A 144,179-nucleotide genomic window follows, 5' to 3' on the forward strand; every position below is an offset into this window, starting at 1 on the left:
TGTGTTGATTGTCTATAAATATAGGCTTGGGTGACAGCTTACATATATTTAGATAGCTAATAAGCTTTGAAGAATTCAAACGAGTGATGGCTTCCTTTTCTTCAAGCAAGGTGAGTCTTTCCTTGAATACTATTACTGGTAAACCTTTCTTGCTTGATTGCTCAACAAGGTTTTCCATGCTGAACCCTAGTGATTATGGGGGTGGTAGTAACAGCGAGATGTTTTCCATCATTTCCACTACGGATAGTGAGATTTAGACTAAGGTGGAAGATGGTATGACATTAGGTCATCAATTTCAATTTGTGTTGGATTCAACATTGTCTACAAATTTTTTGCTCGCTTTAAAAAAGGGTGTGGATATGTCCTTAAAATCAAATGTGGAAATAGAGGAGTTGTCTTATAGCTTTACAGATGAAAAAGAAGGCTTTTTTGTTGTTGACTCGGCCAATAAACATCACGACTCATTTTCTATTTTCCGGCAAGCAATAAAAGATGATTGGAGAGAAGAAGAAAAGAAAAACAAAGAAATATGCTCGGGATCAAACTAGGTAGAAAAAACATAGAGTACTATGAAGTTCATTGTGCTAAACAGTCACAAGTACCCAAAGTTGAGTCGAATGCTTTTTAAGTGTACAATTCAAAAAAAGGCCGATGAAGTTCCCCAGGTGTACAATGGAGATTGTGTTTATGAGCTAGCTGTTGTTACCATATACATGTGGTAGTGATGTGTGTGAACACACTAGGACCACCGGGGCATTTTTTCCCTCTTTAGGAGGTTTTTTCCCCGTGCATTGTATATACGCCCATCACTCTAGGGTTATCTATCTTTCCATTGCACACTAAGTAACACACTCTCCATTGTGTGCCCAGAGCTTCCTTCGTCTTCTCCAAGCTATGTGCGTTTCTCTGCAACCCTAATTCCAACAATTGGAATCAGAGCAGGTCACGTCCTCCTGGGCTTAGTCGCCAGCTACTCGAGCACACGCCTGCTCACTTTCTCCGATTTCAGTGAGCTTTGGCGAGCGTTCGCAGGTCGATAAAAATTTTGGGAATGCTCGAAGAGCGCGGTATGCTCAGAATTTTGATTTGGGCTCATTTCGGCCTCCGTTTCCACTACAGGCAGTACTGCACAGGCTATTTCATCATTTTGTGCAGAATTTTTGTCAGTGCCATTTTCAGCATAACAGGTGCCTTATAGTCTTCTACGGTTTGTGCTATATAGCACAGGTTGTTCCCGCTCCGTTTCTCCTATTTTCGGGCAGTTTTAACATCAGGTGCAGCATTTACCATGGCTGACAACAACAACACAGATGTGTTCAAGATGTTTGCTGCTAAGGACAGGTTGGATGGGGACAACTACCCTATGTGGGCTTATATGATGCAACATGTTCTTGTGTCAAAGGGTGTCTAGAACATTGTGCAGGGCATTGATGTACGTCCTGGTTCTGAGGATGTAGGCGATGTTGAGGATGTTGCAGGTATTGCTGCAAGGATTGCAGTTGTTAGAGTTGTTTTGCCTACGGCAGAACAAGCTCGTTGGGATGTTAAGGATGCACAGGCTCATGCATTGATTGCGTTGTCTGTGAAGCGCACCATTGTTCCTCACATTCGTTCAGCAAAATCTGCAAAACAGGCTTGGGATATTTTAGCAGGTCTTTATGCAAGCCACAATGAGGCTAAAAATGCTTTGCTGCGTAAAGAGCTGGAGTCGAAGATTATGCATGAGGAAGATGATATGGACACTTTCCTTGCTAGTGTCAAGGATATCAATGAGCAGCTTATTTCTGCAGGTGAAGTCATTTCAGACATATCCCTTTTGCAGACTATTCTTGATGCCTTACCAGATTCCTACTAGACTTTTGCTAGTACTTGGAGACTGATGACCCAAGGAAATCCAGAAGTTGTCAAGTTTGATGCATTATGCACATTGCTGTTGCAAGAGTCACTGTCCAGAAAAAACAGGACTAGACAGCGTGCAGTTGAACAGGCTTTTATTGCGTCTCAAAGAAAGGGTGGTAACAGCAATGCAGCCACTTCTTATGGTTCTGCTACGAGTGGCAAAAATTATGTTCCTAATGCTTCTGCTGGCAGTACTTCGTCTGGCAATTCTGGTGATAAGGGCAAAAAGAAGATGCGTTGCCATTATTGTAAATCCAATGATCACTTGATCAAGTCGTGTCCTAAGTTAAAGGCCAAAGAGGCTAAGAAGAAAGAGGGTGGTTCCAATGCAAATGCTGGTTCCACTACAAATGCAGCCATTGTTGAGTCTTCTGTGAAAGGAGACTGTGTTGCTGATGTTGATGTAGAATGGGCTTTTAGCGCAGAGTGCACTTACAATCATGTTGTCCATGATGCATGCTTGTCAGTTGCTGCAGATTCACATGTGTGGTATTTCAACAGTGGTGCTACAAAGCACATTACCTCACATCGTGAATTGTTTACCTCTCTCGAGTCTATCCCTCATGGGAATTCAGTCACTTATGCCAACAATGCCTCTTATCCAGTTGGAAAGATTGTGCTCACTGCTGCTAATGGCAATTCCTTCACACTTGTTGATGCACTTTATGTACCTGGGATCAAGAAGAATCTCTTGTCTGTATCCGCACTTGCTAGACTTGGACTTGTAGTCAAATTTGTGGATGACAGATGTACAGTTCATGATCTCAGTTTTGGTGATGAAATTGTTGCATCTTGGCTTTTGTGTCGTGGACTGTATAAGCTCACTTTGTATGACAAGTGTGGACAAAACTTTGCAAATGCTGTTGCAGATTCAAGGGCTATTTCAGATGCAAAACTTTGGCATGCACGTTTTGGTCATCTGAATTTTGCCAGATTGCTGCGTTTGCAGAAATCTGATATGGTTGCTTCTTTGCCACCTCTTGAAGCACCTGTCAAACATGTTTGTGAAGGCTGTATTTTGGGTAAGATGCAGCGTTCTAAATTTCCAAAGGATGGTTCAGTTCGGGCCACATGCAGGTTGCAGCTTCTGCATAGTGATGTTTGTGGGCCCATGCAAACTCCGTCCTTGGGCAATTACCTGTACTTCGTGACTTTCATTGATGATTACTCCAGGCATGCATGGGTATTTCCGCTTAAAGCGAAGTCCGAAGTTTTTATGTGCTTCAAACAATTTCTGGCTATGGCTGAAAATGTCTCGAAATGTACTATGGGCACCCTCCGTTCCGATCGAGGGGGGGAGTATATGTCTCATGAATTTAATGCATTTCTGGCTAGTCGTGGGATAAAACACCAATGTACAGTGCCTTATACACCTCAGCAAAATGGTGTTGCTGAGAGGAAAAACAGGTCACTGACGGAAATGGCACGATGTATGGTCAAAAGTCAAGCTTTACCGCATTCTTTTTGGCTTGAGGCCATCATGTGTGCCACTTATGTACTTAACAGGTGTCCTACGAAAGCTTTGCAGTCTATTACTCCATATGAAGCATGGCATGATAGAAAGCCTTCTATTGAGCACATGCGTGTTTTTGGCTGTTTGGCATCTGCTTTGGTGCCACAAAGTGCAGCGTAGAAAATTGGATGATAAGGCTGTCAAATGTATTTTTGTTGGTTACAGTGCTGAAAGCAAAGGTTACAGGTTGTATCATCCGCAAACAAAACGTATTCTGGTTTCACGGGATGTAGTGTTTGTGGAAGATTCTGTTCAGCCCTTGTTGTCATGTACTAGAGACAGTAATGTAAGCTCACAGGACATTTATGACACTTTGTTGCCTCTTTTCAGTGGTGGAAATACGAATGTAAGTTTCAATGAGGCAAATGTACAGCCTATGGGGGTTTCTGAAAATGTCGTAGATCAGCCTATTATTGATGCAGATGTACATGATGTACTTGATGAGGAAAGGGCTGAAAATGAGCAGGCTAGAGGTATGCCAAAATGGCTGGTGCAAACTTTGTGTGACAGTAAATTGGATGCACCTTTGTCTAGTCATACTCGTTCAGGCTCTCGCCATGCATCTTATGCATCAGATTGTTATGCTTTGGCTGTGTCTAGCTTACATGATGTTGAGGAGCCTCTGACTTTTGATGAAGCACAAAATTCATAAAATTGGATGGCTGCCATGCAATTAGAATATGATGCACTTATAGAAAATGACACATGGACTTTATGTGATTTGCCTCTTGGCAAAAAGGCCATTGGTACGAAGTGGGTTTACAAGTTGAAACTCAAGCCGGATGGTGAGATCGATCGCCATAAGGCTCGACTTGTTGCAAAGGGTTATGCACAGCAAAAAGACATAGATTATGAAGAGAATTTTGCTCCCACTTGTCGTATGACTACTGTGCGTTTTCTATGTGCATTGGCAGCTCATTTTGGTTGGGATGTACATCAATCAGACATTGTTACTGCTTTCTTGAATGGTGACATATTTGAGGAAGTTTATGTAACGCAGCCTCGCGGTTTTGTCATAAAAGGACAAGAGGACAAAGTGTGCAAATGTAACAAAGCTTTGTATGGGTTGAAGCAATCTCCTCGTGCTTGGTATGAGAAAGTTGACACTCATTTGGTCAAACAAGGCTTTCGTAACAGTCCAACAGAAAGCACATTGTATGTAAAGCGTGAGGGTGATGTATTTCTCATCGTGGTTCTTTACGTTGATGATTTGCTGATCACTGGACCAAATGAGAGACATATTGCTGAATTTAAGGCTGATCTGAATGCTACTTTCAAGATGAAAGATTTGGGGCTGTTGCATCATTATTTGGGTATACAGTTTAAGCAGTGTGATGGTGGTATTGCCTTGTGTCAGAAAAGTTACATAGAGACATTGCTATGTAAGTTTGGACTTGAGGATTGCAAACCTATTGCCACTCCCATGGAAACAAGTTTGAAGTTGAGTCTACATGATGTTGGTGATCCTGCTGATGTCACTCTTTACCAAACTGTTGTTGGCTGCCTCATTTATGTATGCAACACGAGGCGGGATATTCAGTTTGCAGTCTCACAGGTCAGCAGATTTATGCATAGCCCAGGGTCTAAGCATTGGCAGGCCGTCAAGAGGATTTTCCGCTACCTTAGTGGCACGTTACATCTTGGCTTGTTTTATCCCAAGGGGGGATCATTGCCGCCAGACTTACATGCTTTTTCGGACTCAAATTGGGCTGGTTGTTTTGACACGCGAGTGTCCACAAGTGGTTTTTGTTTCATGCTTGGCAGTTCATGTATATCATGGTTGAGCAAGAAGCAACCTACTGTGGCCACTTCGAGTTGTGAGGCTGAGTACAGGGCAGTCTTCACAGCTACGGTTGAGTGTGCATGGCTCAGACGCCTTATGGCTGATTTGGGTGTTGGACAGGACACTGCCAACACTATCTACACTGACAGTCGGAGCGCATTGGCAGTTGCGAGGAACCCAGTTTTTCATGCTCGCACAAAGCACATTGAGGTGCATTACCACTATGTCAGGGAGAGGCTCTCAGCAGGAGAGATCAGCTTGGCTTATGTGCCAACAGAGGACAACCTTGCAGATCTTTTCACAAAGGCATTGCCTCGTGAGAAGCTGGAAGCTTTCCGCAAAGCTTTGGGCTTACTCCCCTTTGTGGACTGATCCTGTCCTGAGGGCATGGCACTTCCCTTTACTCATGTGCCAGCTCTCGTTCACCGCATCACTCCAGGGGGGATTTGTTACCATATACATGTGGTAGTGATGTGTGTGAACACACTAGGACCGCCGGGGCATTTTTCCCCTCTTTAGGAGGTTTTTTCCCCCGTGCATTGTACATACACCCATCACTCTAGGGCTATCTATCTTTCCATTGCACACTAAGTAACACACTCTCTATTGTGTGCCTTGAGCTTCCTTCGTCTTCTCCAAGCTGTGTGCGTTTCTCTGCAACCCTAATTCCAACAGCTGTAGTGCCAAATGGTGTCCCCAAAATGTTAGGGATGGATCAGAAGTATGATGGCCATTGTTGGGTTAATAAGCCTGTCCATTCTATAATGAGGTGCCCAAGTTTAATCAAGAGAAGTAAATGTGCCGGATATCTCGTTTGCAAAAATGTCTTGTGCTTGATCAATGCAATGAGCGGACGACCAACTGAGGCTTCTTGGACATGGAAGTTGCAGACATCAATTACGTCAATTGGTATGTTGAACTCCAAAAGGGGAACACTTCGATGCTTCCAATGTGGGTAGAGTCTAGTTTTGCTTTGAGAGTGTTCATGTGTTGTCTATTACTTTCTCGCTGAATACAATTGGACATGATTGTTCATCCACATCAGAAGGCATAACCACCATGTCGCAAAGGGAGTATTGCAATCAGCAATTCTACAAACAAGAGAACTTGTGTCTCGTGTGGTGTCTGTGTTACCATATACATGTGGTAGTGATGTGTGTGAACACACTAGGACCGCCGGGGCATTTTTTCCCTCTTTAGGAGGTTTTTTCCCCCGTGCATTGTATATACGCCCATCACTCTAGGGCTATCTATCTTTCCATTGCACACTAAGTAACACACTCTCTATTGTGTGCCTTGAGCTTCCTTCGTCTTCTCCAAGCTGTGTGTGTTTCTCTGCAACCCTAATTCCAACAATTGGAATCAGAGCAGGTCACGTCCTCCCGGGCTTAGTCGCCAGCTGCTCCAGCACACGCCTGCTCACTTTCTCCGATTTCAGTGAGCTTTGGCGAGCGTTCGCAGGTCGACAAATATTTTGGGACAGCTCGAAGAGCTTGGTCTGCTCAGAATTTTGATTTGGGCTCATTTCGGCCTCCGTTTCCACTACGGGCAGTACTGCACAGGCTATTTCGTCATTTTGTGCAGATTTTCTGTCAGTGCCGTTTTCTGCATAACAGGTGCCTTATAGTCTTCTACGGTTTGTGCTATATAGCACAAGTTGTTCCCGCTCCATTTCTCCTATTTTCGGGCAGTTTTCACATCAGGTGCAGCATTTACCATGGCTGACAACAACAACACAGATGTGTTCAAGATGTTTGCTGCTGAGGACAGGTTGGATGGGGACAACTACCCTATGTGGGCTTATATGATGCAACATGTTCTTGTGTCAAAAGGTGTCTGGAACATTGTGCAGGGCATTGATGTACGTCCTGGTTCTGAAGATGTAGGCGATGTTGAGGATGTTGCAGGTCTTGCTGCAAGGATTGCAGCTGTTAGAGTTGTTTTGCCTACAGCAGAACAAGCTCGTTGGGATGTTAAGGATGCGCAGGCTCATGCATTGATTGCGTTGTCTGTGAAGCGCACCATTATTCCTCACATCCGTTCAGCAAAATCTGCAAAACAGGCTTGGGATATTCTAGCAAGTCTTTATGCAAGCCGCAATGAGGCTAAAATTGCTTTGCTGCGTAAAGAGCTAGAGTCGAAGATTATGCATGAGGAAGATGATATGGACACTTTCCTTGCTAGTGTCAAGGATATCAATGAGCAACTCATTTCTGCAGGTGAAGTCATTTCTGACAGTTCCCTTGTGCAGACTGTTCTTGATGCCTTACCAGATTCCTACCAGACTTTTGCTAGTACTTGGAGACTGATGACCCAAGGAAATCCTGAAGTTGTCAAGTTTGATGCATTATGCACATTGCTGTTGCAAGAGTCACTTTCTAGAAAAAACAGGACTAGGCAGCGTGCAGTTGAACAGGCTTTTATTGCTTCTCAAAGAAAGGGTGGTAACAGTAATGCAGCCACTTCTTATGGTTCTGCTGCGAGTGGCAAAAATTCTGTTCCTAATGCTTCTACTGGCAGCACTTCGTCTGGCAATTCTGGTGATAAGGGCAAAAAGAAGATGCGTTGCCATTATTGTAAAGCCAATGATCACTTGATCAAGTCGTGTCCTAAGTTGAAGGCCAAAGAGGCTAAGAAGAAAGAGGGTGGTTCCACTGCAAATGCTGGTTCCACTACAAATGCAGCCATTGTTGAGTCTTCTGTGAAAGGAGATTGTGATGCTGATGTTGATGCAGAATGGGCTTTTAGCGCAGAGTGCACTTACAATCCTGCTGTCCATGATGCATGCTTGTCAGTTGCTGCAGATTCACATGTGTGGTATTTCGACAGTGGTGCTACAAAGCACATTACCTCACATTGTGAATTGTTTACCTCTCTCGAGTTTGTCCCTCATGGGAATTCAGTCACTTGTGCCAACAACGCCTCTTATCCAGTTCAGGGAGTTGGAAAGATTGTGCTCACTGCTGCTAATGGCAGTTCCTTCACACTTGTTGATGCACTTTATGTACCTGGGATCAAGAAGAATCTATTGTCTGTATCCGCACTTGCTAGACTTGGACTTGTAGTCAAATTTGTGGATGACAGATGTACAGTTCATGATCTCAGTTTTGGTGATGAAATTGTTGCATCTGGGCTTTTGTGCCGTGGGCTGTATAAGCTCACTTTGTATGACAAGTGTGGACAAAATTTTGCAAATGCTGTTGCAGATTCAAGGGCTATTTCAGATGCAAAACTTTGGCATGCACGTTTTGGTCATCTGAATTTTGCCAGTTTGCTGCGTTTGCAGAAATCTGATATGGTTGCTTCTTTGCCGCCTCTTGAAGCACCTATCAAACATGTTTGTGAAGGCTGTATTCTGGGTAAAATGCAGCGTTCTAAGTTTCCAAAGGATGGTTCAGTTAGGGCCACATGCAGGTTGCAGCTTGTGCATAGTGACGTTTGTGGGCCCATGCAAACTCCGTCCTTGGGCAATTACCTGTACTTCGTGACTTTCATTGATGATTACTCCAGGCATGCGTGGGTATTTCCGCTTAAAGCGAAGTCCGAAGTTTTTATGTGCTTCAAACAATTTTTGGCTATGGCTGAAAATGTCTCAAAATGTACTATGGGCACCCTCCGTTCCGATCGAGGGGGGGAGTATATGTCTCATGAATTTAATGCATTTCTGGCTAGTCGTGGGATAAAACACCAATGTACAGTGCCTTATACACCTCAGCAAAATGGTGTTGCTGAGAGGAAAAACAGGTCACTAACGGAAATGGCACGATGTATGGTCAAAAGTCAAGCTTTGCCGCATTCTTTTTGGCTTGAGGCCATCATGTGTGCCACTTATGTACTTAACAGGTGTCCTACGAAAGCTTTGCAGTCTATTACTCCATATGAAGCATGGCATGATAGAAAACCTTCTATTGAGCACATGCGTGTTTTTGGCTGTTTGGCATATGCTTTGGTGCCACAAGTGCAGCGCAGAAAATTGGATGATAAGGCTGTCAAATGTATTTTTGTTGGTTATAGTGCTGAAAGCAAAGGTTACAGGTTGTATCATCCACAAAAAAAACGTATTTTGGTTTCACGGGATGTAGTGTTTGTGGAAGATTCTGTTCAACCCTTGTTGTCATGTACTAGAGACAGTAATGTAAGCTCACAGGACATCTATGACACTTTGTTGCCTCTTTTCAGTGGTGGAAATACGAATGTAAGTTCCAATGAGGCAAATGTACAGCCTATGGGGGTTTCTGAAAATGTTTTAGAACAGCCTATTACTGATGCAGATGTACATGATGTACTTGATGAGGAAAGGGCTGAAAATGAGCAGGCTAGAGGTATGCCAAAATGGCTGGTGCACACTTTGCGTGACAGTAAATTGGATGCACCTTTATCTAGTCGTACTCGTTCAGGCTCTCGCCATGCATCTTATGCATCAGATTGTTATGCTTTGGCTGTGTCTAGTTTACATGATGTTGAGGAGCCTCTGACTTTTGATGAAGCACAGAATTCAGAAAATTGGATTGCTGCCATGAAATCAGAATATGATGCACTTATAGAGAATGACACATGGACTTTATGTGATTTGCCTCCTGGCAAAAAGGCCATTGGTACGAAGTGGGTTTACAAGTTGAAACGCAAGCCGGATGGTGAGATCGATCGCCATAAGGCTCGACTTGTTGCAAAGGGTTATGCACAACAAAAAGGCATAGATTATGAAGAGACTTTTGCTCCCACTTGTCGTATGACTACTGTGCGTTTTCTATGTGCATTGGCAGCTCATTTTGGTTGGGATGTACATCAATCAGACATTGTTACTGCTTTCTTGAATGGTGACATATTTGAGGAAGTTTATGTAACGCAGCCTCGCGGTTTTGTCATAAAAGGACAAGAGGACAAAGTGTGCAAATGTAAGAAGGCTTTGTATGGGTTGAAGCAATCTCCTCGTGCTTGGTATGAGAAAGCTGACACTCATTTGGTTAAACGAGGCTTTCGTAACAGTCCAACAGAAAGCACATTGTATGTAAAGCGTGAGGATGATGTATTTCTCATTGTGGTTCTTTATGTTGATGATTTGCTGATCACTGGACCAAATGAGAGACATATTGTTGAATTTAAGGCTGATTTGAATGCTACTTTCAAGATGAAAGATTTGGGGCTGTTGCATCCTTACTTGGGTATACAGTTTAAGCAGTGTGATGGTGGTACTGCCTTGTGTCAGAAAAGTTACATAGAGACATTGCTATGTAAGTTTGGACTTGAGGATTGCAAACCTATTGCCACTCCCATGGAAACAGGTTTGAAGTTGAGTCTACATGATGCTGGCGATCCTGCTGATGTCACTCTTTACCAAACTGTTGTTGGCTGCCTCATTTATGTATGCAACACGAGGCGGGATATTCAGTTTGCAGTCTCACAGGTCAGCAGATTTATGCATAGCCCAGGGTCTAAGCATTGGCAGGCTGTCAAGAGGATTTTCCGCTACCTTAGTGGCACGTTACATCTTGGCTTGTTTTATCCCAAGGGGGGATCATTGCCGCCAGACTTACATGCTTTTTCGGACTCAAATTGGGCTGGTTGTTTTGACACGCGAGTGTCCACAAGTGGTTTTTGTTTCATGCTTGGCAGTTCATGTATATCATGGTTGAGCAAGAAGCAACCTACTGTGGCCACTTCGAGTTGTGAGGCTGAGTACAGGGCAGTCTTCACAGCTACGGTTGAGTGTGCATGGCTCAGACGCCTTATGGCTGACTTGGGTGTTGGACAGGACACTGCCAACACTATCTACACTGACAGTCAGAGCGCATTGGCAGTTGCGAGGAACCCAGTTTTTCATGCTCGCACAAAGCACATTGAGGTGCATTACCACTATGTCAGGGAGAGGCTCTCAGCAGGAGAGATCAGCTTGGCTTATGTGCCAACACAGGACAACCTTGCAGATCTTTTCACAAAGGCATTGTCTCGTGAGAAGCTTGAAGCTTTCCGCAAAGCTTTGGGCTTACTCCCCTTTGTGGACTGATCCTGTCCTCAGGGCATGGCACTTCCCTTTACTCATGTGCCAGCTCTCGTTCACCGCATCACTCCAGGGGGGATTTGTTACCATATACATGTGGTAGTGATGTGTGTGAACACACTAGGACCGCCGGGGCATTTTTTCCCTCTTTAGGAGGTTTTTTCCCCCGTGCATTGTATATACGCCCATCACTCTAGGGCTATCTATCTTTCCATTGCACACTAAGTAACACACTCTCTATTGTGTGCCTTGAGCTTCCTTCGTCTTCTCCAAGCTGTGTGTGTTTCTCTGCAACCCTAATTCCAACAGTCTGAAACACCAACGATTGGACCTAGGAATTTACAATTGAATCTTGCCAAACAAATGGTCATTAGAGCAGTGGTTCGAGAAAATGGGGAGCAACTAAACAGCAATGAGCTCCTCTCTATACTGGAAGAGATGCGACCATTGATCCATACACAAAAGTGTTGACCGTTTTTTTTTTGTCTCCGAACTTATCTCAATTAATCTTTGTTGAGATGCATATATGTGATATTCATCTCAGGTTTATACACTGGATGAGAGAAGCAAGCACTACAAGGATTGGAGTTGGTGTTGAGTCCCAATTGATTCGTCTGAAAACCATTTGCGGTTATAAGTTTTCCCATGGTATGCTATTTCCAAGGCAATCCACAGACTGTACTAAACAAGTCATGTGTTCAAAATGTCGATCAATGGCCCTAGATCTGGTGTCAAGTTGGTAAATTGAATGCGGCAAGTCAAGAATGGAGACTTGAGAAGAAGCTCAATTTGTTTTGATCATGTACACAGGGTAGCGGGGTGGACAACAATGGTAGCACATGTAAATGATCCTACATACGGCTTGTTGGTTCAACTTCCAACTTCTTCTTTGTTCGTTTGTAGCATTAACTAATCGTTAATCTTTGCAGGATTCAAGAAATGCAAACAATTGCCATTTGTGAGAAGACATGCAAACGCAGATCATGTTTTGGGAGATCATGAATTTGGTGTTGTTGGACAATGGCCACCGTCTAGAGGATTCATGGCAGATGAGGCTAGAGCAAATTGGAAAGTTGTTCGAACTGTATTCAATGGAGGACCTAAGAATGTTATGGAAGGAAGAGAACACTCATGCTTCTTTCATTGAGAGCAAAGATTGCACATTCACACTATGCAACACGTGCATAAAATTTTCTAGGATGAGCACAAGCGTATGTGTGGATTCTGGCAATGTGCAAGGAACGAGAAAGAGGCAACCAGTCTATACAAGAATATACGAGCTTGGTGGGTGTTGGAATTAGGGTTGCAAGAAAACACACACAACTTGGAGAAGACAAAGGAAGCTCAAGGTACACAATAGAGAGTGTTTTACTTAGTGTGCAATGGAAAGATAGGTAGCCCTAGCTGATGGGCCTATATACAATGCACGGGGGGAAGAACCTCCTAGTGAGGGAAAAAATGCCTCAACGGTCCTAAGTGTGTTCACACACATGACTACCACATGTATATGATTACAAACCCCCCTGGAGTGATGCGATGAATGAGAGCTGGCACATGAATAAAGGGAAGTGCCATGCCCTGAGGACATGATCAGTCCACAAAGGGGAGTAAGCCCAAAGCTTTGTGGAAAGCTTCGAACTTCTCACGAGACAATGCCTTTGTGAAAAGATCTACAAGGTTGTCCTCTGTTGGCACATAAGCCAAGCTAATCTGTCTTGCTAAGAGCCTCTCCCTGACATAGTGGTATGCACCTCAATGTGCTTTGTGCGAGCATGAAAAACTCGGTTCCCTGCAACTACCAATGTGCTCTGACTGTCAGTGTAGATAGTGTTGGCAGTGTCCGATCCAACACCCAAATCAGCCATAAGGCGCCTAAACCATACACACTCCTGCAAGCTGTGAAGACTGCCCTATACTCGGGCTCACAACTAGAAGTGGACAAAGTAGGTTTCTTCTTGCTCAACCATGATATACATGAATTGCCAAGCATGAAACAAAAACCACTTGTGGAAACTCACGTGTCAAAACAACCAGCCCAATATGAGTCCAAAAAATCATGTAAGTCTGGCAGTAATGATCCCCCCTTGGGATAAAACACTCCAAGATGTAAAGTGCCACTCAAGTAGCAGAAAACCTCTTCACATCTTGTCAATGCTTAGACCCTAAGCTATGCATAAATTTGTTGACCTATGAGACTACAAACTGAATATCCGGCCTCATGTTGCATACATAAATGAGGCATCCAACAACCGTTTGGTAAAGAGTGACATCTGTAGAATCACCAGCATCATGAAGACTCAATTTCAAACCTGTTTCCATGGGAGTGGCAATAGGTTTGCAATCCTCAAGTCCAAACTTACATAGCAATGTCTCTACGTAACTTTTTTGACACAAGGCAATACCACCATCACACTGCTTAAAATGCATACCAAGTAATGATGCAACATCCCCAAATCTTTCATCTTGAAAGTAGCATTCAAATCATCCTTAAATTCAGCAATATGTCATTTGGTCCAGTGATCAGCAAATCATCTACATAAAGAACCACAATGAGAAGTACATCACCCTCATGCTTTACATGCAATGTGCTTTTTGTTGGACTATTACAAAAGCCTCGTTTGACCAAATGAGTGGCAGCCTTCTTGTACCAAGCACGAGGAGATTGCTTCAACCCATACAAAGCTTTGTTACATTTGCACACCTTATCCTCTTGTCCTTTCTTGACAAAACCGCGAGGCTGTGTTACATAAAATTCCTCAAATATGTCACCATTCAAGAAAGCAGTAACAATGTCAGATTGATGTACATCCCAACCAAAATGAGCTGCCAATGCACATAAAAAACGCAAAGTAGTCATAGGACAAGTGGGAGCAAAAGTCTCTTCATAAATCTATGCCTTTTTGTTGTGCATAACCCTTTGCAACAAGTCGAGCCTTATAGCGATCAATCTCACCATCCGGCTTGCGTTTCAACTTGTAAACCCACTTTGTACCAATGGCCTTTTTGCCATGAGGCAAATCACATGAAGTCCATGTGTCATTTTCTATAAGTGCATCATATTCTGATTGCATGGCAACCATCCAATTTTCTAAATTTTGTGCTTCATCAAAAGACAAGAGGTTCCTCAACATCATGTAAGCTAGACACAGCCAAAGCATAACAATCTGATGCATAAAATGCATGGTGAGAGCATAAACGAGTACGACTAGACAAAGGTGCATCCAATTTACTGTCACGCAATGTATGTACCAACCATTTTGGCATACCTCTAGCTCTTTCCTCATCAAGTACATCATGTACATCTACGTCAGTAATAGGCTGATCTGTAACATTTTCAAAAAACCCCATAGGTTGTACATTTTCCTCATTGGAATTTACATTCAATTTTCCACCAGTGAAAAGAGGCAACAAGGCGTCATAAATGTCATGTGAGCTAACATTACTGTCTCTAGTACATGACACCAAGGGTTGAACAGAATCTTCCACAAACACAACATCCCCTGAGACCAAGATACACTTTGTTTGCAGATGATACAACCTGTAACCTTTGCTTTCAGCACTATAACAAAAAAAAATACATTTGACAGTCTTATCATCCAATTTTTTTCGTTGTGTTTGTGGCACCAAAGCATATGCCAAACAACCAAAAGCACGTATGTGCTCAATAGAAGGTTGTCTATCATGCCATGCTTCATATGGAGTAATAGACTGCAAAGATTTTGTAGGACACCTGTTTAGTACATAAGTGGCACACATGATGGCCTCAAGCCAAAAAGAATGCAACAAAGCTTGACTTCTGACCATACATCGTGCCATTTTTGTAAGTGACATGTTTTTCCTCTCAGCAACACCATTTTGCTGAGGCGTATAAGGCATTGTACATTGGTGTTTTATCCCATGACTAGCAAGAAATGCATTGATTAAATTCATGAGACATATACATCCCCCCTCGATCAGAACGGAGGGTGCCCATAGTACATTTCAAGACATTTTCAGCCATAGCCAGAAATTGTTTGAAGCACATAAATACTTCGGACTTCGCTTTAAACGAAAATACCTATGCATGCATTGAGTAATCATCAATGAAAGTCGCAAAGTAAAGGTAATTGCCCAAGGATGGAGTTTGCATGGGCCCACAAACATCACTATGCACAAGTTACAACCTGCATGTGGTCCTAGCTAAACCATCCTTTGGAAACTTTGAACGCTACATCTTGCCCAAAATACAGCCTTCACAAACATGTTTGATAGGTGCTTCAAGAGGCAGCAAAGAAGCAACCATATCAGATTTCTAGAAACGCAGCAAACTAGCAAAATTTAGATGACCAAAGCGTGCATGCCAAAGTTTTGCATCTAAAATAGCCTTTGAATCCACAACTGCATTTGTAAAATTTTGCCCACACTTTCATACAAAGTGAGCTTATACAACCCACGACATAAAATGCCAGATGCAACAATTTCATCACCGAAATTGAGATCATGTACTGTACATTTGTCATCCACAAATTGACTACAAGACCAAGTTAAGCAAGTGCAAATACAGACAAAAGATTCTTCTTGATCCCATGTACATAAAGTGCATCAAAAAGTGTGAAAGAATTATCGTTTGTGTTAGAAAATATGACGTAGCTAAGTAGACAATTGAGTAGATTACTCAATGGAGAGAGATAATTTACACACACAAGAAATTATAGAGTAGAGAGAGAGAAAGAGAGAGAGTACACATGATATACGCGGTTCACCCAATGTGGGTTACATCCACGGGAAAGCAGCCACTTAATGGCTTTAGTACTTCAAACAAGAAGTAGGTGTTACAAAGGGATTACACCCTTAATAGAGCTCCCACCTTGCTTCACTCTCACCACCTCACACCCACCTTGTTGCAACAATTTCACACTGTGAAATGTGTGTAGAAATGGCCTTCTTTTATAGGTCAAAAGGGTTGCCCTCTCTCATGAGAGGCAGCCATATGTAGCCTCCCTTGTGTAGATAAGTCCAAATGGACCCTCCAATCCGCCCATGTGTGGCCGCCCTTGAGAAAACAAGTCCTCCTTTGAAATTGGCCACCAGCCATTGACTTCCGACCACCAGTCTACCGGTCATTGACTACTGGCCACCGACCAACCGGCCAAACGACCGATCGTTTTCCGACCACTTTTCGGCTGCCGTTCTGCCATAATATTCCGACGAGGTTGAAAATTTTGGTTTCCGACGAGTGATTTTTCTTCACGCACGATGGCTTCTTCTCATAATGAGGGTCTTACAAATGTGTATTTTTAATACAAAAATTTACAAGGGTAAATCGGGCTCCATATTTAACAATCTTCCACTTGGAGACTGATCTCCAAACCAAACCTGTGATGACTGTTTTTCATCCTGGCTTCTTATCCTTGAATGCCAATTGAAGACGAGCAAAAGCTCAACTTCTCCTTATTAACCACCTTTGTAAAAGTGTCTGCAGGATTTTCACTTGTATGCACCTTTCCTAGCTTTCGTTGTCCCTCTTCCAAAAGAGTGCGTATGAAGTGATTTCTCACCTCAATGTGCTTTGTCCTTGAATGAAAGGTTGAGTTCTTCGCAACATGAATAGCGCTTTGGCTATCACTGTACAAGACACAATTGTCTTGTTTGAATCCAAGCTCTTCTAAGAATCGGTAAAGCGATAGAATTTCTTTGCTTGCCTCCATCATTGCTACATACTCTGCTCCCGTGGTAGAAAGTGAGACCACTTTCTGTAGCTTTGAAGCCCAGCTTACTGCTGTGCCTCTAACCGTGAAGACATAGCCAGTAGTGCTCCTTCGAGTATCTTTGTCACCTACCATATCTGCATCAGCATACCCTTCTAGAAAAATATCAGTTCCTCCAAAATACAATGCATTTGTTGTTGTCCCTTTTAAATACCTAAGTATCCACTTCACAGCTTGCCAGTGCTCTTTACATGGGTTGTCCATGAACCTACTTACAACTCCCACTATATGTGCAATGTCTGGCCTTGTCCAGACCATAGCATACATAAGAGAACCTACCGCTGCAGTATATGGAACTTTAGACATATACACTATCTCCTCTTGTGTCTTTGGACACATATCCTTGGTTAGTTTAAAGTGAACAGCCAAAGGTGTAGAAACCGTTTTTGTATTTTGCATTGCAAACCTTTCTAGTACCTTCTTGATGTAATCCTCTTGAGATAGCTTTATCTTCGTCCTGTCCCTTGATATCTTCATACCAAGTATCCTCTTTGCAACACCTAAATCTTTCATTGAAAAAGATTTAGACAGCTCCTCTTTTAGGTCTTTGATGTCCTGCATGTTAGCACTTGCAATCAACATGTCATCAACATACAACATTAGGATGATGAACTTTCCATCTCCCAAATTCTTTGTGTAGACACAGTGATCTGAGTTTCATCTTGTGAATCCATGATCCAACATCCATCGATCGACTTCAAGTACCATTGTCTTTATGCTTGCTTTAAACCATACAAGTTCTTCTTTAATTTGCAAACCATTTTCTCCTTACCTTTTACTTCATACCCCTTTGGTTGAAGCATGTAAATTTCCTCCTCTAAGTCACCATGAGGGAATGCCGTATTTACATCTATTTGCTCAAGATCTAGATCATGAGCAGCACAAGGCTTAAGACAAGCCTGATTGACTTCATTTTTACAATAGGAGAAAATATTTCATTGAATCAATACCTTTCTTTTGAGAAAACCCTTTTACCACAAGCCTAGACTTGTACCTTTCTTCCCACCTTCTCCTTCCTTCAACTTATACACCCATTTGTTCTGAAGTGCCCACTACCTTTAGGCAACTCAACCAACTCCCATGTTTGGTTGCGATGTAATGGGTCCATCCCCACTTGCATGCTCTTCATCCATTCTTTTTCATGTTGCATAGCTTCTTCGTATGATTCCGGCTCTCCAGAATCTGAGATCAAGAGATGGTTGAAGGAAGGAATGAACCTTTCTGGAGGTCTACTTGCTCTTGTAGATCTTTGGGGAATAGGTTAAGGCTCCTCATTTGTGGTTGACATTGTTGCACATTGTCACCGTTTGTAGTCCTTGAGTCTTCACCATCCTCAAGCTCCATGTACTCATCACATGTTTCTTTTGTTTGTTTTCTTTTCAAGTAATCTTTGTACATATTTTGTTCATTAACAATTACATCCCTACTTCTGAAGGTTTTACCATCTTCAGGATTCCATAGGTGATATCCAAAGTCACCTTCTCCATAGCCAATGAAGAAACACTTTTTGGACTTTGCATCTAGCTTTGATCTTAGGCTTCTATCTATGTGCATGAAAGCCTCACACCCAAACATTTTGAGAAATGCATAATTCACCGGTTCACTTTTCCATGCCTCTTCTGGAACTCCCCCATCCAATGTTGTTGATGGTGACCAGTTGATTAAGTACGCAGACGTACTTAGATCTTCCGTCCAAAGCTCAAGCGGTAGGCCTGGGTGCATGTAGTCGAAGGCTTCGTGCTCGCTCGATGATTGTCCTATTCATCTTTTCTGAAATCTTATTTTGTTGAGATGTCCTTGAAGTTATCTTTTGCCTCCAAATGACATTGCTAGCACAAAAGCTTGGTTGCAATTTTCACCTCCATTGTCGGATCTGAGGCATTTAACCTTGGTACCTACTTCATTCTCCATAAAGTCTACCTTTGAAATATGGAAAACACATCGGATTTATTCATCATGACATAAACCCAGTTTTCCTAGTCGCATCGTCTATGAATGTTACATAATTCAATGAGCCACCAAGTGATGGTGTATTCGCAGGACCCCAAACATCTGTATGAACCAACTGAAGTTTTTTATTTTTTCTTTCATTTCTTGATTTTTGAAATTTTACCCTCTTTTGTTTACCATAAACACAATCTTCACATAACTCTAAGTCCACTTCTTTCAAACCGGGTAGAAGCTTCTTTGTTTGAAGGATTTGCATTCCTTTGGCACTCATATGCCCAAGCCGATAGTGCCACACTGCACTGTTGACTTTCATAGCTATTGCACAAGTTGAAGATTACGTGCTAACAGTACACAAGTAAGTGTACCGACCAAAGATCCTTTTGAGATCTTCCACTGTTTGCTTCCAAATGCAATGTTGTGACCTTCATCGTCTTTGCAAAGAGAAGGAACATGCCTAACATCTTTAAGCTTCCATTCATTTCCATTAGCAGTTTTGACACAAAATGTACCTTTGCCGACAATTTCACAAGCTTCATCATCTCCCAAGTACACATACCCAAAATTACCTTTGGTGTAATCTTGGAAATGTTGCTTGTGTGGTGTCGCATGGAATGTAGCCCTAAAATCTACTATCCAGGAATTAGAAACATTGTCTAATAAGAGAATTAGAGCATCTTGATCTACTTTACCTGCCACATTGGCCTCTGATGTTGGCTTGTTGTCTTGAGACTCCGACTCCTTCTTCTTCTTGGACTAGCAATCCTTCTTGATGTGGCCCTTCTTGCCCCGCAGTTCCAACATTCAAGAACTGACTTTGTGTGTGACTTGCTCCGTCTTAAGCGATCACGACCCTTTTGGTTTTTGAACCTCTCCTTAGGACTTCCTCTTGTTTTCACTGACAGTGCAGCACTTGATGATTCTCCTGTGCTTCTCCTTTGTATTTTCTCGCTTAGGAGAACACCCACAACATCATCAAACTTAAGAGTATTTGTGCCAGAAATAGAATTACTTACAGCCATCACAAGGCTGTCCAACTATCCGGTAGAGACGATATTATAAGGAGAGCTCGCACTTCGTCATCGAAATTTATTTTCATCGATCGAAGTTGACATATGTTGGCGTTAAAGTCATTTAGGTGTTCTACAACTGAACCATTCTCTGTCATCTTTAGATTGAACAAGCACTTCATGAGAAATACCTTATTTGATAGCGATGGTTTCTCGTAGAAGTCATCAAGTGACTTCATAGAGTCCTTCGTGGTCTTCATCTCCGAAACATTGGAGGCCACCATTGACGCCAAGCTTAACCGGATTGTTCCCAGTGCCTTTCAATCAAGGACAATCCATGATTCATCTGCCATCGTTGCGGGCTTCTTTGCAAGACTGCCTAGTGGCAAATAGAGGTCCTTCTGGTAGAGATAGTCTTTGTGCGCTCCTTGCCGCACTGTCGAAGCAAGGGACTTGCCAATACATCGTATGCGAGCCACAAACGGCTCCAAGCACACAACAAGCCTAAACTAGCAAGCTCAAGAGAACAAAGGGTGTGTCACTCACCGCTCTACGCTCGCCTTCGTGGTGGATTCCTCGCCGCGATGAAGAAGAAGCTGCAGTCGTGCCGCGCTCAACCGCTTCGCCGCCGTCGTGCCTTCGTAATGCTCGATCGCACACACACTCTCCCTCTCTCTCTCTCTCTCTCACACACACACACACACACACACAAGGAGGTGAAGAAGAAGAAGATGGAGATGGGGCAAGAGCACTCTTCAATTGCACAAATGAGAGAATGAGTAAAAATTAGGTTTAGTTGGCTTTTATAGGAGCTCACCCCATTCACACTTGGGCGCCCATGCTTAACCAACTAATCCCTTGAATGTCCAAGTTAAAGTGTGCCTCTCATCGGCGATCACTCTACCTTTCTCTATTGATCCGACAAGCCCGGTACCTGACTCTAAATAATACAACGTTTATAGATCATAGGGTGTCCGTGTGCCGTGAGGGTTAACATGCCCCCCTTCCTGATGTAGATTCCGTCCTCGGAAGCTATTGAGTTGAAGCTAGTTCGTCGAGGTGGGCTCACATTTGAGATGAATGTCCTTAGCCTTCTTCAGTCACTCCAAAATCAAACAGCATTGGCACAGTAATTGCATTCTCTTAAAAAGCATATGCAGTTTTAGGTAGACAAATTGATTGGTAAAAGAATTTCAAACAATTTGACAGCAATGAACATTAAATTGCAATGTAATCAAATGCATAAACAGATGTACAGGTAGAAAATTAGACAAGTCTGGGGTCGCTAATTTGACGATCGAAAGGCACTAGAGATCGAATATTAATACCATGGGTAAGCTTCTTAATTTTCTGTGGTCAATTAAGTTCTTTAATCGCGAGAGCCAAGTATTGATATTCGAGGGATGACTAGAGGCTATATCTAGAAAACCTTGTAGTTAAGCTACCATAAAAGGAATTTCTCATGAAATCATCGCCTGACTGATTACTTTTTCTTTGACCCCCCAAAGTCTTTTCACATTGATTCAATTATGATGTGTGTGCTTATTTTGTATGCCTTGGGTTTTTTGCTTTTCAAGGAAAAGCGCCCACACTGAGAACCTCTAGGGCTCTAGTACCATAGGCGATACATGTGAGTGAAGTACCAATTTAAGCAGGGATTTCTCTTCCAGCTTAAAATTTTACATTGTGGCACTTTGATTTTTTGCTTGTTCATTTTCAGCATTTTAATTTTGTAACTTTGGGAGGTCATATAACATTGTTACCCTCCCCAGGCTCATCACATTAGTAAACTCCCTTTATAATACTTAAGCTAAAGGTCAATAGGGTTAAGCCCACTAGAAAGCCCTAGTACATTTCATACAATGCTGCCTAAATCGGATTAAGAACCTAAGTAACCATTGCTTATTAGGAAGGCATTCCCCATGGTATTAAGAGAAGATTTCTAATACCTAGCTTGGTCAAACTAGCTTAGTCGGACTGCTTGATTTTTAAACCTAGACAAGTGATTATGACAAAACATTACATTGAATTAAATGGTTGATACCAAGCAAATGCGCTGAATATTATGCTACCAATCACAATCAAAGCAGACAAACATGGATGCAAAAATATAAGGGCAATGCTAATGGACAAGAAACACCTGTTTGTGTTGATGGTCGCGCTTGATTTGAAGTGTGAACGAGAGAAAGGTTCCATGAAGATCCAAATCCTATCAATAGCAACACGCTCCTGTACACACTATGAAACACAAACAATACCTCTAGGAGGCACATCAGTGGGAAAAGAGAACTTCGCTAATCTCTCAACTCTAAAACAGAAACACTCCTATCGTACTAATCTTACCTACCCTCCATCACTCAAGTGATGAGGATCAAAGGTGTTTTATGGCATAGGTTTCTGTTTCACTGTACTAGATGTGACATGTGTAGGTCTGAGTCAATGTTTTGACTTTTCATGTGCATACTCGTTTGCTAATTGCTCTTGCTCTTTTTTTTTTCTCTTTTTTTTGTGAGTATAAAGCTTTATATGTACATTCCCTAAGATCGGAGATTAAGAGGTCAGGGACAAAGGTTGAGAGGGAAACAAATGAATGATGACAGTCAGCAACCACTCCCCCCTTCCTTGGGTAGATCATACCGTTTGAAATGAGCTTGTCACCCTTTGAAACCAATTGTTCCAGTTGGTAATAGGTGAGGATTTTTGCCAGTAGTTTTCTATTACCCTAGGTGCCTCGTCAAGTTGCAAGGGTGGTAAGGTACTCTCCCAGGATCGAACTTGAAGTGGTACATCAGGTGATTCTTGAACACTGGGAGGTGTGGATTCTTTTGTAGCTTCATGGAGGTCCACTACTATAGATGGAGGCTGTGTAGAAGCTTTTACCTCTATGGATGTATTACATGAGGAGCTAGAATCTTCATGGGACTCCCCCCTTCCTGAGCTAGGTGGAACAAATCGTTCTTTCTTTGGTACCCAAACTAGCTTGGGAGCGGGTGTGTAGCATTCTGTGATTTTTTTCTTTCCACGATCATTGATTCGTTTTGGAGCTACGGGATTGGGCTCACTTGGGTCAGGTGATAGGTAAGAGCACAATCTACGTTTTGGCACCCAGATTTGATCATTTCCTTGATAGTAGCCTTGGGCTTCCAATAGTCGTTTAGGGATCCATCGCAACATTTTCTTACTTTTCTTGGAGCGAGTGGTACGTTTCTTACAAGGCTTCTGTTTTTTAGCACTAGCTATGGTCACTAAAGAAGCTTTAGGGACCCACTTGTATGTTTTCTTCGTTACATTAGGATGAGTCTTGTCAGAAGCGATATGCATCGCTTGTAGCATATTTAAGGATATAGGCATTTCATCCCCCTTAGGTGTTACCCAGGTCGTCCCCCTATTTCCCCAAGTGTCTATGGTTGATGCTAGGTGGACCCAATCTACGTTGTCTGATTCCGTCATACCCGGTAACACATCCATGTAAGGAGAATCTTGGCCAATGTCTGTATCCTTCTTACAAGTGTAACAATATTGTAGTGGGGCCGAGTGAACTGTGGTGTCAGAGCGATGATCAATAATGGATTTACTCCCTAAGGGGTGTACCTTACCAGTCACCAAATCCACTCTAAGGACAGAGTCTTGGAATTGCAAATAGACATGATTTTTAGACCAATCATGAACCATTTGTGCTTCCCTCATGAATGGTCGTCCTAAAATCATTTCATATGACATAAGGTGTTTAGAGAAATCCATTACAATGAACGTATGTTGTACCTTGTGTCCTAGAACTTTGATCTTAAGATCCTTGAGCATCCCCATAGGTTTGGCTATGGTACCATTTGCCATCTTTACCACAATGTTAGTAACACTGAGGCGGGGTTTTCCCATGGATTCCCAACAATCTTTTGTAACGATGCTAACTCCCGCACCACCATCAAGAATTCCCTTTATAGTTAATCCCTTGGTAGTGATGGGTAGGGTCGCATTAGACTCGTCGCCTTCAAAATACTGCCCTAATTCGTTAATGGGTACCTCGATCACAGACTCGTGTCCATCTAAGTCAAGTGATTGCACATGATTTTCCTCATCAATCATAATCGAGTCAGGCCTATTTGGTTGCGCAAACTGCGGTAATCCCGTTCGTAGCTCTCCGTTAAGGAATGCTCGAAGTGCAAGGAATAACTCAGGATCTCCATACAGCTTTGCTATGATCGTGGTTCGGACCTCAGAAGACATGAAGTCCACTAGTTTGGCAACATTCATTGGCGTTTTGCAGGGTGTAGGTCCTTGACTAGGAACTGGTGAGGATGGAATCTCATATTCCTCAATGGGATCAGGTATTCCTTCGTTAAACATCCTTTCCAACAAGAAGGGTGTATGCTCACTTTCTGATGTCCCGTCCTCACTCCCTTCTTGGATGATACTAGATATGGCTAACGGTCTATGGTTCATGTGGGGTGGATGAACTTGCGTGGGAAACACTGTGTCATGAATTTTGACATGCATGGGTTCTGGTTCTAGTTTCCTTTGAGTCTCCTCCACTAAACCTCTTAGATGTTTCACCTGCTTAATCTCGTCTATTGGGTTTGGGTACGTCCCAATCTTCTTTTTACGATTCTTCCCTTTTTGCCCCTGCGGTTTATCTTGGGGGTCTTGGATTGGATTTGGAAACCCTTGTGGTGTTTTCAGAGGCTCTTTATGATTTTCTCTTATTCGGTTTTCATTTGGTTCCATGTTACGGTTTTCTTTGTCGGTCTTTCCCTTTGTGGTATTGGTTCTAGTCTCCATTGTCTCGATTGAATCTGAATCATCCTCGAGGTCATTCATATACACGGGGTCATCTCCTGTTCCTATGTTTGTTTTGGAACTTGGCTTTGAATTTTCCGTATTCTGCGACTTCTTCCTTCGTGTCTTCTTTTTCTTTGCTTGGATAACTGACGCGGTATCTCTCTCTTCGAGGATATGGCCTGGCCCTTGAAGCATGGACCGTGTAATCGCATAAGCGGGTGCGACGGGTGATATTGGTGATGTCACACTAGCAATTTCGACCAAATTCAGGGGTGTGATTTTAGGCGCATTTGGGTTATAGGGGCATTGGGCAATCAAGTGATCTATGCCACAACGATTACATGTGATTATTGGCATTGCAGACGTGCTCCCTTGATTCATTTGCATCTGTGCAGCATTCTTTTGCAGCCTAATAGGGCACTCCGCTGCTCGATGTGGTCCACCACACTCGTAGCATTGAAGAGGTGGCCTCCTAGCCTGGGTGTTGATATTTTGACCTCTGGATGCGAGAGCAGCAGCTTGATAAACCGGCTTGACTTGCCCCCAACAATCTTCCATGTAGTATATAGGACACTCTTCCAATGTATCAAGTCCGTAGGCAATACTAGTGTCTATTTCCTCCTCACAGCCATTTGGATAAGCATTTGATGGCTCGCAACCCACTTGGTTCATAGGGGCGACTCTTGGATGCGGGGGCTGCGGTCCTAGCACAGGAGGTGGTAGCGGTGTAGCTTGTACAACATTTTGAGATCTAGGGACCATGTGTTGCGGTAGTTACTCAACAGGTGGAGCAGGCATCAATACAGGAGCTCGAGGTGCATCTGTCCAGGCTACAGGTGGTCTATTTGCCATCATACGTTTGATCATTAAACAATCCTTAGCTTGGTGACCATACCTACCACATGCATTGCAAGTTCCATTAAATTTTACTCTAAACGTAGGGCACTCACTAGTGCTATGTGGACCTAAGCAAATGGAACACCATTGTTGCTCCCTTCTTGGATACATGTGACTATTTTGAGGGGGTCGATTATCCTTAAGAGACTCTTGGATTGCCTTGGTGAGGTCTGTCAAGAATGTCTCAAATACCTTTGGCTCATTGGCAATGGGCTTTGCAGTCATGGGTTCATACTCAATGGCTTGTGAGCTAGTGGATCTCGTGTCAGTAGACACCCTCATGCCTGCTATCATCAAGTTGTCCTCTAATTGGATTGCATTGGCAGTGACATCTTCCCAGGTCGTGATACCTCTAATCACTAGTCCATTATAGATTCCTTCATTCCTCAACCCTCGAATGAATCGATCAAGCAGTTGGTTATTGTTGAAGCGCTCATTTACAGGGCAACGAGAGTTTAAGTGCTTTAGACGACTAATGAAGTCCCTTACTGACTCTCCTTCCTTACGTTCGGCCTTATGTAGCTGAGATGCTACACCCCAAAGCACACCTTCTTGTATGTACTCCTTTAGAAACAACCTTCGAAGGGTAGGGTAGATTGTTTTCTCGTCCACCCTTAGGGTTCTATACCAATCTCCAGCCTTCCCACTTAATGTCAAGCTTAAGGCATTGCACTTATGTAGTTCGTTGCGTTCCCCTAAGGAATCACATACTTGTTCAAACACTTCAATGTGTTTTCTAGCATCTTCGTCCCCATTGAATTTTTGCGTGAGTTTGGCAATTTGTACTGCCTTACTTCTAGGCTCTCTATCAGATGCATGACGCATATTTTCCGCGATAGATCAACCTATGGTTTGAGCAAACGCTGCCAAGTCACCTATGTGAGGAGGCAGGGCCGGTGGAGGTACTCTTGGAACCATATGTGGGAGAGGAACGGGTACCGGTCTTGGCATATGTGTGGATGATGCAGGATATGGAACATAACCGGGCATAGGTCCACTCGGATAAGAGCTAGGGAGCGGCACTCGAGGAGCATAAGCAAGTGGTACAATTGGAGGTGTGGGGGCCATGTGTGCATAAGGGGCTAGAGGCACATATGGTCGAGGCCCCATATTAGGTACTACGACACTAGGTAGTGGCACTGCGCTAACCGTAGATGTCATCGGTACATTCTCTGTCAGGCTTATCCCTGGAGTGAGCACTGGGTTTTCCTTAATAGAGGGTTGAGGCAAGTTAGGGAAGCTAAAGTTGTCGCTCGGAGGCTCAGATTGCATAGAGACCCCAGGTGAAATGACGTAAGATGGGTCCATGGGGCTCATTAGAGGAGTCTCCATTTGTGATAGAGTAGGCTGTTGAGCCTTGCTCGTATCCAGAAATCTCATGGGGCCAGTTGAGAGTATATTTACCCCTCGGTTTTGCCTTTCTGATTGAATAATGCCATGGATAACATTACAGATCATTTTCTGTTGATCTTCGATGCTCGTGGCACTAGAGGTGGATTGTACAATCTCTATCCATCCTACATGGTAGGCGCGGCCAGAGTGTAGATCCGTCAACACCTCAGTGTGGAGGTCATATGTCCAATGATCATTAATGAACAATCCTTCTAGAGTCGACGTGTTAACGGTTTCTTGTGAGGTAGAAGCAATGTTGCTCCCCGTGGTTTTACTTGTCACCAACGGTACTCTAGAGGGAACTTCTGAAGGAGGCAGCTCAACAGGGCCTTCTTGATAAGAAGTTGGTAGGATATCCACATGGACACTCTTTGGGGGTGTGGGGTCCACGTGCGATGTGAAAGGAGAGTCCACTTCCCCACCCCCTTCGTGTGCTTCATTTGCATCAGGTTCCGAGCGAGTAGCTCTACCTAATGTTTCCATGAAACGGTTGAACATACTAGTACTAGGCTGTGGAGCTTCGGGAGGTGCATGGCCTTCTCTCTCAGTGTTTTGGGTAGGGTATGCTTCCATGATTTCTGAGTCGGAGGAGGAATCACTAGCGGCTATTTTAGGGTCTTGGGTGGTGCTACCTTGTGTCCCCGCTGAGGGTCTAGAGCTTATCGTGGATGGGTAATGGGTGTCCGTATGAACAGAGGCACTACCAATGTGATCGTGCTCTAACACTCGTCCAGAGCGTAAGTGCATGTGCTTTTGATACCCTAAGGTGTCAAAAAGCTGCTCTAAGAGGCCTTGTGACTAGTTTTTAGCGTGTTTTTTGTTTGTTTTTTTGCTAGATTTTTTAGAGCGTGTCGTGGAATGGGCCGTGTGATAGCTCGAAACGAGCGTATCGGTCAGAGGGTCGTGCCGTGCTTTACAGCCCTCCGTTTGGTCACTCTATGCCCTCGAAATCCCTAAAACTGTCAATTTCCAGTAGGGAACTAGGCCCAAACTAGAAAGTGTAAGGGTGCAAGTGGGAAGAGAAAGGAGCAGAGTGGAGGACTTGTCCCACATGCTCTCATTCTCTCTTGAGGGAGTAGGGTATATATATAAGAGTGAGTCTAGTATGTATCATAAGACTGAGGACTAAGGACTGGGCCTGGGCCTGGGCTTGGGCTTGGGCTTGGGGAAATGATCCCGATCTATCTTTTATACAAACCAACCCGTCCGTTCTAAGAGTCACGTTTTTTATTTTTGAAAAATTTAACCGCCCGTTCACTCGCGTTTTTATTTTCCGAATTTTTTTTTTGGGAAATTTTTTTTTTCAAAAAAAATATTTTTTTTAAAAAAAAATTAAAAATGCAGAAAACGCAGAAAATGAAATTGCAGAAATTGAAACTGCAGAAATTGCAGAAATTGAAAAAACGCAGAAATGCAGAAAATTGAAAAGGCACAGACAATAGCAGAAATTGAAACTTGACAGAAAATGCAGAAAACGCAAAACACAGAAATCTCCACACACTCCTTCCCTGCCTTTCCTATGATAGAAATTGCACCACAAGGAAGCGTAAAGTGCTAACCGAGCTTAGTGTAGGACATATCCCCGGCAACGGCGCCAAAAATGTGCGCTCCTTGCCGCACTGTCGAAGCAAGGGACTTGCCAATACACCGTATGCGAGCCACAAACGGCTCCAAGCACACAACAAGCCTAAACTAGCAAGCTCAAGAGAACAAAGGGTGTGTCACTCACCGCTCTACGCTCGCCTTCGTGGTGGATTCCTCGCCGCGATGAAGAAGAAGCTGCAGTCGTGCCGCGCTCAACCGCTTCGCCGCCGTCGTGCCTTCGTAATGCTCGATCGCACACACACTCTCCCTCTCTCTCTCTCTCTCTCTCACACACACACACACACAAGGAGGTGAAGAAGAAGAAGATGGAGATGGGGCAAGAGCACTCTTCAATTGCACAAATGAGAGAATGAGTAAAAATTAGGTTTAGTTGGCTTTTATAGGAGCTCACCCCATTCACACTTGGGCGCCCATGCTTAACCAACTAATCCCTTGAATGTCCAAGTTAAAGTGCGCCTCTCATCGGCGATCACTCTACCTTTCCCTATTGGTCCGACAAGCCCGGTACCTGACTCTAAATAATACAACGTTTATAGATCATAGGGTGTCCGTGTGCCGTGAGGGTTAACAGTCTTCAATCTGCATCTTCCAATGTTGGTAGTTTTTACCGTTGAACTTCTCGATCTTGAGCTTCCCTTCCTCCACCATTACTCCCACTCAATTCAAGGAATCCTTTCCTTAAGATAATTTATATACGAGCAAACCTTGCTCTAATACCAGTTGTTAGGAAATATGATGTAGCTAAGTAGATAATTGAGTAGATTACTTAATGGAGAGAGATAATTTACACACACAAGAGATTATAGGGTAGAGAGAGAGAGAGAGAGAGAGTACACACGATATACGCGGTTCACCCAATGTGGGTTACATCCACGGAAAAGCAGGCACTTAATGGCTTTACTACTTCAAACAAAAAGTAGGTTACAAAGGGATTATATCCTTAATAGAGCTCCCACCTTGCTTCAATCTCACCACCTCACACCCACCTTGTTGCATCAACTTCACACTATGAAATGTGTGTAGAAATGGCCTCCTTTTATAGGCCAATAGGGCTGCCCTCTCTCATGAGAGGCAGCCATGTGTAGCCACCCTCGTGTAGATAAGTCCAAATCGGACCCTCCAATCCGCCCATGTGTGGCCACCCTTGAGAAGACAAGTCCTCCTTTGAAATCGGCCATCGGCCATTGACTTCCGACCACCGGCCATCGGCCATAGACTACCGGCCATCGGTCAACCGGCCAAACGACCAGCCGTTTTCCGACCACTTTTCGATCGTCGTCCGGCCATAATATTCCGGCAAAAAGGAATATTCCGACGAAGCTGAAGATTTTGGTTTTCGATGAGTGATTTTGTTTTTCGGCAAGTGATTTTTCTTCACGCATGATGGCTTCTTCTCATAATGGGGGCCTTACAAATGTGCGTTTTTAATACATAAAATTACAAGGGATAAATCAGGCTCCATACTTAACAATTTGCAGCAGTAAGCACAATCTTTCCAACTCCCTGAACCGGATAAGAGGCATTGTTGGCACAAGTGACTGAATTCCATGAGGGACAGACTCAAGAGATGTGAACAAATCACGATGCGAGGTAATGTGCTTTGTAGCACCACTGTCAAAATACCACAAATGTGAATCTGCAGCAACTGACATGCATGTACCATGGACAGTAGGATTATAGGTACACTCTACACTAAAATCCCATTATGCATCAACATCAGCATCACAGCCTCCTTTCACAGAAGACTCAACAATAACTGCATTTGTAGTGGATCCATCATTTGCAGTGGAATCACCCTCTTTCTTCTTAGCCTCTTTGGCCTTCAACTTAGGACACTGCTTGATCAAGTGATCATTAGCTTTACAATAATGGCAACACGTCTTCTTTTTTCCCTTATCACCAAAATTTCCAAACGAATTCCTGCCAGCAGAAGCATTAGGAACGGGTGATTTTCCACTCGCAAAAGAACCATAAGAAGTGGCTGCATTACTGTTACCACCCTTTGTTTGAGTAGGAATAAAATCCTATTCAACTGCACGCTATCTAGTCCTTTTTTTTTTGGAAAGTGACTCTTGCAACAACAATGTGCATAATGCGTCAAACTTGACAACTTCAGGATTTCCTTGGGTCATAAGTCTCCAAGTACTAGCAAAATTCTGGTAAGAATCTTGCAAGGCATCAAGAAAAGTTTGCACAAGGGAACTGTTTGAAATGCCTTCACCTGCAGAAATAAGTTACTCATTGATATCCTTGACACCAGCAAGGAAAGTGTCCATATCATCTTCCTCCTGCATAATCTTCAATTCCAGCTCTTTATGTAGCAATGCAAATTTAGCCTCATTGCGACTTGCATAAAGACCAGCCAGAATATCTCAAGCCTGTTTAGCATATTTCGTTGAACGAATGTGGGGAGTAATACTGCGCTTCACAGGCAATGCAATCAATGCATGAGCCTGTGCATCTTTTACATCCCAATGAGCTTGCTCAGCTGTAGAGAAAACAACTCTAACAACAATAATCCTTGCAGCAAGGCCTGCAACATCCTCAACATCGCATACATCCTCAGAACCAGGACGTACATCAATGCCCCTTGCACAATATTCCAAACACCCTTTGACACAAGAACATGTTGCATCATGTAAGCCCACATAGGGTAATTGTCCCCATCCAATCTATCCTCAGCAGCAAACATCTTGAAGACATCTATGGTGTTGTCGGCCATGACGACTGCCTGCATTTGATGTGAAAACTGTCTAAAAAGAGGAGAAACGTAGAGGGAACAACACATGCTTTATAACACAAACCATAGAAGATTGTAAGGGACGTGTTATGCAAAAAACGACATTGACAGAAACTCTGCACAAATTGACAAAATAGCATGTGCAGTACTACCTGTAGTGGAAACGAAGGCCGAAATGAGCCCAAATCAAAAGTCTAGACTAAGGTCTTTGAGCTTGCCCAAAATTTTTGTTGACGTGCTATTGCTCATCAAAGCTCACTAACATCGAAGAAAGTGAGCAGGTGTGTGCTGGAGCTACTGGCGACTAAGCCCAGGAGGGTGCAACCTACTCTGATACCAATGGACCCAGTGGTCCTAAGTGTGTTCACATATATCACTACCACATGTATATGGTAACAATGGGCATTTGGAAAGATGTCCAACCGTAACTTGTCGTAGATGGATTGTTTGTTGAGTTGGTTGAATGTACAGTATCCTCATTAGAGAAAACACTTCGTTGAAGTAAACATTTCCAAGATACTTTTTCAGGGAGTCCTATATATTTAGTGTTCAAATGCAATCTCTTAATAAACTTATGTTGTAGGAAGTGGATGATCTGTCGTACATTTCGACTACAAAAGTTGTTGAAACAAAGCACGCGAGTTGGCTTGTTGGGGAGGGAAACAAGAAATGTTGAGCTTGTACGATGCATGCGTGTCTGATCTACTTCAAACGCTTTGCTACAAAGTTTGAAGATGTTTGCTTTTGTCAAGGGTAGATATCACCGAGGTGGACCTTCTACAGAAAAACTAGCTCATTGGGCACAACAAGGCCGAGGACTAGGTCCAGATACTATTGCTAGACAGATTGAGGAGGAGTAGGAGGTACACCACTCTATCAACAACCAACAATGGAGGGAGATAATATTAAGTTTCTAGGAAGCAAAAACATGCTAGGAAAGTAAGCTATCAGGAGGTAAATGCTTCACAGTGACCTGAGTATCTCACACAGAACATCTCGCAAAATCGTGGAGGTGTACAAGCAACTGCTAGAGTGGCCGGTCGAGTAGTCGAAGAGCACGAGGGTGGGATAGTGGTTGAGGAAATAGACATTCATAAGACAATGTGGGCAATCCGCCATATACCAAAGGGAAGTAGGGTTCATTGTCAAGGGTGGTTGGGATCTAGAGTGGGAAAATGCAAAAAAAAAAATCTGAAGAACATAGGAACAGGTGATGTTGCACCATCATTTTGGGGTATTCGGACATGGGAAAGAGGGGATGATTGTGCACAGAGTACTGGTTCAAATGCACAATTCATATGGTTTTGTAGTGATAGTGTGGATCACACGTGGAAGATTTGTAACACAATCACACAAAGCCCTGCAAGAGTTCCCAATTTATGCCCAATGGAAACGGGAACAAACATGACTGCTTTAGAGTTGTTGGCATTAGAGATAGGAGGCTTCAGAGTGAAGAAGACTACAATTACGAAAATAAGAAATGTGCATTATCGGCCAGGAGTATCAATTCAAGCATCCGAGAGAATTGAATTGGTAGTAACTACGGAAGCCTGGATTGTGCAGCACACTGTCGTGAAGACATGCATGCATGAAAAGTTCATGGCGGAGACATCTTCTTCATAAGTCCGGGGGGGGGGGGGGGGGGGAGGTATGAAGTTCATATTTCAAGTAGCCCAATGTATTTTGCAGAACGAGTGGCACAAAGAAAATCGTATATAGCTTGCAAGCAAATTTACTTCATCTTCCTTCGCTACTTTGGACTGGATTTAGACCACAATATGTTTATCCATCAGAGCAAGGTGACAAATGAAGATTTGCTTTGTGTGTTCAACTGTCGTGGTATGGCATTAAAAAAAATGTACTTGAATTGTTTCGATCACATCCCCTAGTGCAGAAATGTAATTGTAACAACAAATTCAATAGAGTAATTCTTTTATAGGGAATTCATGATTGGAGAAGGTGGCTTGTGCAAAGCATAATTTTCGCTTATTGCATATGAGCTGCTGAATTGATATTGTAATTCTATTTGGAGAATTTTGTGATTTAATAGGGTGCCTTCTTCTCCTTCCCCTGTGTTCAAAGCATTTTTTTTTCTAGTGTACATGCTAGTTTCAAGGTTCATTTTAAATGGGAAATAACAAAAAAAGCTCCCTCCAAAAATCTCTTTCCACACAGGGCGTGGAAAGCTTTATCCATGCAAACACTTGTAAAGTAAAAGGCTTAGAAAAAGCTCCTTCAAAAGCTCCCTCCAAAAGCTCTCTCATTTTCCATCCCCCACACACTATGTGAATTGGCTGTCATGCAGCGGGCGGCACTCCTTGCTTGCCTTCTTCTGTAGGGCTATGCAGTTGAATTGCTTGCACACAGAGCCTGCAAGTTGCTTTGATTGATTTCTCAAAACTCCGGTGTTGCTTTGGCAGATCCTCTTTTTCTCAGAAAAACCAAAAAATCTCAACACTACTGAGAACCTGTGATTTAGAAATGAAGCTTCAAGAAGCTTTGCTTTCTATTGTCGATGTTGTCCTTGCTCAGTTCAAATCTCTGTTTTTGACAATAGAGATCCTTGTCTTGAAATCCAGCTCAACCTTAGATTGAAGCTGAGAGCAATGCACGCGCGCCCAAAGATTGAAGATAGCAACAGAAGCTCTAACTGACAATCTCCTCATGAATTCTGCAGATGCCATCCGAAGTTGCTCTAGTATCGCCAGCTCCCTTGCCACTTGTGGCTCCCTCTGGCTAATACCAATCGGCTTTACTCTCGTGGGTGCCTCTTGTTTCCCTTACAAGTTCGACCTACCACTTTTTTGATCCTCCCCACATGGGCATGCCTTGCAATCATTTTCCATACGGAACACAACTTTTTCTCAAGGGCCTTTAAACAATCATCCAAATCATGAATTTAGCATACACCAATTGAGCTTGATGTTGTTAGCAACCCCTCACTACTTCTGATTCCCTATGGTTTGCAAAATTTTTATGTCGCATTTATCAGACTCAACAACACAATGTCTTCAAACAAGTGTGGTGAACATGCGAAATACCATGCAAATGTACAAAAGAGAGACAAAACAAAGAAGAGAATACCAACCACTTTTGTGGATTTTAAGCTCTCAATTTTGTTGCGTCGTGCACTTCCCTCACGGTTTTTTGGACTGCAGGCAGAGAGAGAGACACACACACACACACACACACACACACACACAGAGAGAGAGAGAGAGAGAGAGAGAGAGAGAGAGAGAGAGAGAGAGAGAGAGAGAGAGAGAGTTTTCAGAGTCCTTCTACACCTTCTTTCTTCCTGGCAGGGGCCAATGGTGCACTTTGCACTCCAACAAATCCCTCTCAAACTAAAGAAGTGAGGAAACCTACAAATACACCGCGACAACCCACATTTGCCCTTAAGTTCTAGTTGATCTCATGCTCCCCTCCATCCCGCTTTTGCAGCTAGGAATTACAGAGCCCCACTTTTGATTGTTGGATGTTGCCAATTGCGAGTTGCGCTGTCCTAGTTGAGGCCGGGCACGCTTTCAGCGCCACCTTGGCCACTTGCTCTCAATGCACTCACCATTGAGTCACCAACCCTTAAGCCTGCACAACACGGTCTGCTAATCATACTATTCATAGTGAACAACCCCATGTTCCACCCATGTACGAGACTGGGCACCCTCCTGTTGTAGTGGTTAGCTGCAATTGGGATAGCTGGTGTAATGGTTGATTATGTGCTGTCTATTTTATTTTTCTAATTGAGTTGATGATGATTTTGTAGAGTGGAATGCAGAGAGTTGACAAAGAGGCGCATGCAATAACTCTCGACCGTTTTATATTCGCACAATATTTTAGATTTTCATTTCAAAAAGCACTATGGCTCTGTAAATAATTGTAGTGGAAACTTCCCCTTGTGGGACATGCAAAAGTGAAGTGGTTGTAAAAGAGGAGCCTCAAATTTTGGCACCTTAAACTCACAAATATTATATTAAATACCAAAAACTCCACAAGAATAGGTGATGTGGAGTTTGGGCCTAGATTTAGGCCTTTCTCTTGCAAATTCTTTTCTCTACACTCTTATGCTTTGCTTAATTTGCTGTGTACTCTCTAATCAAGTCTCTATCTCTTACACACTCTTACAATCTTGTCTATGTCAATTCCATGCTCTGTGTGTGTGTGTGTGTGTGAGTGATAGTCTAGGGGTGTGTGTGTGCGCTTGGAAATTGGGGAAAGAGGTTGACAGGTTGATGGTGAAGTTTGTGAGCAAGATTGAATCGTTTTAAGCAACCGGTCTCCCCCCTTCTCGCTCCCAACAACCCACATGGCCTGCATCCCGCTTTTGCGACTAGGCGTCATAGAGCCCCACTTTTCATTGTAGTATATTATTAAATGCTGTCCCTAGCTGAGATCGGGAATGCTTTTTATGTCACCTTGGCAACCTGTTCTCGGTGCACTCACCAGTGACTCACCAACTGTTGGGGCTTGCACAACATGCTTTGTTGATTGTACTATTTGTAACGAACATCCCCACGTTCCACCCATGTGTTTTACATCCACCTTTGCCTTGGGGTTATAGCTAAACATAATGCAATGTGTGTGTGTGTGTGTGTGTGTGTGTGTGTGTGTGAGAGAGAGAGAGAGAGAGAGAGAGAGAGAGAGAGAGAAGAAGAAGAAGAAGAAGAAGAAGAAGAAGAAGAGAGTTTTAACGTCGTAGGAAACTATCCCAAGAGACCTTAAAGATCTAGCCGACGAGGAGTTGAACTCAAGACCTGTTATTCAAGAGGGGAATGGCATAACCAATCTACCACACTTGGGTGATAGAAAGGTTATACCAGAGAGAGAGAGAGAGAGAGAGAGAGAGAGAGAGAGAGAGAGAGACTTTTCGGACTCCAAATAGTCGGAGGCAAAAGAGAGGAGGCCGGAGGTGGAATTTGCTACCACGTGGTAGTGCACTCTCTTTGCCATTATCTTATATTAGTACGGCCGGCAAGCCGCCTTCGGCGGCCACCCTCTCTTTCTCTCTCCCTCTTTATCGCGTGTCCTCTCTCTCTTTCTCTCTCCCTCTTTTGGAATCTAGCCTTGATCTCGTAGCTTGCACCACGTGTAAAGGGGACTCCCCTCCGCCATATTATTTTAAGTGGATAATAACATAACAATAATAACATAGAATGAGTTAAAATATTCAATGCTGGAGATGAATATATATTCATTATTCATTATTCATATTGAAATTACTGGGTTGCCTGTAAAAAAAATCTATTAAGGGAGAATATTCGCTCGCATGGACCTCTCGTCTCATGCCCTCCTCTCTCACCCTTCTGCCTCGTGCCCCCTCCCATGCCCTCCACTCCCTTGTGCACAAACGTCTGCGCATCTGGTCGTCTCCATCTCTTTGTCACAAGCTGTCTGCAACAAGATCCCCTCGTGGACACTGGCCACGACGAGTGTCTACAAAGCATCACCTGACTTAACATCAGAGAATTCACACACACACACACACACACACACACACACAGGCCCTGCTCTCCCCTCTTGTCGATCATCTCCACCTCGGCGAGGTGTATAGAGAGAGAGAGAGAGAGAGAGAGAGAGAGAGAGAGAGAGAGAGAGAGAGAAAATGCATGAAATCCACGTGCCTTGCTCAATCCTCGCATTCCAATTTCCCACCCTTCCCATTTCCATTTCAAAAATTTAATGCCAACATTTTTTGAATTTCCTCCAGCTGGTACCTCCTACTCATAATATAATTGGCACATAGGCCTATTATGGACAGGGTCAGAATGGCTTGGAGATACGAAAATGAAATGACGGGAGACGAGAAGCAGGAGCGATGGGGAAGCAGACAGACCTCAAGAACTTCTCGAACCCTCTCCATCTGACCCTTTCCGCTACGTCCAATCAACCCGACCCCGGCCTCACGGTTTCAACGTCCCCTGCGCAAGTTATGAAGGTGGATGTTGCGGAGGATGAGCATCATCGCCACTTTCACCCCTTCGTCAATCGCCCTGACCCATGGTCTCGTGCCGCCCTCCAAGCTGTCTTGGAGACTGCTTGCTCTCCTTGCAGAGGGTTTGCTTGCTCTCGCGTCACATCATATCGACCTCTTGGTGAGTAAGAACAGTCTATTTGCAAATAAATGTACATCTATTTCTTGTATATTTAATCGTAGAATATGCCACATTTTCATTGAGGATGACATAAACGTTCTCTCAAAATCACTTGCTGCATTGCCTCATCAAGTCGAATTTCATGCAAATTTTCTCCTTTTGTAGTTATGAACTAACTCTACAGTAACTGCACATACTAGGGCGTAGCTATGTCTAATGATAGCATAGCTGTGCATGATAAAAGTGCTGCTTTTTAGCTATCTGTCTGGACATGCATTGGTGCTGACATCACATGGTGCCAAGTCTTGAAGATTTCATGTAATGTTTAATTTGTTGATTTATAACTTATTAGGCATTGAGATATTGCTCTTTTATTTTATGTCTTTGTTTTCATTAGAGTTGAAGTTTACAAATTATCACACGTCCTTCGTGAAGATGCCATGGATGTTGAGTTCTTATAAAAATTAGACGACTTTGTATTAACAGAAGTTTTGGATCCTTTTTCTCTCATGTGTATATGTGTGTTTTTCGACTATATGTTTTTTTTGGGCAAGTGTTTTAGTCCTTCTGATTGATTGAAAGTTCAGAGCATTCCTGACTTGTGAAGGCTGGATTGTTAAATTAGTCTCATGACAGTCTTTGGTTAAGATGAACATAATTAATACTTACCAAGAATGGGATTCAACTAGTGTGTACCTCCTCTAGACTAAATGATGATGTATGCCCATAGTGATAGAAATAGTATATGAGACACATGCACAACAGTGACTTGCCCTACAATATTTTGCTACCTATCAAGAGACCTGTGCCACCATGAAAGTTTGAAAATATTTTTTTGACCTTCCAAAAGTCAACTTGGATGCCTTCCCTAGGTCTACATAAGCTCTCGTAATCATGTTCTCTGCTAAATACCATTAGAGCTCTGTTTTCACTCGTGGATGCTCCCTGTAGATTTGCCCCTATTCTGGCATGTTACTAGAGCTCTGTTTTCACTCATGGATGCTCTTTGTGAATTTGCCCCTATTCTGGCATGTTACTAGAGCTACAATCCTCCTCATTGGTCCCATTTTCCATGATTCATGCACATTAGCCTCGTTGCCATAAACTGTTTTTAAGTACAGTGCCTCACTTCTCAATAAATCCCTATAGTAGATTGGCTAAAGATTGATCTGGGTCCGTTGCATCCTTGTGAGAATTTGAGCCTCAAGCTGCCATTGATGATGGGCCACTTGCTAGGGGAACTTGATCCTGAATTTTCTTCAAGAAAAGCTCCTTCCATTGCTCACCACTTGGGAGAAGACCCCGAACAATGAGTTCCCCTAGCAATGCTCGGCTTTGTGATGCAAGAATTTATGTGCCCCAATGTGTGGGGAGGTGATGACCTCCGAAGGAACCTTGGTGCATGGTGTGTAAACGGCGAGTACACCGTAGAGGGCGGTACTAATTTAATAATTTTTTAATTTTACATAGAGGATTGAGAAGAAGAGAGAATACAGATGCATTCAGCAACTAGAATGTCACTGAACACACGAAGACCGACACCTTGTAAGCCCTAAAGATTGGCGCCCCTTTAGGTATTTCTTGGTGCCCCCTTGAGGTATTTCTTTATTCAATTGAACACTTATATCAAACTCCCACGAAGCTGTCAAGGCTGAAATTGCCCCTAGGGACACTAGGAATTAACTAGGGAGCTAGCAGGCTAGCTGTACGGACCTACCGAAAATCGCGCTTACAGGCTGTACGGACAACTGGATTTCGCGCTGGCTGTGCTGACGTGGCAGCGTACGAATTTCTCTATTTTGTGATGGTTGCAATTAGCGCTAACTTTTCGGAGCTTTGTGCTTTTGAGTTTGAAGGCTTTTCATGTAACTGCTTTTCCATGGCCAAGGGCCTTTAAATAAGACCTCGAGCCACTCTTTGGCTCAGATGTGCTAACGAGCCTACGAGCAGAGAGGACCCGCGGGCAACTGTACTTTGCTCAAGCATTAATATAAAAAGAAATACCGAAAGGGGCGCTAGTCTTTGGGGCCAATCTCTTTGGGCAGGGAACTACGCCGGGCCATTGAACTGTGATTTAAGTGTGAAGTATTTTTCAAGTGATTCTCTCTCATGTGTCGTGCCAGGTTCTTGTCTTGGGGTGCCCAAGTCTGTCACAAGGTTGATCTTCTCTGACATGTGTCCACTATGTCCCTTATGATTTAGTTTCCTAACCCCTCTCAACTTATAAAGTTGCTAGTGACTTGCAAATTCCATTTAGGCGCTCACATGCTTCCATGCTCATGAGAATTCAGTGCTAATTGGCCCTACGAGTCACCCGTTGATCGACCTAGGTTGTCGATTTGAGAAACCCATTTGGCTCTAGCCGATTCACACTGGCCATGCAATGTCCTCTTACCTTTTCAAGGGTTACGGGGGAAAACAAATAAAATAAAATAAATAAAAATATGTATTACACATTTAGAGAAGGCAATAGAAAAAAATACAACTACTGGTGACATGGTGGATATCCATCTTTCCCAGACTAGAGAACATTTTCGATAAGCCGTTGGATCTTTACAAGAAGTCAAAAAAATCATGCAAGAAATGATGTACCTGGCCACCACAATTGTCACGTGGCTCTATGTGTCACGTGGACATGCTTCATCGGTTGCTAGAGCCATGTTTCTCCCTTCTTCCTAGATAGGAGTGTTTAGAATCCAAGGAGGATTAGTACCGGCAATTTTGTGAGCCTGTTTGCAGGACCTGCATGTTGGGACGAGTACATTAGATTAGGTTTTCGAGTTTTGCAACCCTCTTGCATAAATGGTTTGTATACATGTTTTGACAGATGTTATTACACTATAATGGGCATCTGGCATGTCACAAAGTGATGACGTGGCATGACCACCCAGACAAGCAGATAAAAAATGATATTAAGTTGTTCCAACTTATGGGTCCTTTTCGACGGGGCCCAAGGGACACAAGGCAAATTTCAGAGAAGAAAATTGCGTAAAAAGTGTTGGCGTAGCAGGTTGTACGATTGTCCGCAAAATGCGCTGGCTGTTGCCGTGGCACTGTATGGAATTCCGTGATTTGTGCTGGTTGCTTTTGGTGCCAGTTTTTGGACTAGATGCTTTTGGAACTTAAGCTTTTGAACTGATTGTTTTTGGGGCTCTGCTTTTGGCATCCCTTATATCGTTTAAAGGAGCCCTTGGGGCCTCACTCTGCAGAGCATCTGGACGGAGAGTCTGAGAGCAGAGGTCCCTCGGGAGTTGTACTTTGCAATGATTAATGCTAAAGAAATACCAAAAGGGGCGCCAGACTCTGGGGCCAATACCTCTGGGCACGGAACTCTGTCGGGCCGTGTCTACTCTCTCTCTCTATATATATATATTAAAGTTCAATGATTTTTTTGTTCGTGTGTTGCTATTCATTCTCGCTTGGAGTGTCCAAGCTTGTTACAGTGGTATCAGAGCTCAGAAAGATTCTTCTTCTATGGAGGATCCGATCCTTTTTGCAGCACAAATTTTTTTTTGTGAAAGAATGTTTGTGTCCCCACCCTAGACTTACTACCCACGCCCACCCTTCGTACATCGCGCATCGGGCGCACTCCCATCTTCATCGCTTTGTCTCACAGGGCATAAGCCATAAAGAACCCCAGATTACACATGGGTTCTTGCGGAGAATCTGATAGAGATAACACCTCTGGTGGGTAGGCAAAGAAAAATTGAAATTTGGCGGGTCGAATTCTTCTTCCCGATGCTCCTTGTCACCCATCCGATGTGACGCATCAAAAGTACTTGTTCCTGGTGGCCTTACAGATATTCCCTTTCACAGTGCTCCCATCATTACTCTAAATGACGCACTAGAAATATCTGTACTCGGATGTCTCTAGTGAGAAAAACCCTCTCACTTAAAATTCCAATAATTCATTTAGAATTATTTTTCCTAGTGTTCCAAGTGAGAAAACCCTCACTTATTAATTAAATAATTCATTTTGAATTATTTTTCTGTGAGAAGCCAATTTAGCAAGAGAAAGTGCCCACAAATGATTGGTACTCTCTGAAAATCCTAGCCATCATGTGGTTGAATGTAGCCGGAACATTCATGTCAAGTGCAACACACACAGAGCTCTGATACCAATGTCAGGTGCGATGACGATGTCAACGACGACGACATCAAGGCTGAAAACTGAAAACGCTGGCTGATCTGTAGGGCTGAATATGGCGCTGATGGTTAGGGCTGAAAACTGGAAATTGTGTCGTGACGATGACGATATCAATGATAGCGACGCGGTTGAAAAACGCTAGGACTGAAATCTGAAAATTGGCGCGATGGATGGCTTTCCGGCGAGGATCTGCTGTTGGGGGGGGGTCTGGTACGCGACGAGACTAGGGAAGGGTACTGCTGCAAAACGCTGATGGCTGATAATTGCTCCAAAAACGCTAGTGCTGCGGGGGTACTGCTGCATAGGTATGTTGCTTCGGCTCCTCTACTTCTACTGAGTGCCCAATGGGTTTCTTTTATAGATTCTTTAGCAATTGTCCCTACCTACTTTTCCAACAAAAGTCACTTATTAATAAATAAGTGAAAAATGTGTACTTTGGTGGAAAAAAGGATTCTATGCTCTGGAAAATGCGCATGATGGGATAACTGTTCTATGCAAGAGAGGGTAATGCAATTGTGACCGGCTTGGACATGCACGTCTAGCTAGAGGCTCACAAAGTGCTAGGCTCAGTCCTAAGCTAGGCTATGGCTAGTTCTACACCCACTATTGGGCACTGACGATGTTAGTGGGGATGTCATGGTATTTAGTCAATACTATGCATGATGGAGCTGATGGTTATATTGTCTTGTGGGTGACTACCATGGGTCTATACCTTGCACTTTCCTTTAAGGGTGAATCTGGGCTTTTCTTGGATTCATCTAGGTATATTTTTTAGTCGTATAGAGGACATGCAGACTTCACATTGTGAAGTTTTTGTCCGAGTTACGACCAATTGATATTGTGATAATTTTTTCAATCTTTTGTGGTGCGTATGCCCTATCACTACCTCATTTTTGTGCTAATTTTTTTGACTTAATGCTTCTTTTAGTGCTAGGCTGCATTATGGCCGAGTCTGTCCTTGATCTCAAAAGTCAAGACAGAAACTCATTACTCTGAACTTTGTGTTGACGTATGCTCATGTGTGTGCGTGTGGTGTGTTGTGTTTGGGAGCATATGTTAGTACCTAGTTCTATACCCACTATTGGGCACTGACGATGTTAGTGGGGATGTCGTGGTGTTTAGCCAATACTATGTATGATGGAGCTGATGGTTATATTGTCTTGTGGGTGACTAACATGGGTCTATACCTTGCACTTTCCTCTAAGGGTGAATTTGGGCTTATCTTGGATTCATCTAGGTATATTTTTTAGTCGTATAGCGGACATGCAGACTTCACATTGTGAAGTTTTCGTCCGAGTTACGACCAGTTGATATTGTGATAATTTTTTCAATCTTTTGTGGTGCGTATGTCCTATCACTACCTCATTTTTGTGCTAATTTTTTTGATTTAATGCTTCTTTTAGTGCTAGGCTTCATTATGGCTGAGTCTGCCCGTGATCTCAAAAGTCATGACAGAAACTCAGTACGCTGAACTTTGTGTTGATGTATGCTCATGTGTGTGCGTGTGGTCTGTGTTGTGTTTGGGAGCATTTGTTAGTACCTAGTTCTACACCCACTATTGGCCACTGACGATGTTAGTGGGGATGTCGTGGTGTTTAGTCAATACTATGCATGATGGAGCTGATGGTTATATTGTCTTGTGGGTGACTACCATGGGTCTATACCTTGCACTTTCCTTTAAGGGTGAATTTGGGCTTATCCTGGATTCATCTAGGTATATTTTTTAGTGGTATAGAGGACATGCAGACTTCACATTGTGAAGTTTTTGTCCGAGTTACGACCAATTGATATTGTGATAATTTTTTCTATCTTTAATGGTGCGTATGCTTATCAACTACCTCATTTTTGTGCTAATTTTTTTGATTTAATGCTTCTTTTAGTGGTAGGCTTCATTATGGCTGAGTCTGCCCTTGATCTCCGGAGTCATGACAGAAACTCAATACGCTGAACTTTGTGTTGATGTATGCTCATGTGTGTGCGCGTGTGGTGTGTGTTGTGTATGGGAGCATATGTTAGTACCTAGTTCTACGCCCACTATTGCACTGACCACGTTAGTGGGGATGTCATGGTATTTAGTCAATACTATGCATGATGGAGCTGATGGTTATATTGTCTTGTGGGTGACTACCATGGGTCTATACCTTGCACTTTCCTTTAAGGGTGAATCTGGGCTTATCCTGGATTCATCTAGGTATATTTTTTAGTCGTATAGAGGACACGCAGACTTCACATTGTGAAGTTTTCGAGTTACGACCAGTTGATATTGTGATAATTTTTTCAATCTTTTGTGTGCGTATGCCCTATCAACTACCTCATTTTTTGAGTTAATGCTTCTTTTAGTGCTAGGCTTCATTATGGCTGAGTCTGCCCTTGATCTCAAAAGTCAAGACAGAAACTCATTACTCTGAACTTTGTGTTGATGTATGCTCATGTGTGTGTGCGTGTGGTGTGTGTTGTGTTTGGGAGCATATGTTAGTACCTAGTTCTACACCCACTATTGGGCACTGACGATGTTAGTGGGGATGTCATGGTGTTTAGCCAATACTATGCATGATGGAGCTGATGGTTATATTGTCTTGTGGGTGACTACCATGGGTCTATACCTTGCACTTTCCTCTAAGGGTGAATCTGGGCTTATCCTGGATTCATCTAGGTATATTTTTTAGTCGTATAGAGGACACGTAGACTTCACATCGTGAAGTTTTCGAGTTACGACCAGTTGATATTGTGATAATTTTTTCAATCTTTTGTGGTGCGTATGTCCTATCACTACCTCATTTTTGTGCTAATTTTTTTGATTTAATGCTTCTTTTAGTGCTAGGCTTCATTATGGCTGAGTCTGCCCGTGATCTCAAAAGTCATGACAGAAACTCAGTACGCTGAACTTTGTGTTGATGTATGCTCATGTGTGTGCGTGTGGTCTGTGTTGTGTTTGGGAGCATTTGTTAGTACCTAGTTCTACACCCACTATTGGCCACTGACGATGTTAGTGGGGATGTCGTGGTGTTTAGTCAATACTATGCATGATGGAGCTGATGGTTATATTGTCTTGTGGGTGACTACCATGGGTCTATATCGTGCACTTTCCTTTAAGGGTGAATTTGGGCTTATCCTGGATTCATCTAGGTATATTTTTTAGTCATATAGCGGACATGTAGACTTCACATTGTGAAGTTTTCGTCCGAGTTACGACCATTTGATATTGTGATAATTTTTTCTATCTTTTGTGGTGCGTATGCCCTATCAACTACCTCATTTTTGTGCTAATATTTTTGATTTAATGCTTCTTTTAGTGGTAGGCTTCATTATGGCTGAGTCTGCCCTTGATCTCCGGAGTCATGACAGAAACTCAGTACATTGAACTTTGTGTTGATGTTTGCTCATGTGTGTGCGCGTGTGGTGTGTGTTGTGTTTGGGAGCATATGTTAGTACCTAGTTCTACACCCACTATTGGGCACTGACGACGTTAGTGGGGATGTCTTGGTATTTAGTTAATACTATGCATGATGGAGCTGATGGTTATATTGTCTTGTGGTGACTACCATGGGTCTATACCTTGCACTTTCCCTTAAGGGTGAATCCTGGATTCATCTAGGTATATTTTTTAGTCTTATAGAGGACATGCAGACTTCACATTGTGAAGTTTTCGTCCGAGTTATGACTAGTTGATATTGTGATAATTTTTTCTATCTTTTATGGTGTGTATGCCCTATCAGCTACCTCATTTTTGTGCTAATTTTTTTGATTTAATGCCTGTTTTAGTGCTAGGCTTCATTATGGCCGAGTCTGCCCTTGATCTCCGGAGTCATGACAGAAACTCAATACGTTGAACTTTGTGTTGATGTATGCTCATGTGTGTGTGCGTGTGGTGTGTGTTGTGTTTGGGAGCATATGTTAGTACCTAGTTCTACACCCTCTATTGGGCACTGACGATGTTAGTGGGGAGGTCGTGGTATTTTTAGTCAATACTATGCATGATGGAGCTGATGGTTATATTGTCTTGTGGGTGACTACTGTGACAAACTGCTGACGTGTCAAAGCCTAAAGAATGGAGCCAACTTACAGATGACATGGCTGCTCGAGAGCAGAAACCCTAACCCTAATTTCTGCCAGAAACCCTAACTGTTGAAACCCTAATTCTGGAAACCCTAACCCTAAAACCTGCAAACCCTAAGTCTAGAACCCTAAGAAGAACAAGTAACAGAAGAAGAAGTCCTACCAACCTATGGGGACCTTGTCCGATGGGGCCCCAAGTGACATAAAGGGATTAAAAATAAAGCAGAACACGCTCAAAAGACTTTGCACATCAAAATATGATGATGTGGCACCTGTACGGACCTTCTGGATTTGCGACGGATTTTTAGGGAAATCCCGAAATTTTAGGAAAGTGATTTTTTGGGATTAGCTTTTCATATTTGATGCTTTTACGCTTTGGGCCTTTAAATATAAGCCTTGGGGGCCCTCTCTGGCACTCTTGAACGCGCAGATTGCAGAGGAGGTGCTCCCCGGCTGTTGTACTTTGCGAATCAGCAGTAATATAAAGAAATACCGAAAGGGGCGCCAAGGTTTGGGGCCAATACTCTCTGTGGTGGAATTCCGTCACTCCGTGTTGTTGTTGAACAGTTGTTATTGAAGTGCTAAAAGTCTATTCATTCTGTTCTTTTCTATTGGCACGGGGTGCCCGTCTTGTGACAGTGGTACTAGAGCATCAGGCGTGTGCTTTTCTGAAAGCATACCGGTCCTACAAAAGAGCAGATAGAGCTTTTGGAATTATTATGTGAGGTATCTTCGCCCAGTTATTGGAATTATTATGTGAGGTATTTTTATCACCCGGACTTATTAGCCACTCCCACCCATACTTCATCGTGCATCTGGCGTGCTCCCATCTTCACCGCTTATGTCTTACAACGCATAAGCCAATTAAGATCACTTGCAAGAGAAGGATCCAGATTTGTTTCAAGTCACTCTTTTTCTCAGAAGCAATGCCATGCAGATGTTGATGTCTACAGCTACCAAGCGAAATACTCCAAGTACTTGGTAAGCTTTCAAGAAAATTTTTTTTTTTGCCCGAAGTTATATGGTTTCTGACATCTTCCTTCGGAGTGCAACTTTTGGCAGAGGGGTATTTTGAAATGCTTGCCATGGAAACCCTAGTAGATTATACCTTGAAATTTCTCGACATCTCTCAGTAGATGTCTCTTCACGAGCAGATGACCTTGGAGGTCCAGTGCGATTGCTATCTTGGGATTACCATCGCCGTCAAAGAAACAGTCTGTCCAAGAGCTGATGGACCATGCTATGCTCAGCTACGACTTCATGGAAGGAACCTAACCCTAATTTTTGGTGCAGGTTCGAGGATGGAAAGTTAGTCGACTTTTTGAGCTCGACTTATGTCGAGATTGCTTTTTAAGTTTGAGTTCTGTTTGATCTTGTTTGGTGATCCTGTTTGGAATTTGTTTGAAATGGATGGTATCTATTTTGAACCTGTTTTGGTGCCGATTTGAATTGTTTGACTCTGGTTCGATACTGGTTTCAATGATGGTGATTTTACTCCTGGGTGGAGAAGTGAGAAATACTGTTTTGGTATTGTTTGAACCTCGGAACAACGTAGGCTGATGCCTGGGGAGCCTTTTGTTGTATGTTTGAAAACCTCGGAACGACACAGGCCGATGCCTGGGGAGCGTTTCGTTGTATGCTAGAAAAGCTCCGAACGACGCAAGCCGATGCCTGGGGAGCGTTTGGTTGTATGCTTGAACCTCCGAGCGACGCAGATTGCGGCTTGGGGAGCGTTTGGTTGTACAGTCCTCTAAGCTCATGGCTTGTACCTTTTTAGGTTATTTGCGGGGGGAGTGACGAGGTAGTCGTTTAGTAGCTTCATACCGCAGACTGTTTGTCTCGGAGGAATGCTCAGCGGCGCTGTTTGTTGTGTCTTGTAACATGCATATGTGAGCATTTGTGTTGCATTGTGATGTGTCAATTACTGAATATTCCTAATTGGATGAGATTGCTTGGGTATGTAATTTTAGTGCATCAAGACACCCGTGGAAGATTAGTACGGTCTGGGTGTGATGGCTAATTTTACTACGTCGGAATATCAAGATTTCCGATCTGGACGAAAGGAGAATCTAACTCCTTGATCAAAACAGCCGTAAGGGAGAAGCTAACTCCTTGATCAAAAGTGCAGAAAGGAGAAGCTAACTCCTTAATAAAAAGAGCAAATTGATTGTCCCTCGGAAATGTTTGTAGATATGCTGTAATCGCGGACGATTACTCTCTTTCAAGAAGGGGAGATGTAACAAATTGTTGCGTGTCAAAGCCTAAAGAATGGAGCCAACTTACAGATGACGTGGCTGCCCGAGAGCAAAAACCCTAACCCTAATTTCTGCAAGAAACCCTAATTGTTGAAACCGTAACCCTAAAACTTGCAAACCCTAATTTTGGAAACCCTAACCCTAAAACTTGCAAACCCTAATTCTAGAAACCCTAAGAAGAAACAGAAGAAGAAGTCCTACCAACTTATGGGGACCCCGTCCAATGGGGCCCCAAGTGACATAAAGGTATTAAAAATAAAGCAAAACACACTCAAAAGACTTTGCACATCAAAATATGATGATGTGGCACCTATACGGACGTTCTTGAATTAGCGGCGGATTTTTAGGGAAATCCCGAAATTTTAGGAAAGTGATTTCTTGGGGTCAGCTTTTCATATTTGATGCTTTTAAGCTTTGGGCCTTTAAATATGAGCCTTGGGGGCCCTCTCTGGCACTCTTTAGCACGCAGATTGCAGAGGAGGTGCTCCCCGGCTGTTGTACTTTGCGAATCAGCAGTAATATAAAGAAATACCGAAAAGGGCGCCAAGGATTGGGGCCAATACTCTCTGGGGTGGAATTCCGCCACTCCGTGTCGCGAGTCGTCTCTCTCTCTCTCTCTCTCTCTCTCAGTTCAGTTGTTATTGAAGTGCTAAAAGTTTGTTCAGTCTTTTCTTTTCTATTGGCACGTGGTGCCCGTCTTGTGACAACTACCATGGGTCTATACCTTGCACTTTCCTTTAAGGGTGAATCTGGGCTTATCCTGGATTCATCTAGGTATATTTTTTAGTCGTATAGTGGACATGCAGACTTCACATTGTGAAGTTTTCATCCGAGTTACGACCAGTTGATATTGATATAATTTTTTCTATCTTTTGTGGTGCGTATTGTTGGGTTAAAGGCCCAAATGGCCCCCTTTGTGTACAGTTTTAAAGGTTATTAACCTTTGGCCAAGTTCACATTGAACTTGGCCACTAACTTTAAATTGGTCCTATACATTTTAATAAAGGGAATGTGAGTTCATTTTAACTCACTCACTTATTCCCCCATCCAACGAGTAGCGCTCTCTCTCTCTCTCTCTCTCTCTCTCTCTCTCTCTCTCTCTCTCTCCTTCGACCTGTAGCGCCCTCTCTCCTGCAGGCTATCGCCACTTCTCTCTGCACACACCCTTCACTTCCTTGCGTGCTCTATCATTTGCACACACCGCTCCGCGCTCATCAACTGGGGATTTGGGTGTGTCCACATCACCAACCATATCCCTTCAACTCCAATGGTCCTTTACCATAGCAGAGGCATTTGTTTTAAGTCCCTCTCAAGTACCTCATAATGGGCTTCACTGCATCCCAATGCAACTTGCCTGGATTAGCCATAAACCGGCTCACAACTCCCACTGCATGGGCTATGTCAGGCCTAGTAGCAACCATAGCATACATAAGTGAACCACAAGCTGAAGCATAAGGCACACTTTGCATGTCATGGGCTTCTTCCTTTGACTTGGGACAATCATTCTTGGAGATCTTGACATATGGGTGTAATGGCACACCAAGAGGCTTTGTTTTAGCCATGTTAAATTTGTCCAGCACCTTTTCAATGTACTTTTCTTGCGTCAAATACAATAGGCACTTGTCTCTTTGCCTTGTAACATGCACTCCAAGTATATGTTCAGCTGTCCCAAGGTCTTTCATTGAAAATGCAGATTTCAGCTGCCCTTTAAGAGCATCAACAGTGCTTCTTTTCTTTGCAGCTATCAACATATCATCCACATAGAGCACAAGAATGATAGGGCTGCCATCCTCATCACGTTTGGTATACAAACAATGGTCTGCATGGCTTCTTTTGTAACCATGTTTAAGCATAAAACGATCAACTTCTTGTACCATTGTCTACATGATTGTTTCAGCCCATACAAGCTTCTATTGAGCATACATACCAAATGGTCCTTGCCAGGAATAACAAAACCCTCGGGTTGCTTCATGTAAAGCTCTTCTTCCACGTCACCATGCAAGAAAGCGATATGTACATCCATTTGGTCCATTTCCAAATCAAGAGCAGCCACTATGGCAAACAATACACGCAAAGTGGTCATCTTCACAATAGGAGAGAACACTTCCTGAAAGTCTATGCCCTTGGTTTGAACATATCCCTTTGCAACTAGCCTTGCCTTATACTTGGGTTTTGCATCAACAGTCTTGATTTTATAAATTTATACACCCATTTGTTAGGAATAGCCTTCTTGCCTTTGGGCAATTCCACCAAATCCCAATATGATTAGCATGCAAAGCTTTAATCTCTTCCTGCATAGCAAGCTCCCACTTGTCGCTGTGCTCACATGTCTTTGCCTCTTTATACGTAAGAGGCTCTCCCTCATCGGTCAACATAATGTAATGCAAAGAGGGATCATATCTGCTCACAGGCCGTCTTTGACGAGTAGACCGCCTCACCCAATGATCCACGGTTTACATCAGGTGGCATGATAAAATCATCAACAATGGGCTGCTGTACATCATTTTCAGCATTGTTTCATGGCTGCAAATGCCCTTCAGGAGCCTCAATTTGCTGCCCAACATCATCTGGCTCAAACACCACTGGATCATCTACATTTTCAGCCATATGTGGTGCATCCTGAGGGTCAAAAATAGGCCTAACAGGTGACTGGTCATACTGAAATTTGACCCTTTTATGGTCATGCTTTGAGGCACAATTGTTTTGAAGCAGCCTTGCCTCATTAAAAACAACATCCCGGTTGCGTACAACCCTTTTGAGTTGAGGTAAACAAATCTTGTAATCCATTTCGTCTTCTTCACCATATCCCATGAAAAGGCCTTTAATGGACTTGGCATCTAGTTTACTCCTCAACTCAGGTCTAACATGCACAAAAGCCTTGCAACCAAAAATGCGTAAGTGATCGTATGAAGCAGGCTTGCCAGACCAAACCTCTTCATGGATGTCACCTTTCAAAGACATGTGAGGGGATCGATTGCACATATGGATTGTAGTTTTCAAAGCTTCTCTGTCACAAAAGTGATGACGTGGCGGACAACAGAAACCCTAATTTTTGCCAAAAACCCTAATTTTTGGAAATCGCGGAGGTTGGAATTTTTTTTTTTAATTTTATAAAATGATGAGCGACGCGAATTTTGCTTTTTTTTATAAAAAAAAGAGAAAAGACTCTCTAAGAGAGAGAGAACTAATGCTTTTTATTTTAAAAGCTTTTGGGGCTCTGCTTTTGGGCATCCCTTGTATCTTTAAATAAGTGGTGAAGGCTTCACTTATCAGAGCATCTGGACGTAGAGTCTGAGAGTGAAACCCTAGCCACTCTCTTGTACTTTGATTTGATTAATATAAAAAGAAATACCGAAAGGGGTGCCAGTCTTTGGGGCCAATATCTCTAGGCACGGAACTCCGCCGGGCCAGTGTACATCTATTGTGATCTGTGACTTGTTTTGAAGTGGTTATTTGGTGCTGTCGCGGTTGATTCTTGACTTGGAGTGTCCAAGTCTTTTACAATGGTATCAGAGCATGGCCGATTTCTCTTCTATGGGAAATCCGATTCCCAATTTTTTTTTTCCGCGGCACCTATGGCTGCACGCAAGGATCAGTCGACTCCCTCTGCATCTGGAGATGCGGGCAGGGATCACAACGAAGATTCCGACAGAGAGTATGGCCCGCCTTGGCCTACTCAGGCGGAGCGGCGAGAGATGGAGCGTCACCAATTGATAGGCGATGCAACAAAGATGATGCTCAATTTTGCCAAGGACCCGACGATGGCAAAATATATGAACCAGACCTCTTTGGAAGAGGTACAGACGGAGTGGCAGAGAACCACAACACCACTCCCGAAATCCGCTCTCAAGAAACCTTCTGCCTCCAAGAAATATACGGAGAAGGAACTGGAGAACGTGGTTGATGCACGGATTGCTCAGCTTTTCGACATGCAAAAGAAAGACAAAAATCACGGCAAAAAGCAGAAGAAAGGCATTGACTTCCCGGGAAATTTGGGTTGTCGGTCGACATTCGACAAGGCAAAGAAATTGAAGAAGCTCGTCAAGTTTGAAGACCTACCCAGTTCTTCTTCTTCTTCTGACAGTTCTTCAAAGCTCTTCAGACTCGAGTGAAGAAGACGGGAAAAGCAAAAAGCGAAGCAAGAAACAACGCTTCGAAAAGGGCAAGAAAAAGGTAAGGAAGTCTAAGTCTTGCCCAGTGAGTGACACTTCTACAGAGGACTCGTCTACGGACTCTGACAACGGAAACTTTTATGCGAACAAGAAGAATTTTTACAAAGCCAACCAGTATGACTTTCTCGAAGATAAAAGCAAGAAAGTCCGAGAGTTTAAGGAAGGTGGCCACTTGATCAAGTTTGATACTTTCTCAGGATACTCAGATGCTTCGAAGGCTTTGTCTTTTATACAACAGTTTGACATCGCTTTCGCGGGAGGACGCTATTCAAAGCACTCCAAGATTCGGAGAGCTACCTCTTACTTTAAGGGGAATGCTTGTACTTGGTGGTCCACTCTTCTTTTAAACAAGACTGCGCGAGTTAAATGGCTTCAATTTAAGAAGCTTTTTATTTTTTCTTAGTTGACACAAGAATATGAACGAGATATACGAGCTGCTTGGAACCATCTTCGGATGACCAAGAAAGATACAATCAATGCTTATTGTGAAAGATTTTAGAGCTCTTTTCTACCCGCCTCTTCATTCAAGAAGATCTCGTTCAGAGAACAGATTGAGCGGTTTACCTTGGGTCTACCTACAGAGATCCGAGATCGTTGCTTGGAACAGAAGTCAGCTTCTATTCAGGAGTTGATGAGTCATGTGAAGCGGGGCTTTGCCATTCACTCTGGCAGTTTGACCTACCCCACAGATAAGGCCATGACCCAACGAGCCGAACAGACTTCTGGGAATGAAAGTAGAAAGAAAAAGAGCAACCCAGAGAAAAAGGATGCATGACCCAAGCTTACTCCTGAGGAGAGAGCTCGCTTCATTAGAGAGGGGAAGTGCTTTGGATGCGGGGAACATGGACATATCTCCGCGAAGTGCCCTAAAAAGACAGAGAAAGAACACAATGATAAAGACGACGACAGGCCTGAGAGTTCGAGAGCAGCTGAGGAATGTGGCAGAAAAGGCTGATAGAAAAGCAGAACTGGTACCACATGGTGTGGAACCTGCACCGAATCTAATGAATGAAAGTACAAACTTTGCCGCTTTTGGGACAAAGTGAAGGATCAGGAAGCTCTTTTGAAGGAGCCAAGGCCAACTTCTTTTCACTTGGAATTGGCGGCTCGATTTGGAATTACGCCCGACAGACTGACGCCACAGGCGGAGGTAGTTCGATTGGCACCCGGATGGGATGTTGCCATTACACCGAGCATTGGCAAACTTTGTTTGCAATGATAGGGGTGTTTAGGGCACGCGAGTGACGTTCTACTCAGGATCCCTTGGTACCACAAGAACTACGCCGTGGTTGACTACCGGGCCGAGAAAGCGACTTTGATAAATGAAGGGCTTAGAGATTGTACTTGATGAACTTCAGTTTCTTACTCATTCTTTTGGGAGAGAACTGAACGATGGATAAAGGTTGAATATGTTTTGACCTGATCAAAAGAACGCCAAGATTTTTCTCCACACTCATGCCGATTGCTCTTCAGAGGGCCTGAAGATCAAACCATTGATCTGCTACCTGGAAGCATGCAACCGAATCGGCGACCTTACCGTGTGAGCCGAGTACAGAATGAAAAGATTATGAACCAAGTGAAAGACCTCTTGGAAAAGGGTCTTGTCCAGCCTAGTACTTCACCGTATTGCTCTCCAGTGTTGTTGGTTTTGAAGAAAGATGGATCTTGGAGAATGTGCATCGATTATAGCACTCTCAACGAAATCACCATCAAGAACAGATCTTCGATTCCTAGGACCGATGATATACTCAACAGGTTACAGGGATCCTCGTGCTTGACTTGAAGAGTGGATATCATCAGATCAGGATAGCGCCGAGAGATGTCTACAAGATAGCTTTTCGGACGACTTTTGAGTTATTTGAGTTTTTGGTGATGCCTTTTGGCTTAACCAATGCTCCTGCGACATTTAACCGGATGATGGACAGGATTTTTCAAGAGTACAGGCTATTTGTTGGCATTTTCTTTGACGACATCATTGTTTTCTCCAAGAATGAGGCAGAACACAAAGATCATCTGCTTCAAATCTTTCAGGCATTACGAGATCACACGTTAGTGATTAATGCAAAGAAAAGTGAATTTTTCTTACCAGAGATACACTTTTTGTGACACAGTGTGTCAGCAGCAAGAGTGCAAATGGACCCGGCCAAGATAAAGTCTATCCGTGATTGGCCCGATTTGAGGAATGTCCATGAAGTCAGAAGCTTATTGGGATTGTATTCGTACTACAGACGGTTCATACGAAAGTTTGCAGAGGTTGCTTCCCCTTTGCATATCTTGACACAGAAAGGAGTACCTTTCTCGTGGGGACCCACAGAGGTGACTGCCTTTCAGACATTGAAAGAGAAATTGACTACAGGAGCAGATTTGACTTTGTCGGACTTGCAGAAGTCATTTGAAGTATTTTGTGATGCTTGTGGTCGTAGTCTGGGTGCGGTCTTGATGCAAGAAGGCCATGTCATTGCTTACGAGAGCCGATTGTTCTCTGGGCCGGAGATGACAGCACAGATATATGAGAAAGAGCTTTTGGCAGTGATCCATGCTCTTACTCAGTGGCAGCACTACCTACTCGGAGCAGATTTTACTGTCTTTACAGACCATCAAAGTTTGCGCTACTTCTTGTCAAGAAGCAGCTTTCGGAAAAGCAGATGCGGTGGGCGAACATCTTGTCACAGTTTCACTTCCAGATTGTCCATGAGCAGGGACAGAAGAATGTGGTGGCAGATGCTTTGTCTCGGAAGCCGTTGGATCTGGCTATTTCCGCGATACATCATAGGAGCTTCGAGGATATGGTCGATCAGTATGCCACAGATACAGATTTTGTAGATATTTTCACACGGATACGGGATGGGGAGACAGTAGCTGGATACTCCCTTCGGGAAGGCTACTTTATGAAAAAGACTATGTTGTGCGTTACACAACCGTTGAGGGAAAAGGTTATGACTGAATGCCACTGTCCACCTTTTACGAGTCACCGCGGCATTGCTACCACCATGAAGGGGGTAGAGAGATACTGCTTTGGGCCGAGACTCAAAAAGGATGTGGAAGAGTTTGTGCGCAGTTGCTTAGTATGCCAGAAGGTCAATTTTGACAGGCATAAGGAACAGGGATTGTTAAAGCCTTTACCCATACCCACCCGCCCCTGGAAAAGTATTGAAATGGATTTCATTTTTGATCTCCTGGGAACACAGAATGATCACGATGATTTTCCGATTACATGGCACGTCTGAGACGATTGTCTCCGACAGAGACCCTAGATTTATGAGTTTGTTTTGGAAGGCAATTTGAGAGAACATTGGCACGCAGGTCCAGTTCTCGCCATCGTTCCACTTGCAGACTGACGGGCAATTTGAGATTGCCAATTCAGTGATTTTAGATTTATTGAAGTCTTGTATCTCGGATCAGAAGACTCAATGGGAAAAGAACTTACCTTTGGTGGAATTTGCCTACAATAACACGATACACTCTTCGACGGGGAAGACGCCATGTGAGATTGTTGAAAGTGCTCCGAAGGTTCCATCCTTCCTGAGCACGAAAGATTAGATATTTGAAGCGGATGAATATTCGCGAGATTTGGATACGGCTTTTGCCAAGGTTCGCGAGACTTTGCAGCAGTCTCAAGAATGACAGAAAAAGGCAGCGGATCGCCATCGTCGCGACTTGAAAATGAAGGAGGATGATTGGGTGCTCTTACGTTTTGAGAAGGCATGCCTACGAAAGAAAAAGGGAAAGGAGAGGCTTTTTCCAAAGCTTAGTATGCGATACTACGGATCTTTCCAGATCACTGACAAGATAATTGATGTCTCCTTCTGATTGAAACTGCCAGATACTTGGAGGATTCATAATGCATTGCATGTGAGTCTCTTGAAACCTGTTAAGGGTGATGTGCCTGATGATGGGGAGCCTGATGAGCAAGCCGAAGTGGAAGAAAACGAGGAGATCCTTGTTCCTGAACAGATTTTGACACATAACGATACGAAGAAAGGTAAAGTCCGAAGGCGGTTCTTGGTTAAGTTCAAGAACTTTCCTGCATTTGATGTGAAGTGGATGGAGGAGGAGGACCTAGCTGATACTCCTCGGATTGTGAAACTTTACCTCGATGTTTTGGTTTAGCATAGTCTACTCTAAACGGAACCCAGAATTCAGCTTGGCCGGAGATCTGGTGCAGTGGGATGCACAAATGGGGAGTCACTCCGCTCCCTTGTCAACAAATGCCTCGATTTTGATACTAAAGTCACTGATGTCTCTTTGAGCTTCAGGGATACTGAGAGCTGACAGTATTCTGTTGGTTGACTTTATGGAATGGAATTCCTGATAATGATATTGATTTGTTCTTGACTTCTTGTGAGTGCAAGAACTGATAGCCGAAATGACTGCAGCATTTTGGTTTGATTGATCTCGAATAGACATGGTTGCAATAGGGGTTAGTCAATCGGACATCGATGAGGTCTCGATTGGACCTAGATGTGATTGCTAGCTACATTGCCGATAAATCATCGTCTAAGATCCGAATGAATGTTGAATGTCATGTGATGTCCTGTGATGTCTGGTGATGTCCTGTGATGTCGTGTTATGTGACGTTTTTGTACATGTGCTAGATGTGTGTTCATAGTACGTAGGTACTAACAGTCAGTGTCTGCGAAGACGGTTTATGGCTTTTGTCGGTTTTGCAGGCGTAATCGCGGTCGATTACAATGCTTTCAAGAGGGGGGTATGTCACAAAGTGATGACGTGGCGAACAACAGAAACCCTAATTTTTGCCAAAAACCCTAATTTTCGAAAATCGCGGAGGTTGGATTTTTTTAAAATTTTTTTGTAAATAATGAGCGACGCAAATTTTCCTTTTTTATATAAAAAAAAGAGAAAAGACTCTCTAAGAGAGAGAGAGAACTAATGCTTTTTATTTTAAAAGCTTTTGGGGCTCTGCTTTTGGGCATCCCTTGTCCCTTGTATCTTTAAATAAGTGGTGAAGGCTTTACTTCTCAAAGCATCTGGACGTAGAGTCTGAGAGTGAAACCCTAGCCACTCTCTTGTACTTTGATTTGATTAATATAAAAAGAAATACCGAAAGGGGCGTCAGTCTTTGGGGCCAATATCTCTAGGCACGGAACTCCGCCGGGCTAGTGTACATCTATTGTGATCTGTGACTTGTTTTGAAGTGGTTATTTGGTGCTGTCGCGGTTGATTCTTGACTTGGAGTGTCCAAGTCTGTTACATTCTCCCCAAAATCCATGAGAGAGATTAGTTGTGGACAACATGCATCTCACCCTCTCACAAAGTGTCCTATTGAATCTTTCAGCCACACCATTAGAAGAGGGGCTGTATGGCACAGTAAGCTCTCTCTCAATGCCCAAATTTTCACAAAATTTGTTAAATTTAGCACTTGTGAACTCCCCCCGATTGTCTGTACGCAAGCATTTCAGCTTTCTACTTGTTTAAGTGGTCACAAATGCATGAAATTTCTTAAACGCAGCAAAGATTTCATCCTTAGACTTAAGGAAATAAACCCAAATTTTCCTAGAATGATATCAATAAAGGAGACAAAATAGCATGCACCTCCCGTAGACTTAGTAGGCATGCTACATACATCAGAATGTACAAGATCAAGCACACAAGATTTACGAGAGACACCGGAGTAATAAGAGCGCTTTACTTGCTTGTCATATTGACATTCATTACAAAAGTGACAAGTCAAGCTTTGTGCCTTTAGCATCAAGCTTGTTCAAGGTACAAAGTTTAGAAAGACCATTTTGGCTCATATGGCCAAGCCTCTTGTGCCACAACTCCATGTGAGTTAATTTCAGCCAATGCAATAAACTTGCCCAACATGGCCTTTCCATGCATGCAGTAAAGTGTCCCTTTCTTTGTGCCCTTTACAATCAGCTTTGAGCCTTTAGTCATTTTCCATGATCCTCTCTCAAACAAGATGTTGTAACCATGCATATCCATCTGACCAACAGAAAGCAGACTCTTCTTGATTCTCGGCACATATCTAACATCATGCAAGACAAGCTCATTTGTGCCATCTATGGAGAGATGCACAATGCCAATACCCTCAATGGAACATGCATGATTGTTTCCAAGGTATACATGGCCACGCTTGCCTGCATCAAAATTAGAGAAACACTCCTTGATAGGAGTCACATGAATTGAAGCATCGGAATCAACTATCCAAGTCTGGGATAATGCATCATTGACAGTCAACAAAGCATCAATAAGATCACTCTTGGTGATCTGCATGTCCTGTGAATGAACATTTAGAGAGGCATCATTGTCATAAGCATCATCATCTGACAAAGTGGCACACAAGATGTCCTCTACATCTGACAGCTCCTCAATCACAACACTAGAAGCCACATTGGCCTTCTCTTTGTCCTTTGAGCTATCCTGTGCATCTGTCTTGGCTTCCTTCTTCTCTTTCTTTTTGTCTCCGCCATTCTTTTTCCGTTCTAACTCGGCTTTGTAGTACCTGCAATCGGGTTTCTTGTGACCTTTCCTGCCACACTGATAGCAAGTCACATCACCCTTGCCTTTGCTGGCATTTCCCCTTTCCTTACTCTTACTCTTACTCCTTTGTGCATAGGCATTCTTCTTCTCTGTCCTGCCTCTAACCATGTTGGCAGAGCTGTCTCCCTCTCCACTTGCTTTCCTTCCGATTTCCTCATTCAAGACAGAACCCCTAACATCATCAAAGGTCAAATTGGGGTTATTGGACAATGAAACCACCAATGTTTCCCATGACTCAGGTAAGGTCATAAGCAAGAAGATAGCTTTCAGCTTATCATCAAAAGGAGGCAAGCCTGAATCCTGTAACTGCGACAAAGTACCTGCGAACAACGACAAGTGCTCTGCAACGCTCTTGGACTCATCTAGTTGCATGCCAACAAGTTTTCGCATCAAATGCACTTGGTTGACATGCGTTGTATTCTCATACATTCTCCCACACATCAAAAGCGTGAGACCTTTCACATCAATGACTATCTCATCGGTCATGGCCATTTTAATGTATGTAACAGCCTTCCTGTTCAGGCTAACCCATGCTTCATCCGTCATATTCTGTGGCTTACCTGTTCAAGTGCCCCTTCACAATCCTTAAGAAATAGGATTCCTTGAATCTTGTCTTTTTAAAGGTCGAAGCGTGCTCCATCGAACCTCCTAATCTCGAAGAGATTCTTCGCATCCGAAGAAGATGAAGCCATAGTTGCACAAATAAGACGGTTAATACGTTGAATTTTTGGGCAAAATGCACAAAAACCGGAGTATAGCCTCACAAAGGTGTGCACTACAACTCCAAATGGTCACAGGAGCAATTTGGGGCAAAATAGGTCGATTTAAGCACAATTTTTTTTTTCTGAAATTTATGCGCAGGAAATTTCAGCGAGCGAATTTGTGCTCAAAAACAACAAATTTAGTTGTTTTTAGTCTCACAGAACATACATAAGGTTAATGCACAACCTTTAGAAGCATGTAAAAGCAAAAGTCCCAATTTGTAGCATCAAATTGCACGAAATTGAGCCACAAATGGTCATACGTAGCCAAAATCTGTCAAACGTGTGTAGATTGCATCAATTTGCACTTTCCCCAATGTAGTCGCATCATAAAAACACTTGCAAAAACCTGCGTAAATCTGAATTTTCTGAAAACACCTGTTTTAGGACCCGTTTTTCGGTAATTTCAGTGTTTTCGGGTAGCGGGGACTTAGCAAAGATGTTCCCACACCTTAATACATCATTTGCAAAACTTGTATTTTTCTGTCTTAACCTGTAATTTGCTGATTTTGACCTAATTTTAGCCTGTTTTAGGTCAATTTGGCTTGTCGGGAGCTCTCTAGTGTCCAAGGACGAGTCCTTTGGCGATGGAATTGCAAAACCTCGCATGAAAGTTGACCTCCTTGGTTGAAAATGAGCGTTTGCAGGTTTGGGGGCAAACCGTAATTTGACTCTGATACGAGTTGATGAGCGCGCGGCGGTGTGTGCAAGTGATAGAGCACGCGAAGATGGGTAGGCCTTGAGGCTTGAAGCGGAGGCACTGTGCTGCAATCGAGTAGCGCTCTCTCTCTCTCTCTCTCTCTCTCTCTCTCTCTCTCTCTCTTCCTCCCTCTTTGTTCTGCTAGCGCTTCCCTTCTGCAGCAAAGTGCCTCCGCTTCAAGCCTCAAGGCCTGCGCATCTTCGTGTGCTCTATCACTTGCACACACCGCCGCGCGCTCATCACGTATGCCCTATCAACTACCTCATTTTTGTGATAATTTTTTTGATTTAATGCTTCTTTTAGTGGTAGGCTTCATTATGGCTGAGCCTCCCCTTGATCTCCGGAGTCATGACAGAAACTCAATACACTGAACTTTGTGTTGATGTATGCTCATGTGCGCGCGCGTGTGGTGTGTTGTGTTTGGGAGCATATGTTAGTACCTAGTTCTACAACCACTATTCGGCACTGTCGATGTTAGTGGGGATGTCGTGGTATTTAGTCAATACTATGCATGATAGAGCTGATGGTTATATTGTCTTGTGGGTGACTACCATGGGTCTATACCTTGCACTTTTCTTTAAGGGTGAATCTGGGCTTATCTTGGATTCATCTAGGTATATTTTTTAGTGGTATAGAGGACATGCAGACTTCACATTGTGAAGTTTTCGTCCGAGTTACGACCAATTGATATTGTGATAATTTTTTCTATCTTTTATGGTGCGTATGCCCTATCAACTACCTCATTTTTGTGCTAGTTTTTTTGATTTAATGCTTCTTTTAGTTCCGGGCTTCATTATGGCCGAGTCTGCCCTTGATCTCCGGAGTCATGACAGAAACTCAGTACGCTGAACTTTGTGTTGATGTATGCTCATGTGTGTGTGCGTGTGGTGTGTGTTGTGTTTGGGAGCATATGTTAGTACCTAGTTCTACACCCACTATTGGGCACTGACGATGTTAGTGGGGATGTCGTGGTGTTTAGTCAATACCATGTATGATGGAGCTGATGGTTATATTGTCTTGTGGGTGACTACCATGGGTCTATACCTTGCACTGTCCTCTAAGGGTGAATTTGGGCTTATCCTGGATTCATCTAGGTATATTTTTTAGTCGTATAGCGGACATGCAGACTTCAGTGTGAATTTTTTTGAGTTATGACTAGTTGATATTGTGATAATTTTTTCTATCTCTTGTGGTGCGTATGCCCTATCAACTACCTCATTTTTGTGCTAATTTTTTTGATTTAATGCTTCTTTTAGTGGTAGGCTTCATTATGGCTGAGTCTGCCCTTGATCTCCGGAGTCATGACAGAAACTCAGTACGCTGAACTTTGTGTTGATGTATGCTCATGTGTTTGTGCGTGTGTTGTGTGTTGTGTTTGGGAGCATATGTTAGTACCTAGTTCTACACCCACTATTGGGCACTGACGATGTTAGTGGGGTTGTCGTGGTATTTAGTCAATACTATGCATGATGGAGCTGATGGTTATATTGTCTTGGGGGTGACTACCATGGTTCTATACCTTGCACTTTCCTTTAAGGGTGAAAACTGAAAACGTTGGCTGATTTGTAGGGCTGAATATGGCGCTGATGGTTAGGGCTGAAAATTGGAAACGTGTCGTGACGACGACGATCTTCATGACGGCGACGACGGGGCTGAAAAATGCCAGGGCTGAAATCTGAAAACTGGCGCAATGATGGCTTTTCAGCGAGGATCTGCTGTCAGGGAGGGGATTTGGTACGCGACGAGGCTAAGGAAGGGTACTGCTGCAAAAACGCTGATGGCTGGAAAGTGCTCTAGTGCTGCTAGGGTACTACTGCGTGGGTCTGCTGCTTCTGCTCCTCTACTTCTACTGAGTGCGCAATGGATTTTTTCTATAGATTCTTTAGCAATTTGCACTACCCACTTTTCCAACAAAAGTCACTTATTAATATATAAGTGAAAAATGTGTACTTCGGAAAAAAGGGTTCTATGCTTTGGAAAATGCTCATGATGGGATAAGTGTTCTGTGCAAGAGAGGGTAATGCAATTGTGACCGGCTTGGACATGCAAATCTTGCTAGAGGCTCACAAAGTGCCAGGCTCAGGCTATGACTGATACTAGACCATGTGCAGAAGCATGTCCACGTGGCACAAGTGAAGTGGGCACGTGACAATTCGTAAGACCAAAAGGTATCACCCAATATTCAGGTAAACCAAAAGTCATTCTGAAAGCTGTCTTGTAGATGTCTTCAGGATTAATTCGAATCTGATGATAACCACTCTTCAAATGGATTCTAGACCCTTGAAGTTTGTCGAGTATATCATCGATCCTTGGGATAGGGAATCCATTCTTGATAGTGATTTTATTGAGAGCTCTATAATCAATACACATTTTCTAAGATCCATCTTTCTGGTTCATTGTTTCTTTATTTTGGGCTCGGCTAACTCTGTAAGGTGGCTGGTTCGGTGGTGTATGACCAGGAATCAACATGTGATCTTCAAGGTGTGAAGGAGGCAACTCGCTTGGTACGCCCTCAGAGAAACAGTCAGCCCAAGCTTGTAGAAAAATCCTGTCGTTTTTTTTCGAGGTCTGACATATTCGATCTTTGATCTCATTCAATTCTTTCAAGAAAATCGGGTAAACAGAAAAACTGGATTTCAAGTGGGACGGGCTCGCCTTTCAGTTTTTCATCAAGTACAATCTCTTTGCCCTTCTCATTCTTCAAGATGGCTTTCCTTGCCCCATAATCAACCACGACAATGTTCTTGGGGAACCAAGGGATTCCTCGAGGACGTCACACCCTTCCAAAGGCATGATGTAAAAGTTCTTGTGCCCTAAATACCCCCGACAATGCAAACCTTGTTTGCAATGGCAGGTGTAATGACAATATCTCGTCCGGGTTCCGCGAGAACAGCCTCGGCTTGTGGCCTCATTTCCTTGGGCGTAATTCCGAATCAAGCTGCCAATTTTGTTGAAGTTGGCTTGGCTTCCCCATCAAAGAAGTTAAGGGCTTCCTGGTCTATGCACGATGGAGCTGATGGTTATATTGTCTTGTGGGTGACTACCATGGGTCCTTACCTTGTACTTTCCTTTAAGGGTGAATTTAGGCTTACCCTGGCAGGCGCTCACACTCAGACTGTGCGTCCAGATGCTCTGAGTTATGAGGCCCTACCTGCTTATTCAAAGAGTACAAAGGGATGCTAAAAGCAGAGCCCAAAAGCTGAAAATCAAAAGCCCAAACTAAAGCAAAGGCTTTCTCTCTCCTGCTTGTAAAAATAAAGCAAGTTCCAAAAAGCTGTCCATAATTTTCTTTTAAAATAAAGAAGAAAAGCTCTCTCTTTCTCTTCAATGGCGTAGAAAAAGCAAAAGGGCTCTCTCTATCTCTCTCTTGCAATTGTGTAGCCTAAAAAGTAAAAACTGTCGTTGAATCATCCCCCAAAAGCTGTGATGTAAATTGCGGAATTTGCACAGCAGGCCTGACACGTCATCCTGCCACGCAACCTACCACGTCATCTTGCCACGTGTCATTTTTTTGCAAGCTACAGCCATGTCAGCAATTCCAGCCCACCATGCCGGGACTAGGGGGTGTGTGTGTGTACACTGGGCAGCCACGTCACCAGTTTGTGACAGAGAGAGCTTTTATTTAATTGCTTTATTTTCACTAAGCCTTGTGAGAGGAATTGCTTTCTTTTGATGTACAGCTTTTGGGGCTCTGCTTTTGGCATCCCTTGTAACTCTTTATAAGTGAAGTTGGTCTCTCACTTCTGAGAGCATCTGGACGCAGAGTCTGAGAGTGAGACCCAACCACTCTATTGTACTTTGGCAACAGATTAATACAATAAGAAATACCGAAAGGGGTGCCAGTCTTTGGGGCCAATATCTCTAAGCACGGAACTCCGCCGGCCGGGCCGTGTCGAATCAATTGTGAACTGTGAACTGTTTTGAAGTGAATTCTTGTCGTGTCGTGGTAGAATCTTGACTTGGAGTGTTCGAGTCTGTTGCAGTGGTATCAGAGTACGGCCGATTTCTCTCCTAGCGGGAAATTTAATCCTTTTAAGCGGCACTTATGGCTTCAGAAACTAATTTGACTATTTTGTTTCTAATTTCTATTTTCTAGAATTAGGACCTTACTAAGAAATGTGCACAAGTTAACTAATAAGTTAAGGAATCACAGATCTGTAAGAAAAGCCATCAGGAAACAGACAACTCTGGTGTGTCATATGATGGGTGACAAGAAGCACCGTGAGGGAGTTGGCCTGTTAGTTCGGTGGGAGAAGACCAGGTAATGGTGGTCCCTGATGAGTCACAAGATGGGTGACAGGTTCATCGGTAAGGGGACACACTAAGGGTCTAAGGAGGAAATCCGAACTGAGGAAGAAAATATGTGTAAGAACGCAAGCACAAGAATAAAGATGGGTTCAATGAAGCTTTTTACGAAAAGCAGGAACAATCGCAGGAAGGCAGACGCTTTCCCGCGAGGAATCTATGTTTGCATTGCATTCGTGCATGTGGTTGCATCCAGGGACGCCTGGGAAGTGTTGTGAAATGCATTGGTTTTAACTTATAAGGTTTTATTGAGTTTTTGGGCAGGTTCAGACCAATTTTAAAATATGCTGGCCGCCCACTTAATAAGTGGGCAGCCACTTAGAAGATAAAGCAACAAAACCAGCCAGCGAATTCTCTCTCCCTATTTCGGGTAGAACAACGGAAAAAAATAAAAATAAAAAAAAACGCCCCCGATCTCTACGCGAGCAGCTATTCGTGCCGTGGCCAGGGAGCTATAAAAGCACCACATGCCCTCACTCAAAGGGGGGTACCAACGTCAGCAAGAGAAGACTCTGCCGCACGAGATCACGAGACTACGAAGCACGGAAGTCGCTTTTTCCCGCGCAAGAGCGACAGGTATCTATTGTGGATTCGCCATACGAATTGTTGTCGCGTGTTTGTGTGGTTTGTTTTGAAGGAATCTCCCGTCTTACGGGAAGGCCCTTCACGGGAAGTACGGCTGCACGCCTAAGTCCCTTACGGGAAAGTACGGCTTCGCGCCTAAGTCCCTTACGGGAAGAAACGGCCTTGTGCCCAAGCCCTTTACGGGAAAGCACGACCTTCGGGTCTAAGATTACAGAACGGAGGGGTTTCCTCGGGTTCTCGTGCTTGTATACGAATTCTCCATGAATAAAAGAATACTCTTAACGGGGGGGGGGACCAGCCCATCTTCTGGTCCCCAATACTGTGTCGATCTTCTCCCTTCTCTCACATTTGCAAAGTATTTTAATTTTCAAATCTTCCAGTGCTCGTGTACGCTCCCATTTTGTGATAGCTTCAGACAGAGATCAGTCGACTTCCTCTACATCCGAAGATGCGAGAAGAGATCACGAAGATGATTCACGCGAGGAGTATGGCCGGCCTCGGCCTACTCAGGCGGAGCTCGAAGAGATGGAGCGTCGACGATTGATCGACAATGCAACAAAGATGATGCTAAATTTTGCGAAGGACCCGAAATTTGCAAAATTTATGAATCAAACCTCCTTCGACGAGGTGTACTCACAGTGGCGGCAAACCACAGAACCACCCCTCAAACCGGCACTCAAGAAACTTGTAACAGACTTGGACACTCCAAGTCAAGAATCAATCACGACAGCACCAAATAACCACTTCAAACAATTCATAGCTCACAATAGATTTGCACTGGCCCGACGGAGTTCCGTGCCTAGAGATATTGGCCCCAAAGAGTGGCGCCCCTTTCGGTATTTCTTTTTGTATTAATCAATTATCAAAGTACAAGAGAGCGGTTAGGGTTTCACTCTCAGACTCTGTGTCCAGATGCTCTGAGAAGTGAAGCCCTCACCACGTATTTAAAGGTACAAGGGATGCCCAAAAGCAGAGCCCCAAAATCTTTAAAAAAGCATCAGTTCTCTCTCTCTTAGAGTCTCTTTTAAAAAAAAAAAAGCAAGCTCTCTCTCTTTCTCATGGCATGGAGAAAAAGCAAGATTCGCGTCACTTATCATCAAAATTTATATATATAAAAAAAAAGCCTCCGCGATTTCCGGAAATTAGGGTTTCTCGAGAAATTAGGGTTTGCAGGAATTTTAGGGTTTCTGGCAGAAATTAGGGTTTTTGCTGTCCGCCACGTCATCACTTTGTGACATACCCCCCTCTTGAAAGCATTGTAATCGATCGCGATTACGCCTGCAAAACCGACAAAAGCCATAAATTGTCTTAGCAGACAGTGACTGTTAGTACCTACGTACTAGGAACACACATCTAGCACATGTACAAAATCGACAGTCACATCACACGACATCACAGGACATCACCAGACATCACAGGATATCACATGACATTGAACGTTCATTCGGATCTTAGACCATGATTTATCGGCAATGTAGCTAGCAATCACATCTAGGTCGAATCGGGACCTCATCGATGTCCCATTGACTAACCCCTTTTGCAACCATGTCTATTCGAGATCAAGTAGACCAAAGTGCTGCAGTCATTTCGTCTATCAGTTCCTGCACTCACAAGAAGTCAAGAACAAATCAGTATCATAATTAGGAATTCCATTTCATAAAGTCATCCAACAGAATACTGTCAGTTCTCAGTATCCGTGAAGCTCAAAGAGACATCAGTGACTTTAGTATCAAAATCAAGGCATCTGTTGACAAAGGAGCGGAGTAACTCCCCTCTTGTGCATCCCACTGCACCAGATCTTCGGCCATGCTGAATTTCTGGGTTCCGTTTGGAGTAGACTATGCTAAACCAAAACATCGAGGTAAAGTTTCAGAATCCGAGGAGTATCTGCTAGGTCCTCCTCCTCCATCCACTTCACATCAAATGCAGGAAAGTTCTTGAACTTAACCAAGAACCGCCTTCGGACTTTACCTTTCTTCGTATCATTATGTGCCAAAATCTGTTCAGGAACAAGGATCTCCTCGTTTTCTTCCACTTCGGGTTGCTCATCAGGCTCCCCATCATCAGGCACATCACCCTTAACAGGTTTCAAGAGACTCACATGCAATGCATTGTGAATCCTCCAAGTATCTGGCAGTTTCAATCGAAAGGAGACATCATTTATCTTGTCAGTGATTTGGAAAGGTCCGTAGTATCGCATACTAAGCTTTGGAAAAAGCCTCTTCTTTCCCTTTTTCTTTCGTAGGCGTGCCTTCTCAAAACGTAAGAGCACCCAATCATCCTCCTTCAAAATCATGTCGCGACGATGGCGATCCGTTGCCTTTTTCTGTCGTTCTTGAGACTGCTGCAAAGTCTCGCGAACCTTGGCAAAAGTCGTATCCAAATCTCGCGAATATTCATCCGCTTCAAATATCTAATCTTTCGTGCTCAGGAAGGATGGAACCTTCGCAGCACTTTCAATAATCTCACATGGCGTCTTCCCCGTCGAAGAGTGTATCGTGTTATTGTAGGCAAATTCCACCCAAGGTAAGTTCTTTTCCCATTGAGTCTTCTGATCCGAGATACAAGACTTCAATAAATCTAAAATCACTGAATTGGCAATCTCAAATTGCCCGTCAGTCTGCAAGTGGAACGATAACGAGAACTGCAACTGCGTGCCAATGTTCTCTCAAATTGCCTTCCAAAACAAACTCATAAATCTTGGGTCTCTGTCGGAGACAATCGTCTTAGACGTGCCATGTAATCGGAAAATCATCGTGATCATTCTGTGTAATCGGGATATCTGAAATGAAATCGATTTCAATACTTTCCTAGGGGCGGGTGGGTATGGGTAAAGGGTGTAACAATCCCTGTGCCTTATGCCTGTCAAACTTGACCTTCTGGCATACTGCGCACAACCCTTCCACGTCCGTTTTGAGTCACGGCTAAAAGAAGTATCTCTCTAACCCTTTCATGGTGGTAGCAATGCCGCGGTGACCTGTAAAAGGTGGACAGTGGCATTCAGTGATAGCCTTTTCCCTCAACGGTTGTGTAACGCACAATATAGTCTTTTTCATCAAGTAGCCTTCCCGAAGGGAATATCCAGCTATTGTCTCCCCGTATCCGTCTGAAAATATCTGTAAAATCTGTATCTGTGGCATACTGATCGACCATATCCTCGAAGCTCCTATGATGTATCGCGGAAATAGCCAGAACGTACGGCTTCCGAGACAAACCATCTGCCACCACATTCTTTTGTCCCTGCACGTGCACAATCTGGAAGTGAAACTGTGACAAGATGTTCGCCCACCGCATCTACTTTTCCGAAAGCTGCTTCTGGTAGCGTAAACTCTGATGGTCTGTAAAGACAGTAAAATCCGCTCCGAGTAGGTAATGCCGCCAGTAAGTAAGAGCATGGATAACCGCCAAAATCTCTTTCTCATATATCTGTGCTGTCATCTCCGGCCTAGAGAACAGTCGGCTCTCATAAGCTATGACATGGCCTTCTTGCATCAAGACCGCACCCAGACTACGACCACAAGCATCACAATATACTTTGAATGACTTCTGCAAGTCCGGTGTTGCTAAATTGGCTTTATCTAACAGAAAAATGATTCTAAACGAATTATTGGATTTATAAGTGAGAGGGTTTTCTCGCTTGGAACAAAAGGAAAAATAATTCTAAATGAATTATTGGAATTTTAAGTGAGAGGGTTTTTCTCACTGGAGACATCCGAGTACAGAGTATTCCTGGTGCGTCATTCAAAGAAATGACGGGAGCACTGTGAAGGGGAATATCTGTAAGGCCACCAAGAACGGGTACTTGTGATGCGTCACATCGGATGGGTGACAGGGAGCATCGGAAAGAAGTATTCGACCATCCGGGAACGGACATCTCTGATGCGTCATAGGATGGGTGACATAGAGCATCGTGAAGGAGATTGTACCGTAAGTTCGGTAGGAAAGGACTAGGTGATGGGTATTCCTCGAACTGTGTTAGAATTGTGCACAAGGAAAAGCAAGCACTTGAATGAAGATGGGTTCAGAGGAAACTTTGAGGAAAAATAGATGCTTTTTGAGAAAGCGGGATTGCTTTTCAGGAAAGCAAATGCTTTCCCGCGAGGAAGTTTATGTTTGCATTGCAATTGTGCGTGTGATTGCATCCAGGGACGCCTGGGAAGTGCTGTGAAAGCATTGTTTTTAACTTATAAGGTTTTATTGAGTTTTTGGGCAGGTTCAGACTATTTTTAAAATACACCGGCCGCCCACTTAATAAGTGGGCAGCCATCTGATAAATAAGGCAACAGATCAGCCAACGTTTTCTCTCTCTCTTTTTCTGGCAGAACGGGGAAAAAACAATGAAAAAAAAAAGAAAAAAAAAGAAAAAAGAAAAAAGAAAAAACGGCCGGGATCTCTACGCGAGCAGCTATTCGTGCGTGTGGCTAGGAGCTATAAAAGCATCACATGCCCTCACTCAGAGGGGAGGACCAATCTTTGCAAGGAGGAGATGCTACTGCAGATTTCAGCCGTAAAGAAGACGTTGCCGGTGATGCCCATGGCTGCCCCAAGTGTACCAGATGTCGCCAAGACCCAATGCGCGAGTTCCCTCGCGAAGAAGTGCCTACGAAGCGTGTTTCCATCGCGACAAGGTGCTGTTTTTCTCTGTTTTCAGCCCATAAACGTCGTAGACGGGGCGGATGTACGAGAAGGAACCCGAGAACACACCTCTTTTGTGTGTAGGATTGGAAGAGAGGATTTTCTATGGAGAGATCTCTTTCGAGGAATTGCTTTTCGAGAATCGAGTTGCGTTTCGAGCGTCGAGACTTTGAAGGTAACGATTTTCATGTTCTGATCTTTGAGTATTTAATTGCAGGTGTACTTCCTCTTCGTGAGGGAGTAGGAGCAGAGGAAGGCATGAGCCTCTGCAGGAGAAAAGCGCTCTGAGGAACTAGAGCCAGATCAGCCCAAGGGTTTCGTACTTGAGTTTGGGAAGTAGATCCATGGATCGGAGAGAGGTAGTCTCTCAAGTTGTGATATGGAAGTTGGGATTCCCAAGTATGGACTTCGTGTCCGGGAAAGCAGAGTTGTTCTGCGGGAAGAGGACTCTGAAAAGAGAGTTGCAGGGATGCGATGCCCTGAGTCTGGAAGGTGAGATCCAGAGGCGAGAACCTTGATTCTCGAGGAATTGGAATAAAGTTCCTTGGAATAGGGTTTTGCCCTAGGAATCGGAAGTTGAGGCTTCTGGGAACCATCAAGTCTTATTCTAGAACGAACGTGGTAATACGTTCGGTTCAAGTGGTTGTATAGACTTCTCCTCAGTAATAAAGATACTATTACGGGGGGGGGACCAGCCCATCTTCTGGTCCCCAGTACTGTGTCGATCTTCTCACTCTCTATCTCTCTCTCTCTCTATTTATTTCTCTCTATATCCTCTGGCTTCAATAATAAGTGATAAATCCTATTTATCCGAATGTATTTTATATTGTTATGCGCTCCCGTTTGTGACAGTGGTATTAGAGCATGTTCTCCTCTGTTTCTCTGTAAAGGAGGACGACTCTGGAAGATACGGGAAGAAGCCATGACAAGCCAAGAGAGAAGTAAGCAGGCGGAACCCTAAGTCCTGCAAGGAAAAGCTTGCAGAGTTGGAAATTTTTTTTCTCTCTGCAAGAAGTCGACACAAGGCTTGGGATTCTCTGAGAAGGCGACAAGAGCATGATGCTCAAGAACCTAGAGAATCCAAGTAGCGGAATGCTCGAGATTCTTCAGAATCCAGAAAATATCCATGAACGTCAATCGAGAACTATAGCCAAGAAATCCCGTCATATCGGGAAGGATATGAAGAAGGTCTCTAGACCTAGGAACACTCCAGTCAAGTTTGATACTTTTGACGGAAGGGAAGATGTCCTGAAAGCTACTGCTTTTATTCGACAGTTTGAAGTTGCCTTTGCAAACGGCAATTTTTGAGAAGTGTCGAAGGTGAGGCATGTGACCAAACTCCTCAAGGGGATTGCAAGTACTTGGTGGTATACCAAAGCTCTGCAAGGAACTTACAACAAGACTTGGATTAAATTCAAGGCTGAATTTTTTGACAAATTTTTTTCCTCTATGCTTTGAAGAAGGCATCCAAGAAGATTGGGATTGGTTTGCCCAATAGGAACACGAGTGAGTCAAAGCAAGTAGTGGTTCACTCTTGCCAAGGTAGCTCCATTCTTGATCCTCTCTGAGGAAGGAAAGATGAACAAATTTAACGAAGGACTTTTGCCCGAATTTGTAAACCCATCTGCAAGATACTTCGCAGCAGATGGTGGAGTCAGCAATACAAAGCTGAAAGTGTACACCTTAGTGTACATAGAATCCAATCCCCGTGGTGGGACGGGAAACATTGAACACAGAAAGTTTGGAGTAAGGGAATTAAATCTAACTCCTGAGTTCTTGAATAGAAGACCCTTGAACTTTAAGTTAGAGGGCAAGTTTTTAATCAAAGTTACATCTCTGAGGAAATCATACAGTGCATTATGCTTGTTTGCTCTTTTGCACGAGGTATGGTTGTGTCTAACCAGGACAATCACTCTCGAGTGTTTATGAGAGTAAGGTAGAGTCAGAACATTGTTTATACGATGAACTGCTTTGCTTAACCATCCGGAAGGTCCATGATTGATCTGGTATGCGGTAGTTCTCCAACAAATTACCTGCTATTGCGGGTAGGAAATTATGAAGGAACCATTCTGAGTTTTCAAGCAAAGAAAAGCTTTCATGAAGCTTGAGTACTCTTTAAGCCCACACCCCCTACCCGGTAAGGGAAGACATGGTAGTGCTTTTCGCACAAGTGAAGGAATACTCTCTTTATGAGGAAAGGAACAAGTGACGACTACGGCCTGTGCTCGAGGAATCCAAGGATTAAAATCCTAGATTATTTGATGAGCGGGTTTTGCTCTAAGATCGAGCCAAGGGATCGTTAAGTTGAGCGTCTTCGCTCTAAGGATCTTACGAAGGGAAGGAAATTTCCTCGGTTCACCGAAACTTTAACACAGCTTAAGAATTATGTACACTTTTGAGTACATGGATAACACACGAAGATGCAGACCTATGCCAAGGAATTGGACGAGAGTTTGTTTTACTCTCTTGGGCGCCTTTTTGCGCGCAAGGATATTCTGACACGAGAATCTCTATTTGAGATGTGTTCGGTAGAAGGAATTTGAGTTTCTCTACGGAGAAGAGGTTTTCCGATGGTCGTTGATCATTGAGTACGCTATGTGCCTTTACCATTACAGTAGCAACTTTTGGTTGCGGTATATGTTTCTCCATGAGAAGGTCAAGTAGCATTTACACGCTGCTAAAATTAATTCGAACTATTATGTTCGTAAGAATATAGCTTGTCAACCGTTTCAAAATGGTAAGAATTACATATGGGAGAACATCCCTTAGAATCAAAGAAGGTTCGCTCTATTGTGAACCGGGTTTGAACGTACGTTCAGAAAATGCTATGGCTAGAATCCTATCTGCCTGAGATTTTGCAAGGTGTCATTGATGCTTGCAAGGAGGAAAAGATTGGAAGGAAGTGCGCTGTGCACAAAGAATCTTCGGATTGGAACCGCCCGCCTACGTTGAGCGACAGCCCGAAACAAGAACCTTCTTTCAGGTGATGGCAAACTTTGTTTGTGAAAGAAAGACATCGAGCTTAATGCTCTATGACTTGAGCATTCCCTATGTGGGAGGACACAAGAGGTTTAATACCCTCTAAACTAACAACGCAGGATTCTGCGCAAGGACAAATACCTAGATTGATTTCTAGGAGGATTATTCTTCTCAGATTGAGAAGGTGGATTTGAGTTAACAGACTCTCGAATGAGGAAACGTTCGATCTGTTGGAAAGACGCGAATGACGAGTTCTTCCACGGCTCGTAAGTTTGATGATTGGTGAAGGATGTCCTCTAGGTACTAGAGGAAGGACATGAATCGGTAAGCTAAGTATTGAATTATTAAATTTTTGAATTTTTGTTTAATTTAATTTGTAAGTTCTCTTTTGAGAAAGGACTAGCTCAACTCACCATTGAGCAAGATTTGAAATTCTCCGGTTTCTCCCCGGCAGTTCAATTGGACCTCTACAGTTGAGGACAACTGTTTATAAGTGAGAGTGATGTTGCTAAATTGGCTTTATCTAACAGAGAAATAATTCTAAACGAATTATTGGATTTATAAGTGAGAGGGTTTTGTCGCTTGGAACAAAAGGAAAAATAATTCTAAATGAATTATTGGAATTTTAAGTGAGAGGGTTTTTCTCACTGGAGACATCCGAGTACAGAGTATTCCTGGTGCGTCATTCAAAGTAATGACGGGAGCACTGTGAAGGGGAATATCTGTAAGGCCACCAAGAACGGGTACTTGAGATGCGTCACATCGGATGGGTGACAGGGAGCATCGGAAAGAAGTATCCGACCATCCGGGAACGGACATCTCTGATGCGTCATAGGATGGGTGACATAGAGCATCGTGAAGGAGATTGTACCGTAAGTTCGGTAGGAAAGGACTAGGTGATGGGTATTCTTGATGCGTCACAAGGTGGGTGACGGGTACATCGGAAAGGGAATATCCATAGTCGGGAGGAAATTCCGAACTGTGTTAGAATTGTGCACAAGGAAAAGCAAGCACTTGAATGAAGATGGGTTCAGAGGAAACTTTGAGGAAAAATAGATGCTTTTTGAGAAAGCGGGATTGCTTTTTGGGAAAGCAGATGCTTTCCCGCGAGGAAGTTTATGTTTGCATTGCAATTGTGCGTGTGATTGCATCCAGGGACGCCTGGGAAGTGCTGTGAAAGCATTGTTTTTAACTTATAAGGTTTTATTGAGTTTTTGGGCAGGTTCAGACTATATTTAAAGTACGCCGGCCGCCCACTTAATAAGTGGGCAGCCATCTGATAAATAAGGCAACAAATCAGCCAGCGTTTTCTCTCTCTCTCTTTTTCTGGCAGAACGGGGAAAAAACAATATAAAAAAAAAGAGAAAAGAAAAAAGAAAAAACGGCCGCGCTCTCTACGCGAGCAGCTTTTCGTGCGTGTGGCTAGGAGCTATAAAAGCATCACATGCCCTCACTCAGAGGGGAGGACCAATCTTTGCAAGGAGGAGATGCTACTGCAGATTTCAGCCGTAAAGAAGACGTTGCCGGTGATGCCCATGGCTGCCCCAAGTGTACCAGATGTCGCCAAGACCCAATGCGCGAGTTCCCTCGCGAAGAAGTGCCTACGAAGCGTGTTTCCATCGCGACAAGTTGCTGTTTTTCTTTGTTTTCAGCCCATAAATGTCGTAGACGGGGCTGATGTACGAGAAGGAACCCGAGAACACACCTCTTTTGTGTGTAGGATTGGAAGAGAGGATTTTCTATGGAGAGATCTCTTTCGAGGAATTGCTTTTCGAGAATCGAGTTGCGTTTCGAGCGTCGAGCCTTTGAAGGTAACGATTTTCATGTTCTGATCTTTGAGTATTTGATTGCAGGTGTACTTCCTCTTCGTGAGGGAGTAGGAGCAGAGGAAGGCATGAGCCTCTGCAGGAGAAAAGCGCTCTGAGGAACTAGAGCCAGATCAGCCCAAGGGTTTCGTACCCGAGTTTGGGAAGTAGATCCATGGATCGGAGAGAGGTAGTCTCTCAAGTTGTGATATGGAAGTTGGGATTACCAAGTAAGGACTTCGTGTCCGGGAAAGCAGAGTTGTTCTGCGGGAAGAGGACTCTGAAAAGAGAGTTGCAGGGATGCCATGCCCTGAGTCTAGAAGGTGAGATCTAGAGGCGAGAACCTTGATTCTCGAGGAATTAGAATAAGGAACGGAAGTTCCTTGGAATAGGGTTTTGCCCTAGGAATCGAAATTTGAGGCTTCTGGGAACCATCAAGTCTTATTCTAGAACGAACGTGGTAATACGTTCGGTTCAAGTGCTTGTATAGACTTCTCCTCAGTAATAAAGATACTATTACGAGGGGGGACCAGCCCATCTTCTGGTCCCTAGTACTGTGTCGATCTTCTCACTCTCTATTTATTTCTCTCTATATCCTCTGGCTTCAGTAATAAGTGATAAATCCTATTTATCCGAATGTATTTTATATTGTTATGCACTCCCGTTTGTGACATCCGGCAAAGTCAAAATAGGTCTCGTAGTCAATTTCTCTTTCAAAGTCTGAAAGGCAGTCACCTCTGTGGGTCCCCACGAGAAAGGTACTCCTTTTTGTGTCAAGATATGCAAAATGGAAGCAACCTCTGCAAACTTTCGTATGAACCGCCTGTAGTACGAACACAGTCCCAAGAAGCTTCTAACATCATGGACATTCCTCAAGTCTGGCCAATCACGGATAGTCTCTATCCTGGCTGGATCCATTTGCACTCTTGCTGCTGACACAATGTGTCCCAAAAAGTGTATCTCTGGTAGGAAAAATTCACTTTTCTTTGCATTAATCACTAACGTGTGATCTCGTAATGCCTCAAAGACTTGAAGCAGATGATCTTTGTGTTCTACCTCATTCTTGGAGAAAACAATGATGTCGTCAAAGAAAGTGCCAACAAATAGCTTGTACTCTCGAAAAATCGTGTCCATCATCCGGTTAAATGTCGCAGGAGCATTGGTTAAGCCAAAAGGCATCACGAAAAACTCAAATAACCCAAAAGTCGTCCGAAAAGCTGTCTTGTAGACATCTCTTGGCGCTATCCTGATCTGATGATATCCACTCTTCAAGTCAATCCTGCGACGAGGATCTCTGTAACCTGTCGAGTATATCATCGATCCTAGGAATCGAAAATCTGTTCTTGATGGTGATTTTGTTGAGAGCGCTATAATCGATGCACATTCTCCAAGATCCGTCTTTCTTCAAAAGCAACAATGGAGAGCAATACGGTGAAGTACTAGGTTGGACAAGACCCTTTTCCAAGAGGTCTTCACTGTGTTCATAATCTTTTCATTTTGTACTCGGCTCACACTGTAAGGTGGCCGATTCGGTGGCGTGCTTCCAGGTATCAGATCAATGGTTTGATCTTCAGGCCCTCTGAAAAGTAATCGGCATGATTGTGGAGAAAAATCTTGGCGTTCTTTTGATCAGGTCAAAACATATTCAACCTTTATTCATCGTTCAGTTCTTTCCCAAAAGAATGAGTAAGAAACTGAAGTTCATCAAGTACAATCTCTAAGCCCTTCATTTATCAAAGTCGCTTTCTCGGCTCGGTAGTCAAACCACGGCGTAGTTCTTGTGGTACCAAGGGATCCTGAGTAGAACGTCACTCGCGTGCCCTGAACACCCCTATCATTGCAAACGAAGTTTGCCAATGCTCGGTGTAATGGCAACATCCCATCCGGGTGCCAGTCGAACTACCTCCGCCTGTGGCGTCAGTCTGTCGGGCGTAATTTCCAAATCGAGCCGCCAATTCCAAGTGAAAAGAAGTTGGCCTTGGCTCCTTCAAAAGAGCTTCCCGATCCTTCACTTTGCCCCAAAAGCGGCAAAGTTTGTACTTTCATTCATTAGATTCGGTGCAGGTTCCACGCCATGTGGTACCAGTTTTGTTTTTCTATCTGCCTTTTCTGCCACGTTTCTCAGCTGCTCTCGAGCTCTCAGGCCTGTCGTCGTCTTTATCATTCTGTTCTTCTGTGCCTTTTTAGGGCGCACTTTGCGAAGATATGTCCATGTTCCCCGCATTCAAAGCACTTCCCCTCTGATGAAGCGAGCTCTCTCCTCAGAAGGAAGCTTGGGTGTGCATCCTTTTTCTCTGGGTTGCTCTTTTTTCTTTCTACTTTCATTCCCAGAAGTCTGTTCGGCTCGTTGTGTCATGGCCTCATTTGTGGGGTAGGTCAGACTGCCAGAGTGAATGGCAAAGCCCTGCTTCGCATGACTCATCAACTCCTGAATAGAAGCTGACTTCTGTTCTAAGCAGTGATCTCGGATCTCTGTAGGTAGACCCAAGGTAAACCACTCAATCTGTTCTCTGAACGAGATCTTCTTGAATGAAGAGGCGGGTAGAAAAGAGCTCCAGAATCTTTCACAATAAGCATTGATTGTATCTTTCTTGGTCATCCGAAGATGGTTCCAAGCAGCTCGTACATCTCGTTCATATTCTTGCGTTAAGCAAGAAGAAATAAAAAGATTCTTATATTTCAGCCATTTAACTGGCGCAGTCTTGTTTAAAAGAAGCGTGGACCACCAAGTACGAGCATTCCTCTTAAAGTAAGATTTAGCTCTCCGAATCTTGGAGTGCTCTGAATAGCGTCCTCCCGCGAAAGCGATGTCAAACTGCTGTATAGAAGACAAAGCCTTCGAAGCATCTGAGTATCCTGAAAAAGAATCAAATTTGATCAAGTGGCCACCTTCCTTAAACTCTCGGACTTTCTTGCTTTTATCTTCGAGAAAGTCATACTGGTTAGCTTTGTAAAAAAAAATTCTTCTTGTTCGCATAAAAGTTTCCGTCATCGGAATCTGAGCTGTTTGTAGACGAGTCCTCAGTAGAACTGTCAGTCTCTGGGCGAGATGTAGCCTTCTTTGCCTTTTTCTTGCCCTTTTCGAAGCTTTGTTTCTTGCTTCGCTTTTTTCCTTTTTGTGTCTTCTTCGCTCGAGTCTGAAGAGCTAGAAGAACTGTCAAAGAAGAAGAAGAACTGGGTAAGCCTTCAAACTTGACACGCTTCTTCTGTTTCTTTGCCTTGTCGAATGTCGACCGACGACCCAAATATCCCGGGAAGTCAGTGCCTTTCTTCTGCTTTTTGCCTCGCTTTTTGTCTTTCTTTTGTACGTCGAAAAGCTGAGCAATCCGTGCATCAACCACGTTCTCCAGTTCCTTTTCCGTATATTTCTTGGAGGCGAAAGGTTTCTTGAGAGCGGGTTTCGGGAGTGGTGTTGTGATTCTCTGCCACTCCGTCTGTACCTCTTTCAAAGAGGTTTGATTCATATATTTTTCCATCTTCGGGTCCTTGGAAAAATTGAGCATCATCTTTGTTGCATCGCCAATCAATTGACGATGCTCCATCTCTTGCTGCTCCGCCTGAGTAGGCCTAGGCGGGCCATACTCCGTGCCGGAATCTTCGTTGTGATCCTTGCCCGCATCTCCAGATGCAGAGGGAGTCGACTGATCATTGCCTGAAGCCATAGGTGCCACGGAAAAAAAAATTCGGGGATCGGATTTCCCGTAGAAGAGAAATCGGCCGTGCTCTGATACCACTGTAATAGACTTAGACACTCCAAGTCAAGAATCAATCATGACAGCACCAAATAACCACTTCAAACAATTCACAGATCACAATAGATTTGCACTGGCCCGACGGAGTTCCATGCCTAGAGATATTGGCCCCAAAGACTGGCACCCCTTTCGGTATTTTTTTTGTATTAATCAATCATCAAAGTACAAGAGAGCGGTTAGGGTTTCACTCTCAGACTTTGCGTCCAGATGCTCTGAGAAGTGAAGCCCTCACCACGTATTTAAAGGTACAAGGGATGCCCAAAAGCAGAGCCCGAAAAGCTTAAAAAAAAATAAAAAGCATCAGTTCTCTCTCTCTCTCTTAGAGTCTCTTTTTTAAAAAAAAAGCAAGTTCTCTCTCTTTCTCATGGCATGGAGAAAAAGCAAGATTCGCGTCGCTCATCATTAAAAAAAAAAAAGCCTCCGCGATCTCTGGAAATTAGGGTTTCTGGCAAAAATTAGGATTTTTGCTGTCCGCCACGTCATCACTTTGTGACAAAACTTCCTACTCCAAGGATGTACACAGAGCAAGAATTAGAAGAGGTGGTTGATGTACGGATTTCTCAGCTTTTTGACGCGCAAAACAAAGCAGAAAAGCACGACAAAAAGCAGAAGAAAGGAACTGACTTCCCGGGTTATTTGGGTCGTCAGTCTACCTTTGCATCGGCAAGAAAACAGAAGAAGTGTGTTCGATTTGAAGGAGTATGAAACCGGCCTGTTCAATCCAAAAAGGGCGGTAGACTTTACTTTAAACCTTGATTTAGCTTTTACCCATTATTAGTCGTCTATTTTACCTGTACTTTCAAGACACAACAAAGGGGAGAGGGATACAGGCTGCTAGATTGCACCTGTATGAGTAGACAGACACCAGATTGGCCCCTAACTTAGGCGCCCCTTTCGGTATTTCTTTATTGTTCAAAAGAAGGAATAAACGCTGTGGTTCCTACAAGCTGCCCCGTACAAACTCGGCTGAATTTCCTCTGTTCCAGCCCGATTTCGGCAGCATAACTGTACTAGAACCCTTCACGGTCAGTATTCCCACGCATTGACCGACTTTCCCGAAGCATACGGGCACTTTGCAAAACCTGGCGAGAATCTGCAGCACGCTGAATTCTCTGTTTTCAGCCCTGAAAATGCGCCAGATCGCCTGTACAGCGGTCCCCTTGCGTCCCCGAACCTCCTGGGGGTATTAGGGTCCGTTTAGGGCCAAAACCCTAAACCTGCAAAAATACACAGCAGGCTGTAATTCACTGTTTCGGGCTCCGTTTCGCGTGCCGGTCGCATCCCTAGCAAGTCCTCGAGCTCACGCACCTGTAGGGCTACTTGCCCTTTGAATCGGACGAGATTTCTGGCGTGAAACCTCTCCGAATTCACCTGTACCTGCGGGGGGATTAGCCGCTAGCTAATCCAGTACCTGTGCAAGAGGCTCTTGCCTCGGCAATCGCGCATGAAACCACACAACTGTACATTGGTCAAATGAAGAGCCCACTAGAGGGGCATAACATACTGCCAAAGGGGAGAGAGAGGGCAGTGCGTAGCGTGCAGGGCATCACTCCTGGCACCGCACTGTGCATAAGAGGGAAAGCAAGCACTCCATAGCTCTTAACCTGTGACAGAGACTTGCAAAATGAGCCTCCCAACTATAAATCACGTTTTTGCCTTCTCTATAAGTAGTAAACTGGCCTCAAAGTGCCAAGTGTCACTCATTTGTGCATTTTCCCGCTTTAGACCCTCGGGTCTAAAAATATCTCACCTGCAGCCTCTGTTGACTTGGCCACAGAGTAACAAAATGATCCCCATGTCAAACTGCACGTAATGACGCGAAGACATTTTCAGGTCCCAAAATAGCAGTTCCCTAAATTTTAGGAGATGCTGCCATTGTATCTTTCTAGGTCATCCGACCCTCTTTGTACACTGCGGCCACATCCAGAACTGAAATGTAGCCTCTGTAGCAAAGGATTCCACTTTGGCTAGTCAATGACCCCACTTGGCTAACCATAGTCCTTGTCCAACCTTAGTGCTCTCTTGCCCTCAGGCCTGGACTCCCTCTGGACAGTTCCACACTAGCTATGCAATGCAGGGCAGTTAGATTTCCCGAGGGGTGTTTCCAAAAAGTGAAAGTAAATAGATAATAAGAAAGAAATCAACAAAAAGGATAGATAGTAGTCACACGCTGGTGACATACCCCCCTCTTGAAATCTCAAACGTCCTCGTTTGCATCTATGTCGTACATGCCTACTGTCAACACTGATGTATTCAACACCTGTCGACACATATACGACACATACATGCTCATTGTCAACCCTGGTGTATTCAACACCTCGTCGACACATGTATTGCCTGCGTGTGAACCCTGTCCCAATGACATAGTGGTAGCTGCGCACTCTGCCATTGCTTTGAGTCACTAACTTTCCAATGACAAAATGGTAGCTGCACATTTTGCCACTGTCTTATAGTACACGTTGGATCCCGTAACACTTTCGAGCATACCCAAACCGACAGTTTAAGAATGCAGTTACACATGTACTCTTCAATTGAAGCAATCACTGTATCCTTGACAAACTGACAAGAAATACTCACTTCTATAGCACTAACCAAACTTTTGGACATTCCATAAGAGCAATTGCCAAACTGACAATCTGTACAGCTCTAACATTCATGTAACAGGTATTTGATTTGAGCTCACTTTAAATACCATGTACATCATTTGTTTCAGAAGCCATTGTCACACTGACAATCCATTTAGCTTTGAAACTCAAGGGGTCAAGGTAGGTTGCAAATCGAAGGCTTCCAGGTAAAGTGATAACACAGTTGGTGACTCTGCAAGTTCACCTTCTTCCATCCACTTAGCATCCATTGGTGGATAGTTTCTGAACTTTACCAAGTAACGCCTAGCAACCTTGCCTTTCACTTTCCTTTCTTTGTGTGCCAAAATCTGTTCAGGGACCAAGATCTCGTCAAGTTCCTCGACTTCCGGCTGATCTTCAGCTGGCATATCTTCTGGCACATCACCCACATAGGGTCTGAGAAGACTCACATGAAACGCATTGTGAATCTTCCAACTGTCAGGCAATTTCAGCCTATATGCAACATCACTGATTATGTCGCATACTTGAAAAGGCCCATAGTAACGCATGCTGAGCTTTGGAAACAGTCTTTCCTTGCCCTTCATCTTCTTTAACCTTGCCTTTTCAAAGCGTAAAAGCACCCAATCACCAAGTGAATATACCACTTCACGACGGTGACGATCAGCTGCTTTCTTTTGCTTTGCCTGAGTCCTTTCTAAGGCCACTTTGACCTTCTTGTACATTTCATCCATGTCCTGAACATACTTATCTGCTTCAAATATCTTGTCCTTTGTATGCAGTATGGGAGGAACTTTCTTGCCACCTTCAACTATCTCAAAAGGTGCCTTGCCAGTTGATGAATGCACTGTATTATTGTATGCATACTCCACCAATGGCAAATACTGCTCCCACTTTCCTTTATGCTCTGACACATAGCACTTCAGCAGATCTAGGACAGTAGAATTTGCCTCTTCTGACTGCCCATCTGTTTGAGGATGAAATGACGAAGAGAATTTGAGCGTGGTGCCCATATTCTCAAACAAGCCTCTCCAGAACAAACTTGTCATGCGTGGATCACGGTCGCTAATAATCGACTGTGGCATGCCATGATACTTGAAAATATTGCTCATAAACAAGCGTGCCATCTGATCTGGCTTTATCTTCTTCCTGACAGGAATAAAATGAGCCTGTTTGCTGAATCTGCAAATAATGGTCCAAATACCATCATTTCCTGTCTGCGTTCTCGGAAGATCAAAGATAAAATCCATAGCAATACTTTCCCATGGTTTATCTGGAATAGGTAGTGGTTGCAATAACCCTGGTGCCTTTTGCCTGTCAAACTTGACCTTTTGGCATATTAGGCATTCTCGCACAAAGGCATCCACATCCCTTCTTAATGTAGGCCAATAGAAGAATGTCTCAACCGCTTTAACTGTAGCATCGATACCACGATGCGCTGCATACGGTGGGACATGACTCTCTTCCATAACTTTGCGTCGCAATGGCTTTGTGACACACAATCTGCCATGCATCATCATGAACCCGTCTTTAAGAAGATAGTGTTCATGACGTTGTCCATCCATTAGTTGCTCGAAGACCCTTGCAAAATCTTCATCATTTGCATACTGTTCTCTCATATCATCAAGTTCATGATGATAAGGAATCGACACAGCTGAAATTTGTGGCTTCCTTGACAAGGCATCAGCCACAACGTTCTTCTTGCCTTCGACATGCACAATCTGAAAATGGAACATGGACAAGATATTTGCCCATCGCATATGCTTCTCAGATAACTTTGTCTGTGTCAAGAAGTATCGCAAGGTCTGATGGTCCGTTTGGACAACAAAGTCTGCACCTAGCAGGTAGTGTTTCCAACTTAAGAGCGCATGAATCACAGCCAGTAACTCTTTCTCATAAACCTGCATGGTCATCTCTGGCCCTTGCAAAATTCTGCTCTCATAGGCTACTACCCTGCCATCTTGCATTAGCACAGCACCAATGCTACTACCGCAGGCATCACACTGGACCACAAATGACTTCCTAAGATCTGGCAACACAATGACTGGATCTGAAGTCATCTTTTCCTTTAAGAGATTAAAAGCTGAAATCTCTTTTTGTGTCCATCTAAAGGTGACTGCCTTCTTTTGAAGAGCATGTAAAGGTGAAGCAATCTCAGCGAAATTTCGGATAAACCTTCTGTAATAGGAGCATAGTCCCAAAAAGCTTCGGACATCATGCACCGTCTTCAAATTTGGCCATGACTTGATCGCTTCGACTTTTGCAGGATCCATTCTGACACCATCCTTTGAGACAATGTGTCCCAGAAAATGAATCTCTTCCAGAAAAAACTCACTTTTCTTTGCATTGATGAGCAACCTATGACTGCGTAACTCTTTGAACACAATGGCCAAGTGATGCCTATGCTCCTCTACATTCTTTGAATAGACACAGGATGTACTGAAGGTGGTGGGAAGACCTGTTGCATAGCCTGTAAGTTGCTTCCCTGCCCATTAGAACCAGCTATAGGCTGCTGAAAGGTGGCGGGCTGAACTGGTACAGCTTGAAAAACTGGCATCTCAGCCACCTGTTCTTGCACCTTAGGCATAAATTGTGGAGACTGCATATTCTCCGTCAAGTGTACAGGTGTTTCCATTGACTGTGCGGTATGAATCACCTGTGTTCGAGCCTTAACAGGCTTTTGAATATGATCCAGTGACCCAACTTGCTGAGACGGAACCGGAGGTTGCAGAAAGGCTAAAAACCTCGGATTCTGCTAAAATTAATGAAATCCAGTCTGTTTGTTTACTTGATCTTTTTGAGAGAGATGAATGACGAGAGTAGGACAAATATGTCTGAACTTGATAAAGAACGCCAAGATTTTCTCCACACTCAGGCCGATTGCTTTTCAGAGGGCTTGCCAGGCGGGTTACCACCCGCTCGTCCTGAGGATCATACTATTGATATGATACCTGGAAGCACATCACCGAACCGGCCACCTTACCATGTGAGCCGAGCCCAGAACGAAGAACGAAGAATTTATGGACCAAGTGAAAGACCTCTTGGAGAAGGGTCTTGTCCAGCCTAGTACTTCATCGTACTGCTCTCCAGTGTTGTTAGTTTTGAAGAAAGACTAATCTTGGAGAATGTGCATCGATTATAGAGGTCTCAACAAAATCACTATCAAGAACAAATTTTCAATTCCTAGGATCGATAATATTCTTGACTGACTACAGGGATCCTCGTGTTTAGCAAGATCGGCTTGAAGAGCGGATATCATCAGATCCGAATCGCGCCGAGAGATGTCTACAAGAGAGCTTTTCGGACGACTTTTGGGTTATTTGAGTTTTTGGTGATGCCATTTGGCCTCACCAATGGTCCTGCGACATTTAATCGGATGATGGACAGGACTTTTCGAGAGTACAGACTATTTGTTGGCACTTTCTTTGATGACATCATTGTTTTCTCCCAGGATGAGGTAGAACATAGAGACATCTGGTACAGGTCTTTCAAGCATTACGAGATCACAAGTTGGTGATTAATGCGAAGAAAAGTGAATTTTTCCTACCAGAGAGACACTTTTTGGGACACATTGTCTCAGCAATAGGAGTGTAGATGGACCCGGCCAAGATAGAATATGCCACAGATATAGATTTTGCAGATATTTTCACTCGGTTACAGAATGGGGAGATAGTAGCGGGATATTCCATTCGGGATGGCTACTTGATGAGGAAAACCATGTTGTGCGTTACACAGCCGTTGAGGGAAAAGGTTATGACCGAATGCCACTGTCCACCTTTTACGGGTCACCGCGGCATTGCTACCACCTTGAAAGGAGTAGAGAGATACTTCTTTTGGCCGAGACTCAAGAAGGATGTGGACGAGTTTGTGCACAGTTGCTTGGTATGCCAGAAGGTCAAGTTTGACAGGTATAAAGCACAGGGATTGTTACAGCCTTTGCCCATACTCACCCGCCCCTGGGAAAGTATTGCAATGGATTTCATTTTTGATCTCCCGAGAACACAGAGTGATCACGATGGTATCTGGACTGTTATTGACAGATTTAGCAAGCAAGCTCATTTCATGCCAGTGAAAAAAACAGTTAAGCCGGATCACTTAGCGAGACTGTTTGTGGCCCAGATCTTCAGATTACATGGCATGCCCGAGACGATTGTCTCTGACAGGGACCCGAGATTCACGAGTTTGTTTTGGAAGGCAATTTGGGAGAACATTGGCACGCGATTGCAGTTCTCGTCATCTTTCCACTCGCAGACTGATGGGCAATTTGAGATTGCCAATTCATTGGTACTAGATTTATTGAAGTCTTACATTTCGGATCAAAAGACTCAATGGGAAAGTATTTACCTATGGTGGAATTTGCCTACAATAACACGATACACTCGTCGATGGGGAAGGCGTCATTTGAGATTATTGAAGGTGCTACGAAGGTTCCACTCTTCCTAAGCATGAAAGATAAGATTTTTGAAGCCGATGAGTACACGCGTGACTTGGACACGGCTTTTGCTAAGGTCCGTGAGGCTTTGCAGATTTCTCAAGAAAGACAAAAAAAGGCAACAAATCGCCATCGTCGCGGTTTGAAATTGAAGGAGAACGATTGGGTGCTCTTATGTTTTGAGAAGGAACGCCTGAGAAAGAAAAAGGGAAAGGAGAGGCTTTTTCCAAAGCTTAGTATGCGATACTACGGACCTTTCCAGATTTCTGAAAAGATAAATGATGTCTCCTTCTGATTGAAGCTGTCCGAAACTCGGAGGATTCACAATGCTTTTCATGTGAGTCTCCTGAAGCCTTTTAAAGGCGATGTGCCCGAAGATGGGGAGCTTGATGAGAAACCCGAAGTGGAAGAAAATGAGGAGATCCTTGCTCCCGAACAAATATTGGCACATAAAGACAGAAAGATTAAGGGTAAAGTGAGAAGGCAGTTCTTGGTTAAATTCAAGAACTATCCTGCATTGGATGCGAAGTTGATGGAGGAGGAGGACCTAGCAGATATTCCTCAGATTGTGAATCTTTACCTTGAAGCTTTTGGTTTAGCATAGTCTATTCCAATTGGAACCCCGAACTCAGCTTGGCTGGAAATCTGGTGCAGCGGGTATCCACAAGAGGGGAGTTACTCCGCTCCTTTGTCAACAAATGTCTCGTTACTAGAGTCACTGATGTCTCTTTGAGCTTCAGGGATACTGAGAGCTGACAGTATTCTACTGTAATGACTTTATGAATTGGAATTCCCAATAATATGATACTGATTTGTTCTTAACTTGTTTAAGTGCAGGAACTGATAGACGAAATGACTGCAGCATTTTGGTGTGAATGATCGCGATAGACATGGTTGCAATAGGGATTAGTCAATCGGGCATCTCTGAGGTCCTGAGTGGATCTAGATGCGCTTGCTAATTGCATTGCCGATAAATCATGGTCTGAGATCCGAATGAATTTTGAATGTGATTTGTCATGTGATGTCTTGTGATGTCAAGTGACGTCCTGTGATGTCTTGTGATGTGACTGTCGATTTTGGTACATGTGCTAGATGTGTGTTCCTAGTGCGTTGGTACTAACAGTTAGTGTCTGCTAAGACAATTTATGGCTTCTGTGTGTTTTGAAGGCGTAATCGAGGGCGATTACAATGCTTTCAAGAGGGGGGTATGTCACAACTCATTGACGTGGCAGAACCCTAGGGTCACAGATCGACCCAGTGGCATACACACACATACACACACTCTCTTGCAGGGGCAACTCCCGGGAAACACGGACTGAGTGTTGACATGGCATTGTGGTACGGCCGTCTGGAAAGGCAGAAAAAGCGGCGCATTTTCCGGGCAGGTAGCCACGTGGCAGAGTGTACGGACGACAGTTTGGGCCTGCTTTTGGCTACGCAGTGGCTACGCAAGGAGAAAGAGAGAGCTTTTATTTAACTGCTTTATTTTTACTAAGCCTTGTGAGAGGAATTGCTTGCTTTTGATGTACAGCTTTTGGGGCTCTACTTTTGGCATCCCTTGTAACTCTTTATAAGTGAAGTTGGTCTCTCACTTCTGAGAGCATCTGGACGCAGAGTCTGAGAGTGAGACCCAACCACTCTATTGTACTTTGGCAACAGATTAATACAAAATGAAATACCGAAAGGGGTGCCAGTCTATGGGGCCAATATCTCTAGGCACGGAACTCCGCCGGGCCGTATCGAATCAATTGTGAACTGTGAACTGTTTTGAAGTGAATTCTTGTCGTGTCGCGGTAGAATCTTGACTTGGAGTGTCCAAGTCTGTTACACCTAGATTCATCTAGGTATACTATTTTGGTCTAAGAGACTATTTTGGTCATTTGCAGACATAAATAAATAAATAAATAAATAAATAAATAAATAAATATATATATATATTTTTTTTCATTGGTCTTGGAAGTATGAGTTCTAATGCTCTTGGTTGAGAACATTTTCGTACTATAGAAGATTAGAGTATGTGTCACTAGTGTCATGCTTGAAAATCACATTGGCTAGTAACTAAGTTTGATTTACCTTGATTAAGTTCAGTTTTCTGTTAGGAACCCCCGATCTTAAAAGAGACAGATCCTTGTTACCCAAAAGCTATATGCTTTATCATTCACGTTATTCTCAGAAAGATGAGGAAAATGAAGTTGAAGATATTCCAGCTGATGCGGGGCCCGTAGTATTGCCAATGAGATTGAAAGGATGTTATTGGAATGGTGAACGTTGGTGTGGAACGCCATTTTTGCCAAGACTTGCGTCAGCTCGTAATGGTTATGAATATTTGCATGACAAGATAAGAAAGTCACACAAAAGCCTAATAGCATGTAGGTAATGTCATTTTTCCTCTTTCTGGCATTAATATAACACTAACCGTCTCAAAACGTCTTCCAATTTGTGGCTATCAAACATTTTCAGTAATGTCGAACAATTCTTCTTTTTTCTCCATACTACTTTTGGTTGACATTACACTGTTGCAAAAAAGTGCATTTATCAGCCATTATCACCATAACTAAGATTGGATAATGTCTTAATAAGTATATAGCATTGAATTAAGAACATGTTTTTCAGTTTAGGATGGGAAGATACTTCTTAAAAAGTCTGAACCAGATTGAATTAAAGCCTACCTCCAAGAAAAGGTTCCCACCTAGATCACGGTCATTTCGGCCAACTGTTCCTAAGTTAAATCTGAAAGCTGTCAATCAGAACTTTGAGTTCTCCAAGCAACTTGCAAATAATGCTGCTCTTGTTTTCGCATACCGTGTCGAAGCCAAGAGGATTGCATCAGCCAGGTCAGATAGTGTTAATGTGGCAAGTGTGTCTAATTTCTATCTAAAATCAAAGGCATTGTGAGAATTGTGCTAAAACTTAGTACACCTTTCTGGTTTTAAAGTGTCCAATAGTAGACAAAGTTAAGCAGATATTTTTACAATCTGATACTTCGCAAACTGCTCACATTTAGTAAGGGTGAGCCTTTTCATGATTTAAAAGAAAATGTTCTTCTGGCCTGCACTTGAGAGGACTTCTTCCTGAAGAGCTTCCCTCATTCTAAATCAAGGAAGGACCTACATGCCCCTTTGTATGTGAAGTTTTGTCAGCATCTAAAGTTCAATCTTGAGAAAGATTACCGCATATCTTCAGAGTTACTGGACTACACGATATTATTGCTATTAACAGCCCTTTATCAATCGTAGCTGTTTGGGAAGTGCATGTAGTGTCTTTGATTGCATTTCATATTTTTTTGCTTATTTTACTTCAATATAAGTCTGGTTGTGTGCATGCTTGTGGACTGAGCATTAAGTGTGGATGTTGGAGTATGTGATGGAGCTGATAGTTACTTGGTCTCAATAGCTCCATCACTAAACATAAGTCTATATAGCAGAGGTCTACTATAACCAAGATTGCATCTTCATTTATTTGCAGATCGGCGATTGTCTCTGCTCGACCTTTTAGTGTTGAGGGACCTCCAATTACTACTAGCAATGGTTTCCTTACAGAACGCTTCCCATGCGGCGCAGTGCCTGCCAAAGCAGTTGCAGATGCAAGTTTACGGCAACTAAGTAACATCTTAGATAAAGAGACAAGGTTCACAGCAGTTCAGGAAAATCTCAACAAGCACTTGAGACAAGTCGCCAAAGCTATTGAATCTACACGACCATTCTCCTACACACGCCAGTTCACAGCATTGAATGTAAGGATTCCTTGTTTATCTTGGCCTATCTAATTAATAGCTTTCAAGAAGAAAAGGTTTTGTCAGGTAATATATGCTAGCCACATTGATTCTGTTGTACTACAGCTCTGCATCCCATAATTTCTGCTGTGCTTGGTTTATTGTACCTACACTTGGATTTTTGTCTCAATCATGTTCAAAAGATGCTTAAAGTTTGAGGTTACATCATCTCAGTTACAGTCCATAATAAGTCCCTAGGTTTTGATTTGTGCAAAGCATACCTTAGGCACAATGACCGGAGATAAAGTACATTATAAACTGAGTAGATTTTACCAAACACTATGAAGGCAATCAATCTTGGGCTCATTGTCACTTTTCAAGGTAGTTAAAATATCGTGGTACTCCTTAACTTGTCCAATACAATGGCGAAAATTCACTGGGAACGCCCAAGAGCTCCATGAATTTTTCCGGTAGCATGCTATCAGGTCATGTAAGGTACACAATGACAGAGATACATGATGTTGGCCACCCAATACCAGTATACAATCATAAAATAGTTCCAGTTTCAAAGCATCATGAGAGAACTGGATTTTAAATCCTCAAGCCTTCAAAACTCATTTCCTGAGATTTTTAGCTTTTAACCTCAAGCTTAGGCCGAGTGTCATTTTGAGTTTCAGTTGGCAATTCACTCTTGAGGGCGTCAAAGACCTTGATGGAATGCATGTGAAAAGTCCAATGGTCATGCAATTGAAGTCTGAAATTACCTTTATCGTGGAAGAGGGATACAAGGCTAGATGCTACCATGTCTGCAATCAGCACGCAAATACTGCAAATAACTGATGTAAGACAGTGAAAGATTGAGAGAAAACTAGGAGAGAGATGCTCTTCCGGGACAACAGAAAAAGGGACCCTAAACTGAACGTTACATCGGGCAAAGAATTGATTTATCTCCTTGGTAGGGAAGTGTGCGTGCCTGCCCCCCCCCCCCCCCCCCCCCCCCCCCCCCCGCCCCCACACACACACACACACACACACACGTGTAGACTCTACATCAGCGTGAGAGCTCACTAAGTATGGCCACCAGGGTCATCTGGTTATTGGGACCCCAATGGTTGATTGTAGTGGAAAGCAATAGGCTCAGAAGTAGTTTTTGTCTTGTGATCCCTCCAGAATTGACACGCTGAGAAAAATCAGCCATCACGAGAGAGGAAAAACTGCAGTTCAGACCCTCAATCTCGATCCAAGCCTCAAGACAATGCTTAAAATCAACCTGCTTTTGTAAGAATTGCATTTCTATGCAAAACAAAAAGCTAGAGCATTGTAGAGAGAGAGAATTACATTAATGAGGAGAAATCAGCATGCTAAAGAGAGAAGGTTCCTGAATAAAGAGAATCAATATGCCGCCTGAGAGGACTCTTGCCATGTATTAGCGTGAGGACTACCTTTTGAAGGATAGGATTTTCTAGTTAAGCAAATGGGAGAAGCAGCTACTTGCCTCTTTGCTTTAAACAGGAAACCTTGCTTTGAACCACCGACCTTCAAAGGTGCTACCCTACAGCAAGCGTCTCAGTTGGGCAAGAGTGCACACGAAGTGCTTTCTTTTGTACTTGATGGCATGGAAGGTTTAGGCCTGTTAAGTTTTAATATTGACTAGGGCGTAAGAAAAGGGCACCTCTACACGAAGATGGGGGGGGGGTTTACAGGCCATGTCGTAGCGCCTCACTAAAGAGTCTCCCCATGGTCTACACAGATCCCACTTTTCTCATGGCCCCTTAATGGTATAGCACGCTAGACTTGGTAGCATTGTCCCTAGATTCTACAATTAGGAGTCCACCTTTTATCTTTTGCCTTCTTCCAGGCATAGCTCACACGTGATTGATGCTCTCTCTGATGCGGTCTTGTAGGTTATAAGTCTTTTGGCCTTTTGAACTTTTTCAAGCTCTCTTTACGAAATGTTCAATTAATTCACATTCCAACTTCTAAGGGTCTCCTCACAGAGAGTAGAGGTTTGAATTCTGAGAAAATCTGCAAGTTATTCTTGTATCTCTGGGGAAGATCTATGACCTAAGAAAACATGATGTATTACCTTTTATATGTCCACTTATCCACTTCGAGCGAGTCAATGTTAGAGAAGGTACCAGCTTGACAAAATCTCTCTCTTCCAGGGAAGGACACTGTGTTGAGAATTTTTCAAGTGCTGGAAGATGCCAGGAGTCTTTGCTCTACAACAACTATTTCTTGCCTTCCCCCCTTGTAGTCTCTATATGTTCCCTCCAATGTTGCTCAATTGTTACGCAAGCTCTTGCAACATTTGTCGCAAAGAGCCTTGCCCCTTTGGCTCGCCTCATAGTTGAGTAATGTCCAAGATGCTTTGGCTTCTGTATTATCTTTGTTTACGCTGCTTCAAATTTTTTCCAATTGTGAACACTGGATTAACTTCCAATTTTTAGAAAATTTTCAACTAGATGCCTTTTAACTCCTTTGTTCGTGTCGTTCATGGTGCTTTTATGGTTCACACATAATTTATTTTATCATTTGCAGCAGTTAAGTCCAGCTCAGAAAAGCTGGGAAAACAGGCCAACGGACAGCCCCCGTCGAGCTGAGACATTTAGGACAAACCTTGAAAGTCACAAATGGTATGAAGACCTTATCAACATGATGTTTGTCGGGAATCGGAGACCTACAAAACCAGAATATGACATTTTGGACCATGTGGCCCATGTTTTAGAGGTATTGTAAAAATTGTTCACGTGTAAAATAAGTCACAGGGCAATTCATTTTCTTGTTCTTGTTTTTTCTATTGAGCTGTTTGTATTGCTGAAAGTATGGATCAACAAAATTTACAGGTTGATCCATTTTCTTTTTCCATTGAACTATGTGTTTTGCTGAAAGTAAGGAAAACATTCTGGTACAAATATGCCGATCTTGAGGTGGTGGTAACATGTGAGCTCTTTGTAAGGTGCTTATTGTGTGCCTTGAAGAGGAGGCATTTATGCAGGCTTAGTAAGCTTGCCAACATTTGTTTAGGGTCTGGCTCAGTATATCTGTGTATTGGTTCTTGTCTTCAGCTTTAATGAGATTGGGTACTTCTTCCTTAGCTAATTATGAAATAATCGGAAGAGATTGCCATGTCTTTGTGCTTCTAGTACTCTTCACATACGATGGCTGTGCTTCAGAGAATTTTTACCTGTGTAGTAGCTGTATTTGTGCGTGTCGTTATCTAAAATCTTCAATTAACAGCAGGAAACCTTGAAGTCTTTGAACGAAGCTGCATATTGATGACATGTACGCATGGTCGAGTGACAGTATGTTGGGCTGTAACCCATGATTCAATTGCATCAAAGAAAGAGGTCTTTGTGTCATCATCAAGTGTTTAGAGTCATCCCCTGCTCTGTTCCATTTCTTCCATTGTTAGTCTTGTGAGGCCTTTTTGCCCTGCAGCCTGCAGGTACCCCTCTTTCTTTGTTTTGAGTTGTAGAATGCCACCCTTAGCTAGGTCAAACACCGTACTTGTGCCTGTTCCAGGGCCATTTTACCTTCAGAACCATTAAAATTAATCTCAAGCATTCTTTTGGGAATGTATAGTCTATTGCAGCACACTTTAGGAGGCTTTCCTACCACTCGCAAGTGGCTGCTTAAAGAGTCTTAAAGAGACCTATGATCATTGGTGTGAGCACAACTAGAGGGCGGTTTGCGGCGGCTGAAAGCCTTCTTGGTGAAGAATCGCCAACTCTTGTAAATCCTGTTGCTATGGAATAAAGAAATTCTGAGGGGGCGTCTACTGTGGGAGTACAGGACCAATTACTCTCTTGGTGTAGAGTGCTATAGCATTCTATGCGAGATCCATCAACATTTAGCCTAGTCCGGCATGATGAAGCTGCAGTTGTGGTACTGGTATTGTTGCGGGTCTTGTAGTGCGCTGTGTTCACCTTATGCATAACGGAGGCCTATTACAGAAGGGCACGGTTATACACAGCTCTTATACTTAGGCCCGGGTATTGTAGTGCACAGTGCTAACCTTATGCATGACAGAGGCAGTTACCTAAGAGCTCATTTATACACAGCTCTGATTAGAAGCCGGTGTTTAAGATTTTGTTTACCTTGAAACTCCAAGATAGTCACTGGTTCTGAGTGTCCTCATATATCATTGCATTTGAATTCTCCCAGTGCTTCTTCCTCGTGTGACTCAGCTTATGATGCCGTGTGTCCAATTTGCAACTTTTTACCAGTTACACGCATGTGCTCAGAATTAGTTCGCATATTGTCTGGGCTTGAGGATTCATTCATGCAGTGGCTTTGCTGAGCAATACAGTAATGAGTGAATCGCCGAAAGGACTGGTTGACTTGTCTCGCTTGGGTAGGGAATGATGGGAGATTAAGTGAAGAAGAGAGATGCCACTCAGATTGAATACATCTGTAAAGTTTGAGTGGGCATTGAGATTAGTTTGAGTCTGCACCATTGACTGCAGGGGAGAGATGGAGAATGTGCCTCACAAATCAGAAGACTTTTGCTAATCATAAATCTTGAAATTGACGGACAATTTTAGTACTCCAAAGCATAAAGATTCTGGTCGTTTACGAATGGATAGTACAACAAAGTAGTGATACCTTTTTACCCCAGGGTTTATGTGCTGCTTTATCAGTTCGTTCTGCTGTTAAAGATTCATGTGAAAGTCTTTTTTTCTTTGGTCCTCCATGATTGGTTTCTTTCATTTATGGTCCCAGCGTGGTGTACGATTCAATGGAGAAGAATATGTGAAGCTGCTCAAAAGCTTGGAAAAGAGGGGAGCTGATCTTAACGAGAATGCAACAAGTCAGGCTCTGGGCTACATCAGATATGCCCTCAGAATTCGAGATGAGGTCATTTTGGAAGGCTATCTTCGGAAGTGCACTGTCATCCCTGCCTTTCTATCCTGCATTGATGTGCCAAAGAATTACAGCCGCCTAACATCGCGGCTCACAAGCAGCTCCAGAACACAAGGCTCAGCTGTTATTTGAAGATGGCCGTCTAATGTGGTTTATTTCCAAGGACGTTTTTAACCATCAAGGGGATAATTTCAACCGAAAAGGGACATATGACACAAAATGAAGTTGTGTGACTAATGCAGGAGAACCACGAGGTAGGCTTCAGTAGCTTGAACCAATTGTGCTTGATTGGTTTTTCAAGAACAAATGCTCATTTCTATGCTGTGTTTTCACTCTGACTTGTTTTTTTCTAAAATATCTGCCCGAATGTTTCTAATTTAACTATGTTTTTAAGGAAACAATTCGTCCGTTTCCCTTTTAAGCAAGCAACTGTGCTTTCTTGCAATTCCATCCAGCCTTTCCAAGAAAGGCCACATTTGTAGGCATTTACATTGCAATATCTTGGAGTGTTTTGTAATCTTGAAGTGTTTTCGTGCATCAAGTGAATCCAATGCAGCAATGTCACCTCTCTTTTTATACGGTCATCTGAGCAACAAGTGAAAATGGTATCTCTTCCCCAACTTCCAAGCCATGGACACAAAGTGGCATGACATTGGAATCCAATGTTCCATGCGAGGACAAAGCACATTTGATGTGAGGTATCACTTCATTCGTGAGGTGCTTGAGGACTAGCGCATAGGAAAAATTATCTTGAGCTTGTAGTTGAAGGATTGTAAAACTGTAGTGTGCTTGTCTTGTTTTGTAATAGTTGGATATATCTAGTGCGAAAGTAAGCTTAGCCCTAAATCGGTTTCATATCAAGATGGAAAAAACCACTAGTGGTAGCGTGTTAAGCATCATTTCTCTATGTATTATGCATAAATATATTGTGTAGAGTAGGTATAAAATAGTGCCGTGACCTCTAATGAACGGGATATCCTAGAAATCATTGTATAGGTCTTCCAATCATATATATTTGGAGACCTATCCTTTGACAATATCATTCTCTATGCTTGCATTGCTACATCCTCTTGTTTCACAATCAATCTCCTTATGTTTTGCACATCATACATTGACTAGGTATGTAGACTCATTGTTTTGAGTCTTGGCATCTTTTGCAATTGTCATGTTTGCTTTCCAGTATCTGATTGAGAACACACAATACTTTTGTGCTGGCCAGCATTTATTGTCTTCAGAGCTTGAGTATTTAGTATTGTGGAGGCATTTTTCAATCTCTCCCCCCTTTTGAGTACAACTTAGATTTGCCTACATTTGAGCCAAGTCGATCAGATCTTAAGAGTAGACACACTAATACATGATACGCAGAGGATTTGAATTAGACTCCTTTCCCTCACGGTGCAAGGATGGCACATTAGTAGTCACTTTCTTCACCACATATGGCTTCATCACCCTACCTAGCTCTATGGATACCAAGCTATTATGTAAATTATGGACACCTTCTAGGGTTTGAGCTGATGCTCAAAGTATACTTGAAGATGGAGACAAGTAGATGGGATGCTATGGAGAGAGCTAATTGGAAATGCAAGTTCTATATGAGGGGCACGAAGATGGAGGACCATTACGTTTAAAAATGTAAGGGAGATATCTTTGCTTGCAATAGTTGGGTTTTGAGCCACCAAGAAGGATTATGCAGTTTGAAAATCAAAGATGTGTTGGGTTCTTTCTCCTAAAGCTCAAAAGGCCGACAACCATTCTACAAGAGAGGGGACCTCATCATTGAGGCCCATTTGCTATTAATTACTTGCTTCTTCATCCCCACATTCCCAATTACGAGTACGATTGATGATATCGTGTGACCTTCATGGACATCACCAGGATACAACATCAAAGGCCTCATCGTTTAAAGATGCCATGCTTGATAGAGTAGTTGCACAATCTGGCAAGACACACATGGACTAAGTTTTTTGCACCTATAACGCAAGAGTGGAGGTTGAAGGGAGATTTTTCATATTGATGGCGGTAGCACCCACATGTGGTAGGCCTTAGTGTGGGGTGTCATAGATGTTGAGCTCCAAATCTGTTGGTGAAGATCCTTCTATAGGCTTTGGTCTTCTTAACTCTACACATAGTAGCTACTAAAATTGGTAAAACTTCAAAATTTTCTTTGTAAATATCAATAAATCATAGCCAATTCCTTAACATCACAATTGTCGCATCTAGAATCTTTTTTACATGCTCGCTCAGTTTAATTTCCATTTTTCACAAATTTTGTGCGACAAAATGCAAAATGTAGCTTGATTTATATGATTTATGCAATATTGAATTCCAAAAGGATGGTCTATGTTCTTTTTTTTTTTGACCCATAGAACTACTTTGGATCACACCTCTAGAACTTGAAAGACAATATTTGCCTCCCGGTCAAGTCAGCATCTTCAAAATTACGTTTTTTGGCTCACTATTTATAGCAAGCGTTTAGAGGCATTTAGGGATAATTTTTCTTTGTTAACAAAAAAGTCATTCTATATAAGAAAAGATTTAGAAACAGATAATTAAAATCATTCAAAAGCTCTCAGACTTTCAAGAAAGCTCTAAGACTTTCAAGAAATTTTAAAGAGAAAAGCTTGGGATTTTTGTGCTTTTCAATATAAAACTTTTCATGCATCTCTTAATATTGTAAGAAAATCCTCAATTTTCTTCGTGTCTTAACCTAAAAAAAATAATAAGCTAGTGGTTTAGACATTATTGACAATTTACAAAATGTAGAGACCTAACCACAAGAAGAGGGGTGTTTTCCATCGATTACTCGTCCAAAATCCCCAAGGATTACCACCCAATTTCAAGTTAAATGCTAACAGGCAAGAGCACAATTGTCTAGAGCAATATAAGGTCTCTTAGCCTCCACATCAAAACCTTTGCACCTTATTTTTTTGTTGCACTTCAACTCTTCGAGAAGACTCATGGATTCCACTTGCCTTCTATAGAACCCATTTAAGTTGTCTCTTGAGCCATAAGTTTTTCTTGAGGAGGCCCTTGTCAAGACATTTTCAACAAAATTTCTCTTTGAAGAGTATCCACAAATTGAGTCATTTTTCTCAATGCCTCTTTGTACTCTTTCATATTGGAATTTCTAGTGGATCCACTTGCATAGGCATAGCAACTTCTCCCTTGTCACTCCCTATATCTATTTCTTGGCATCTTCCCCATAGATCTCACAATTATCCCTTATTTCAATAATTTCATGTATACAATCCTCCAATGTCGCATGTTTCATGCTATAGAAGAATTCTCTATTTGATAAACCTACCAAAAGTTATTGCCTAACGCCATACATGTCTCTCACAAGTGGATATTCCCATCCTTCAAAAACACAAGGTTCTTCTTACATCATCACTGAAGCTATCACAATCCCTTCTACCATGGTATGTGCTATCACACCATATACATCTATGCACAAGCCCTTCTTTACTTTGGGATTTATGTCCAAAAGGTTGTCCTTTCTCTTCAAGGCTAGCCAAATTCAATTTCATCTCACACATGCCCTTAACAAGCTTATCAAGCATAAAATTATCACCGTTTAGAGTGACAGTAGCACGCTTTGTTGGGACCTCAGGCATGCTAGAGGTAGAAGTAGAACCATTCACCACCATCTTATCTTTGCATCATTGCCTCCTAGCAATCAATGAGAATACATCCTCAACGTCTTTCCACTCTACCTTTAAACCTTGTTTTGTGTTTTTGTATTCTATCACTAGCTCTTAACTATTCTTGAAGTTTGGCTCTCGCGACTTGAAGAAAAAATTCACAATCTTCTCACTATACAAAGTACCTTACTTTGTTCTTGACAGGTGAGAAAATAGTGTTGGTCAACTTCCCTCAGCAATTCAGTGATAGAAAGCTCTTCTTTCGGCTTTGAAACCCACTCTAAGAAAGTTCATTTTGTAACCCTCTTAGAATCTCCCATGAAGTATTCTTTCTTTGAAGACAATTTGAATTGTCCCAATATCTTCCATGCCCTGATTCCTCTTACATGCTTTCTAATCTTAGGAGCCACAACAAGCTCAAAACTTCCAATCATCTCTACCTCTGGTACGTAACTCCATCTCCTTCACATAGCCATAAAGATGCTTTGTGACATCTTTCCCTTCAAATTGATCCATTTTATTCACAATAGATTGAAGGGCTTTGGTTGTTGACATCTCCCTTCTTTTTGCAACTTATTGTTGTTGCATAAACATAACAAATGCTTGAAACATTTGCATTGTACCTTGGTCAAAAATCATACCCTATTGCTCTTGTTGCTCTATAGCTTTGAAGCTTTATATTGAGACATTTGAAAGAGCTTTTGAGCCCTCACCCTCGCCTGCTTTGCATGGGGTTCACCTAACTATGTCAAGAAGCACGTAGTGCGATTAGGAAAGTGTCGGGCCTCTAATTATGAGGATTCATAGCAAAATCAAGGGAGTCATCAAACTTTGGAAGCAAAAGACACACTCGAAAGAAAAAAACTCCAACCATAAAAGCCTTACTCTAGGAAAAAAACAAAGATCAACTCAAAACTCTTGTGTGTGGAATTTGGTGTAGCCTCACTCCTAATTGCACAGATACAATGCTCTTTTGCCAAGTTAACAAGGTGAGGAGGCACGAAGGCTTGCTACTTAAGGGGAGATGAGGGACAGAGAGTTTAAATGCGTGCCTACAATCACATGGAATTTTTATTGTGTTTTAATATAAAATTGTATTATCCATTATGTGTGTTATGTGTGCACCACAACAAAAGAAAAAGTAAATCGAAGATTCTTCATCAGATTTTGTGCTTGCTCCATTCTAAAATTAAAAGGAATCCAGACCTACTTCTCTCTCTCTCTCTCTCTCTCTCTCTCTCTCTCTCTCTCTGTGTCTTTTCCCTTGTCAGTGTATGCACTATCATAACCATTCAACTTAGCTCTCACTCCCTTCGATGCGAAATAGGGCATTGGGGAAATGGAGAAGAGTCATATCGACTATGCACATTATGTTCAGTACAAGTTCGAGAGTATGATAACCACACACTAGTAGAGTGCTCAGTGTTTTCTTACATCTGAACTTGCTTTCCCCACACTTTCAGCCATGACTTAGACCTACACATACATGTGTGTGCACACGTCGACACAGACCCAATAATTTATTCTAGCTTTGGAGGAATCTGATGGGTTTCGCTTCATAAATTACACCACCCATATTGCCCCAAACTACGAAACCATGTTCTTTGCTAAAAAAAAAGGAAATGCTTGAGCCTTGTTGACACGATACGCACTATCATAGCCATTCACTTAGCTCATATTCCTTTCAATGCAAGACGAGGCAATGGGGCAATGGAGAAGAGTCACATCGACTATGCATGCTATGCTCACTGCAAGTTTGAGAGATGAGAACCACACACTACTAGAGTGCTCGCAATGTTTGCTTTCATCTTAACTTGCTTCCCTCGCACTTTAAGCCATGACTTAGATCCCCACACTTTCCTCTCCTAGTGAGAGTGTGGGCTCTCCATGCAATTCTCGTCACCATTATCTTGGAGCATTGATCTCTCTATCTCTCTCTCTCACACACACACACACCTCCCTCTTAATGATGCTCACACCAAAACTTCTCTCTCTTGGTCTCCTTTTGCTCATGCTATGCCACACCCTCTGTCATGCATGCATGCATGCATGCTCTCTCTCTCTCTCTCTCTCTCTCTCTCTCTCTCTCTCTCTCTCTCTCTCTCTCTCTCTCTCTCTCTCTCTCTCTCTTCCTTGAAATACTTCAAAATGGAGCAAGATATGGTGGCATCTGTGGGCCTCCTTCTCTGCTCCTTTAGGTTGAGTGACTCCTTTAGGTTGCTGTCAGCTTGCGGATTCCTTCAAATCCCTTTGGGCTTTTATGTAGTTTCGGTTTGCCGCCCTGTTGGCAATATAGATGTTGGTGTCCCTTGTTGGAGTTATCACATTTGGTGCAAGGCTCCGCCCATCTTTCAAATTTATGCTCTATGTTCTGATGCTCCGTTGCCTACTTAGTGTTTGATTGTCATTAGATTACATGGATAAAAATTGTGCCAATTGTATGACACTTTTCTTCCATCAAATCAAATACTAACCTAGTTTTTTGTTTAGTGATGTTAATAGATACCGGTGTTGGTGCTTTTCTATTTCTTGCTTACACTCTTGAATCACCTATATTATCCCTTTTAGGTTTGAACTCTAATTATTAATCTATTTGAAGGCTTTATCTAAGAGCTATGCATTTCTTAGTAAAAATTAGGGTATTGTCATGCCTGTTGGCTATCCACTACCAAAGCACACAAGGTCAAAATAAATATAGTTAGTTGTTACATATACATAATGTGCGGAGGAAATATGTCTATCAAAGTGAATTGAATCTACTTGGACATAGCTACACCTCAACTAGAACAAAGGGTAGAGCATTATCATCACTTTCTACCAAAATCCAAACAACCATAACAAACTGGCATTGAACCTGGTAGAATCAATTCTATCAACGTCATCTAAGGGTGAACCAATAGTGCTCAAGAATGTTGTGACAATAGCTCAAAAAAAATCTCAAGAAACAAAACAGTGCTTAGGATATTGAGGGAAGTAAAAAGTCAACACAAGCCGCAAGAAGAGTAAGAAGGCATAGAAACTCACAAAGAAAGCAAAAAGAAAAGGCACAAACTGATGAAAAGGCTAAAGAATAGTTTAAAAAGAGAGCAAATTCCACTTCTATCAAGATAGAGGAATCAAAAATAGAATCTTGAGGATCTATCTAGGTAGATAGATTATATGATCCACTCAATGTTTACCAAGTAGGATTACAAGCAGAACAAAACACAAAAAAAGAAATGGAGACATTATCCTCACCCAAAGCTTGAAGCTGCAAAACTTGAAGCCTTTTAGAGATTAGTCAGGATAACACAAGACATTTTGGAAGCCCAAAAACAAGAACCAATAAATCTTGATGAAACAAAAACAAAGAACGCTATTACTAAAAAAGATCTACCTATGAGGGGTCAACCATTTCAAAAGAGGAAAAATCTCCAATAGTGCTTGATACAGAAGATAAAATGGGTGGCCACCCGTCATGGATGATTGGCCGGTGCAATTGTGAAAAATGGTAAGAAGCGCTAATGACACAATTCAAATAATATAATTATCTCCCTTTGAAGAATTATGCCTGGGCCATTCTCTAATGGAAGTAGAGATGCAGTCCTTGTATGGGGATTGGGGGTTAGAACCATTTGAGTCTGCAAAAGCAAATACCCTCATGCTTGGGAGATCATGAAGAAAGATTGATAATTTGCAAAACCACCAAGGTACACACAATGAAGGAGACTCTTGATGTGAGTAACTTACATTCTATCCTATCCACTCCAATCAAGTGCATTATCAATATGAGAGAATGACTGAAAATCAGACCACACCTTTGGAATGATTTTCAAAGACGTCTAGAAAAGATTGATGTTAAAGGGTTAACCAAAGAACATCTCAAGCAACTAAATCAAGAAAATTTTCCAAGGAAAATAGTTAAATTTGTTTCTATGAAGAAAGTGGGAGAATACCACAAAGGAGAAGAAGGCAATACCACTCTGCCTGTTGAACATGCCCGAGTTAAATCTTTTGCTATATTGGATAGTGGAGCAATAATTAATATTGACCAAAAAATTTGGAAAGCTTGGGAAAAAACAGCAATTAGAAAGATTCACATGAAACTACAACTTGTAGATGGGCACGAGGAGAGACATCTAGGATTGCTAAAAGGAGTGATAGTCACCTCTTCTAGGATTGACTATGAACATACCTTTGCCACATTGGTGGATTTTGGGGTCAATTTATACTATTAGTTCATATTTGGGAGACCGTTCATGATGAGACAAATCTAGATGATTCAAGATTGGGGCTATAGTGCCATATATCTCAAGAAATCCAAGGAAATAACAAGAGTGAGTCTAAAGGATCATTCTTATTGGGATGTACATAGGACTCTAGTAAAGGATTTGGATAGTGAATCACTGGCCTCTATTAATATGGAGCTACCATCATGGCTCAAAGACAATACAACCATATGGATGTATGCTCCTTCAAACTTCAATAGCCTAGGAAAGGAAGATTGTTTTCTTAAAAGGGATGTGGCAAATGGCATAATGTTATCCAAAGACAATGGGTGGTCCCAATGAAGCTACTTCAAGCACAATGGTTCTACAAGGGTAACACACATATTTGGCTACCCAAGCTTAATCACCAAATAACTCCTCAACAAATGCCCAACTTCAAAGTGAAGCATGTTCATGCATAAGCACAAATAGAGAGTCAAAGAGAAAGAAATTCATCAAACTCAATCAAGTACCATGCCAAAAATCTTGAGAAGGAGTAACCAATAGCAACAAATTGGTATTGCAAAAGAAGAAAAATATTCTAAAGTGATATGTTATCTTCCTTCTTTTGAAGGTATGGGCTTGCCTATTATTGAGAGCATCTTTGTTACAAGCGCAAGAATCTCAAGTCAAATCATTGGGATGCACACAAAAAACCTTTGGAATAGTCAGAGTTGAGCAACTAAGCCAATAAATGAGCAAGCCATTAGCCCCAAAGCTTCAAGTAGTTTTTTCTTTGTGGTGTACAAGTCTTGGATATTCTATGTATTGCTCAAGCGCAAAGTTGAGCATATCTAAGTTGTGTTTCGCATGCAAGTATAGGTGAGCATAAGAGTCAAAGTCTTTGTATTTTAAGTTTAGAGAAGTGAAGGAGAAGATTCAAAACGACACTTACACACTTAGCATTGTGATATATGAGTAAAGAAGCTTCCACATCAAAAAGTAGTAGCTATTGAGACATCCTTTGATGTCACATTTGCTACATTTGTTCCTTGAAGCACCTATTAACATTATTGTTGCACAGCATACATACTTTTCGTGAAAATTCTCTTGCTACATATAGATTGTCCCATAATTGGCATTTTCATTATGCACTCTTCTTTTGCTTCTCTGAGGCACTCACCTTGCATGAATAGATACTTAAATTCCCAGTGCTTAACTTAAATAAGAGCGTAGACCAAAGGCACTTTTTTCCCACTGGGTTTTTTTCTTTGGTCATCCATGTTTTGGACCATAATATAGAAACTCTCACCACTATCCTCTTGCACATATTTCTTCCACCTGGTAAAAAGGGGAATATAGAGGCTTACTACAAATACTCAATAGAAAATAATCAACTTTGGGACATTTATGTTTCAGCTATGCATTGCCAACCAAGAGTAGGGCTAGGCTTCAAGGTCAACAACAATGATCCATCAAGTAGATTGGAAAACAGATGAAGAAGCAAATAAGGTCAAGTCAAAGGCCAAAGATTAATTTTGAGACCGCCAAGTCATGGATACTCTCCAAGTTTCTCATAAGGGGTACCAACAGGTTCCAAATACCTAAAAGGACATATCTTAGTCATTTTTTTTCAAATTTGACCACTTTTTTGGTATTGCAATATTGAACTTTGCTACCATATACATGTGGTAATGATGTGTGTGAAAATACTTAGGACCGTTGGGGCATTTTTCCCTCACTAGGAGGTTTTCTCCCCCGTGCATTGTATATACGCCCATCACTCTAGGGCTAACTTATCTTTCCATTGTGCACTAAGCAATACTACTATCTGTTGTGTGCCTTGAGCTTCTTCATCTTATCCAAGATGTGTGTGTTTCCTTGCAACCCTATTTCCAACAATTGGTATCAGAGCAGGTTGCATCCTCTCGGGCATAGTCGCCAGCATTGCTTGCTTACTTTCTCCAATTTGGGTGAGCTTTGGGGAGCATCAATAGGTTGAAAAATACTTTGGGCATGCTTATAGAGCTCAATTTGCTCATAATTTTCATTCGGGCTCATTTCGGCCTCCATTTCCACTACATGAAGTACTGTGAAGGCAGTTTTGTCCTTTGTGTAGAATGTCTATCAGTGTTATTTTCTGCATAAGAGGTCCCTTATAGTTTTTTTTTGGGTTGTGCTATATAGCACGCATTATTTCCGTTTTGTTTCTCTTTTGGGCAGTTTTTACATCAGGTGTAGGCACTTGCCATGGTTGACAACAATTAAGATGTTTGCTGCTGAGGATAAATTGGATGGGGACAATTACCCAATGTGGGCTTACATGATGCAACATGTTCTTGCGTCAAAGGGAATTTGGAATGTTGTGCAAGGCATTGATGTACATCCTGATTCTATGGATGTAGGCACCTGTTGAGAATGCTGCAAGTTTTGGTGGTAGGATTGCTGCTGCTAGAGCTATTTTGCCTACGATTGAGTAGACTCGTTGTTGAGATGTTAGAGATGTGAACGCTCATGCATTAATTTCATTATCTATGAATCGCACTTTTACTCCTCACATTCGCTCATCTAAATCAGCTAAACATGCTTGGGATATTTTGGCAATGAGGCTAAAATTGCATTGCTGCGTACAGATCTAGAGTCAAAGATTATGTACGAGGAACATGACATGAACACTTTCCTTTCTGGTATCAAGAATATTAATGAGCAACTCATTTCTGCAGGTGGTCATTTTTGACAGTTCCCTTGTGCAGACTGCTCTTGATGCATTGCTAAATTCTTACCAGACTTTTGCTAGTACTTGGAAGACTTATGACCCAAGGAAATCTTGATGTTGCCAAGTTTGAAGCATTATGCACATTGCTATTGCAAGAGCCACTTTCAAGAAAGAACATGGCTGAACAATGTGCAATTGAATAGGATTTTGTTGTTGTGAAAAGAAAAGGTGGTAATAGCTATGTAGCCACTGCTCATGGTCCGTTTTCAAGTGAAAAATCACATGTTCCTAATGCTTCTGCTGACATCACTTCATCTGGGAATTTTGGTGAAAAGAGAAAAAAAGACGATGCATTGCCATTATTGCAAGGCCAATGATATCTTGATTAAGAAGTGTCCTAAATTGAAGGCAAAAGAGGCCAAGAAGAAAGAGGATGGTTCCACTACAAGTGGAGCTATTGTAGAATCTTTTCCGAAAGAAGATTGTGATGATCATGTAGATGCAGTTTGGGCATTTAGTGTAGAGTGCACTTATGATCCTTCTGTCCATGATGAATGTATGTCAGTTGCTACAGATTCACATGTGTGGTACTTTGACAATGGTGCTACAAAGAACATTACATCACATCGTGACTTGTTGACCTCTCTTGAGGATATGCCTCATTGGAATACAATCACTTGTGCCAACAATGCCTCTTATCCGGTCAAGGGAGTTGGAAAGATTGTGTTGACTATTGCAAATGGCAGTTCTTTCACACTTGTTGATGCATCTTATGTATTTGGGATAAAAAAGAACCTTTTGTCTATATATACACTTGCTAGACTTGGTCTTGTTGCAAAATTTGTGGATGACAGATGTATAGTTCATGATCTTAGTTTTGGTGATGAAATTTGTTACATTTGGCATTTTATGCCGTGGTTGCATAAGCTCACTTTGCATGACAAGTGTGGAAAGAATTTTTCAAATGTAGTTGTAAATTTGAAGGCTGTTTCAGATGCAAAAATTTGGAATGCACATTTTGGGCATCTGAATTTTGCAAGTTTGCGGCGTTTGCAAAAATCTGATATGGTTGCTTCTTTGCCACCTCTATGAAGCATGGTTGTGAAGGCTGTATTTTGGGTAAAATACAACGTTCAAAGTTTCCAAAGGATGATTTAGTGAGGGCCACATGCAGATTGCAACTTGTGCATAGTGATGTTTGTGGGCCTAATATCCAAACTTCATCCTTGGGAAATTACCTTTACTTTGTGACTTTCATTGATTATTACTCCATGCATGCATGTGTTTATCCGCTTAAAGTCAAGTCCGAAGTGTTTATGTGCTTCAAGCAATTTCTGACTATGGCTGAAAATTTCTCTAAATGTGCTATGGGCACCCTCCATTCATATCAAGGGGGGGAGTATATGTCTCATGAGTTCAATGCGTTGCTGCTAGTCCTGGGATAAAACACCAATGAACAATGCTGTATACACCTCAACAAAATGGTTTTGCTAGAAGGAAACACAGCTTGCTTATAGAAATGGCACGATGTATGATCAAGAGTCAAGCTTTTCCACATTAGTTTTGGTTCGAGGCTATCATGTGTGCTACTTATGTACTTAACAGGTGTCTTGCAAAAGATTTGCAATCTATGACTCGTTATAAATCATGGCATGATAAGAAGCCATCTATTGATCACATGTGCGTTTTTGGATGTTCGACTTATGCTTTCATGCCACAATGCAACGTAGAAAATTTGATGAAAAGGTTGTTAAATGCATTTTTGTTTTTACAGTACTAAAAGAAAAGGTCACATGTTATACCATCTTCAAAAAAAACATATCTTGGTTTCATGAGATGTTGTGTTTGTGAAAGATATTTTTGTCATGTACTAGAGACAGTAATGTAAGCTCACATGACATTTATAACAGTTTGTTGCCTCTTTTTAGTGGAAACTTGAATTTTAATTCCAATGAGGCAAATGTAAAGCCTATGGGGGTTTCAAAAAATGCTACGGATCAGCCTATTATTGATGCAGATGTACATGATGTACTTGGTGTGGAAAGGGTTGAGAATGAGCAAGCTAGAGGTATGCTATACTGGTGCATACTTTGCATACCTAGCCATACTTGTTAAGGTTCTTGCCATGCATCTTATGCATCAGATTGTTATGCTTTGGCTATTTCTAGCTTATGTGATGTAGAGAAACCTCATGAAGCATAGAATTTAGGAAATTGGATGGCTGCCATTTGCAATCAGAATATGATGCACTTATTGAAAATGATATATGGACTTAATGTGATTTACCTCCTAGCAAGAAGGCCATTGGTATGAAGTGGGCTTATGAGTTGAAATGTAAGCCAGATGGTGAGATTGATTGCTATAAGGTTTGACTTGTTGCAAAAGGTTATGCACAACAAAAAGGCATAGATTATGAAGAGACTTTTGTTCTCACTTGTTGTATGAATACTGTGCATTCTCTATGTACATTGGTAGATTATTTTGAATTGGATGTACATCAATTAGATATTGTTATTTCTTTCTTGAATGGTGACATATTTGAGGAAGTCTATGTAACACATCCTCACAGTTTTGTCATAAAAGGACAAGAAGATAAAGTGTGAAAATGGAAGAAAGCTTTTTATGGGTTGAAGCAATCTCCTTATGGTTGGTATAAGAAAGTTGACACTCATTTGGTTAAATGAGGCTTTCGTAATAGTCCAATAGAAAGCACTTTGTATGTAAAGCATGAGGGTGATGTATATCTCATCGTTATTCTATATGTAGATGATTTGTTGATCACTGGACCAAATGAGACATATATTATTAAATTTAAGGCTGATTTGAATGATAATTTCAAGATGAAAGTCTTGGGGCTGTTGCATCATTACTTGGGCATACAGTTTCAGCAGTGTGATGGTGGTATTGCCTTGTGTCAAACAAGCTACATAGAGACATTGCTATGTAAGTTTGTACTTGAGGACTAGAAATCTATTGCTACTCCCATGGAAATAGGTTTGAAATTGACTCTTCATGATGTTGATGATCCTGCTAATGTCACTCTTTACCCAAACTACTATTGGATGCCTTATTTATGTATGCAACATGAGGCCTGATATTCAATTTGGACTTTCACATGTCATCAAATTTATGCATAGCCTAGGGTCTAAGTATTGGTAGGCTGTCAAGAGTATTTTTTGCTACTTGAGTGGCACTTTGCATCCTGGTTTGTTTTATCCTAAGGTGGGACCATTGACTCTAGATTTACATGCTATTTCGGACTCAGATTGGACTAGTTGTTTTGACGTGCGAGTGTCCACAAGTGGTTTTTGTTTCATGCTCGATAATGCATGCATATCATGGTTGACCAAGAAGCAACCTATTGTGGCCGCTTCAAGTTGTGAGGTTGAGTATAGGGCAGTCTTTACAACTACAGCTGAGTGTGTATGGCTCAGATGCCTTCTGGTTGATTTGGGTGTTGGAGAAGACACTACCAACATCATCTACATTGAAAATTAGAGCGCATTGGCAGTTGCAAGGAACACAGTTTTTCATGCTCACATAAAGAAACTTGAGGTGCATTGTCACTATGTCAAGGAGAGACTCTCAATAGGAGAGATCAACTTGGCTTATGTGCCAGCATAGGACAACCTTGCAGGTCTGTTCACAAAATCATTGCCTCATGAGAAGCTCAAAGATTTGGGCTTACTCCCCTTTGTGGGTTGATCGTGCACTCACGGAATGGCACTTCCCTATACACCATGTGCCAACTCTTATTCACCGCATCACTCTCAGGGGGGATTTGTTACCATATACATGTGGTAGTGATGTGTGTGAACACACTTAGGACCGTCGGGGCATTTTTTCCCTTAGGGTTGTTTTCCTCGTGCATTTTATATACACCCATCACTCTAAAGCTAACTGATCTTTCCAGTGTGCACGAAGCAATACTACTCTCTATTGTGTCTCTGCAACCCTATTTCCAACAAGGTCAAAATGGAGCATCACACAAGGCTGAAATTGACATTTCAAAGATGTCATATCAAAACTACTACTAATGGACAATTTTTAGCTATCAATTTTTTTTGTGATTGCATGTATGTGTTCTATAAAAGGTGCTTTTCCGTAGAAGTATGTACAGTATTATTGTAGGCATACTCTACAAGAGGTAAGTACTTTTCCCATTGTGAGCGTTGATCTACTTAGGTAACATAAGTCTTGAGTAGATCGAGTATCGTAAGATTGGCTATCTCACATTGGCCATCCGTTTGCGGGTGATAGGCCGAAGAGAAATTCAATCTTGTTCTTAGATTTTCAAAGAGACCTTTTCAAAAATTAATGGTCATTCTAGGATCTCTATCTGACACGATGGATGTGGGTAATCCATGGTGCTTGAAAATCTGAGATATGAAGAGAGTTGCCATTTGATGTGCCTTAATAGTATTTTTGACAGGAATAAAATGGGCTTACTTGCTAAACCTGTCGACTATTGTCCATATTGCTGTATTCCCATGGATAGACTTGGGTAATCCAAAGATGAAATCCATGGATATACTCTCCCATGGTGAATTTGGAATAGGCAATGGGTAGAGTAATCCAGGTTGCTTCCCTCTATCATATTTGGTGTTTTGGCATACTACACATTTTGATACATACTCTTGTATGTCCACTTTCATGGTAGGCCAATAGAAATACGTCTATACTCCTCGGAGAGTAGGTTGAATACCTCTATGCCCCGCATATGGAGGAGCATGGGATTCATACATAACTTTCTCACGAAGGGAATGGGTAACACATAGCCTATTGCCGTGGAGAAGATAACCATCCTGCAAGGTGAATGGTTCCTCTTTCTTCCCCAAAGCAAGGGCTGACATTATGTCTCTAAAGTAAGGGTCAATAGCATACTCATCTATCATAAAAGATAGATCATTGTGAGTAGCTATAGACACCGCATTAACCTTTGGTCGTCGTGATAGTGCATCGGCAACTTGATTGTGCTTACCAGCTATGTGAGCAATATGAAAATTAAATTGCGAAAGAAAATTTGCCTACCTCATTTGTTTGTCGGAAAGCTTTGTTTGCGTCATGAAATACTTGAGACTTTGGTGGTCGGTTCGTAGGATAAATGGAGTCCCCAATAGGTAGTGCTTCCATGTGTCTAGGGCATGTAGAACAGCTAAAAGCTCTTTCTCATAAATGCACAAGACTCGTTCATCACTATTGAGCCTTCGGCTCTCATTGCTATGGCATGCCCTTCTTGAAGCAAAACCGCTCCAAGGCAATCACCACAAGCATCACATTGGACCTCAAATGGCTTTGAGAGATCCAGAAGCACGAGGACTGGTTGGGAAGTAAGCTTCTCTTTGAGTTTCTCAAAAGCATTTTGCTCCTTAGCAGTCCATACAAACTTAACGTTCTTCTTAGTTAAGTCGTGTAGTGGTCCTGCTACTTGAGAGAATTTTGCTATGAAGCGTCTATAGTATGCGCACATACCAATAAAGCTTCTTAGCTCATGTAGATTTCTTGGGTTAGGGCATGCTTTTATTACCTCTAACTTTGATGGATCCATTTGGATACCATCTTTAGAGATAATATGACCTAGGTATTGAATCTCTTGAAGGAAGAATTCGCTTTTCTTTTGGTTGAGATAAAGCTTGTTCTCCCTCAATGCTTGAAAAATCACTTGGAGATGTTGCTTATGTTCCTCCAAAGACTTGGAGTAGATGATGATATCATCAAAGAACACTCCAGTGAATTTGCGATATAGTCTTAAAATTTTCTCCATTAAACAATTGAACGTAGCTGGTGCACTAGTCAAGCCAAAAGGCATGACTAGGTATTCATAAAGACCAAACGTTGTGCGAAATGCGGTCTTTAACATATCTTCATCCACTATCCTTATTTGATGATAGCCACTCTTAAGGTCAATCCTACTAAAGTAGGTAGAGCCTTGTAGCTTATCAAATAGATCTTCTACCCGAGGTACGGGAAATCAGTTTTTGATAGTGATATGGTTTAGTGCTCGATAGTCCACACACATACGGTATGTACCATCTTTCTTTTGCACTAAAAGGACTGGAGAACAAAAGGGAGAGGAACTAGGCCTCACCATCCCTTTGTCTACCAGCTCTTGTACTTGCCTCATGATATCCTCTTGTTGAGCTTGTGAGACTCGATAAGGAGGCTTGTTAGGTGGTGAGCTTCCAGGAAGGAGCTCATGAATACGATGGTCATCATCCCCTCGTTTTGGAGGTAAGTCCATAGGGATATCATCGATGAACACATCTTGGAATCCTTTGAGAAAATTAGACAAGTCTAACTCTTCTTGATTCCTATCATTTACATTTGATGAAACATTAGTATCTTTTAGAGACTCTCTTACAAAAATCATGTATGCAGAAACTGAGCTCTTCATTGACTTATCAAAAGCAAGAGGATTTACAAGTGGAATAGTGCGACCACGCTCACTAGCATCTATATACATGTTCTTTCCCCTGTAGGTTAAGTAAATTCTCACTTTAGGGAACTTCATGTTGGCAGCCATGCGATCAAACCATGGTGCCCCTAGGATAACATCTTCATGTTGGAGAGGAGAGATGAAGAAGTCTTCTTTGTCGACATAGCTTTGGACATGAAGCCTCAACTTCCCAATCAAGGGAGTAACGGAGGCTTGTTGTCCCTTGAAAGCTGCATCAGCCACTACTATATCTCCCATCTCAAAAGCTTGAATGCGCAATTTGGTGGCCAACTCTATTGATATGAAGTTGAGAGTAGAGCCTGGGTCAAACAAGATGAAGGAATCATGCTCTCTTACCTTTCCCCAAGCATAGGAAGGTGATGATCCTTTGCAATGAGCATCCTCTTTTGGAGCTTCAATGGTGGAAGCCCTAGGAGTCTCATTGCGAGTATTCTTCCTGGGGTAAGAATGATAGCCATGTCCCTGCTCCCCACACTTGAAACACTTATGGTCCTTGCAAAAAGCTTCAAGCTCTTCAGGAGAGAGTTTGTTTTAACCTTTGTAAACTCCCATCTCCTTGGACCGATTGTTGTTGGAAGTGACTTGGGAATTATTTTGAGCATTGGTTTTCCCTTTTGCATCATTTTTCTCTTTGTTTTCCATGGGCTTGATATTACGTCTAGCCCCTTGATGGAAATTGATGCGTGAAGAAACCATGGTGTGGTGGATTACTTCGGTAATAGTACCGGGCCGTTGAGAGTTGATGTATTCGGCCATCTCTTCAGGTAATCCCGCACATAATGGCTGTCTTTTCTCGGTAAAGTCTATCTTTTGAAAGACAGTAGCTTTGAGATGTAAATACCAAAACTTGTCTACATACTTGTTGATAGACTCATGAGAGAGAAGCTTTAAGCCGCGCCATACGGTAAGAACTTTATCTTTAGTATCGCTTGGAAGAAATTGCTTCATGATGGAAACTCGTAGAGTTTTCCATGTCTTTGGGGCTTCTCCATTGCCACGAAGGCTAGACCACCATTGACAAGCTGTTTTTTGAAGTGCATAGCTACATGGCGTAGCTTGGAGGACTCTGTGAAGCCCTCGTCCCCAATGGCCGCATCAAATTGCTGGATGAAGGCCAACCCTTTGCCGGTAGCACCAAAGGTGCCATCGTAGGTGAGAAAAGAGATACTCTTTCCTCCCTCCTTGAAGTTCTTTAGCTTTTGTGACCTTTGCCATGTAGGAAATGATTTGCGATGTCCTCCCCTCTTGTATTCTCTAGGAGAGTAGCCATAACTTTCATCGGAAGAAGAGGAAGGTGAAGAAGAAGGAGAAGAGGGTGACCTCTTCCTAGCCCTTTTCTTCCTTTGTTTCCTCTCTTGCCTTTCAGAGTGATGAGGAGAAGGACTATTGGTTGCTCTTTTCCTCTTGGGAGGAGTAGGCGATCGTCTAGACCGCCGTCTTCGTGGAGCCACATCTTCAGAAGAACTTAGACTTTCATTGCTTTCTTTCTCTTTGGATTCCTCCTCTCGAATGGGAGAGAGTCTTCTTTTGGGGGTCTCTTCAAGAGGCCTCCTAAGCTCTCTCTCCTCTTGGAGAGGAAGGGAAATTCCATAGGCACGAAGTTGTTGAGTAACTTCGGCTTGCAAAGCAGGGTTGCCCATAGCTTGTTTCAACCTAGTCACGAGATAATGCACAAACATGGGAGCATCTTCATTAGCACCTTCATGTGCAAAATCAAAGCTATCTATGTTCATTCTACTCTCTTGATTATTGTCAGCCATGTTAACAAAATTTATGTATGTACTTAGTGTATGCTTTGGCGATTCAAAACCTTAGTTGCCACTCCTCTTAGCCTTTGAAAATCGGCTCTTAAGTATCTACACCCACGGCTCAAAGTGGTTAATTATAGAGAGTAGAGGAGTAGGTCTAACATAGCAGAGTTGCCAAGGGCTAGCTCCTTTCGGACTTCTTATGGCTCAATAATGGTAAAGCCGTAGGCAAGTCTAAAAAGACTCCATTATTAAGTCCAAAAGCTCCCGAGGTGTGCACCATCCCCCACATAGTGGGCTCAACAAAACCGATAATAGATCCCAGTTCCACATACCCTATTATAATTAACAACATCAACCATTTATAGGCTACTTAAGGACCTCTCTTCTTAAGCAAGAAAAGAGAAACCAAATTCTCTGATACCAATTTAATGGAATTAGCCTATTCAACTTGAGAGTAGCGAAAATTAATGAGAATACTTTCGAGAAATAACTTTGTGAGCATAGCGGGTAGACATAATTGAAGATAGCAACATAATCATAGCAATTAGTTAACTTGGCATGAACAATACTTTTGCAAGAGAGAGAATTTAGAGAACATGACAATAGTTGAGGACTGGATTTATGTGGAGCCGGTCCCCCCTCCAATAGTCATTTGTATTATGATTTCTCCCATTAAGAGAGACTTGTTACAATACATTCTTTGTGTTCCTTGTGACCTAGGTGATGCAATGAAGATGGAAAACTTCATGCATCACAATCATAGCATAACATGAACTTGAAGAAAGCTTTAACTATCCCTACCCTCATTCCCTACTAGCTCTCTCCCCCTTCGAAGGTGTTTGAGGTCTTGGGACTGAGGCTTGGGATAGTTAAAGCTTTCTTCAAGTTCATGTTATGCTATGATTGTGATGCATGAAGCTTTCCATCTTCATTGCATCACCTAGGTCACAAGGAACACAAAGAATGTATTGTAACAAGTCTCTCTTAATGGGAGAAGTCATAATACAAATGCCTATTGGAGGGGGGACCGGCTCCACATAAATCCTGTCCTCAACTATTGTCATGTTCTCTAAATTCTCTCTCTTGCAAAAGTATTGTTCATGCCAAGTTAACTAATTGCTATGATTATGTTGCTATCTTCAATTATGTCTACCCGCTATGCTCACAAAGTTATTTCTCGAAAGTATTCTCATTAATTTCCGCTACTCTCAAGTTGAATAGGCTAATTCCATTACACTTGGTTTGAGGTCGCTGACGCTTTTTTCTTGGTTATGTCCAAGCAAGTTGTCAATGCGTTCCCCTGAGATGTGTGTATTTACTAACTATATGAATCCCTCGTTCCCAAGTTTGATGCCCACTCCGTATATCAAAATCCCTTTCCCCGTTCTTGACTTAATTTAGTAGACAACATAAGATTGAGTTCAATTTTACGGCAAACAAATTAAGTCTCCGAAATCCACTCTCCCACCGAAACGTTTGACAAATGCATATTTCCAAGGTAGTACTATGAAACTAGGAAACAATATTCCAACCATATAGAACCAAGAATACATTTCAAGCATTTAAAATCAGCATGTAAACTATTGCATACCCTTGTAGGTATGCATTTATCAGGTCGTTCCCTCCTTTTTCCTTTTTAAGACTGTTTTACTTCCTTTTTCCTTTAGTATTATTAAAATTATCTAGTTATTTTTCAAGAAATCACATATACTTCTCATGGCATATCCCTATCCTCGTCCCAGGACTTGGGTATCTTGTCTCCTCTACCACATGTGGAGACAGTGCCTTTACACAATTTCCATTCTTGTTTCCTTTATTTGGTGTGGGAAAGGCTTACCAAAATAATCTACTCTAAGTTCTTTTTAAATCAATAATCCAAGAAGTAGAGCAAAGGTCCGGTTGATGAAGACATTGCGGAATAGCCCATTTAGGTTCCTAGCCTTTCCAAGGTTCCTTTTTACCAAACAATTAGAAGAGTTCTTTAATTAAATCACATCTTTCTCCCTTATCCGATCCCTTCATGGATCCATTTTTCTTCCTTCTTTTCTCATAGCATCAGGCCTACCTGGACTAAGCCGATTTCCAAACGCATCCGCATGTCTCACCATCCGATTGGGACTCACTCCCATCCAATTCCATTTCTAGGGCATTGAATGAGCCCGAGCTCAAAACATAGACCAGTGGTTTTATCAGTCATAGCCAAAAAGGACCATTCCCTGTAGCATTCCACAACTAAACACGCATGAATTTAAGTAAGTATAAAAGTAAATCACTTTCAAGAAAGTGCAATAGCATAAAGAGAACAAGAAAACAGTACCTTAGTGTGTATATGGTAGAGTCTTCTCCTTGATTTGGGAGAGTATTGAAGAAGTGTGTTGATGTAGTGGGATCTTTCTCTCTTCACTTCACTTGAAGACCACCAATTTGGCTACTTGTAATGAGAGAATGGCAAGAGGCAAAGGAAATTCAAGCTATGGAAAGCTTGAGAATTAGGAGAGACTCAGAGGGAGAGGGTAATGTGAAGAAGAAGATCAAGCTTTGACAAACTTGATTAGGGTTTTGGTCGTGGCTTCTCTTGGAGAGGGGTGTGTGTGAAAGAGGCTTGGCTATGTCTTTCTCAAGCTTACTCTCAAGTTTGCACCTTGACAAAATGAATGAGAGAATAGAAGCCCTCTTTTTATGCACATCTTAGATAAGTACCTTCACTTATGTTGATAGCTTATCTTCCTTATAGACAAGTTCTTTTTACTATCTTGATAACTTATTTTGCTTTTCAAAACTTCTTCAACAAGCTACTTACTCACCTCATCCTTATCCTTATCTTCTCTTTCTTTTTTTTTCTTTTTTCTTATCTTTTTCTTTATGCTAATTTTCTCAAAGTGAAGAGCTACTTTTCCATGCATTGATTATGTTCATGTTCCCATGGTGTAAACCAAAAGCGTCTTGCAAGTAGATTAGGGTGCCAAAATATTCTCTGATACCACTTGTGAGGGCCATGCTAGGGACCGTTGGTTACACCATCTCTAAATGGATACACCACAATTCCTGGCATCCCTCCCGCTTGAGACCGACACCAAGAAAGGACTACTCCTGCTCTTTGATGCCAACTCAAGTGGGTGAAAACATTCACTTTTTCTCATATAAAACCCTTAACCCAAAACATCTTTCCTTATCAATTCAAAACTTTCCAATCAAAACGATTAGACAAAATTTGAACTTCCAAGGTCAACTGGTGAGAGTTCTCCAAGTCATCCTTGGTTTAAGGTCATTGATGCTTTTTTCTCGGTTATGACCAAACAGCCATCAGTGCATTGCCCTAAGATGAGTGTATTTACTAACTATATGAATCCCTCGTTCCTAAGTTTGATTCCCACTCCATATATCGGAATTTCTTTTCCCATTCTAGACTTAATTTAATAGACAACATTAAATTGGGTTCAATTTTTCGACCAACAAATCAACCCTTTGGAATCCACCCTCCCACCGAACCGTTTTATACATGCATCTTTCCAAGGTAGTGCTATGATACTAGAAATCAATATTTCAATCATGTCAAACCAAGAATACCTTTTAAGCATTTGAAAGCAGCATGCAAACTGTTGCATATCCTTGTAAGTATATATTTATCAGGTTGTTCCTACCTTTTTTCGAATGTTTTACTTTCTTTTTTCTTTAGTATTATTAAAGTTATCTAATTATCATTCAAGCAATCACATATACTTCTGTAGGCATACCCCTATCCTTGTCTTAGGACTTGGGTATCCTGTGTCCTCCACCACGTGTGGAGGCGCCTTTACACAATTTTCAATTCTTTATTTTCTTTATCTAGTGCGGGAAAGGCTTACAAAAATAAAATACTCTAGGTTCTTTTTAAATCAATAATTCAAGAAGAAAAGCAAAGGTTCGATTGATGAGGACAATTGCGGAATAGCCATTTAGGTTCGTAGACTTTCCAAGGTTCCGTTTTACCAAACAATTAGAAGAGTTACTTAGTTAAATCACATCTTTCTCCCTTATCCAATCACTTCATGGATCCATTTTCCTTCCTCCTTTTCTCGTTGACAGCAGGCCTACTCGGACTAAGTCAATGTCCAGATGCATCTGCCGGTTTCACCACCCACGCACAAGACTCACTCCCATCCAATCCCATTTTTAGGGCATGGAATGAATCCAAATTCAAAACACAAACCAACGATTATCAGTCCTAGCCGGATAGGACCATCCCCCATTGCATCCCACAAGTAAACACTTGCATCGACCTTTTCCAAACATGTAACACATAGTTCACACTTAAATCTTCTATGTTATGCTAAGGCTATCCACGTCAAATCTTCTCAATAAAGTTTTTAGTCCTAGTTAAAATTTGCACTATGTAATGGAAATGGCCTATGAACTTTAAGAATAGTGGAATTAAGAGAATTTGAGTGAGCATTTTTTATCTACTACTTTGAGAACATAGAGGGTGAACTTAATTAGTGGTAGAAACATAACCATAGTACTTAATTAACTTGGCATGAACAATAGTTTTGCAAGACAAAGAGTTTAGAGAACTTGAGGACTGGATTTATGTGGAGCCGGTCCCCCCTCTAATAGGCTTTTGTATTATAAATTCTCCCATCAAGAGAGACTTGGTACAATATAATCTTTGTGATCCTCGTGACCTAGATGATGCAATGTAGATGGAAAGCTTCATGTAGAACGAGCATAACATAGACTTTGTGGGTAGCATTAGCCATCCTCAGCCTCAGTCCCAAGGCCTCAAACACCTTCAAAGGTGGAGAGAGCTAGCGGGGAATGAGGGTAGGTAAGAGGAGGAAGAAACATTCATAGGAGAAAGAAATAGTTTCTCACTTATCATCACTCTTCTTGCTTAGTATACATAGTAGCATAGTAATGAAGATGGAGAAGATGGAAAAATTAATCATTGGAGCATGGCTCTTGGTTGGATTTGCATTCCATAGCCAAGAGTGTTGGTGTAGGCTCTCAACTTCTCTACAAGCTGAGAGAAGAAGATGGAGCTCTTGCACTTTTTCAACTCACACAATGAGAGAGAGAGAGAGAGAGAGAGAGAGAGAGAGAGAGAGAGAGAGAGTGGGAGAGTATACCCCCCAAGCAGCCCACTCCTTTCTTTGGTCAACCCCCTCTTCTAGCACTAGCTTGCACTTGATCGGACCTCCTCAAACCTGGCCAATCACATGCTTAGTGCATATCAAGCACGCATGCTAGCCTTGGGACAAGTGTCCCCCTTTCCCCTTTGAGAGAGAGGACTTGATAAATGCATAAATAATTAATTAAATTAACTAAATTATCATTGGACCCCTTGGGAGGCCAACCGATAGGCTTTAGGCACACTATGAGGGCAACATGAATAGGAGCTTCACAAGTGTCCTAGTTGTTTTCTCTGTACCAAGCTTGCCTTGTGTGAGGGTGTGTGTGTTCTCTCTCTAGGTCCTACGAAGAGGGCTTGCCCCCTCATGAGTAGGGATGTGCTTTGACTTTTTAAACACCATAACCCCTTGTTTGAGGAAAAATCAAACGGGCGTCCACCTAGTCGGACACGTAGCCGGATAGCACATTTGTACTCTTTTAATTGTCCGAGCTAGTGTAATGATACTCTATGTAAATCCCAATTCTAGAGTAGCTAGTCAATTCCTTGAGTTGTAATGATGTCATGATATTTGTAAAGGTTCGTGTGAGCCGGCCACTGGCCATTTATAATTCCCTAGGTATAAAGGTCAATAAATTTGGTGTGAAAAGAAGGCTTATTTTTAGAGGAAGAAGGGAGCTCAAAAAATGAACACTCAAGCTATGAGCTTCTCCACCTTGTAATCGACGCTATTAATGAATGGGTAATCAATTTTCAATTCCGAAACTTGCATTGTGTTCCTCTCTCTTTGCTCTTCAATTCAAGTGTAAGCATTGTCAGTTTTGATGTGGTTCGTGACTACGTGTCTGTGTGCTATAATTGTAGATTTGAGTGCTTAAACCGTTGTTCTTAGTCGTTTTGACCATAGGAGAGCGTTCTTAGACCATAGGACGACCTTTCTGGACTGACCTGTTGCAGTTTTCAGGCCCTTTTTCATGATGGATCGTGATTTTGGTACCTTGTCGAATTGCAACCAGACTTGGTAGGATAGTGCCCCTAGGTGTACTAGACCTCCTCCTAAAGTTTCATTGCATTCCAAATCCATTCGAGTGCCAAAATGGTGTGATGATCTAGAGTTGTGAGAAAGGACATAGGCAGATTTCCCTGATCTTTGAGTGTTGGTTTGCTTGTTGAGCTAGTGTGTTTGCTTGTTAAGGTTCACTTCATGCGATTGATGATCTCATAGAGTCTCCGTGCCCCATCCGAGTCACTTTCCCTGAGTATTGACATTTTGTTAGTGCCAGACGTCCGTCGCGGCGACCCGCTAACATTGGCGCCGTTGTCGGGGATATGATCCTTAGATGGTGAGTGACCTAGTGCGTATTTAGAGCGTTATTTTTTTAAATATTTATCTTCCATTCCGTTTACACCTTAGCAGTGAAGCAGCTAGACGCTGGGTTTAGTGCTTGATAGAGTCTAGAAGTCGAGGACTTGCTAGATCTATTCTTGAGAAGTAAAGAGGGTTGTGAGTGAGATAGCCCAAAGCATTTCATTCTTTGATTTTCTCTATGCTTTTAGAGTGCTGTTCCATTTTACGTTTCGACTTTATTTTGTACTGTTTTGTTTATTTTTGTTTCATGTTTCATTTCAGTACTTAGGAGTAGGGTAAGTAGAAACTACCACCATCAAATTTGGGCTAAAAGATTGAGGGAAAAAAGGGTAAAAACCATATTTTGGCAAAAATGACCATAACTCTGAAATTTTGAAAATTTGATGGTGGAGACGTCAAAAGTGATCCAAATTCAAAAAATTGTAGATCAAGGGCATCAACAGACTCTCTAGAAGAATTCTGAGAAGTTTGACCAGATTTTGTGGAGAAACATGGATCGTGTAATGGAATTAGCCTTTTAACTTGAGTTGAAGCGGAAGGGTAAATAACATATTGAGCATTTCCTTGGGTATTCTTTAGTGTGTAGATGTATAGTGAGAAAGAAAGTGCTTGGATAGAGAGAGCAACACTTAACACATTACTTCATTAACATGGCATGATCAATACTTGTAAAAGAGAGTGAGAGTTTAGAGAAATTGACACCAATAGAGGACCGGATTAGTTGGAGCCGGTCCCCCCTCCAATAGGCATTTGTATTATAGATTCTTCCATGACGGAAGACTTGTTTACAATACAACTGTTAGTGTTCCTTGAGACCTTCTTGATGAGATGAAGATGGTAAGCTTCACTCGCCAAGCATTAACATAACTACAACAATAAACATGATTAGCATGAGTTTGAAAAATGCCCAGCCTCAATCCCAAGACCTCAAACACCATGAAAGGTGAGGAGAGCTAGCAGGGAGTGAGGAAGAAGAGAGAAGTAGAAGTAGCTCTACTAGAAAGAAATAACCCCTTGCACATAATCACTCATAGCTCTTGTAGCATAGCTTAGTATAGAGTTAATGGAGATTAGAGAGATTGGTAAGCAAGCATCAGCATTCTCTTATGTGGATTTGCATCCATAGCCAAGAGCTTGTGGTAGTAGGCACTCAACTTCTCAAGCTTGGAGAAGGAGATGGAATCCTTGGTTCACAAGAGTGTGTAAAGGGAAGAATGAAGGAGAGAGAGCTTGTGGGAGACTCAAATGAGAGAGAGAGAGAGCTAGCTAGGTCGACCCCCTTTCCTAGGGCTCCTTTGAAGCTGATTGGGCCATGTAGCCCTCTAGCCAATGAGAGCTGGGCTCCCATTGGGGCAAGGTGTGTAGCCTCTTGACAAGTGTCCTTCTTTCTCTTTGTGAGGCTAAGCTAGCACCCCCCTTGCTTAAGCACAGCCCCTGCTTAAGCACACCCCCTACCTGCTTGAGTAGTGTGTCTCTACACTTGACAAGTGGCCCCTTTCCTTTCATAAGGGTATGGGTCCTTGGTGAGGTGCTCACTTACTATCTACCCCCCCCCCGTTTGTAGGGCTCGCCCCCTCTTGAATAGCAAGTATTTTGAACTTGGTAAGCAGGTAGCCCCCCTGCTTAAGCATAGCCCTAGCTTAAGCAAGCTACCCCCTTGCTTGCTTGGACTTTAGTGACTAAAGAGTAAAATTTTAAAGACTATGTGCTAAAGCTTTTAACACTTACCTTTGGAGGCTTTAATGAATACAACCCTAAGGTCTTTTGCTCCATTAGTTAACCTTTCTCTTTGATAGACCTTTTCTCATATGGGCCCCTTTACCATTGGCCCCGTGCTTAAATAGATCTATAAGATCATCTATATCTTAACCCTTGTTCCCGTTTATTCTCCCACGTTAAATGATCAGTTTAATATGAGAAAATCATTTGGGTTGGTCAGATATTAGATTTTATGACATTACCTCTCTCTTAAAATCATAGTCGTCCTCGACTATGAGGTAGAAGAGATAAAGCCTTAGTCATTAGTCAATTTTACTTAGCGGGTAGAGGATCCCTTTTTACCCTACGACATCTTTCCAAGATGGATGACTAATCCATTTGGTGCTTGGAAGACGTAGCTGCGCAAGCATGTTTGCTCTTTAGTCCATTTCATTCTCCCAGAGTAAAGTGACAAATTCTACTTGGTGTTTGAGAGACGTCGTCATCACAAACATGATTGTAAGCATGCATACTAGTTAATTTTGTGCACAATTAAAAAGAGGACTAGTCTTATAAGACAAAAAACATGAGTCATTTAAAAGAAATTTGTACATTTGCTTACTCTAATGTAGCATTGTAAGCATTGACAAGGTTCATAATATCCTTAAGCTGTACTCCTTGCATCCATGTAGCATCTTCAAAAGGATAATTTTTGAACTTAATAAGATACCGTCGGATAATCTTACCATGTCGTAGTACCTTGTCTTCATGCCGAAGGACAGCTTCGGGTTGTAGCACCTCTTCTTGGTCTTCAACTTCGGGAGGGTCTTCAATAATTGGTTTAGTTGGTGGCTCTCCTTTGTAGGGCTTAAGTAGGCTTACATGAAAGGCATTGTGTATAAGCCAATGTTTGGGAAACTTGAGTTGATAAGCCGTCTCATTGATGGGCTTCAAGATTTGGAAAGGACCATAGTATCTTTTTTCTAGTTTAGCATAATACTTTTGATGGCCCGTAGGATTTTTGCCCGTCGTTTGCCTTAGTCGAGCCTTAGGAAACTTGAGTAAGACCCAATCATTTTCTTTGAACATTAAGGCTCTTCTGTGCTTATCAGCGGCAGCTTTTTGCCTTTGTTGAGAGATGGATATAGCCTCCTTAATCGTTTAAAAGAATCTTGTAGGTCACGGCTATACTCATCGGCGGCGAAGATCTTCCCATGTACTTTGAGTAGCAAGGGACTTTTAGGTCTTCTCTCAATGATCTCGAAAGGTGCTTTTCTCGTAGAAGTATGTACAATATTATTGTAGGCATACTCTACAAGAGGTAAGTAATTTTCCCACTGTGAGCGTTAATCTACTTCGATAACATAAGTCTTGAGTAGATCGAGTATCGTAAGATTGGCTATTTCACTTTGGCCATCCGTTTGTGGGTGATAGACCGAAGAGAAATTCAATCTTGTTCCTAGATTTTCAAAGAGACCTTTCCAGAAATTACTGGTCATTCTAGGATCTCTATCTGACACGATGGATGTGGGTAATCCATGGTGCTTGAAAATCTGAGATATGAAGAGAGTAACCATTTGATGTGCCTTAATAGTCTTTTTGACAGGAATAAAATGCGCTTGCTTGCTAAAACTGTCGACTATTGTCCATATTCCTGTATTCCCATGGATAGACTTGGGTAATCCAAAGATGAAATCCATGGATATACTCTCCCATGGTGAATTTGGAATAGGCAATGGCTGGAGTAATCCAGGTTGCTTCCCTCTATCATACTTGGTTTTTTGGCATACTACACATTTTGAAACATACTCTTGTATGTCCACTTTCATGGTAGGCCAATAGAAGTACGTCTCCACTCCTCGGAGAGTAGGTTGAATACTTCTATGCCCCGCATATGGAGAAGCATGGGATTCATACATAACTTTCTCACGAAGGGAATGGGTAACACATAGCCTATTGCCATGGAGAAGATAACCATCCTGCAAGGTGAATGGTTCCTCTTTCTTCCCCAAAGCAAGGGCTGACATTATGTCTCTAAAGTCAGGGTCAGTAGCATACTCATCTATCATAGAAGATAGATCATTGTGAGTAGCTATAGACACCGCATTAACTTTTGGTCGTCGTGAAAGTGCATCGGCAACTTGATTGTGCTTACCAGCTATGTGAGCAATATGAAAATTCGAAAGAAAATTTGCCCACCTCATTTGTTTGTCAGAAACTTGGTTTGCGTCATGAAATACTTGAGACTTTGGTGTCGGTTCGTAGGATAAATGGAGTCCCCAATAGGTAGTGCTTCCATGTGTCTAGGGCATGTAGAACAGCTAAAAGCTCTTTCTCATAAATGCCCAAGACTCGTTCATCAGTATTGAGCCTTCGGCTCTCATATGCTATGGCATGCCCTTCTTGAAGCAAGACTGCTCCAAGGCAATCTCCACAAGCATCACATTGGACCTCAAATGGCTTTGAGAGATCCGGAAGCACGAGGATTGGTTGGGAAGTAAGCTTCTCTTTGAGCTTTTCAAAAGCATTTTGGTCCTTAGCAGTCCATACAAACTTAACGTTCTTCTTAGTTAAGTCGTGTAGTGGTCCTGCTACTTGAGAGAATTTTGCTATGAAGCGTCTATAGTATGCGCACATACCAATAAAGCTTCTTAGCTCATGTAGATTTCTTGGGTTAGGCCATGCTTTTATTACCTCTAACTTTGATGGATCCATACGGATACCATCGTGAGAGATAATATGACCTAGGTATTGAATCTCTTGAAGGAAGAATTCCCTTTTCTTTTGGTTGAGATAAAGCTTGTTCTCTCTCAATGCTTGAAAAATCACTTGGAGATGTTGTTTATGTTCCTCCAAAGACTTGGAGTAGATGATGATATCATCAAAGAACACTCCAGTGAATTTGCGATATAGTCTTAAAATTTTCTCCATTAAACAATTGAACGTAGCTGGTGCACTAGTCAAGCCAAAAGGCATGACTAGGTATTCATAAAGACCAAACGTTGTGCGAAATGCGGTCTTTAACATATCTTCATCCACTATCCTTATTTGATGATAGCCACTCTTAAGGTCAATCCTACTAAAGTAGGTAGAGCCTTGTAGCTTATCAAATAGATCTTCTACCCGAGGTACGGGAAATCAGTTTTTGATAGTGATATGGTTTAGTGCTCGATAGTCCACACACATACGGTATGTACCATCTTTCTTTTGCACTAAAAGGATTGGAGAACAAAAGGGAGAGGAACTAGGCCTCACCATCCCTTTGTCTACCAGCTCTTGTACTTGCCTCATGATCTCCTCTTGTTGAGCTTGTGAGACTCGATAAGGAGGCTTGTTAGGTGGTGAGCTTCCAGGAAGGAGCTCATGAATACGATGGTCATCATCCCCTCGTTTTGGAGGTAAGTCCATAGGGATATCATCGATGAACACATCTTGGAATCCTTTGAGAAAATTAGACAAGTCTAACTCTTCTTGATTCCTATCATTTACATTCGATGAAACAGTAGTATCTTTTAGAGACTCTTTGACAAAATCATGTACGCAGAAACTGAGCTCTTCATTGACTTATCAAAAGCAAGAGGATTTGCAAGTGGAATAGTGTGACCACGCTCACTAGCATCTATATACATGTTCTTTCCCCTGTAGGTGAAGTAAATTCTCCTTTCAGGGAACTTCATGTTGGCAGCCATGAGATCAAACCATGGTGCCCCTAGGATAACATCCTGATGTTGGAGAGGAGAAATGAAGAAGTCTTCTTTGTTGACATAGCTTTGGACATGAAGCCTCAACTTCCCAATCAAGGGAGTAACGGAGGCTTGTTGTCCCTTGAAAGCTGCATCAGCCACTACTATATCTCCCATCTCAAAAGCTTGAATGCCCAACTTGGTGGCCAACTCTATTGGTATGAAGTTGAGAGTAGAGCCAGGGTCAAACAAGATGAAGGCATCATGCTCTCTTACCTTTCCCCAAGCATAGGAGAGTGATGATCCTTTGCAATGAGCATCCTCTTTTGGAGCTTCGATGGTGGAAGCCCTAGGAGTCTCATTGCGAGTATTCTTCTTCGGGCAAGAACGATAGCCATGTCCTTGCGCCCCACACTTGAAACACTTATGGTCCTTGCGAAAAGCTTCAAGCTCTTCAGGAGAGAGTTTGTTTTTACCTTTGTAAACTCCCTTCTCCTTGGACCGATTGTTGTTGTTGTTGTTGTTGTTGGAAGTGACTTGGGAATTGTTTTGAGCATTGGTTTTCCCCTTTGCATCATTTTTATCTTTGTTTTCCATGGGTTTGACATTACGTCTAGCCCCTTGATGTAAATTGATGCGTGAAGCAACCATGGTGTGGTGGATTACTTCGGTAATAGTACCGGGCCGTTGAGAGTTGATGTATTCGGCCATCTCTTCAGGTAATCCCGCACAGAATTGCTGTCTTTGCTCGGCAAAGTCTATCTTTTGAAAGACAGTAGCTTTGAGATGTAAATCCCAAAACTTGTCTACATACTTGTTGATAGACTCATGACAGAGAAGCTTCAAGCCGCGCCATTCGGTAAGAACTTTATCTTTAGTATCGCTTGGAAGAAATTGCTTCATAATGGAAACTCGTAGAGTTTTCCATGTCTTTCGGGCTTCTCCATTTCCACGAAGGCTAGCCCACCATTGACGAGCTGATTTTTGGAAGTGCATAGCTACATGGCGTAGCTTGGAGGACTCTGTGAAACCCTCGTCCCCAAAGGCCGCATCAAATTGCTGGATGAAGGCCAACACTTTGTCGGTAGCACCAAAGGTGCCATCGTAGGTGAGAAAAGAGATACTCTTTCCTCCCTCCTTGAACTTCTTTAGCTTTTGTGACCTTTGCCATGCAGGAAATGATTTGCGATGTCCTCCCCTCTTGTATTCTCTAGGAGAATAGCCATAACTTTCATCGGAAGAGGAGGAAGGTGAAGAAGAAGGAGAAGAGGGTGACCTCTTCCTAGCCCTTTTCTTCCTTTGTTTCCTCTCTTTCCTTTCAGAGTGATGAGGAGAAGGACTATTGGTTGCTCTTTTCCTCTTGGGAGGAGTAGGCGATCGTCTAGACCGCCGTCTTCGTGGAGCCACATCTTCAGAAGAACTTAGACTTTCATTGCTTTCTTTCTCTTTGGATTCCTCCTCTCGAATGGGAGAGAGTCTTCTTTTGGGGGTCTCTTCAAGAGGCCTCCTAAGCTCTCTCTCCTCTTGGAGAGGAAGGGAAATTCCATAGGCAGGAAGTTGTTGAGTAACTTCGGCTTGCAAAGCAGGGTTGCCCATAGCTTGTTTCAACCTATTCACGAGATAATTCACAAACATGGGAGCATCTTCATTAGCACCTTCATGTGCAAAATCAAAGCTATCTATGTTCATTCTACTCTCTTGATTATTGTCAGCCATGTTAACAAAATTTATGTATGTACTTAGTGTATGCTTTGGCGATTCAAAACCTTAGTTGCCACTCCTCTTAGCCTTTGAAAATCGGCTTTTAAGTATCTACACCCACGGCTCAATGTTGTTTATTATAGAGAGTAGAGGAGTAGGTCTAACATAGCAGAATTGCCAAGGGCTAGCTCCTTTCGGACTTCTTATGGCTCAATAATGGTAAAGCCGTAGGCAAGTCTAAAAAGACTCCATTATTAATTCCAAAGCTCCCGAGGTGTGCACCATCCCCCACATAGTGGGCTTAACAAAACCGATATTAGATCCTAGTTCCACTTACCCTATTATAATTAACAACATCAACCATTTATAGGCTACTTAAGGACCTCTCTTCTTAAGCAAGAAAAGAGAAACCAAATGCTCTGATACCAATGTAATGGAATTAGCCTTTTAACTTGAGTTGAAGCGGAAAGTAAATAACATATTGAGCATTTCCTTGGGTATTTTTTAGTGTGTAGATGTATAGTGAGAAAGAAAGTGCTTGGATAGAGAGAGAAACACTTAACACATTACTTCATTAACATGGCATGATCAATACTTGTAAAAGAGAGTGAGAGTTTAGAGAAATTGACACCAATAGAGGACCGGATTAGTTGGAGCCGGTCCCCCCTCCAATAGGCATTTGTATTATAGATTCTTCCATGACGGAAGACTTGTTTACAATACAACTGTTAGTGTTCCTTGAGACCTTCTTGATGAGATGAAGATGGTAAGCTTCACTCGCCAAGCATTAACATAACTACAACAATAAACATGATTAGCATGTGTTTGAAAAATGCCCAGCCTCAATCCCAAGACCTCAAACACCATGAAAGGTGAGGAGAGCTAGCAGGGAGTGAGGAAGAAGAGAGAAGTAGAAGTAGCTCTACTAGAAAGAAATAACCCCTTGCACATAATCACTCATAGCTCTTGTAGCATAGCTTAGCATAGAGTTAATGGAGATTAGAGAGATTGGTAAGCAAGCATCAGCATTCTCTTATGTGGATTTGCATCCATAGCCAAGAGCTTGTGGTAGTAGGCACTCAACTTCTCAAGCTTGGAGAAGGAGATGGAATCCTTGGTTCACAAGAGTGTGTGAAGGGAAGAATGAAGGAGAGAGAGCTTGTGGGAGACTCAAATGAGAGAGAGAGAGAGAGAGCTAGCTAGGGCAACCCCCTTTCCTAGGGCTCCTTTGAAGCTGATTGGGCCATGTAGCCCTCTAGCCAATGAGAGCTGGTGGGCTCCCATTGGGGCAAGGTGTGTAGCCTCTTGACAAGTGTCCTTCTTTCTCTTTGTGAGGCTAAGCTAGCACCCCACTTGCTTAAGCACAGCCCCTGCTTAAGCACACCCCCTACCTGCTTGAGTAGTGTGTCTCTACACTTGACAAGTGGCCCCTTTCCTTTCATAAGGGTATGGGTCCTTGGTGAGGTGCTCACTTACTATCTACCCCCCCCCCCCCCCGTTTGTAGGGCTCGCCCCCTCTTGAATAGCAAGTATTTTGAACTTGGTAAGCAGGTAGCCCCCCTGCTTAAGCATAGCCCTAGCTTAAGCAAGCTACCCCCTTGCCTGCTTGGACTTTAGTGACTAAAGAGTAAAATTTTAAAGACTATGTGCTAAAGCTTTTAACACTTACCTTTGGAGGCTTTAATGAAGACAACCCTAAGGTCTTTTGCTCCATTAGTTAACCTTTCTCTTTGATAGACCTTTTCTCATATGGGCCCCTTTACCATTGGCCCCGTGCTTAAATAGATCTATAAGATCATCTATATCTTAACCCTTGTTCCCGTTTATTCTCCCACATTAAATGATCAGTTTAATATGAGAAAATCATTTGGGTTGGTCAGATATTAGATTTTATGACAGATCGCGATCCATGTACCCCAAAAAACCATTTTTGGTGAAAAGTGACCAGTTGATTTGGTAGAGCGAAACTGACTCAAATTCAAGAAGATTTGTGGAGCAAGCTACAAACATCATAAGCTATCAGCATATCAAAAATTCAGATCCAAAAGTGGTAGACATGGATAGCGATCCATGTACCTCTGAGAAATTTTTGGACAGAAACTTTTCCAGCATGTAGCAAAGACCATTGTTAACAAAAGTCCTAGAAGAAATTTTGTCAAAAAAGTTCAAAAAATGGGTGAAAAGAGCCAAAAATTGTTCAAAGTGGAAGAGCCTAAAATAGACCTAGGGATTGACCTTTGCCTGGCCTAAACAAGTCAAAATCACACAAAAACCACATAGCTAGCATCAGGAGACCAAGTACAAGCCGTGTGCCAAGTTTCAGTGCAATCTGACACATAGGTACATGGATCGCGATCCATGTTCCTTTGTCACAGATTGATACCATACTTGCATCATAGCTAGAGGACATCACAAGGAATCTAGTGGTCTTTTCAAAAGTGAATTTGGATATAAAAAACCTGTCCAAAAGCACATAACTATCAAGCATTCTGACAAAGTACCAGAACTGACCTAACTTTCAATCCAGAGGTCAATTTTCAAAACTTTTGACACCATAGGACCTCCTAATCATGCTGAATCTGATGATTCCAAGAGAAGTCAATTTGGGCTCCAAACATGGATCGTGATCCATGTACCCATAGTGACAACTTGCATTGAAACTTTCAATAGTGCATGCACAAGAAAACATATCCCCAATTCTAGTTTTGGTAAAAAATTTGAGAAAATTTGGGTCAAAAGGGAGCAAAATAGGTGGCAGACTGAAAACCATTGTGTAGACCTAGTGTTGGCTATTTGACCTATCAAACCAAGTCCAAATCCAAAAAGATTTGAAATTTAGCTTGAGGACATAGTCAGGAACAAACTCCTAAAAGGACAAGTCTAGATGTGGTTGAACATGGATCGCGATCCATGTATCTCAACCTCAAAATTTGCTGAAAATTGGTATATAGCCTGCTTATGACCTTGTCTACACACAGTAAAAATTTGGGAAAATTTGGAGAAAAAATATGACAGGGAACATGTATTGCGATCCATGTACCTCTCAGCATAGTGGGGGTATCTGAGTTGGTGATCTTGTAGACATACTTGAGGACATCCCAAATCTCAAATTTGAGTTGAAAATACCTTGGGGAGGCCAAGATACAAGCCAAAGTTCCTGTTTTCTGGTCCTCAAAATTGTTTTGAGTGCTGTTTCAAGTGCAGTTCACTAAAAGTGCTCTAACTTTTGATACACAACTCCAAATTAAGTCAGGTATAGCAAGGTTAAGGGGGAGTTTTTTTCTAGACTTGGTTTTAAAGCTGAATTTTTCTAGGTTTCCTAAATCCAAACTTTTAGGATACCCAGACCAAAAAGTCACAAATTCTTGACTTTTGAGAGACCTTACCAGGGGCAAAAAGGGATAAGTTGCACTAAGCCAAGTTGGGCTTGTCAAGTACTATCTTGGGACTTTTGAGAGAGACTTAAACATGAAAAATCATCCACCACCAAGGTTTTCTACTCCACTCAGAAACATGAAAAACGCAACAAATGCTGCAATGCCGACAACAGGGGGATTGGGAGAATACTTAGAGGACAGGCATCCTCTGATTGATAAACCAAACGTGAGATTCATCAAAACCAATGAATCCATGAGAGTGCTTACTAATTATGCTCATGAGGGCATATATAGATTCACAAACGGAGATCAATACATCTTTTACAAATGTGTAGAACCCAATGCTGGAGAGTTGACTACCCATAAGAACCTCTATGCATTCATGTATATAGATGCCCATGGAGTGCAAGTTTTGATGGTAGATAAGTATGGACATGAGTACAAACTTGTCAATCCAATTGACTTAGAACAATACACGTACAAGGGTACTCCGATCTCTACTGAACTTCAGTCAATATTAAAGCCAAAGCACAGATCAGTAGGATTCCGTCGGGATTTTCTCCAAGATGAGACGAGAGCATGAGAGACATCTTTTCAAGAGACCAAAAATTGGTTAGATTGGTGACTAAACCACAATGTTTAAGACCATATCAAGTGGCTCAATGTGTGAAGACAAAGCACAGTGGGTCAGGGGATCCATATGCTCATGTCTCACTCTTCAAACAAGTTTTGAGAGTTGAATAGATTGCGAATTTCCATACTCAGTATGAGGGATTGGGATTGACATTAGAAGGAACAACCTTGTCTTGGTTCCAACCATTAAACAGAAATGATTTCCCAAACATAGCACAACTCTTGCAAGAATTCACGAAGGAGTTCTCGAGAAGGGGGATCAAACACAACACGGTGTCAAACATCTACGCTTTCAAGCAAAAAGTGAACGAGAGAGTGAAGGAAGCTTTGCTTTGCTTCAAACAATACATAGATAGATATCTTGTGAGAGAGTCATCACAAGATGAGAGGCTATCAGTTCTCTTCATAGAGGGCTTGAGGAACGGAACTCTCAAAAAGGACTTGCATTTAAAAGGATGCACGACGTTTGAGCAAGTCACTATAGAAGCTCTCTATCTAGTAGACAATTGCAAGGCCTATGGAGAGGTGAGTGAAGATACAGACAACGCGACTAGTAGTGCCTCATCCCTGAAGAGTGAATCAACAACAAAGAGAGATGTTCAAACTACTTGGGAACCAATCATTGATTAAGTGGTTGAGGGGGGTGATTAGAAGAATAAACCAAGGCTACATACAAAACCTAGATGTGTACGCGAACCTCAATTCAGACTATGTAATACTTGTGGAAGGGATCATCCCACTCCATGGTGTAGAACTCAACCAAAACCGCAACAACTACTAGGGCACAACCACATCTTCTAAACGATGGGAGAGTGATAGTCAACTATTCTCAACCAATGCATATGCCACAACCCATGAGAAACTATTACTCCATGGATGCGAATACGCTCATGTTCATAGCCAATCATCAGGAGTATGGTTCAAAGAACATTCTCACAAGGCAAGAACAACCATCGGCTGGATCACCAACTATGAAACAAGAAGGTCCATGCTATGAATGTGGCGATGACCATTGGGCACAAAGTTGTCCAAACAAGGGTCCACAAATAGAATTATTTGTGTTCTGTGAACGTTGTGGGATAGACCATCTACACCAACACTGTGCTAAAAATCCAAATTATAGGGGAAAAGCAATAATGAGTGTTGTGGGCATAATGCCTTCTTCAAGCGGATCTGAGGTAGAACCTGTCATTCCTTTAAACGTGATGACTCGAGCTCAAGCTCAAGAAGCTGCCAAAAAAACCAGCTGAAGAAGCCACATTGCCTGTTCAAACAAAATATGAGAACATATCGGTGAGAACAGGAAGAAAATCATGGAAAGCCAAACGAGACAAAATGAAAGTGAAGAGGCTGAAGGAGAAAGCTGCTTTGGAAACTGAACTGCACCAAACCAAAGAATAGCTTAAACATGAGCAAGAAAGCAAAAAAAACGCAAAGGGACCTAAAGAGTCAAAAACTAACTCGGGAGGTTCAGTCTTGGTCGACAAAGTCTTTGAACCTTTAGATGCGATCTTGAAAGCTTATGTTGCTAGGTTAAAGAACAACCAAACTCAAGAGGATAGATGGCTGACATATCCTCATCCACGTTATGAAAAAGAGAGGTTGTAAATGTTCAAGGAGCTCATCCAAAAGGCCCAAACTCTTATGGAACCACATGTTCCACATGGTCCAAAAACGAAGGTGCTAGTCCGCAAAAAAATCACGAATTGGAAAGCCATGGTATTGTAAACAAAGAGGAAGAGTCGGGAGTTGAGGCACCTTTAGATACAAGGGAAGTAGCCAATACCACAGATGGGGTGGGCTCACAAGTAGTGATGCCTATTCCGGAGATAGAAGAACCGTGGCCACAATCCTTGTGGGAATCAATAAGAAACCGAAAATATGGTAGTGCTACTTTATAATCAGCACCTATCCCTGAGATAAACATGAATCACAAATTTTCCCCCGGGGATATAAGATCTTTATATGGGGATGTTAGGTCTGTTGCATCTGAAGAGAGTAAACCACACTCTCTAAAGACTTTGCCATCTTTCATAGGAGAACTTGAAACAAAATTGGAGGTTAAAATGGTACCTTCTCAGTGGAAAGCCACACCAAAAATGATGGATACCAAGAGCTTGCACGAGTTGATGTGTTCTCCTATACAATGCACACTTTATCTCTCAGAGCTACTAAAAATTAGACCGCATCTATGGGGCCAAATGGGCAAAAACCTGGAAAATATGGGCTTGAAAATGCCTTCACATGGCAAACTTGCTGACAAAAACATGGATGACACCTCGTCGAAGAAGCCACAGACAAAGCCAGTACCAATAAATATGGTGGGTGACTACTGTGAAGGAGAAGAAGGAAACGCCACCTTACCACTTGAGTACAAAGGAGTGAAGACGGTTGCTATATTAGATTGTGGGACATGAATTGCCATTGCAACCGAAGAGATATGGAAAAAATGGGGAAAGCCTGCTCTTACAAAAACTCGAATGAACTACAATTAGCGGATGGATACATGGAGAAACCGATAGGAATATTAGAACAAATCATTGTATCCTCGTGTGGCATAGAGTATGAGCACCCTTTTCCATAATGAATTTTGACAAGAGCAACAACTTTGATATCATATTGGGTAGATCATTCATGCGTCAGCTCAAAATGGTACAAGACTGGGGCTATGACTATATCTACTTGAGACACAAGGATGTCACTACGAAGACCAGTGTCAAGAATCATAGTTATAGAGATGTAGTACGAACCTCGGGGGAAGACTTAAACTCCACAACTGATTTGGAAAGCAAAGCGCATATTTGGATGTATGGAGCTCCTGAGAATGAAAGTCTTAGAAAGGAATATTGCATCCTAAAGCGTTCAGTAGAAGATGAGGTATATGTACCAGAGCCATTTCCAGAGGAGTTATTTGAACCCTTTGGATGGGATCAAATATTGGCAACTCTTGATGTCTGCGTAAACGAGGTGACATACACCAAATTTTGTGATGAAGATGGGTATGATAGAACTCCCTTATGTACAATAAAGGTGTTGCAGGAAGCTAACGAGTTTTGTGAGTGTGAAATCAGAAAAGGTGAAACAAATAGCTATGTCATGGAGCATGATGCCAAAGTACACATGAAGGAAGCAGAGCAACAATGAGAATATGTCATCATTCACATACCTGAAGAATCGGCAAAAGCTATTTCAAAGAAGCCGACTCCAGAAAAAGTGAAAATGAAAGTAGATGAAGGAGAAAAGCTTCCAAGTTCAACGGCAAATGTTCATCAAACACAAGATCAAAAGAAGAAAATAAAATTGATTGTCTCCTATGATGATCAAATTCAGCATATGCAGAGAAACAGGACTCAAAATCACATGTTCAACTGTGATAGATCCAGAAGCAACAAAGAATCTAACGACTTATGGAATGTGGATCATGATGGGAAAGCCACCAATCAAAGAGTTAGAGGAGATAGTCTACACAAGCTCTAAAATGCCAATTCCTAGCTTCAGAGTGGCAGAAGTTGTACTCAAATTGAGTACCGGGGAGTATAAAGATATTTTCCACATCATCGACCCTCATTACATCAAAGAGAGTTTGGTCCTGCTAGAAAGATGGAGGAGCATATTCTTTCAACAACAATCAAAAGCTCAACAATGACAACGGTAAGACTCCATGAAGCTTCTCAAATCCATGCGGAGAAGAAGTCGCCAACCACCGCAGAAAAAGGTAAAGCAAAGGTAAACACTGAAGTATATCAACCTCACAAGATGACTTTACCTTCAACGAGCCTCCATCAAACTTCCCATGAAGCCTCTACATCAAGAGCCAAACCATCGGCAATGCAATGGAAACCAAAGCAAAAAGTCTATCAACCAAAGTTTCAAAAAATCATCCAGAAGAAGCCAAAGAATATCAATCGAGTGCTTGTATCCAAAAGCACATCCAAGTCAAAGACCTAGTTTGGATAAATGAAGCACAATTTCAGCCTCAACAACAAAAGGTGACAGGGTGGGTAGCATCAAACGAGTCAATCACTGCTCAACGCTACTTCGAAGGAAACATTAATGTTTGGGCCAAAAAGCCTAAAGTAACAGCCTGGATGTACTCACCTCAAGAAAGAAGTTCTATAAGGAGCGAGCGAAGCTATCAATGGAATACCAAAAACTCAGGCAAGCGAAAGAAGAACAACAAAAGGCAGATGAAAAGACCTTCCAAGCGGGAAATGCAAAAAGTTTGGGTGTCGAAATCAGACTTCAATGAAGATACCCAACACAAACAGATGCAACAGTGGATGATTCCACTCCAGCTACTCGAAGCACAAGGATTTTATGAAGGTAACACACAAATATGGTTACCAAAATTGTAGCTCAGTCTGGAAGAACCAAGAAAAATCATGCAGCACAAGCTTCTACCCCAAAGCAAGCCAAGGCAACCAACATCCAGCAGAAGCCAGCTGCAACCAAGGTTGCTGCAAACTTGAGATGGATACCTCGTCATCAACTCCAAAATAAAGGCTTCTACAACGGAAACAATCAGTTATGGCTATCGAAGCCTAGTGTCTATCAAATTATAGAAGTAGGTAAAATGCCAAAGACGGTCACACAAGGACAAAAAACAAGATGGGTTCCAAAATCAATAGGGGAAAATCAATCACAGAGAGCCCACACATCTCGACAACCGCTTCTTATACGAGATATAGCAAATGCTACATCAGTCACTCGACAAGCAAGTCAAGAGGAGCCAAAATATGCCAACCTACTTGACAAAATGGTGGCATCCAAAGACCAAAACAATGGAAAAGGCCTAAATTTCCAGAAGTTATGGAATTAGGTTTCTGGCCTTGAAAAGGTAAGTCCAAGTCACCATTAAAAATACATGGCATAAAAGTCAGAGTCGGCTAAATGAACAAGGCGTTAGTCCCAAAGCTTCATGTAATATTCTCTGTGGTCTAAAAGCCTTAGCTATTTTAGGTACTGCTCAAGCTGGAAGAGTTGAACATAATTATATTGTGTCGCTCATGCTGGCATAGGTGAGCATAAGAGTCGAAGTCATTGTAGTATAGTGGTTAGTGAAGGAGGAAGTCCAAAAGACACTCACACACTCAACACAGTGAGGAATGAGTGGACAAGCTTCTACACCCAAAACCCTTCTTGGAAACATGCAAGCTATTGAGACGTCCTTTGATGTCACATGTGCTAACATTTGTTCCTTGAAGCACCCATCAACTCCATCTCTTACACTGTATGCTTTTGTTCGATAAATTTTCATATGCATATAGAGTGTCCCATAATTGGCACTTGCATTTGACACTCTTCCTTTGTTTCTCCCAAGCACTCACCTTGCATAACAGGTACTTCAAGTCCAAATGCTCAACTCCAATATGAGCATATACCAAAGGCACTTTTTTCCCACCGGGTTTTTTCCCTTTGGTCATCCACGTTGTAGACCCAGAAACCCTCATTGTCGACTTCTTGTATATATTCCTTCTACATCAAAAATAAGGAAATGTCTACCCAAATCAATCAACAACAACTTGGAGCAGAAACCACAGGTCTCCATATGCTTATCAAGAAAATATTTTATCGTCAAGGTCAACAACAAAGCTCCACCAAACAATGGAAAGTCAAAGAATGGCCTACAATGACAAGCAATGACAAATTTTGCAAGAGCGTCATCAACAACAATCAAAAGTAGCTCACACAGTGCTTCAACATTGGTGACGTATTGCAGACAACTCAAATTGCAGTGGACATGGAAAACAAACCCAACATAAAGTCCACGCCACAAAGGAATCAGTTCTACAAGCTTAAACACATCAACATCCCTCTTCACGGCGGTGAAGACTGACAACAAAGAGAAGAAGGCGCAACAAGAAGATAAGTTGCCTGAACAATCAAGATCAAATCACGTATCAACAACACGAAAGATATGAATCACTCAAGGAAGGGGGGAGCGTCATCAACGACAAAGCACTTCCCAAGCCAAAGACCAACTTTGAAGACAAAGCCGAAGACCAACCTTGAAGACAAAGCTGAAGACAACCCTATGACAAGACTGCACAAGGTCGTGTCAAGGGACGATATAAATTAGGAAGGGGGGAATGTTTTTGATGACAAATCAAACGGGTGTCCACCTGGCCAGACACGTAGCCGGACAACACATTTGTACTCTATTAATTGTCCGAGCTAGTGTAGTGATACTCTATGTAAATCCCAATTCTAGAGTAGCAAGTCAATTCCCTTAGTTGTAATGATGTCATGATATTTATAAAGGTCCATGTGAGCCGGCTACTGGCCATTTAGAATACCCTAGGTATAAAGGTCAATAAATTTAGTGTGAAAAGAAGGCTTATTTTTAGAGAAATAAGGGAGCTCAAAAAACGTACGCTCAAGCTATGAGCTGCTCCACCTTGTAATCGACGCTATTAATGAATGGGTAATCAGTTTTCAATTCCGAAACTTGCATTGTGTTCCTCTCTCTTTGCTCTTTAATTCAAGTGTAAGCATTGTCAGTTTTGATGTGGTTCGTGACTATGTGTCTGTGTGCTATAATTGTAGATTTGAGTGCTTAAATCATTGTTTTTAGTCGTTTTGACCATAGGAGAGCATTCTTAGACCATAGGAAGACCTTTCTGGACTAATTTGTTGCAGTTTTCAAGACCTTTTTCATGATGGATCGTGATTTTGGTACCTTGTCAGATTGCAACCAGACTTGGTAGGATAGTGCCCCTAGGTGTCCTAGACCTCCTCCTAAAGTTTCGTTGCATTCCAAATCCGTTCGAGTGATGGCGTGATGATCTAGAGCTGTGAGAAAGGACATAGGCAAATTTCCCTAATCTTTGAGTGTTGGTTTTCTTGTTGAGTTAGTGTGTTTTCTTGTTAAAGTTCACTTCATGAGATTGACGATCTCATAGAGTCTCCATGCCCCATCCGAGTCACTTTCCTTGAGTATTGTCATTATGTTAGTGCCAAAAAGCTATACTGAAGACGTCCGTCACGGTGACCCACTAACACCCCTCAATCACCTTAGTCATGGAGCACCTTAGCACCTTAGTCATTAAGCACCTCAAGCACCTTAGTAAGCAAGAACAACAAGCACCTCAAGCTTGGGCCGGGTTCCAACCTCAAGCACAGCCCTAGCTTGCCTAAGGTCAAAGGACTTTTAACACTAAACTTTGGAGGTCTTTAATGAAGCTAACCCTAAGGTCTTCAAGCTCCATTAGCTACCCTTGCTCTTTGAAATACCATCTGTCATTTGGACCCCTTTACCATTGGCCTCGTGTTGAGATAGATCTCTAAGCACCTGTCTATGTTCTAACCCTTGTCCCATTTATTCTCCCACATTAAATGATCAGTTTAATATGATAAAATTGTTTGGGTTGGTTAGATATTAGATTTTATGACATCACCTCTCTCTTGAAATCAAAGTCGTTGAGGTAGAAGAGATAAAGCCTTAGTCATTAGTCAATGTTTTTTAGCGGGCAGAGGATCCCTTTTTATCCTATGACATCAATCCAAGATGGATGACTAATCCATTTGGTGCTTGGGAGACATAGCTTCCGCAAGCATGTCTGCTCTTTAGTCCATTTCATTCTCCCAAAGTAGACTGACAAATTCTTCTTGGTGTTTGAGAGATGTCGTCATCACAAACATGATTGAAAGCATGCATACTATTTAATATTGTGTACAATAAAAAGAGAATTAGTCTTATAAGACAAAAATATTGGTCATTTAAAAGAAATTTGTACATTTTCTTACTCTAATGTAGCATTGTAAGCATTGACAAGGTTCATACTATCCTTAAGTTGTACTCCTTGCATCCATTTAGCATCTTCAAAAGGATAATTTTTGAACTTAATAAGATACCGTCGAACAAATAATCTTACAAAGTTGTAGTACCTTGTCTTCATGCCGAAGTATAGCTTGGGGTTGTAGCACCTCTTCTTGGTCTTTGATTTTGGGAGGGTCTTCAATAATTGGTTCACTTGGTGGCTCTCCTTTGTAGGGATTAAGTAGTAGATTGTCCTTTCATGGAACTTCATGTTGGCAGCCATGTGGTTGAACCATGGTGCCCCTAGGATAACATCCTCATGCTGGAGAGGAGAGATGAAAAATTCTTCTTTGTTGATGTAGCTTTGGACATGAAGCCTCAACTTCCCAATCAAGGGAGTAATGGAGGCTTGCTATCCTTTGAAAGCTGTATCGACAGTTATAGTACCTCCCATCTTGAAAGTTTGAATGCCCAACTTGGTGGCCAACTCCATTGATGTGAAGTTGTGAGTAGATCCAGTGTCAAATAGGATGAAGGAATCATATGGGCCTTACCTTTCCCCAAGCATAGGAGAGAGGTGATCCTTTGCAATGAGCATCCTCTTTTGGAACTTCGATAGTGGAAGCTCTAAGAGTAATTTCTCTTGGGGCAAGAACGATAGCCATGTCCTTGTTTCCCACACTTAAAAAATTTGTGGTCCTTGCGAAAAGCTTCAAGATCTTCAGAAGAGAGTTTATTTTTACCTTTGTAAACTCCATTCTCCTTGGACCGATTGTTGTTGTTGTTGTTGTTGTTGGTGGAATTGCCTTGGGAAGAATTTTAGGCATTGGTTTTCCCCTTTGCATCACTTTTGTCTTTGCTTTCCATGGGCTTGACATTCCTTCTAGCCCCTTGTTGGAAATTGATGCGCAAAGCAACGATTGTGTGGTGGATTACTTCGGTGATAGAACCAGGCCGTTGGGAGTTGATGTACTCGGACATCTCTTCAGGTAATCCCGCAGAGAATTGTCGCTTTTGCTCAGCAAAGTCTATCTTTTGAAAGACAATAGCTTTGAGATGTACATTCCAAAACTTGTCCACATATTTATGGATAGACTCATGGGAGAGAAGCTTCAAAATACGTCATTCGATAAGCACTTTGTTTTTTGCATTGTTGGCAAGGAATTCCTTCATGATGGAAACTCGTAGAGTTTTCCATATCTTTAGGGCTTCACTATTGCCATGAAGGCTAGCCCACCATTGACAATAAGATTTTTGGAAGTGCATAGCTACATGCTGAGCTTGGAGGACTCCGTGAAGCCCTCATCTCCAAAGGCCGCATCAAATTGTTGGATGAAGGCCAATACTTTGTTGGTAGCACCAAAGGTGCCATCATAGGTGAGAAAAGAGATATTCTTTGCTCCCTCTTTGAACTTCTTGAGCTTTTGGGACCTTTGCCATGCAGAGTAAGATTTGCGATGTCCTCCCCTCTTGTATTCTCTATGAGAATAGCTATTGCTTTCATTGGAAGAGGAGGAAGGTGAATAAGAAGGAGAAGAGGGTGACCTCTTTCTTACCCTTTTCTTCCTTTGTTTCCTCTCTTCCCTTTTGGAGTGACGAGGAGAAGGACTGTGGGTTGACCGTTTCCTCTTGGGAGGATTTGGCGGCCATCTAGACCGCCGTCCTCATGGAGCCACATCTTAAGAGGAGCTTAGGGATTTCCTTCTTTCTTGTTCATTAGCTTCCTCCTCTCTTATGGGAGAGAGTCTTCTTTTGGGAGTCCCATCAAGAGGTCTCCTAAGCTCTCTCTCCTCTTGTAGAGGAAGGGAAATCCCATAAGCACGAATTTTTTGAGTAGCTTTGGCTTGCAAAGCAGGGTTGCCCATAGCTTGCTGCAAGCTGGTAACAAGATAATTGACAAACATGTGGGCATCATCATTAGCATCTTCATGTGCAAAATCAAAGTATCAATATTCATTCTACTCTCTTGGTTATTGTCGGCCATACTAATTAAACATATGTATAGATTACTTTGTGCTTTAGCACCCTCAGAAACCTTAGTTGCTAATTTTCTTTACCTTTGAAAATCAGTCCTCAAGCAACCACACCCATCGTTAAGACTTTGTTGATTGCAAAGACTACTGGAGAGGGCCTAACATTCTTCGTTGATTATGGTTCTTTTTTACTTGCTTGTAGCTCAATAATGGTTAATCCAAAGGCAAGCCCCAAGAGGCTCCATTATTAAGACTATAGTTCCTAGCGGTGTACCTCGAACTAAGTCCTTTTCAACCAAGATAATAGATCCTATGTCCCACTTACCCTATTGCAGCCTTTCATGGACAACTTAAGGACCTCTCTTCTTAAGCAAGAAAAGAGAAACCGCTCTAGAACCAATGTAATGTAAATGGCCTATGAACTTTGAGAATAGCGGAATTAAGAGAATTAGAGTGAGCATTTTTGTGAGACTACTTTGAGAACATAGAGGGTGAACTTAATTAGCAGTAGCAATATAACATAGTACTTAACTAATTTGGCATGAACAATACTTTTGCAAGAGAGAGAGTTTAGAGAACTTGACAACATTTGAGGACCGAATTTATGTGGAGCCGGTCCCCCTCCAATAGGCTTTTGTATTACAAGTTCACCCATCAAGAGAGACTTGGTAGAATACAATCTTTGTGTTCCTTGTGACCTAGGTGATGCAATGAATATGAAAATCTTCATGCATCATCAACATAACATAGACTTTGTAGAAACAATTAACCATCCCCGGCCTTAGTCCCAAGGCCCGAAAAACCTTCAAAGGTAGAGAGATCTAGCGGGGAATGAGGGAAGAAGAAACATTCATAGGAGAAATAAATATTTCCTCACTTATCATCATTCTTCTTGCTTAGCATACATAATAGCATAGTAATGAAGATGGAGAATATGACAAGCTTAAGCATTGGAGCATGGCTCTTGGTTGGATTTGCATTCCATAGCTAAGAGTGTTGGTGTAGGCTCTCAACTTCTCTACAAGTTGGAGAAGGAGATGGAGCTCTTGCACTTTTGCAACTCACAGAATGAGAGAGAGAGAGAGAGAGAGAGAGAGAGAGAGAGAGAGAGAGAGAGAGTGTGGGAGAACTAGCTTGCACTTGATTGGACCTCCTCAAGCCTGGCCAATCTCATGCTTCGTGCATATCAAGCAAGCATGCTAGCCTTGGGACAAGTGTCCCCCTTTCCATTTTGAGAGAGAGGACTTGATAAATTCATAAACAATTAATTAAACTGACTAAAAATTATTATTGCACCCCTTTGGAATCCAACCAATAGACTTTAGGCACACTATGAGGGCAACATGAAGAGGAGCTTCACAAGTGTCCTAGCTGCTTTCTTTGTACCAAGCTTGCCTTGTGTGAGGGTGTGTGTGTTCTCTCTCTAGCTCCTACAAAGAGGACTCGCCCCCTCATGAGTAGGGATGTGCTTTGACTTTTGGAACACCTTAACCCCTCAAGCACCTTAGTCATTAATCACCTCAAGCACCAGTCAGCAAGCATGGCAAGCACCTCAAGATTGGGCTGGGTTCCCACCTTAAGAATAGCCATAGCTTGCCTAAGGTCATAGGAAGTTTAACACTAACCTTTGGACGTCTTAAGTGAAGCAAACCCTAAGGTATTTAAGCTCCATTAGCTAGCCTTTCTCTTTGACAAACCATCTCTCATTTGGACCCCTTTACCATTGGCACCGTGTTGAGATAGACCTGTAATAAGCACATGTCTTATTCTAACCCTTGTTCCCATTTATTCTCCCACATTAAATGATCAGTTTAATTTGAGAAAATCATTTGGATTGGTTAGATATTAGATTTTATGACGAATTAGGTTCCTTGAGTTATAATCCTTTAGTTCCTACTTCCTTAAACAAGACTCTGAAATTTTTGCTCAAACAAGACTTTAAGAAAACAACGAGTCTCTTGGATGTTAAGGTTTTGTCTGAACATAAGTTTCAAGTTAACCCCGTCTTGGATGAATTCCATTTGTTTTCTTTGTATTAATTTCCATCCATGGCGTATCTCCATGGAAGCGATGGGAGTTTTATGTTCAAACAATGTGGTCGTCACTTTCATGAAGCTATCCCCTTACTCCTCCCCATAAATCAAATTTGAAAGAATACAACTTAAAAAGAAGTATGCATATCCTCTATACAATGACATTTGCTTAAGTGTGAACCATGAGTACTAAACACTAACATTTAGAATGAATCAACTTGTGATCTTAAGACAAATAATCTTAAACTTCCTTTAATTTATTTGCAAGATCAAATCCTTTACACACATAATCTATGCAAAATCAAGAGCATTTCTTTTGGAGAAATAATCATTCTCTTTTGGAAAATAAGGTTAGCTGAAAAACAATTCCATTACTTAGTTGCCTTTGATTTATGGCATTTACCTTTAAAAGAGTAATTTGGGGAAGAGAATAAAAGTAACTCAAAAATCAATAAAAAGGTTTATGCAAGAGATTAGAAGATAATTAAGGATATTAGTCAACATTGAATCATGCATACTGTTTAGAAAATATGATCTCTAGTCACCTATGGTTGAGAGTGATTTCTACTCTCTCTATGCCATATTAGTCTGGTCATTTAAGAAATTTGAAATAATGAAACTTGAAATAAATTGTGTTAGTGGTTAGCAACATGGATAGTTAATATTAGGAAGGAACCATAATTAGAAATGAGCAAGTTAAGAAGTTATTTCTTCTTCCCAAGTAAAAAGGCTTCCTTATGGAAATGTGAAATCTTAAGCATGAATTTAAGTAATCATAAAAGTAAATCACTTTCAAGAAAATGCAATAGCATAAAGAGAACAAGAAAACATTACCTTAGTGTGTACATGGTAGAGTCTTCTCCTCGATTTGGGAGAGTATTGAAGAAGTGTGTTGATGTAGTAGGCTCTTTTCCTCTTCACTTCAGTTGAAAAGATCCAATTTGGCTACTTGGAATGAGAGAATGACAAGAGGTAAAGGGAATTCAAGCTATGGAAAGCTTGAGAATTAGGGGAGAGGAGAGGGAGAGGGTAATGTGAAGAAGAAGATCAAGTTTTGACAAACTTGATTAAGGTTCTGGACATGAGGTAAAGGGAATTCAGCTATGGAAAGCTTGAGAATTAGGGGAGAGGAGAGGGAGAGGGTAATGTGAAGAAGAAGATCAAGTTTTGACAAACTTGATTAAGGTTCTGGACATGACTTCTCTCGGAGAGGCATGTGTGTGTAGGAGGTGTGTGTGAAAGAGGCTATGGCTATGTCTTTCTCAAGTTTGCACCTTGAGAAATGAAGGAAAGAAGTGTAAAAGGACAAGAGAAGCCCTCTTTTTATGCACATTTTAAATAAAGGACTTCACTTATCTTGATAGCTTATCTTCTTTATATATAAGTTCTTTTTACTTATCTTGAAAACTTATTTTGCTTTTCAAAACTTCTTCAACAAGTTACTTACTCACCTCATCCTTATCTTCTCTTTCTTTTTTCTTTTCCTTTTTCCTTATATTTTTCTTTATGATACTTTCTTGAAATGAAGATCTAACTTCCCATGCATTGGTTATGCCCATGTTCCCATGGTGTAAACCAAAAGCATCTTGCGAGTAGACTAGGGTGCTTGGATTTAGCCCAAATTTATCTGAACATTTTTTTTCTTTTAAAAGTTAATGGCTTAGATGCGTCAGTCAAGAGTAAGGGCTAGGAGGAGGCCCCTACAACTCCAAAATTCTTATTGAAGTAGGAGCTAATGTAAGGTGGTGGTAAAACACCACAATATGTATCCATGTCTGGAATTTTTTTCACTTATACATAACTACTGACAAATTCCATCACTACCACGGCATTCGCCAGCACACAATATATTTTGTGGCTTGACAACATCGCTAGTCTAGCTACATGGGTTGACAGCCACCACTGCACTACTCTCAACAACAAGCCGACAATAAACAACAACAATGGGCAACACCTTATGGCAGCATTGATGGGCATAGCAGGGACTACATCAAGGAACACCATGAGTAAAATGACGACTCGGGCCATCATTGTCCACATGTTGCAGCATGGATCTACTCACCAACCGTCCAACAAAAGGGACACCTGCAACCTATTTCAATACGCATACTTTGCATGGCGATGGGTAGAGAAGGCAGTCCGTGCCATGTAGCCCCCCTTTGTCTCTGGTTCATCACCAAGCACCTCCCATTCAACTATGTAACCCTCCATGTAGACTTGGAACCGTTCAAATCGTGCCAACCTTGCGGCGCTCCCACTTTTTTTGGTGGCATGCACGCCTAAGCATTATCCACCATATACAAACTTACTCCAACTACCCGCCACCCCTCCTTTTGGACTATTGTTTTTTCCCCTAGCCACCATGCAGTTGATTGTGGCTACACAACACTCATGCTACCACAAGCTACAGAATTTAATTCTTTATTATTATCATTTTTTCCACTCTTTTT

At 42.2% G+C, this 144,179-nt stretch overlaps 1 protein-coding gene across 3 annotated transcripts; it reads left to right on the forward strand.

Annotated features, from left to right (window-relative positions):
- Positions 1-37,044: 37,044 nt before the first annotated feature.
- On the forward strand, positions 37,045-94,185 carry LOC147456327 (uncharacterized). Of its 3 annotated transcripts, XM_086514852.1 has the most exons (6): positions 37,045-37,396; positions 87,166-87,439; positions 87,685-87,900; positions 88,532-88,799; positions 91,320-91,508; positions 93,504-94,185. In XM_086514852.1, exons 1-6 carry the CDS (start codon positions 37,120-37,122, stop codon positions 93,774-93,776), a joined length of 1,497 nt encoding a protein of 498 aa, XP_086370978.1. In that variant the 5' UTR covers positions 37,045-37,119; the 3' UTR covers positions 93,777-94,185. The 3 variants fall into 3 exon arrangements, with proteins under 3 accessions (XP_086370978.1, XP_086370976.1, XP_086370977.1); XM_086514850.1 differs by lacking the exon at positions 87,685-87,900; XM_086514851.1 differs by lacking the exon at positions 87,685-87,900 and having other exon boundaries at positions 91,323-91,508.
- Positions 94,186-144,179: the final 49,994 nt, after the last annotated feature.

The sequence above is a fragment of the Adiantum capillus-veneris genome, chromosome 6 (assembly GCF_014529385.1).
Source record: "Adiantum capillus-veneris isolate H3 chromosome 6, ASM1452938v2, whole genome shotgun sequence".
Classification (NCBI taxonomy): domain Eukaryota; kingdom Viridiplantae; phylum Streptophyta; class Polypodiopsida; order Polypodiales; family Pteridaceae; genus Adiantum; species Adiantum capillus-veneris.

Bases quoted from the DNA above. Each gene is read 5' to 3' on its own strand.
- LOC147456327 (XM_086514852.1), top strand. From the start codon at position 37,120: ATGGGGAAGCAGACAGACCTCAAGAACTTCTCGAACCCTCTCCATCTG. The intron at 37,397-87,165 runs GTGAGTAAGAAC...GTTTTCTGTTAG, and splicing joins CACATCATATCGACCTCTTG to GAACCCCCGATCTTAAAAGA. The intron at 88,800-91,319 runs GTAAGGATTCCT...TATCATTTGCAG, and splicing joins GCCAGTTCACAGCATTGAAT to CAGTTAAGTCCAGCTCAGAA.